This window comes from Prinia subflava, chromosome 4 (assembly GCF_021018805.1).
Source record: "Prinia subflava isolate CZ2003 ecotype Zambia chromosome 4, Cam_Psub_1.2, whole genome shotgun sequence".
NCBI classification, from domain to species: domain Eukaryota; kingdom Metazoa; phylum Chordata; class Aves; order Passeriformes; family Cisticolidae; genus Prinia; species Prinia subflava.
This window is the reverse complement of record NC_086250.1, coordinates 2,855,587-2,999,765: the sequence shown is the minus strand read 5'-3', so window position 1 is coordinate 2,999,765 and position 144,179 is coordinate 2,855,587. Positions and strand designations below refer to the sequence as shown.

Below are 144,179 nucleotides of genomic sequence, written 5' to 3'. Positions count from 1 at the left end.
GCAAGGTGATGTCACTAAGTATCTGAAAAAAAAAACCCAAAACCAACAAAATCTTTATTTTTAGGAAGTTGGGGCACTTTTTAAAGACAAAAATGTGTCACTCTTTAAAAGTCTCATATGAATTCAGTAGGGTCCTTTTCCTATTGGTACAAAGAAAAATCTTCCCTAAAAGGTTTTCCACACTAGAAGGTCTACGTTGGTTTATGGTGATTTAAGTGTGACCAGTTGATGCTTGACTGTAGCACAGCTATTTAATTTTAAAAAATAATTGAAATAACCCCTCAGTTTTCTGGGCTGGAAATCAAATTTTGGCTAGCTGTTGTATTTTGCAGGATCTGGTCTTCATAAATGGCATTTCAGTGCATATTTCATTATTGATTTCTGCCTTTTTTGACTCTTAAGGTCTGAATATTAAAATATCACAAAGTAATTTTTAGAGATATTGAGGACGGTTTCTAAAAAGAAACATTTTGAGGATGATGTAGGATTTTTTTTAAACAAATAACAACACATCTTTTCAGTGCTGCTTCTGCTTTGTGAGCATCGATTTCCTGGTTGGATTTGTTGATTGGATTGGTGTTTTTAACTAGGTATTTTTTAATGCAATTTTTTTAAATACCACTGATTTTCATCGCTGTTATTGTAAGATTATTACAGAGGCATTTAGAAACCATTTCTAAGAAAACTTTTAATTTCCTCATCTCTCACATGTAAACTGCAGTGATGAAAGCAAATGTTGCTATTGAATTTCATGTTCTTTCACCCAGAAGAAGAGAAAAAAATTGAAAACTTTACTGGGAGAAAGTTTTAAGGGGTTTTGTTGGACATTTTTTTTTTGGAAGAGGGAAGCTGTCACAAGAAAGAAGAAAATAGATGGACATTTCAGGGTCTGTGTTTGTCTAAATTCCTCTAAAAATTAATTCTGCAACTAAAGTACTTTAGGAATCTTATAATCTAGGGAAATCAGACTGGTATCCAACACACTCTTAGTGGATGCTGCCTTCTTCCAGTGGTAGCTGCTGTGTGTGCTTGTAGCTGTCAGGAGATCTTGTGGATGCATTGTCTGATAATAGCTGTATTTTTTACTTACCTGTCACATTTGAAAGGCTGAATTGATGTTGAGCGTGGTTTAAACAGGATGGATGTGGATGTGTGCAGCCTGTCTGTCAAGGAAAGCTGGAAATGTATGAGTTAATTGTATATTGTTTTGTAGTAGGGTAAATTTTTAATCACATTGCATGTACACTTTTTTTTGGTGAAGGAAGTAATTGATATTTGGGACACAGAGGGACATAAATATTTTATTCAGCCTCCTAAAAATAAAAGGACTCATATGGGTTTCTTTCATGAACTTATATGTTTATAAGGTTTAAGATGAAGGAATTTATTCATGAATGTTGAGAAGCAAAAATACCATCAGCAACAACAGCTGCCTAAATCAGTTGAGACAGTGGTGACTTACATAGTTTTGCTTTATATCTGCTTTTACTTTTGAGGGCAGGGAGCTTGTAAACACACCTCTGAAAAGAAGTAAAAAATCTCTGTAGGTAGTGACACACCTCCTTTCCCTCCATTTACTAAATCCCATCCCCATTTCCTGCATTCCCACCCCTCTTTGGCACTGATGATGCGGTACAGAGTTACTGATATGAGCTGCAAGAAAATCCTGGGGTTTTTTTGGAAGGAACTTATTTTCTGAGGCACTAATTGGTCCTTTCTTGACAGAGCAGAAGTGGCTCAAACCAACAGCATCGTACATGGTGTTCTTTTCTCTAAACCTACATCCACTGGGGCTTTTCTGAGGCTGGGAAACCTTGTTATGCTGAAATCATGGGCTTCAGGACACTGATGTGATCAGGGCATTATGTATTAGTGTGGCTGTAGGTTGTTCTTTAAGATTTTCTGTTCAGGTATTCAAAAACACGAAGCATCAAAGTGGCAGTGCTTTATTTGGACACAGAGATGAGAGAGATGTTCCAGGTTGGATGCAAGGGGTGACCACTGCTGGACAGGGAGCTTTGTACCCACCACCAGCTCTGGTCAGGAAAAATGTGATTAAAGCAAGAAGTGTAGCAAAAAACTTGGCTGTTTTTCTCTTTTTATTAAAAAATTAGTTATAAATAATCCCCATAATAATTTCTGCATGTGCAAATGCAGTGACACAAGGCCCAGTATGAGCTGAGGAGGAAAGGTGGGATGAGTGCAGGGGTATATAACTTTGATCATCCTATAATTGGTCCCTCATGAAAATATTAGGCTTGAAATCTGTGTTTTAGCATCAGGAGTTTGGTATTGTGGTCGTTTGGTGTTTTTTCCCCTCTCTCTTTGCTGCTTGCTGCCATTTGAGCGCAGCACCTTGTTTGCCTGTGGAAATACAGATGGGGTGATCTGTCTCTTTTAGACCATTCAGTGATGAAATTTCTACTGTACCACTTTATTGTGACATTACCTGACTAGATAAAGCCATTTTCTGTCTGAGGAGAGAAAGGAGCTGGCAGTGTCTACATAAATTGTGTTACTCATTTCATGCTGAGACAGGGGTTCCCGAAGGGAGATCCTCTGGGACACGTCCCTCCTCAGCAGAAAAACAAACAGAGGCACAGCCTGCTGCTGAAAGTGGAGCTGATCAGTTTTATAATGTTGCTGTTATTACAACAAACAGCTATTGCAGTTTAGTTTAACAGGTATCCCAACAGCTATTAAAAAGAAAAGCACACGTGAAAGAAATACAGCCTCCTCCTGCCCCCTCCTTTCCCCAGAGCACTTGGCATCACCCTCGGACTCCAATTGCAGGGGAATGGCTGCATATCTTAAAATAATGTAATGTGGGTTTGCTCATGCCAAAATTGCTGCTTTGTCTGGCCCCTTTGAATACCATTGTCCAATCTTAGAGTGAGGCAGCTCTCAGACCCGTTTGTGAAAGCACCAGCTTTTAACAGCTCTTTATTCTGTGAGCTGCTCGCCCCTAGATCCTGACGTGCTTCACAAAAATAAGGTAAAAATTCTTATCCTTGTTTTGCAGATGGAGGACTGTGGTCTTTAGAGATAGATAACTGAATAGGGGAGCTGGACGGGGTTTCTGGCAGAAGCTATTTTTTGTCAGGAAACATTGATTCATTAAAGCTCTTTTGCAGAAGCATATGCTTTGATGAAACTCCTGGCACCAAGTTTTGCTGGAGCGTGGGACAGAATCTAAAGGCAGATTTTCTGTGCTGGCAGAAAAGTGAACAGGGACTTTCCTTTGTGGCTGTGAGGGCACTGGGGTCACTCAGCTGGGCTGTTCAGCCCCTGCCAGGGCAGCAGTGTCCCCCACAGCAGTGTGGGGGTATCCAGGGATGCCTCCTGCTATCCAGGGATGCTTAACAGCCCTGGGTCACCCAGCTGGGCTGTTTAGCCCCTGCCAGGGCACCAATGTCCCCACAGCAGTGTGGGGGTACCCATGGGTATCTCCTCTCCAGGCGCTGAGTCCTCCCAGGGTGGTGGGGAATGCAGAAAAAGCTGATTTTACAGAGCCTGCTTTGAAAGACCTGTGCTCCATCCCTTCCCTGCGGGCCTGGCTTTGTGCTGTGGCTAAGCAAACCTGGAATATCTCTGGGGTCAAATGCAAAGCAGTACAAAACAGTGTAAAGCTGTATGGAATGAGAAGTTGGAACTCTCAGGAATTTTTTGTTGTTGTTTGTTTTTGTGGGGTTTTTTTTGTTGTTTTTTTTTTTTTTTTGTGTTTTTTTGTTTTTGTTTTTTGTTGGGGTTTTTTTGTTTATTTGTTTGTTTGGTTTTTTGGGGTTTTTTTGTTTTGTTTTGTTTTGTTGTTTTGTTTTGTTTTTTTGGTGTTTTTTTGGTTTTTTTTTCTTTTGCTTGGCAGAGAAAATTGTTTGCTTTCTCCTGTCCTGCAGGTAGTTACTGGGAAGAAACTCTGACAGCAGCCTAGAAATATCAGCTCCTGGTGTTTCTGGTGAGGCTGTGGCCAGCCTTTCTGCTGCTCTGAGCCTCTGGAAGGAGGCTGCCACTGTTCTGGTGGAGCCCTTGATCTGCCATGAGCAGCCACAACTCTGATAATAACATTTCTGCTACTCAAGCCCAAATTCCCTTCCAGAGCCTGCACGGAACAACCAGGAGAGCCTGAGCAGTGGGTAGGAGAGTCGGTGTTTTTGCAGCTGGGGGAACTGGAGATCTGACAGACTCTGTGATCACTCGGCAGGGAGGGAGGGAGGGTGGGAGGGCTGCTGTGCACCGGGGACAGCAGAGAACAGAGGTGTCAGCTCCTGCAGAGCTCACCTGTGCTCAGCGCTGCCCTCCCCATGCTCCCTGCCCTGCCCACACTCCCACATCCCCACCTGGAGGCTCAGTCCTCCAGGAAGAAATTAAAATATGAAAAAAAAAAATATATATATATATATAGTTACCTCCTCTGTCATAGCTGATCTGGAGTTCTTTTTTAAACACAGCCCTTTCATATGTTTTTCTTTTCCTTGTTTTCTGTGTGTGTGTGCCCACTTTGTTTTCCAGCTCTATCCAAAATACCCAGGACTGTGTAGCTGGCTGATTGGTGTCTTCTGGGGTCTTTTCTGCTTTGATAAAATGCTGCTGGCTGTTCTGTACCTGCTACTTTATATCCTTCTCCCTCTCATATATAGCTACCTATATCATATGGAAAGGATCAAACAGTTTTGATTTTTCCCAATGATACCGAGAAATGCAATATTTATCACAGGTTACTTGCAGAGAAGAAGAAAGGAGAATCTAAGAGTGTTCCCTTCAGCTGTTTTTCTGTCAAGGCACGGTGTATGTCCCAGTCCACTTGTTTTGCTCAGTGTGTTAGTTCTGCTCACCACCAGTTGTAATGCAGCAAGACTGATAAAGTTGGTTGCCTATTGGCCATGTGAAGGAGAAAAAAGCCACCAAAGCTGGTTGTTAGTTATCCCCACTAAAGTGCTAAACAAATCTCCCAGCAGCTAAACTCCCTTCCCTTTTTATTACTTACTGTACCTTGTAAATCAAATATTTATTAACTGAAAACAGCTTTGCTTGCTGAGTGATCTTGCAAACATGGGACAAATCCACCATGGCTGGCTGGTGGCCAATTGCTCACCCAGGCTGCTGAAGGAAATCGGCCTGGTGGAAAGACAAACCGTGGGATGATTTTCCTTCTGCACATCCCAGGAACAAACTCACACCACTACTTTGTCTGCCATATTTACCTTCCATGAAAAATGAACGTGCCTGAAGGAGGCCATGCCACCCTTTTGGAGGGGGTTTTATTTTTGTTGTGCCTGTATGGAAAACAAAGCTCTGGTGGTGTGAAACATCAGGAGCAGGCGTTGCTGCCATGAGCACACCGGGTCTGTCACCCTGAGGAATGAAAGGCTCCTTGCAGCTTCTTCTGCTGCTGTCTGACCATCTCCCACTGCCTCCTGCCTTCGTGTTCATCTGTGGGGTCCCCAACATCCCACTGCAGCAAGCCTGAGGCCCCTGGATGTCAGGGAATGACAGGAGGTGAAGAACAAAACCGAATTTGCGCTCGCTTTCCCCTCCCCTGGAAGTGCTGCGGGTAAACTTGAGAGATCTCAGCAGCATTCGAGGCTTTGCCTTTGGTTGCTGTAATGAAAGTGATTTGCTGTCCGTTGTCTAATAAATATCCCCTGGAATGACAGCACGGTTGTGCTCCTTCCCTGAAAGGGGAGGCAGAGAACAAGCAGGGATTGCGGGCATTTCGGACAGGCTCTCCAAGGAGCTGCTCAGGGACAGTTTTCCCTCCCTGCCAAGGCCAGAGTCACCTGCTGCAAGCACATGCCCTGCAGTAAATGCACACAGCAGGCTGGGCATCAGCACTAAATCCATTTTCAGTGACTCACTTGGGGCCTCAGGATCCACACGTTGTGCCCTGAAGTTTTGCTCAGCAGTTCCACGCTGATGTTCATCACTGCAGTTGCACTGATTTCACCTGTTATTGCCAAAAAGACTTCAAACGTTATTAATGCTTTGTGTAATTATCTTTGTTCTCTCTCTCCTGGACTAATTTGAGGGATTATGCAGCAATTCTCTCCTCCCAGCAGCACTTTCACCCCAGGCTGCTCCTGGGTGTGTGTTCTGTTCCCCCTGGCACTCAGGGCTGCTCTCCTCCATCAGTGGCTTGGCAGGTCCTGCAGCAATTATAAACATTTTCCAGCAGGAATCATCAGTACCTCTGCACCACTGTCCTGGGGTGGCTTTATGATGCTGAATTGCATCCCCCCAGTTCATCTGTTCAGCCTAGAAATAAGTTTTTCACCTTTAAAACTAGATCTGAGAGCGAAGGGGGGAGAAGTGGTGGAATGTCTGAGGCAGCTGTATTCAAAAAAAAAAATAAAGAGCTTTCAGCTTTCTCTCTCACAGGCTGTGTTGTCTGCAGCATGGGCAGCTGGAGAGAGCCCTCCTTTGCTTTTAGGTAGTTTTTAGCTAGCTGAGGCAGAGAAGCTCCCCAGACAGTGGCTTTTCTTCTTCTTCTTGGAACTGATCAGCCCTGCTCTAGACTGAAAACCCAGAAAAACACCAGGAGCTCACACCCATGGCCCACCAGGACACGGCATTTTCCAGTGCTGGAAGGACTGATGAGAGACTGAGGGAGCTGAGCTGCACCCCACAAAAAGGATTCCTGAATTTGCCATCTCTTCAGAACAGTGAGAGCTCTTATTGTTTCATTTTATTCACCTTTTTATGCTTGTGAATACTTTGCCTGTTAAATAAACAGTTTTTTCCCACTTTTCTCCAAGGAAATCTTTTCCCAAACCACTTGTGGGGAGGGGCCACTTGAATCTGGTTTCTAGGGGAACTCCTTTGGAAGTCTCTTCCCAAATTTGCCCTAAGCCAGGACAAGAACTTTGGGAAGCCCTTGGAACCTGTGTGACTGTGCAGCAATGGTGGCCTCAGGAGCATGGCTTAGCTGGACCACAGCTAAGTGCTTTAAGTGATGCTTTAAGTTTTAACTTTCATATTTTCAGACTCTGTGCTGCCCAGGGGTGCAGCTCTGAGCTCACAGTCAGGGTCACTCAGCTCTGCACACAGCAGGGACACAAAACAAATCCTTCTCCTGCTGCACACCAAGGACAACTTTCAGCCCAAAAGCACAAACAAGGGTGGCTGAAGGGAGGAACAGGAAGGATGGGACCTCACAGCCTGGAGCTGGAATTGGACAATTAAACCCCAATATGCAAATGAAAACTTATCACAGTGTGAGACCTGGTGACCATTTTGGGTCCATTTTGTGACCATTTTGGGTCCATTTTGTGACCATTTTGGGTCCACCTTGGGTGTAGCCCTGGTCAGGCCCTGTCCTGCCCAAGGTGTATCCTTAAAGGCTTTTTAATAAATTTCTGCTTTATTCTCTGGCTCTGCCCAGTCTCTGTTCCAGCTCAGCCTTCCCAAAGCATCAGGTGGGACAGGGAAGGGGCAGCTGCTCCATGGGTCGTGTCCACCTCATGAGGGCACTGTCAGAAGAGGACAGGGTCCTCCTGCATGTTCCTGAAGCCACAGGTGACCAGTGCTTTTCAGTCTAGACCCTTTTTATTGTCCCCCAAAGGCTAAAAACCATGATGGTATCTGAGTCTTCTGATCCATCCCCTTGTGAATTATTGTTAATATTCTCCCTTTTTCATTTTTATACCTTTGGATAGTTGAAGATGGATATACTCTGTCTTTAATCACTTTGCCAAGCTGGAAATATTTATATATTTTTTAAAAAAGAAAAAAATCTACATTTTATATTTGTGACAAGATGCATGAGCATTGCTGAGCAAGAAGCGACTGCCAGAACCCACAAATCTCTGTGTTAATTTTACATCCACCAAGCAGGGGTGATATATTTTATAAGTGTGCATGAACAAGATGGTCATCAGGGACTGCTTATTTGGATAATAAAATAGCCACAGAGTGACTGTTGCTTTTTTTATTTTTTTAATTCACTTTTAATGTGTGAAAACTCTTGTCTTGAAAGATCCCTGAATACAGAGCAAGAGTGGAGTAGGGAAAGGGAAAAAATGCAGAGAAAGCTGCTCACAGAGCTGTTGTAAATACTCACCCTGCACTCAGTTACTGGTTAACTGGGACAGGATGGACTCAGCCTGATCCCAGAATTTTCCCTATCTGCTGAAGGATGTTTGTCTTGCCACAGGTCCCTGATGGATGAGGATGGGATGGGGGTCATGCTGTACAAAACACCACACCAAAAGGTCAAACTGCTAAATTTATTGTTTGTCTTTCCTGGGGGACAGAACTATCCTGCAATTCTGAGGTTTCAGGTCTTTCCACTCTGCCCCAAGACATCTATAGGCTGCTCAGAAAATGTTCAGAGGAAAATCTTGGACTCAAATTGTGTGCAGAACAATCTCATGTTTACAACCCTCGTACCCTTACCTAGAAATGGGCTTTCAGATCTTTGCTTGCTTGCTCCAGACTAGATATTTCATTCCAGATAAATATAGAAATGGGAGCATTCTCACCCAAACCTTTTTGGTTGCCATGAAGTGGAGCTTTGTCATTTAAAAAAAAGGAAAAAAAAAAAAAAAAGGAAGGAAAAAAACAACAGCTCCTTGCTTTGTGTATCACACATTGTAATGCATTTCCTGTTAATGGGAAAAGGCCTTGTGCTGGTACCTTAAGCCAGGTATCAGCTCTGGGTTTGCTGCACTTCTCAAGAGAGTGTTTATTTGCTGAGTGCTGTTAGTTATTCTGAAATTGCATTTTATTCTTTATTCTTTGCTTTTTTGATGCTGTTTTGTGGGGTTTTTTTAAATTTGCATTAAACTGGTCCTGATTTTCCAAACAGACTGTCTGACAATAGAAGTCACCAAAGTCAGGGGGCCATTTACTTTTGTAATGTTTTGCGTAAAAGGATTTAGGCTGAAACAGAGACAACCTAATTATTGTAGTTTGGAAGTAACTTTAAACATGAAAAACAATTTAGTCCTTGAATTTTATCAGTCAATCCATTAAGATTCCATGATTTATTCTTTCAAACTCTTCTTTATCTCTGTCTATATTTATTATACAGCCAAGCCATGTCCAGTTTTCACCTGACTGACACCAGGGAATTAATCTAATTTGCTGTCTGTAAATAAGGGGGTGAAGTTTGCCTGGAGGCTGGGGGAGAGGGGTGAGCAGACGTGTGGTGAGGTCTGTCACCCATGTAAAGTGAGGAGAAACACCTCAGTTGGGTGTCAAAACCACATCAGGGGGAGCAAGCCTTCCCCACTAATTGTTTTCTCAGTGTTATTTATTCCTCTTGTCACCAGATTCACTCCCACCTCTGGGAGCACAGCACTCCCCAGTATGACTTGGTGGTGTTCATGGTCTGTGGGGTGTGGCAGCTGCTCTGCAGCACCAAACCCTCTCAGGGTGGTGCAGGAGGGTGTGTGCCCTGTCTTTGAGGGAACTGGGGCTCCCAGGGCACTGGGGAGCTTTGGGGCACTGAGCCTTGCCCTGGGGGCTGCTCAGGAGAGAGGGGAGCAGGGCTGAGTGCTGCCAGCTCCAGCAAACAGATCCCTGGGAATGTTCAAGGGCAGCTCTGGCTCTGAGCAACCTGAAGTGGTTGAAGATGTGGCAGCCCGTGGCAGGTTTAGGTTGGACTCCTAAGGATCCCCTCCTGCCCAAACTATTCTGTGATTCTGTGGTTTCTGGTGATGCCTTGGGAAGGCTGAGCTGGAACAGACACTGGACAGAGCCAGAGAATAAAGCAGAAATTTATTAAAAGGCCTTTAGGATACACCTTGGGCAGGACAAGAGCCTGGCCAGGGCTACACCCAAGGTGGACCCCAAATGGTCACAAAATGAACCCAAAATGGTCACGAGGTCTCACACTGTGATCAGTTTTGGTCCATTTGCACATTGGGGTTTAATTGTCCAATTGCAGCTCCAGGTTGTGAGGTTCCATCCTTCTTGTTCCTCCCTCCAGCCACCCTTGTTTGTGCTTTGGGGCTGAAAGTTGTCCTTGGTGTGCAGCAGGAGAAGGATTTGTTTTGTGTCCCTGCTGTGTGCAGAGCTGAGTGACCCTGAGTGTGAGCTCAGAGCTGCACCCTGGGCAGCACAGAGTCTGAAATACAGGGAAGATAAAACTGAAGGCATCACTGGTGCCTTTATTACCAGGAGAGATTGCCAAGGTGGCCTTGGCTGCACGTTCCTGGCCAGCTGCAGTGAGCAGGGCTCACCCTGTGCTGGATTGGGTGGGGGGCACAGCCCCAGTGAAAAAAGAAACAACTCTGGGTGGGACTTGGTGAAAAAATTGCTGGTTTGAAAGCAGATCAGCTCCCAGACACTTCCAGCTGCACAGCCACCCAAAAGGGGATGGGATGAGCCACGATTTGAGGAGTGACCACCCGGTAACCCCGCTCACTTGCCTCCCTCCCAGCTGAGCATCAGGGCTAGCCCAGGAAAACTCCTTGAGCCTCTTTCTCTCTCCATTCCAGGGGCAGCCGGGCTGTTTTCCTCCCGTGAGGAGATGGGAGAAGGAGGGGAAGGATGCTGTTCTGAAAGGAGCCCTGTGCTCTGACAGCTTGCAGATGCACAGGAAACAGGCTTGGCAAAAGGCAGCATTAGGTGTTCCTGCTGCCAGCTAATGGTGTCCAGTCAGGTGGGTGAGCCTGACAGGCAGAGAGTAATGGATTAGCTGTACCAGAGCAAATGCTTTATTGGCAAGGAACCATTTGCAACCTACTGTGCTCTTCCACCCAGAATTTTCCTACTTAATTTCCTGACAAGCCACTGTCCTAGCACCACCTAGTGTCCAGCCTGGAATTCAGAGCTCATCAACGCGGGAATCCCAGGCGTTTGTGGCCTACAGAGGAAAATTCAGAGGGATTGTCTTGGGTTTTTTAAGCTGACATAGACTCCTACAACACCTTCAGAAAAGTCCACAGTTGTACCATCTGAAATAATGCTTTTATTTCCAAATCCTGCCATCACTTAGCATGACTCTCTAGAATGTGTGAAATCTCTCTGCATAGAAAAGGGCAGCAATCAAGAACTTTTACTAATAGGGGGGTTAAAATTTTCCCTTTCAGAAGGGGTATCTTGGCTGAACAAATGAGGAACACAAAGGTATTAAGAAGAGACTTCATGAAAGATGCAGGTTCTTCAATGTGAGTGGCAAGGCAAGACAGTGGTTAAAATTTTGCTGCTTAAAAGCCCTGGATTATTTCCAAGAGGATGGAGAAATGGAGAGCAGAGTGTGCAGCAAAGAGCAGCAAAACGAGACCGTGGTGCGCCTGGCAATGCGAGCTGGCATGCAAAGAAACTGAAATTACTGCAAAGTGTCCCATTTCTCATGAAGTCTGAAGCACAGCAGGAATGTTGGCACTCCCAATTCCAGCCTCCAAGCAGCAGGTATCATTACAACTTATTGCCAAACTCTTGGTTTATTAGCACTGCAGAGCCAGGAGCGTGCGTGTGTGTCCCTTCTGTCACATTGCATCCACGGGGTTGAGTCTCACAGTTTGCAGAGTGGAGCAGACTAATTATCATCCCTAAGAAATGACTAAAATCTGACAGTCACATGTCTCCTGGGAGGGACAGCCCTGGAGGTGTCAGCGAGGGGGGAAAACAAAATCACTTTGGGGAAAACTCTCCCAAGTTCTCAGCAGTGCTGATGGTGTGCTTTCCCCCAGAGGCTCACAGAGATCCCAGGCAGCAAAACAAGTTTGATGGATGTGTCTCAAGGACCAGTGTGCGTGTGTGGCTGTCACCACCAACACTGTGTGGCTGTCACCACCTCTGCGTGAGTGTCACCACCACTGTGTGAGTGTCACCACCAACACTGTGTGGCTGTCACCACCATCACTGTGTAGCTGTCACCTCCACTGTGTGTGTGCCACCACCACTGTGTGGCTATCACCACCACTGGATGTGGGTCACCAACACTGTGTGGCTGTCACCACCTCTGTGTGAGTGTCACCACCACGGTGTGAGTATCACCAACATTGTGTGGCTGTCACCACCACTGTATGTGTGCCACCACCACTGTGTGAGTGTCACTACCACTGGATGTGGGTCACCAGCACTGTGTGAGTGTCACCACCAACACTGTGGAAGTGTCACCACCACAGTATGTGTGTCACCACCATTGTGTGACTGTCACCACCACCGTGTGGTTGTCACCACCACTGTGGGAGTGTCACCACCACTGTGGGAGTGTCATCACCACTCAGTGTGTGTGTGGCTGTCACCACCACTGTGTGGCTGTCACCACCAGCATGGGAGTGTCACCACCACTGTGGGAGTGTCACCACCACTGTTTGTGTGTCACCACCACCAGCATGGGAGTGTCACCACCACACTGTGTGTGAGTGTCACCACCACTGTATGTGTGTCACCACTATTGTGTGTGTCACTACCATCTCTAGTGAGTGTCACCACCACTCTGTGTGTGTGGCTGTCACCACCTCTGTGTGGCTGTCACCACCACCCCTGTGTGTGTCACCCACCACTGTGTGAGTGTCATCACCACCTCTATGTGGCTGTCACCACCTCTGGTGAGTGTCACCCCCACTGTGTGTGTGGCTGCCTGCTGGCCCTCCCTGCAGCAGGACAGCCCCAGCTGCTCACACCAAGGGCCAGCACAGCCACTGCTGCCACAGCCACTGCTCTGAGCCCTGCCTCATCTTCCCCAGGGGGCTCCTCTCAACACCCACCTTCCTTCCCCCCTCCAGCTGTGGGGACAGGACACACCAGTTCCACAGTGTGCCCAAAGCTCAGGGGCTGTGCTTCACATGAGAGCTGCTTTTGAAACGGATCAGCAGAATAAATTATTAGAAGAAGCAGAATTAACTTCTGAAAGGGCCCTTTTTTTTCTTCTTTTTTTTTTTTTTATGATAACAATAGACTTTGGAGAGGAAGAGCAAGGGTCACATGAATAACATGTGTGCCCCTGAGAAAGGAGGAGCTTTCTGACAGGGGTTACCTGAGCCCCCAGCAGCTGCTGAACACCCTCGTGCTTGCTGATGTGAAGACACTCCACCTGAAGATTGTCACTTCACTAATGACATGATTGATAAGATTTGGGGTGGGGATTTGTCCTAACAGATGTTTTTCTTCACTTACTTTTTTTTTTCTTTAATTATTCCTGATGCTTTTACCTATCAAATTGCAGACTTCTTCAAAGGAAAAGGAATAAGCAGTTGTCATAACAACAAAGCTCTTCATTACCACAGGAACCTTTGACAGCTTTATTTAAAACATTAAAAAAAAATTAAAAGAAAAATCCAACCAATTATTTTTATCAGTCTGATTCATGTTCTTCTTAAACAGATTACAGTGTGTTCTCTAGCAGTTACACTGTGAAGGGAGTATGGCATGAATATTTATGATAATGTAAACTTTGGGAAAAAAAAATTAAAAGTGAGTTTGTTGTCTTTATGAGCTTCCTGTGGCAATAGCTCACCTTGCCTTTTAATTAGAGGATATGAAGTAAAATTTAAAGGTGGAATTTTTCTTTTTTTCTCACATATGTAAAGCAAAATGATCATAGCATGAAATAAAATACCGAGTTAGTCATCCATGTGTTCTAGAAAATTATGCCTTCCATTTTTCAAACAAAAAAAAAAGGATACTAGCATCCTGAAAGTAGAGTAGGAGTGATTTGTTTAAGAGGTGGAGGCCCTTTGCAAAGTTTAGAACTGACTTCTGGTTTTAATTCTCAATTCCCTGAAGCTGAAAGAGAAGAGAATGGAAGATCAGCTATTATCTTAGAGAAGAGGAAGGTGCAGGGAGGTGTTGTCCATATCCCTGACTCCCAAGAAATATCCTGTTTAATGGGCAGTGTGCCTTGCTGGGGCAGGAGAAGCAGCAGCCTGATCTGGGGACAGAGCCTGGCCACAGGAGACAGGAGCCCAAGGGTTTCTGTATTTTGTCACACAAAAGAGGTAAATGGCTCCAACTCCTTCCTGTTTAACTTGCACACTCAAATTTGAAAGACGCTTTTCTGGATTTCACATTCTAATTCTTAGTCTGAAATAAAGGCTAAATGCCTTTCATCTGTTCAAGTCATTTATAGTATCCGTAGCAAAAGGAATTTTTTTTTTACAGCAAAGTGAAGGATAATAGTGGAATTGTTAAACTCGTACCCTTAAAATAAGTCACATTTATCCTCAGTTTGAACAGTGATGTTTCTTGCTGGGCGTAATCAACAACTTAATTCTCTCCCTAAGCCAAGGGAAGAATGAATATCTGCAGAGACCTATCATTCTGTCTTCCATCCATAAAGGAGTATAACAAGCAGCTGTTGCATTTATCTTAAGAAGAGATAACTGTAAATTGCCTCGTCTCACAGGCACTTCTCCTGCAGATGTCCACAGTTCCTCCATCAAGGGGATGACCATGAAAAGCAGGGAAAATCCCAAATACATAAGGTCACACTCCTCTCCCACAATAGATTACTTAACCTCAGATGTGTTGGGACCCTATTTTCTGCCACTTTGGGGGCAGAGAGGTTTTTATTTACCTTTAAAAACAGGCTGGCCACATGCAGCAGAGCTGGTTTCCTCCCTGAGCAGAGGGGATGGGGTGCTGTGGGTTTTATTTCCTTATTTCCTTCCTCCTCCATCCACCCACGGGCTGGGTTTGATGCCTCCCCTCCGAGGGGAAATACGGCCCAGGCTCTCCCGTTACACGAGCTGGTGTTGGGAGTTATTATTTAATTATGACAACCACACACATGCAAGGCACTGCATTAGGAAACACACACACACCATCTGCTAGAGCCCAGGATTGAGCTGTGGGCGTAGCAGAGAGGAGCCTGGTGAGCTTTAACTTCATTCCAGGAGAACATAAATGCAGGTCTCCCTGCACAGCACTGCCGGGGGAAGAGCGTTCCTCCACGACACAGCCATTACTGCTTCAGCAAGATGTTAATTTTTACAATAAATAAGCTTAATCTTTTTTTATGCAGATCGTTTTAGAAAATAAACAGGCCGTTTTTATGAGCTGCTTGGAAGCGGGGCTGGGATGGGATTTGTGGTAAGGTCCTGCACACACTACAAATTGTGAGCAATTTTGAGTTCCTGGGGAAATGCTGCAGTCCATTATTTCCTGTGGGTTTTTAAATAACTTATAAATGCAACGTTTTTGCATGTTTCAGAGCATTTAGAAAGCACAATCCTTGCCTGGTGGAAGTCAATTCCTGATTGCTAAAGACTGCAATCCATGGGCTGAGCTTGCACTTTTACCAGAGCACCTTTCTCTGGTTGCTTCTGGAGAATTGTGTGGAAAACAGGGAGTGTGGGAGCTGCTGTGGGAGAAACCATGAAATCCCTTGGGCTTCAGTGTGGTCTCCTCTGCTGGCCATGTTTGTAGCTTCAGCAGAGGTCAGCTAACAGCAGGAAACTCAGCTCAGGTATCTTTAACCACAGAGCTCACTTTCAGAAAGAAAGTAATAACGCAGTTTTGGACCCCCTGAGGATATCACTATCCTGCCTGACGTGGGCTGTGAATAGTAATGTACAATAGATGTGTGGTTCTGATGTGAATTGTTGATTAATGTTTGCTGAAGGAATAATGCAGCTGTTGTCTTGAGGATAACAGAGATGCAGCCTTTTTCATGAAATATTAGAGAAAGAAATGATATCACTAGCCAGAGTAAGGCGTTTAATATCTTACAAGACTAAATCTCAAGAGGAGACTGATTTTGCCTTCTGGCCAGCCCTGAGATGAATTCATTTGTCTGACAGCCTGTTTTGACACTAGATATGATATCATGTCCTGGCCAGAAGGTTTCACAGATTTGGTGACATCTTGTGAAGGAGATGGATCATTCCAGCCCAAATCTAGCCTGACTTTCAGAAGACAAAAGTGGCCTCAGGTTCAGCTGCTCCTGTTGACCCTGTGGGACGTGGGCTCAGTTCACTGACCACAGAATCACAGAATGGTTTGGGAGGGACCTTGAAATTTATCCAGGTTCACCCCCTCTGCCATGGGCATGGACACTTTTCAATGGATCAGGTTCCTCAGATCCCCATCCAGCCTGGCCTGGAACCCTTCCAGGGATGGGACATCCACAGATTCTCTGGGCAGCCTGTGCCAGGGACTCCCCACCCTCACAGCAAACCTGCCCTGTGTCTGCCTGGGAGCCTGCATGAGGCTGTGCAGCCTGAGCCTTCATCCCTGCCTTGTAAACAAGCTGATTTCATATTGTTAGGAAATCTCATTTTCTCTTTATCTGTGGAAATGATGCTCAGGCACTGTGGAAAAGGGGATCACGTAACCAGGTTAGTTTTGGCTGCATGCGGGCACACGTTGTGTCACTCCATCACAGAAGCATCATCATTTCAACAGCTACAAGTTTATGGAAAACACTTCCATTCCCCGTGGCAGGAAAGTTTATTAGCACTGAACTCCTCCTCTTGCTGTCCTCTGAGCCAAGGGCTGTGTCTCACAATGACAATGAATGATAACTCTTTGCCCATCTTGATGCTTAAGCCTGATCAAGATCTCCAAACAATACATTTACTTATCCTAGAAGAATCCAAAAATTTTAGGAATGCTGACCAAAGAAGAAGGAAAGAAAAACAGAATATCTAGGCTGGCTTTCCTAGTGCAGCCTACAGGAACTGCTGTGGCTTTTGCCCCCCACCTCCCACATCCTCTGCAGGACACAGGATCCCACTGAGATCAGGTTTGCCTGTCCAGCTCTGGATACAACACCAAGACAAAAACAATCCAAGCCATGTTAACAATCCATGCCATGAACACTGGGCTGGGATAAACCAGCAGCAAACTGGAGCTCACCCTAGGGACACACCTGGGACATGCTGAATGGACAATGGACAATGAACAACTCCCTCCACACCCTTGGGCAGAATCAACATGGGGTCTTTAAACTCTGCAACTGTCAAAGAAACCACTTATTTTAAAATGTTGGCTTTAAATCAAATTCTAGGCAAAATATCAAGCACAGGAACACATCAGTAGTTTCATTTGGTAAGGTAGGTAGAGGTGTTTGTGTGTGTGTGTTTTTTTAAAAACATGTTTTATAATGTAAATACAACCTGGATGAGAAAGAGAAAAATTGTTTTCATCATGAAAGCAACTGTAATTCTCAATTAAACAACTCCTAATAAATGTTGGTATTGTTCAGTCTCAGTGGAGGCCACTACTAACATCACACAGTGTGTAGGCCCCCAAAGCTCTTGTTTGTTTCCAAAGCGATCAGGTCACACCACTCAGTTCCCCCCAATTTATTTAAATCTGTTACTTTATTTCAAGTGCTAATTATCTCTCACAACAAACAGAGCCTTGTCAGCTGCAATTACTGGCATTACAATAGATTATCAACAGAAAAGTGTGTCTTGAAGCAAGAAGTGTTGCCTTGGTTACCAACCCAAAACGCTCCTGGATTGCATCTGTAACCACAATTTCCTGATTGTACCTGAAATATTTCATGAGCGAGGCCCCCTTTTTTCCTCCTAAATTAGCACAGGGCACCACGGGCCAAATTTTACCCTACAGAACCGTGATTTAAATCACAACAGAGCAAGCCTTTAGGCATAGGTTGGACTTAGGCATAGGTTGGACTTGATGATCTTAGAGGTCTCTTCCAACCTCATTATTCTGTGATTCTGTGATTCTGTCTGGAGCCAACAGCAGCATATCCTAAAGGCAGAAGGAAGGGGCTACATTTTGCACGTAGAGCAGAGGGGGATGCATTTTGCCCTCGTGGTTAGGGCTAGAATAATCCCTGTGCCTTCCCAAGCTCCTTGAACGAGAGCGGAATGGCAGAGGGAAGCAGGTGTGCTCCACAAGGCCCTTCTCCTCCCTCCCCAACACCCTGACACGTGTGAAGAGCTGGCACGGGCTGGGAGCCTTGGGCTGGGTGTAAGTGCAGCTTTCAGGATGGCTGTGAGAGAGAGAGGGGGGATTGATTTGACTTGGCAGAAGGAGAAATGTCAGCCGCGAAGGAGGCGCGGGTTGGGGCGACAAGTTAGGAGGTTGGGTACGCCTCTCGCCCCGTGGCACACAGCCAAGAGTGAAATGTGAGTGAAAGAGTGAGATGTGTGTCTTTCTTCCATGCCTGTGTGTCGTGTGCTTGTCTTTCACTCCACATAGGGTCCCCCCAGAGCGTGGGTGGGGCGCTGGAGCTCTGTGACACCCCACAGCTGAGCAGGGCCACCCAGCGAGGCGTGTCAGCCTCCAAAGGGGAAGGCAGGAATGGACCTGGGGTGCCTGAGCCTTATTTCCATTGAATGGCAAGGTATCCTAAGCTGCAGGCCTGCTGAGCACTATTATTTGCACCCCGAATTTTGTGGGCAGCTTTTGCCCCCCACCTCCCACATCCTCTGCAGAACACAGGATCCCATCGACATCAGGTTTGCCTGTCCAGCTCTGGATACAACACCAAGACAAAAACAATCCAAGCCATGTTAACAACGTTTTATTTCCATTGAACCTCAAGGTATCCTAAGCTGCAGGCGTGCTGAGCTCCATTATTTGCACCCCTAGCTTTTCATTCTTCATCTTTTGTGGGCAGCTTTCCCCATCTGTGCTTCCCCCAAAAAAATCCATGATCGATTTTAATGCACAGAGATCAGCTTCTGAGTCTTGAAAAGACTTTGACTTTTCAGCTCCTTGACTATCTTTACACCTGATCAAGATCTCCAAACAATACATTTGCTTACCCTAGAGGGATCTAAAAAATTTGGGAATGCTGACCAATATGGGTAAAATATGGTGGAAGTCTTTGCTTTCCTTTAAGTTCTTTTATAAACAGGAATTCTGTTCCTGTGAATGGTATGGTGTTAGGACATTTGGCCAGAGAGGAGGAGCCCTGGACCTGTTTCCTCCCCTCTGCTCTCAAGGTGTGGGTCTGAGCTGCCAGGACAGGGCTGCAATTCCAAGCTCCCTTTGGGGAGCTGTACCATGGCACAGGAGAGATTTGGTGAGCAGGAGGGAGGGAGAGCACAGCCAGTTGTGTGCTTGTGGCATTTTACTTAAAAGATGCTGAGTTCCAGTGCCAGCTCTTTCTGTATTTTATCAGTGTGAAACCCAATGTAAAAAAGATCATTCCCAAGGAGCGTGCACTGGGATCAAACACTCTTTCATGGATTATGTGTTTCTTGCTTTTGCACCCTCTTTCTCCTCTCTTCTCACCTCAGTTCACATAGAGGAGCTCCCCCCTTCCCTCCCAGCTGTTGTGGCACACAGGAGAGCTCTCCCTCACCCCCTGGGCTGTGCCTTGGTGCTGAGGGGAGGACAGGCACACCTGAGTCCCCTTACAGTGAAAAAAGCCATGTGTGGATGTGCTGAGTCTCTTCGAGTGCTGAAACACTGCAAAACCCCGTGGGCTGTGGTGGCAAGTGAGGGTGAGCCCAATTTTCCTCCCTGAGTTTCTCTCAAGGGCTGGATCAGTGGGACTGCTGAGAAAAATAAATCACTGCTGATGGAAATGTCACCTTTGAACCAATCGAAATCCACTCTGAGGAATATGTTTTTATTTCAGCTTTGGAATCACTGCCTAGGAATAAATAAGAGGGTTTGGGGGCATTCTGCAGATCATTGGGGAGCATACTGCAGAGTCTCATCTTCACTCACGTTTTTCATCCCCTCAATTTGCACAGCAGGAGCACTGATTTGTACTCACAGCAGAATTGGTTTCTGTTTATCCAAACCCAAATATAAATATTTCCATAAAGATAAAATTTTAATGCGGGGCTTTATGACAAAGGCTGTTATTTGCAGGGTGCCATGCTGCTGTGGTTTAAATGGAAAAATTTAGAGCTGATTATAAAATGTTGTAGTCAGGTGCAGCTATGAAGATGTGAGAATACCTGAGCTGGAGACAGAAGGTCCTGTTGGGGATAAAAAAGCAGAGTGAAGGACTGAAGCCAAGCCTAAAAGTGCACATCCAGTGTCTAGCACGGCAGCACCATCAGAAGAGCATTTTGAGTTTCATGAGTAAGGTTCTCCCCCAGAACAGATTTCCATGAGTTAGCCCAGGGAGAGAATGGGAATCAACACAGCTCCTCCACAGATCCACTTTGGCTGCTTCAAAAAGTAACTCATTAATTCTAAATAAACAGAAGTTCAAACAAAAGTAGGCTGCTTTAAGAGAAAGTAACCAGAGCAGAGGGAAATGGTAAAGCAGCACAGAGAAAAGTCCCCCAGGGAGGGACAGGTTTGTCCAATATGCTCCTACTAAAATGAGACTCTTGCCATTTTGCCCTAACTTTGGCATATGCATTATTTTTGATAAAAACCTCTTTGATATCCTAAACACATCCTGAGGATGTAATACAGGTGGATTGCAGGCAGGCCTTGGTGTTTGCTGAGCCTGGCGGAGGAGGAGGAGGAGGAGGAGAAGGAGGAGGAGGAGGAGGAGGAGGAGGAGGAGGAGAAGGAGAAGGAGAAGGAGAAGGAGAAGGAGAAGGAGAAGGAGAAGGAGAAGGAGAAGGAGAAGGAGAAGGAGAAGGAGAAGGAGAAGGAGAAGGAGAAGGAGAAGGAGAAGGAGAAGGAGAAGGAGAAGGAGAAGGAGAAGGAGAAGGAGAAGGAGAAGGAGAAGGAGAAGGAGAAGGAGAAGGAGAAGGAGAAGGAGAAGGAGAAGGAGGACGAGGACGAGGAGAAGGACGAGGAGGACGAGGAGGACGAGGAGGACGAGGAGGAGGAGGACGAGGAGGAGGACGAGGAGGAGGACGAGGACGAGGACGAGGAGAGCTGACCACGTGTGGCACACAGGGCTGCTGGGGTGGCGTGGGCACGAGCAGGTTCCTGTGACTCTGCAGATGTGGCACCTGAGTGGCCTTTAATGCGTTTTGCCTGCGTGAAGCCAGCCCTGGAACGTGTCTAAAAGGCTCCCCTGCCAGAGTGCAACAGGTTTTGACAACCACCAGTGCTCAGAGGAGGAGCAAATGTGTGATTCAGACCATTGTTGGGACTTTCTCCCTGCAAAGAGAGTTGTCACATTGCAAAATTGTAAAGCTGCACACAATGGGATGCTGACTGCAGAATGTGTTACAGCCGTGCTCTCCTGTTATTTAACAATTGGTTATTTACCAATCTTAGATTGCCAAACCACAGAGGAGCAAAACGACATGGAAAACTTAGCAAAAAATTCATTCTATCTCAGGCTGTGTTATTATATTTTAAAATTTTATTAAGAAATACATTTATTGAGCATTGTTTGCCTTAGAGGTGAGTGGTTGTGAAACTCTATTTCTTGTTTCCACGTAACCACGCTTCAGTAAATGTTGAAGTTTTAACAAGAGTTTGGGGTCAGTTTCCTTAGGCAAGCTGAAGAAATTATTTCTGATGATTTAGTTAGTGGTGGTGCTGTGGTCTTCTGTAATCACACACCAGGCAGCTGGAATGAGGTGGGGAAATTAATCTCTGGTGCACCTTTAGAGTAGATGGATAAATAAATCCAGAGGAACCTAAAAGAAAAACATAGCTTTAGACTGATTCTAGAACTACTTTTGTTTTCTGCATACAGTGGAAGTTTACATTAAGAAGATTAAGAGGCACCAGAAAAGTTAAAATAACCCAATTCCAATGGATAGTTTTCCTGTCACAATCTAAAATTAACAACATGGCACTGTGCAATCACAGAACAGAGGGAGCTACTTTATCCCATAGCCTTTGCAGTGAGAAAAAAAAAATAGGCAATTTTAAAATGCAGCCTTTGATTCTCTTATTTCTCTGGATGTCCCCTATTTGTGATGCTTGCTTCTGCCTTTCTGACAACCCCAAATTCCTCAGCTCCGGGAGCTGCGGGCAATGGGAGCTGGCAGATCAGGCCTTGGCTTTCCTTCCTTGAAACATGCTCCCTCCTCAGATGGGGTGCTGCTCCAGAATAGAAACAACTAATGACACTGTGACTGCTTGAAAGCCACATGGAGGGAGGGAGGAAAGAGATGCTATTCACTTCAGCAGTGAAAATAAAGCCAGAGCTTTTCTTTCCACAGGCGTGTGTGGGAAGGGCATCAACAGAGCAATTACATGGTGGGTGGGAAAGGGGATTTTGTCACTTTGGCAGTGCTGGCAGACAGAAATAAACTGCTTCCAGGGGAATAGCAGGGTAAGAACTTGCACATCAAGAGCATAAGCAGAATTAAAATGGGCCCTTAAGGGGATTTATTGAGGGTTGTTTTTTTGGGGTTTTTTTTAAAGTGCCCAAGGCCCCTCCTATTTCACTGTGAGCAAGCCAAGAATTAAAAGCAGGGTGAAAAAGTGAGCAAGTAGCATCAAAACTAGTAAGAAACTGCTCTGACTGCAAGAATTGGATTGCAACCCTTATGCAGCTGTTACAGATGTGGCAGAATGGCACATTCAGCATGCAGGGCTGGTGAGAGGAGCAGTGGTCAAGAAAGCAGCGTGTAAGAAACCCTCTTTCTTTTGAAACCAAAATTGGAGTCCATTTCCTCTTTTTGAATGGAATAGGAATAGGAATAGGAATAGGAATAGGAATAGGAATAGGAATAGGAATAGGAATAGGAATAGGAATAGGAATAGGAATAGGAATAGGAATAGGAATAGGAATAGGAATAGGAATAGGAATAGGAATAGGAATAGGAATAGGAATAGGAATAGGAATAGGAATAGGATGTGCTGAGTTGGAAGGGACCCATCAGATCTTCAAGTCCAACTCCTGGCCCTGCACAGGACACCCCAAGCACTTCACTGTGTGCTGGAGCTGCCTGTGGTTTTTCCTGGTTTCCCTGGAATTCCATATTACTCACATGAACACTCAAGGCAAAGCCTGCTCCAGTTTTACTGGAAGAGGGAAAGGAAGCATTGCTGCTCTGCAGCCACAGCTGCAAGGTGCTGCTGGCCCTCTCTGGGAAATAAATAAAAAAATTCTGACATGGTTTACAATGACAGTGGACCATTGATAACACATTCAGGTGATGGAGGTGGTTTTGCTTCTCTCATATTTTTTCCTGCTAAAAGAAAACCAGTGGTGATGTCCACCAGTGGAGATGAACACAGACAGCTGTAACGTGATAGTGGTGGACTGGAAATTGCAGATTGCTGCAAAAGGAAGATAAGGAAGATAAGAAACAGAGAGGGGTCCCTTCAGATGCAAAACTCACACTGCTATTCCATGGGCCACAGATGCCAGCAGCCAAATGTGAGTCACTGAAACTCGTCACGCTCCCCTGGTGCAACCCTGCTGCCAACAGCAGGCTGGGCTGCCATGCAGAGCACTGCAGCTGAGACACAGCAAACCTGCCTTCAGCTAGACAGCCTGCAGAGGTTTGAGATGGCAGGTGATTGGTGATGTCACCTAAAATTGACAGCTCTTCAGACAAAAGGAAGGAGCTCGACTTAATGAGTGCTATGGGTGGGTGTATAAGCAAAGGCTTTTCTAAGAATTATCATTACCTAGGAAAGGCAATTTTCAGCTGAATTGACATTGCAGTAATTAAGGGCCAACGTAGAGAATTTTGGTCATTATAACTATTTAAATTTCCAAATTGCTTAGTTTAGAATTGCTTATGCTTGAACTGCTACTGACAGCCCCATCACTTTCTATTCTCAGCCAGCTTGATTGGCAAATGGATGAGGTCTGTACCTCACAGCCACAGCTCCACCTTGGTGCCAAAAGCCACTACCTGGAGCAGAGCAGCAAGCAGCAACCTCGGTCAGATCAAACCAGAGTGAAAAATCCAAGCTGTAAGTTCCCTCCTTGATGGTGGAAATGCACATTAAAGGGGTCACTGGGTGGCAGATTCTTCAAAACCATGGGGAAGGATGTCTTCATGTTTCAGTTATTTAAATTTACCCTACTGTGAGTTATCAGCCTAGTTGGAATCCACACTGCTGGGCTAGTACAGAACCTATTTTTTTTTTTCTGATTTTTTATTTCCTCTGTGTTGCCAGCCTCGGATGGACAATGCTTCTCAAATGGCAAATGCTGCTCTGTGGTCGTAGGAACTTTTTTCAGAGGTGGATAAAAGAAACATCTGGACCATGTGAGGGGATTGCTTCATGTCTTGCAGCAACTCTCCTAATTCTAAAAGTGAATCATTACAGGTTGAACCTGCCAGTTGCTTTAATTCTCTTGTCATAGCAAAGTCAGAGACACTGGGAGACACAAACCATATTTTTATTTTAACAATTTAGAAGACTTTGTGCATTATTCTGCAGGAATGGAGGCACTGGTCTCCTTTAGCTTTGGCATGTTGGCCTCCTTTTATTCCCCTGTAAAATGTATTATTGTGTACTTTGCTCTACCAACTCAGAGAGAGATTTTTTCTTTTTTTTAGCCCCTCTTCCTCTGTACTGTCACTTTTGATTCACAGTTGCTAAGCGTTGCAAAAGCTCACCAGAGGGACACTCTCATGGTGTGATTTGCAAACTTTGAAATAACACCCACCAGCAGAAGCACCATATGCTACAAAGTTGCACAGTAAACTGACAGCAGTATTTCATTTATAATTTGAATTTCCAAAAATGTCAGCATTTTTCACATCAACAAATGCCTCTCAGCTTGCAGTGCATGACTCCTCTGAGTGGACATTAAATTGTGCTAATTCTGCTTGAATTTCTACAAGCTCTATTAATGACAGACACATTAAAATCAATTCGTTTTTATTATGGTAACTTGTGGTGTTGAGACAAAATAAATCTGTGAATTTTCTGAATGTGCAGATAAGTCACTGGGTTTAAATGCTACCCAAAATGTGTGTGCAGTTTGTGGCATGTGGACTTTGTGTCTCTTTGTAACACTGATAATCCAGTGCACCCTCTTTGATAATGGAATAAAGTACTAAGGAAGAGTTTTTTAATCAATCAAAGGCAAACTTCACATAAAACACAAGCTGTTCCCTTTGTGGTTAATTTTCATCCAGCTGCACTTAAGTACAACAGAGCCAGCAGAGAAAACTACTTGGCAACACTTCCTAATTAGGGGACGTTAATTACAGCTAAATACTATACAATTTCTATGTTATAAGAGTTCATCTAAATCAATGTTATTACGGCACTAAAGGAATTAATAATGATTTCATACGTGGAGCCTGTTGCCAAACTACCCATTAGTTCAGAGTTTAAGAGGACTTTAGGACGAAACCTCTAAATCTGCGTCGCGCTGGCAGACACTCACACATGGCACTGGCATTGTCACCAAAGTGTGACAATGGCATCCCCTGCTCCTGCTGGGTGCTGAGGGGCTGGGGAGGGAGGCACGGAGGGAAGGGCCCTGCAGGATGAGGCACAGGTCCCACAGAGCTCTCAGGGAGTGGAGGTCTGTCCGTCCCTCCCTCTCAGGGAGTGGAGGTCTGTCCGTCCCTCCACGCGCAGGTTTGGTGCAGATCTCACGGGGCAGAGCCTTTGGCAAGCCCACAGACACTTCCCAGGTCAGGCCCCAGTGCTGAAATACAAACTGGGGTGTGCAGGGTGGGGTCACAGCCCCTCTGGCTCCCAGACATGCTCTGTCACCTAGGATGGAGAACCTCTCGTGGAGCTGATCTGTGCTAGAGTGTCCTTCCCTGCATCTACCCATATTGTTGCTTTAAATGCAACACGAGGATTAAAACAGTTCTTCTTGCACCTTTCTGCCTTTCTGGCAGCACCTGCCTTGTTAAAATCATGGCTTAGCATTTCTAAATCAAATCCAAATTACCAAAAAAGGGAGGAACTTTAACCCACAATGCAGACAGAGAATTTCTCCAGGGTTATTTACCCTTGAATAGGGATCTGTTCGTGTCATAGCAGCCACTGCTCAGCAGCCTTGTCAAGGCTGGCCTGGATGCACAGAGCACAGCCCTGGTCTGCACAGAGCCAGGGAAGCCAGGAGGGTGCAGAGCCTCAGCTCAGGCTGTGCACAGAGCAGTCCTGAATGGATTTAAGCTCCCTGTAGCTTTAAAGCTCACTGGAATTGAAGCCCCTGCACCCCCTCCAGTGTCCCTTGGCACTCTTTGAGCAGCTCATGGGACTGTCCCTGTGTTCCAGGAACTTTCTGGTCTTTTCCCCCACACGAGTTATTGCTGCCCTGGGAAACACCCAGCTGTACCTTTCATTTCTTCTCCCTTAGTGTCCAGCTCCTCTTTTTTCCCACTCTGCCCCTTTTGTTCACCATGGTGGGTGCAAAGAGGTACCTGAATTTGGTGGATGGCAGAGAGGAGCTGCTTTACAACTTCATTGGCTTATTTCCCAGAAATGGACAGAGAGAGATTTGTGTTGTTGCAGGGAAAAGCTGCTCAATTCATGTGTTTTACAACAAACCAGGATCAAAGCAAGTTACTGATGTGTTAACGGCATGTAATTAACTGGCAATCAGTGAACTATAAATCCAGGGTCAACACTGGCACCACAGCAGATAAACCACGACACAAGATGCTTTCAAAATGTGAAAAAATGCTGGTAAATTCAAAAAGAGCCTTCCACACATGATTCCCAAAATGCTCCCACCATATTCGCCCTACATGAGGATGAAGAGGGAGCCCTCAGCAGCTCTCAGCCCACTCAGGGTGTGTCCACAGGCCTCTCCTTGCCTCTCTGGGCTGGGGATGTCAGGGGTGTCCCAGAGGGCTGAGAGGACCTTGCAGGTCCTGGACACCCAGCACAGGAAAAGTCACGTTCAGCAAACACACGCAGAGTTTTGTAAGGCAGCTCCTGAGCTGCTGGGCTTTGAAGAGCAGACCTCCAACCAAGCTATAAAAGTTGTTTTGCTGCAGTGCCCCAGGATGGGAACATCAAAAAGATCAGGAGGTAGATGCAAAATTAACCCTTTCTAAGGAGTCAAGTGTAAGGACGTGTGAGGAAATGTTTGTAGATCGATACAGGCACCCACAATCACTGAAGAAGGCACACTGGGAGGTGTGCAAGCCTTTACCTGAAACATCACCCACACTGACTCCTTTTAAAGTTTTGATTTAAAGTTTTGATCCATCTGGGGACAGTAATGACCACATTGGGTTGCTAATCCAGTATATTCCAACACTGGGTGCCTGCTGGGACACCCCAGTGCCACCCCAGAAGAACAGGAGGCACGAGGCCAAGCAGGGAAGCCCAGAGCAGCAGCCAGGAAAGCTGCAGGGAGGTTTGTGTCCATGGCCCAGGGTATGCCTGGCCTGGGGCAGGGTTACCTGACAGGCCCAAATTTGGATTTCCCAGCCATCCCAGCTTTCACTCCCATTGCCACTGCTCCTTGCAAAAGCAGGAGAGCACTCTGCCTGCAAACCAGAGTGTTTCGCCTTTCACTTGGTAGTGAGAGCACTTTTTGTTTAAGAAAACATATCCATATCAGCACTAGAATTGTATTTTAGTGAAACATTCAGCAATATTTACACCAGCAGAACACTAACAGATAGTGCTGCATCTTTTACGTATGGAGCAAAGGGCTGACTCGCAACAGACTGCTATTTTGATAAGAATACCTTCTGCTTAGGAACTATTCTTAAGTTTATTTTTCAAGTGTTATTCCAAATCCATGTTATAAAATGTTTATATGTGCACTTAGGAACACGGTTATGGTATAGATGTAAAAGGGAAAAAAAAAAAAAAACCAACACCCCACAACTGGTGTCTTTTCTCATACTTAAAATGTCAGAATGGATTTGCAGCTCTCTCACCCTCGGGCTGTGCAAAGCCAACCCTCACAGCCCAGGGGATGCTGCTAAAGTGCCCATTTGCCCCCCAGCCCCTGGCACTGCTCCTGGTGCTCACATCCACAGGGCAGCCCCAGAAATCCAGGGGGAAGCAGGGCAGGCCTGTCACCTTAAGGATGTGAAGGGAGATGTTCCCGTGACAATAAAGTGTTCCTAAGTGCACCTCCAATCATAAATCACTTTCAAAATTGCTCCTGGCTTTTTAATTTCTCTCATTTGGAGGATTTATGTGCCAGAATGTTTATTCCATGGGCTGCCCGTCACGTGGCTCCCCACTGGCACAGCACCAGGCTCCAGCCCGTGTTAATCTAAACCTCTGCAGTGATCATCTGCAGCTCCTAATAAATGACTGAGAACTCTGGGTGGAACTCTTGCAGTGATTAAAGTTAACACCAGCACAGTGTTTCAGCCTCTTCTTGACGGCTATTTGCCATTCTCCCTTTTTAGTATTGCCATCACTGAAACAAAAAGCTTCTTGTTTGAAAATTATTTATGGAGTGTTGCAGTGCTTTATAAGATTTTCATACACCACTCTGTGAGCTGGGATCCTTTTGGATTAGAGCGTACTCTCAATTTCAGTCCACGGATGAGAAGGACTTGATTTCTTTTCATAGTTTGCAGCTCCAGAAATGGCCATGAATATGTATTCTGTCTTTTGACACTCCTTTGTGCCGGCTTTTGGGGAAGGCTGTGCAGGATCTGAGAAGTTAAAGATGGGGTGGACTCACAAGATCTGTTTCCCTGGGCAGGTTTGTGCTTTCTGAACGTGGCCCTCTTGCACTGGGTTGAGGCTGAGGGGCTCCTGCTGCCTCCCCTGTGAGCTGCCAAACAATCTTAGGTAATGACTTACAGAAAAACTTGTTGGCACTCATCCTGAACTCCCCCTTTGTTATTTTTGCCTGGTGCCCCTGATATAAACCCATCAAACCATTCTCCTCCATTGCTGGAATTCACCTTTACCTCCATGGACCTTCTGCTTCCATGACGTGCAAAGGCAGCAGCCAAGAGCCACAACACATCCCAGCAAGGGCTGTGTGAAAACAGGACCAAAGAACCAATCCCTGCCTCGATGAGTTAACTGCTCAGATGAATTAAATTTACAACACATGACAGGAAACAAGGAACAAACTCTGAGGTCTGGAGGACATTTCAAAGTTAAAATAGACTAAGTGGCCCGTGCAATCATCTCTCAACCTTTGTAACTCCCAGTGACAATGTTGTTTCCTGGTCCATCTGTCTCCCAGCCATTCCCAAAACTGAACTGGCTTGTGAACCATTTTGTTTTGGTGCTAGTACTCCTCCTCTCGTGTTTCTGGCAGGTTCACTTCCACTCCTCTTGGATCACCTCCCTCTCGCTCTGCATCTAGGGCTCCTGAGTCATTTCCTCCCCCATGCCTTCCCCTCCCCTGTACCTGCTCCCTCTGGCACTCCCTGTTTCCTTTATTCCTCTGACCTGTGCCAGTGCCTTCCTCCCCTTCCAGTGCAGCTCTTGCCTGCTGATGGAATTCCACTCTGCCACACTGACACCACAAAGGCAGGCTGAAAACTCCCAGCCCACTCTTTATTTTTATGCAGCTTTAACTTCTGACACTCCTTCTGTGAGGAAGTTCAGCCAAGGAAGACACCTACCTGGAAAATTTCAGTCCAACAATTCACTCTCCAGTGCCACAACTGGAGCATAATGGAGAATAAAACGTTCATGGCTCTTATAAGTGTTTGAGACTCCAACTTCTGCCCGGAACAAGTGTAATTTCTGAGGAAGGATTTAAAGCTCTATTTGTGCTTTGCTCATGCACTTCACTCCTGCTCTCTGGAAACAGACCCTATTGACCAATTACTCTGTGTTCAAACACACCAGCAGCAATTAACTTGCTCATCTGCCTCACCTGTCACACGTGCATTTAAAATTCTCTCTTAGCTCCTCAGCATTTCCCAGTCTCGTCAGCAAAACCCAAAGCACTGATGTATTCTTAGGCACAGCACTTTTTTTTCTGCTCTCTCCGAGTGTTGCACCAGTTTTACACCCCATTGAGTTCAGGAGAGCTGTACAGCAGGAAATTGGGCCCAAAGTACATATAGAGGTTTAAATCCAGTCCTAAAACACTGTAACACACTGCTCTGAGGCCCTCTAATGGAGACAATGGCAGCCACCATCAGCAAAATGAAATGGAATTAACTCTAAACAAAGGGATTTCCACTGGAGGAGGCAGCTCAGGGAACACACACTCAGCGAGCAGTGGATAGATACTCCCCTGCAGTTGAAGTGACTTTTATTTATGTATTTACTTGCTTATTCAGAGCAGGAGGCCAAGAGGATTTTTTTTAAGAGAAGCAGGGGTGGGAAGTGAATGAAATTAAATCAGAGGGGAGAGTACAGGTGAGACCTCCTGAAAACCTCTGCCTGCACAGCTTTGATGGGGAGGTCACTGCTACTGGGGACGTCCCCGCTGTGTCCCCAAGGACAGTCTGTCCATCCTCTCTGAGAATGCCATGTCTGATTTGTCTGCAGTCTCACACAACACATTTAAGCAGCTCTGCACCCTCCCTTGGTGCTAACTCACCCCTTTCACCCTGCCTGGCTCTGTGGAGTGGCTTTGGGCCACATCTGCTCCTTCCTCTCTGGCAAAGCCTAAACCAGCACAATGCCAAGATCCTGCTGCTCATCAGCAGCTCTTCTTAGGGATCTTGAATTGGGATCATTGTCAGGGCAAGCTTAAGAAAAGTTTCAGAAATTATGAAACAGCTTTGCCCTCAGTCTGCTGGGGATACCTTTTTCTTGTGTCTCAGCTGCCTCCTCCTCACCTCCTCCTCTTGTCTCAAAGAAATAGGAGTTGTGGGAATTTGCTCAGGGTAATGGCAGAGAAAAGTACAGATATTTTTCTCAGTCACTGTAGGAATATACTCGCACTGGATCCCATCAGGCTGTTTGAACATGTTGGACGTCCACACCACAACAGCAGCCAAAGACATCTGTCATTTCTGACTCTTCCTGTAAGCTGAGGCATTAGTCACAGAGCTGCGCCTTTTTCATCTAAACCTGCATTCCACACGCAGAAATAAAGAGGGAAACCATGTAAAGATTATTCCCATTTCATTAGCTGACCTGAAGAAGCCAAGCAACCCGGTGCCAGCTCTCCAAGAAATGCCTTCCTGCTCAGCCTCAGTACAACTCCAGGTGTTTATTTAAAGCTCCTTGAGCTTTAAGCAGGTGCAGGGCAGGTCACTTCTCAGATCATGAGTTTTTAGGGGCCATTCTGGAGCACATTTAGCAGAGGAGACCCAGGGTGACACTGATTTACAGGCATTCATTTTGTGAGCATTTCCTATCCCTGAGGATGGGTGAGGTCTGGGCTGCCATGTGGGGAAAAATGTGTGTGTGTGTGTGTGGATGTTCCCCACTCTGCTGCCATCAAACGCTGAAATAACCCATTTAAAAGTGCTGAAGAAACCAGAACTCAGTCCCTGGTGCCCGGATCTGTAGTTAGAGGGGCATTAGTGGATGATGTGATCCTAGCAGAATGCAGGGTTTATTTCTTTACAACATTAGAGGACTCGTCAGCCCTGGAGGGACTCAGGGAGGGAGGATGGAGAGGATGAAACCACCTGGATGTGCAGCACTGCAGGTTTAAAGCTCCAAGTCCCAGAGCTAGGCACACACAGCATCTATTTAACATCCTTGCAGCTTCTGGGCTTCAGCCTGAGAATTGCTCCAGCACCACGAACCACAGAGCCTCCCCTCTGTGCCTGCATTAGGCTTTTCTTAACATTCAGAGGGAAACAACAAAAGTTCCCCTTTTCCTTTTGCAGCTCTTTCCCTTTTCGCCTAATGAAGGTGGAATATAAAATGTTGAAGGAAAAAGCAGCTTTTCCCCCTACAGTAGAATTTCTTTTTCAGTTATTTTTAATCTGACATCTGTTTTAACATGCATTCGCACGCTGCATTTATTTTCATTTTTTTATTCCCTCCCTTGTGTTTCATTATTTACCTCCCGTTCCAAAGAGATCACAAAAAGATTACACTTCAGTGGAGCAATAACAGCGGTGGCAATGATCTCCCTCACTTCTCACAAGTTTTCTTTGCACCCCTCTGCTTTCCCTTTATCTGCCTCTCCCCATCCTGGCCGTCCCAGAGGCCTCGTTACAGCAGCTATCACACGGGGTGGAGGCATTCATGGGGTGGTGTTTTTGGGATTGGACAGCTATGTGCTAACTAGAACACAAAGCCCTTCTTGTTCAGAGCCCTGATGGTCTTCCTTTGCTCCTCGTGTTTCAATCCATGCCTTTAAAGAAGTTCCACCAAGAAATCGTGCTCAGGGTCGGCTGTGGTGCTCTGAAGAAAGCCCCAGACCCTGCAGAAGGCAGCAGGAAGCAGCCAGCACTGAGCTGTGCCTGTCTTCAGCCCAGCCTTCTGACACGATGCTGGCTGAACGTTTCATTTCCCCTGGAAATGAAGATAACATCCTTAATCATCTTAGGTGTAATTAAATTAAATCGCGGAGCATTACGCATCCCTTGCCCTCTCCGAAGGAGCTGGTTGCTCAGGTCTGAGCTTTGGGATGGAAATAAAGAGGAGTTGGAGCAGGAATGGAGCAGGAATCACTGCAGAGGGTTTCAGCACTTTCCAGCCCCAGGGCTGCCTGCAGGCTCACAGGTGGAGCTCACCCAGCTCCTCCACCAGCCCACTTGCTCTCCAGGCTGTGACAGTGACAGGGACCCCTAAATCCAACATTTCCTCACCTAACATTTCATTAGCTGACCTGAAGAAGCCAAGAAACCCAGTGCCAGCTCTCCAAGAAATGCCTTCCTGCTCAGCCTCAGTACGACTTCAGGTATTTAATTAAAGCTCCTTGAGCTTTAAACAGGTCACTTCTCAGATCATGAGTTTTTAGGGGCCATCCTGGAGCACATTTAGCAGAAGATACCCAGAATGACACTGATTTACAGACTGGCACAGGCAGTGTCAAACAGCCTTGTGCCAGACACAGGGAGGGAAGTGGTTGCTTGTCTTGTCAACCAGTGAAGAGCTGAGAACTCCTTTAAGGCTTTGAATAAAAGCAGGGCTCGTGCTATTACTGGAACGGAAAAATCAGGTTATGAAGCTTTCCCTCATCCTTCTGGGCAAAGCATCATCCATCTTAGGGTTTGGTTAGTGTGGTGTGGAGAGAGGATTCTCACCTCCACCAGCTGAGCCTGCAAAGTTCAGCCTCAGGAAGAGGGGACTGAGAGGAGACCTCATCAGTGTCCACTAAAATCTGAAGGGAGAGGGCCAGAGGATGGGCCAGGCTCTGCTTGGCAGTGCCCAGGAAGAGAACAAGAGGCAGAAAGTGATGCTCTGGAAATTCTACATGAACATGAGGAAGAATTCTCCTGGGCAGTGACTGAGCACTGCACACATTGCCCAGAGAAGCTGTGGAGTCTCCCTCTCTGGGGGTATTCCAGAACCTTCTGGACACAATCCTGTGCTGTGTGCTCTGGGATGGCCCTGCTGGAACAGGGAGCTGGTCCCTTCCAACCTGACCCATCCTGTGATTCTGTGACTCCTCTACTCCTTCCATACAGAATGCAAGACTTGAAGAAACAAGTGTATTCATTTTCCAGCATGGCTTCCTCAGTTTGTTAACATTGCTTAAAAAGCCCTTTGTTTTCATCTCAGCTAAAGAAGCAATTTTAAATTCATGCTTCCTCAATTCAGTGTTTTCAAGCACTCCCTGTGATCTCAGAGATCTGAAACTTTTATGCCTCAAGAAAGCTTTGCTGTATTTTTCTGCAGCCATCACCCGCTTACTCCCGCTTTTAGGAAGTGCAAGGGCTGCAAACACTCTTGGTGCTTCTTTCTAAGCCTTATCACCTCTTAATTTAGCATTGTTCTAACTCTCTGGACTTTATTAATAACAGGCAATCAGTAATTTTACCAGTGGTGTCTTTACATAATAAGGATCCTCTTCTCTCTGGTTGCCCTGTTACATAGGGATTGACCAGAAGGACAAATTTCTTTCTCTCCTGGGCAGGTTGCACCTAAATAAAAGCAGTTCCCTCCTTTTACTGCTACCCCACACAATCCATATCCAGCTGTGATTTCAGCAAAAGCTCACCAAGATTTGGATAAAACTTGCTGTTGTTTTTTTTTTTTTGTGGTTTTTTTTCTCCCCAGGAGAGGCAAGGAGCCAAAGTTCCAGTTGAGCAAAATAAAATTAAAAGTAGATCAGTTCTTTCTGTCTCAGTGGCATGTGCTATGGTATATAATGTATGTTCCCTGCTTCACAAAGGAAATGAAAGAATGAACTTATATGACTGATGAAATAAAGATATCAAAGTATTACTTGCCCCAGCTGATATGTGCACTTCACATATAATTACTATTTAATATCTTTGTTTCCTACAAACCAGGAAAAAAGCTTACCCTCTCTCCCAATTCCCTCTTCTAGTAAATAAGCTGATGCAGAATATTCTAGATTTGCAGCTCCTACTTTACTTTCTTCTTGAATTTATTCTCTTCTTTGCAAAGTAATGTGGCCTACAAAATGAAGCTATTTAAAATCCTAAATGAATAAGTGTTATAAAAATAATAAATTAGTATACAAGCCTGACTTGCACAAAACATATGCTACACTCTGAAATATATTTAGACACGAGTGCATAATTGCCTGTTCCTTTCCTAATGGCCTGAAGCACAGAACTAAATCTGAACTTTTCCCAGAGTCTGTGCAGCGCCACCCCCTCCACACTCCCCAGGAGTTCGGGGGCTCACGAGCTGCTGCAGCCCCACAAACCTCAGCTGACCAGGCTGAAGGGCAGCAAGTGGCGAGCAGCAAAAAGCTGGGAAAGGTGAGAAAAAGGGCAGGGAAAGGTTAGGGTGAAGGGCAGCAAGCCTGGGAGCCCACACTGCGAGCTCCTGGTGGATGGGAATGAAGATCCAACCTCAGCTCAGAACCTATGGTAGTCCCAGGATTTGGCTCTCCCACAGGCTCAGTGCTGGCACAAGCCCAGGAATGCTCCTGGCTCTGCCCAGCAGCCCCATCATATACATCATATTTTGTATGATGGCCATTCAGCTGCCCTGCAGCCCTGCCTCACCCCAGGATGGATCCCAGGATCCCATCCCTGCCCCAGCCCAGGATGGATCCCATCCCTGCCCCAGCCCAGGATGGATCCCAGTCCTGCCTCAGCCCAGGATGGATCCCAGTCCTGCCTCACCCCAGGATGGATCCCAGTCCTGCCTCATCCCAGGATGGATCCCAGGATCCCATCCCTGCTCAGCTGGCCCCCAGCCCTGCCCCATCCCAGGATGGATCCCAGTCCTGCCTCACCCCAGGATGGATCCCAAGATCCCATCTGTTGGGAAGGATGAAGTAGAAAGGCCTTGTAAATATGATAGTTTAGATTCTGGGAGTCTGAGTTCAACAAGCGAGATAGAAATGAAAGCAAGCTTTGAGATTTAGGGTGTGGGGTACAGGGCTTGTGAATAATGATGTGCCAAGCTGAGGGCCAGCCCCCTTGCTTAAACAATTAAACCCTTCTGCTTGCCTTAGGTAATGGGACATTTCTATTGGCTGTATGTAAATGTTATCTTGTATTAGATTGGTTGGTCCAACTCATACTATTCAACTTGGAAAGATATTTATTGTACAGTATTCAGAACCTCCTTCTCTTATCCCCTCTTCCCTTTTCCCTGTTCTTATCCTGTCCTCTCTTTTGCCCTCCTCTCTTTTTCCCCTCTCTTTTCCCTCTCCTCTCTTTTTCTCTTGTTCTCCTTTCCCTCTTTGTTCCTGCTCTCCTGACCTGCTTTAGCTGTGCCCAGCAGCTACAAGCAAGGCCCTCACAATAAACCACGTGCTACCCCTGCTACTTTGCTTATAGAGATACTTTGTCACCGGATCTACTGTCACAGAGATACTCCTTCACCCATCCCTGTTCAGCTGGCCTCCAGTACTGTCCCATCCCAGGATGGATCCCAGGATCCCATCCCTGCTCAGCTGGCCCCCAGCCCTGCCTCATCCCAGGATGGATCCCAGGACCCCATCCCTGCCCCACCCCAGGATGGATCCCAGGATCCCATCCCTGCCCCATCCCAGGATGGATCCCAGGATCCCATCCCTGCCCCACCCCAGGATGGATCCCAGGATCCCATCCCTGCCCCATCCCAGGATGGATCCCAGGATCCCATCCCTGCCCCATCCCAGGATGGATCCCAGGATCCCATCCCTGCCCCATCCCAGGATGGATCCCAGGATCCCATCCCTGCCCCATCCCAGGATGGATCCCAGGATCCCATCCCTGCCCCATCCCAGGATGGATCCCAGGATCCCATCCCTGCCCCATCCCAGGATGGATCCCATCCCTGCTCAGCTGGCCTCCAGCCCTGCCTCACCCCAGGATGGATCCCAGGATCCCAGCCCTGCCTCACCCCAGGATGGATCCCAGGATCCCATCCCTGCCCCATCCCAGGATGGATCCCAGGATCCCATCCCTGCTCAGCTGCCCTCCATCCCTGCCTCACCTCAGGATGGATCCCGGGATCCCAACCCTGCCTCACCCCAGGATGGATCCCAGGATCCCATCCCTGCTCAGCTGGCCCCCAGCCCTGCCCCATCCCAGGATGGATCCCAGGATCCCATCCCTGCCTCATCCCAGGACAGATCCCAGGATCCCATCCCTGCTCAGCTGCCCTCCAGCCCTGCCCCATCCCAGGATGGATGCCAGGATCCCATCCCTGCCTCACCCCAGGATGGATCCCAGGATCCCATCCCTGCCTCACCCCAGGATGGATCCCAGGATCCCATCCCTGCCTCACCCCAGGATGGATCCCAGGATCCCATCCCTGCTCAGCTGGCAGCAGCCTCCTTGGATAAGCCTCGTTCCCTGTCCCCAGCCCGGTCCCTTGCTGCTCCTGAGGGCATCCCTGGCCCAGGTTCAGCCCCTCACATCACCCAGGGCTGTTCACAGAGGAAATTTTGGCTGGTACCAGCAGTTTCTGCAGGAAGGGTGAGAGACAAGGCGCTGGGTCGTGCCCACAGACACAATGTGAATATAACTTCAATCACCATGGAGTTAAACAAAGACAGTCAGTAGCTCTGAAACCCTGAGCCTTCTGCTCATTCCTGGAAAAAGAACAGCCCCCAAACCAGAATCATCTTTATTTGGATGTGTTTACAGACTCTGTTACTTTTTTTTTTTCTTTTTTGACAAAAGGTTCCAGCAGAAAAAAAAATGAATAAACTACATTCCAATCCAGCTTCTCTGAAAACAGTGGTTGGCTTGGAGTTGCACAGCATTTCACACAGGTGTGTTTTTGACATTTATGGAGAAGGAAAATGGCCATCCTCAACTCTTCAGGGGCCTCTCCCTCTGCAAACAGAGCTTTCACCCCCAAAGTCACCACCAGCAGCCCACGTGCACATCAAAACCAATGACAGAATTCCTCCTGGCAACTTCTTTCACCAACACAGGAGACAGTGAGGTTGTTCTCAGAGACTCACCTTATGGAAAAGTTGGGCTTCCATTAATTTTAAGGAATTACACAGAGCCCTCCACCTAGAAACTAAAGCATCTCCAAAAAAACAGCTTCTATCTTCACCCTAATTGTCTGAAACCACAAAATATTGTGGTTTGCAAGTGGCATTTTACTTCGTGCTATGAAAGCATGGACATTCATAACATTTAATAACATTTACAGAGCTTGAGCAGCAAAATCCAGAGTGTGGTGGCTGGGAGGGCACGGCAGAGGGTCAGACTGGCAAAAACCTGGTGGGAGCTGACTTCTGGTAAGAGGCTCTGCATTTCTGGAAGCTCAGCAGCAGAATTTTCCCCTCCGTATGCAGACAGGCACTTGGATTTTTCCTTGAAGACATTGGCAGTGAAACCAGAAAGAAACTCATGGTAAAAATGGGATATTTTCAGGAAAACAAATGTGAAAACAGTCACAGCTCAGCCCCACCTCCTGTGTTGAGACCTAAAGCAGAAAAAGACTGAAAGCCTTGGATGAACTATTTCCTGAGAAATTAAGGCCCATTTTTAATCCTGAGCACTTCATATAGGGTTTTTCTTTCTGTATATGTTTTTTTTCTTGATTTTTTTCCCCCTAATCAGCTTTCCTATCTGTCCAAGGCGTTTTGTAGCACTCTAGTGATTCAGGTGGTACAGCCAGATAAATAACGGAGTTATTATCTTTACAATAAATCTCTTTGTAATAAATGCACCTTGTAGCTTGATTTACAGCAAAATCCTCCTCCTCCTCCTCTTACTTCCATGATGAGACCTACTTAAGTCAGTGAGACTAGTCATGATGATAAGATAATTAAGTTTTTAGTACAACTCTGGTTAGTGAGCAGAATGCAGTTCTGATATAATGAATCTACTAGCTCCAGTCTGATATCCAAAAGGTGTTGGTGATTTGGGTATTGTTCTTAAGGTGCTCTGAAAAAAGCACATTTTTTTTTACATTAAAGCATTAAACCCCCTACAGGACACAATTTTTTAAATTAAAGTATTTCTTTTGGAATGGCAAAGTTGAAGTTCAGCCAGCCTAGCAGTGACACCTGCAAACTGACAGTCAAACCCCCCCTACATTAAAATGGAAAGATTTGCATGAATGTGTTTTAAAATGACAGGAGACAGGAATTGGAGCTTCTAAGCAAGTTAGACTAAAAATTTAAGAGTGAAATGCCTAAAAATAGGCCCCTGAATGCATAGTTAGGCACCTATATAGAGACTGCTTGATTTTCAGTTGTTCTGATCACCCAGAGCTCCCATTAACTTCAGGAGCAACTGTGGATACTCAGCTGTTCTAGAAATCAAGCCACTTTTATTCAAGGGCCTAAATATGGATGTCTGTGCCCAAGTTTGGGGGAGAAAATACAAAAAAATAAAAAAGAGGTCTGGTTGCCTTTTTTTTTTTTTTTTTTTTGCTACAGAAGCCATTTCATAAAAGAGAAGTAATAGCCAAGTTTCATTCTTCTTTCCTGTTACAATGGTTGAGACTGAATCAACAGAACAATTAATAGGGCAACACATCTGTGCCAGAAGATTTTGTCTGAGGTCGATGGAAATCTATTCCAGGATCGGTAGCTCTTAATTAGCAATCTGAAACATTCCACAGATATTTCATATTCTGTGACTGCAAAGTCTTACCAGGCCACCTAAATCTTTTCCACAGCATTTCAGTGTTGCCATTAATGAGCTTTTCAGGCTGGTCTGAGGAACTTTGCAAGATTAACTTTGCAAATCTCTATGTATTAACTATTTAACTATTTCAGAAATGCCAATTTTTTCTGCCTTTGGATCAAGTACAACCAGCAGACCTGAGCATATTTTTAAATACCATAAACTATGAAGGAGGGAGAATTAGGCCTTTAATTCTCTCATGTGCACTTGGTTGTCAGAAGCCTTCTGAATGCTGTTTGCTTAAAGACCTCTTTTGTAAAAGTAATCCTGAGTTGGTTTTGTGTCTAAGCCATTGCCAGTTCATGCTGAAGTGCATAAGAGCCAGTCACATGATAGAAAATCTGCAAGAAAAAAAAAAAAAGAAAATTTATGATGGAATTATATATGACTATAAAGCTGCAAGTGTCAAGGAAGTAACAAATTAAAGGCATGCCAGATGAGGATGATAGATATTTGTTTGTGTGTGTATAAAATATGATGTAATATCCCTTAATATATTTGTTTGTAAGTTACGAACTAAGGGCTCTTGCTGGAAAGACAAAGTAAAAAGCAAAGACTCTTGCTGCTCTTAACTAAGATTTTAAAAAGAGCCAGGTAGAATCCAGTGGTTTCCTCTTTCATGTGGCTTTGACTGTTTCAGTATGTTTGTTTTATTGAGTATAATGACTGGGACATTTTACCTTCCATGTTTTTAGACAGCATAGAACAGCAGAGCTTTGGTCATGGCTAGGAAATTTGTGCAATCCCTGGCAGATAAAAGACAGAACCCTTAAGAAATCAGAACAAGTGGTGCAACACAATCACTGGCTGTGTTCTAACACCCAGCAGTGAGGGCAGTGGCAAAGGGAAAGCTCATGCTGCTCTGTCATAACCAGGGACATAATTTTAGGTCAAGAGTGAGGCAGAGGGAGCAAGCCAATATTATTGTCATTGCAGGAGTGAGGCAGGGGTTTTCAGCAGTCATGAATATTAACCTGACACCTCTCAGCTGTTCTTAAAACATTTCTTAAAGCATGTCAGGTTTCAATTGCTGGGAAAGGTGAGGAAAGGGAAAAGAGTGGTGCTTTTGTCCTCCCCCAGATCCCCTATACCTCATGTTTTCCCAGCAGCACAAACAGGACAACGACTGCCGGATATTTTTCTTGGTTAAAGGTAATAACACCTCCTCTCCTGGGCTTAATGAACATGGGAGTCAAGAGCAGAAGCCCTCATGTTTTGGTGGTTCCTATGACACTTCACTGTTCCCAATTACACTGAATCCTTCAGGGTTGACACCCTGTGCCACTGGTGTAGATCATGGGTGGATAGGTCAGAATCCTTCTTCCCACTGGGAACTTCTTCCCCAGAAAACAACCAACATGTAAAAAATGCTCTACCAGCAGCACCCATCTGTGGGATGAGATGTGACTTTCTCCATGGGATGGAAACACACCCTGAGGAGTTGTGGCACAGGGACACGAGGGGTCTGCCAGGCTCAGTCGCAGCTGAGATTGAAGGGGAGAGCACTGCCATGCATTTGAAAAGACTCTGTGCGTGCACAAACTGAGCCCTTTCTGCCCAAATTTTGTAAAATTTTATACAGCAAACATGGCCTAGACCATGGTCAGCTGCCCCAGCATCAGAGCCCCGGATGTGTGTAAGGAATACTCAAAGAAATACTGAGCTGGAAGTGAACCTGTCACTAACAATGAACTAGATGGATGCTCCATTTCTGCAGAAGCAGTGAGCCAGCACATTTAGAAAGAAGATTTTTATTCTGTATGAGTTGTAAGCTGCCAAAAACCAACCTGTTGCTCAATGTCTCCCAGTAAACTACTGGCGCCCAGGCGGAAGAGCTCTGGTGTCATCCACTCCACCCCCAGCTCCTCCTTCACCAGCATCAGCCAAGTTATAGCTTCCTTGGCAGTCCTAATGCCCCCTGCAGGTTTAAATCCAACCTTTAAAGAGAGAGAAAAAACAAATAAACAAACAAAAAGAAATACAATACAGGTTTTCATCCGTCACAGCCCTAGAAGAGCAATCAATGTTTGTACAGCTGCAGTGTCCAGGTGCCTGTGAGGTAACAGCTCTACCTGGTAAGGACCTGGCTGCAGACAGGACAAGGTCTGGACTAGCATTGAGATTTATCAAGCCTCAGCCATTAGCCAAAGAGAACATTTTCATCCTGAGGGAGCAAAGCTTTTGACCCCTGTGCACTTTCTCAGGAGCTGGGCTCGAGGTCTAATGGGAATATTTTGCCTCTAGTACAGGGATTGAGGCAGGGCTGGGATACCTGCACATCCCAGTCATATCTGTATATAATCACATAGTGCAGATATCCCAGATATCTGCATATAATCACAAAGTGCAGATATCCCAGATATCTGCATATAATCACAGAGTGCTCATGTCATCCTCACCTACTGCCAATCTAATTCCAAATACACAACAATTGCATAACACTAAAGATGCAGCATGTGAGGTGGCTGACCTGTGGACAGCAGTGAGAACTGGATGTATTTTATAAAAAGCCTGTGCAGCACAGTTACACATGATTTGGCTGTGCATTCAAACCTATCAGAGGCTTAATTTTCACTAAAATTTGCCAAATGGGAATTAAAATATGTCTGTCTTCATCAAAAAATGGGAAGGTCTCTGCTTCACAGGAACTGCAAAACTTCTGTCCCCCACCACAGGCTGGATGTGCTGGTGTGAGATGTGTGTCATATCTGAACTGCCACGTCTGCAAAGGCACAAACACCAAATAAAACTGATCTTTGAGGTAAAGCATGTCGTGAATGCCATGATGGACCTGCTGTGCACTTGGCACACACCCCTAGTGCCAGTCCTTTGGTTGTGTGACATTTAAACACATCTCATCCTGAGACAGAGCTGGTGACACTCAGCTACCAAACCCCTCATCAAAAATGCCAAAATGTTGGCCTGTAGCAGCTACCTAAACTCTTGGGAAGCAAGGAGAACCAGGAAAAATTCTTCCTGCATACGAAAAAGTAAATCTGAACACGGTGATTCTTCCTGTGCTTCCTTCTGCCATCAGCCTTTACATTCTGCAAGAATTATCATTTTCTTTCTGTGTGTAAGCTCCCTAAACCTCAATGCACTGAGGATTTCTTTGTGCCTTATGGATGTAGCAGTGGAATCAGGAAGTATCTGTTTTTAAATGTGTTTGGTAATCTTTTTTATACAGTGATTTCAGGACCAACAAACACAGAATAAATCCCTCTCTCGTGCTGGAGCATTGTGATAATGGCATATTTCCAATAAGATTAAAAGGAACTAAAGCAGGAAAAGCTTGATAAATCCAAACCACAAAGACTGTGGTTTTGTGGATGGACAAATGGATGTGTGAGTGTATGCATACATCTGTTAACTTTAGATTTTCAAAAAGAATTTAAAGCCCAGCAACTGGAAAAGCATCTTCTAGATAATAAACAAAAACAGTTGGAATGTGTTTTCCCTCAGGAAGAGAAATTCTAACGAAATTTGAATTTAGATCTCTTCTTAGAAATACCACATCTCTTTGAGATAATCTGTGGCAAAAACAAGTGAAACAGAGTTAATAAGAGAATTAAAACTATCATTCAAAATTCCTTCCCCTTTTAACAGATTGTGAAAGCTCTTTTATTTGCAAAAAAAAAGCTGACAAAGACAAGCCTGTCCCCTCCTCCATTTACCAGCTTTCCAAACAGCACATCTGACTGCCACAAAAAGGTAAAAAGGAAGGGGGGTTGGAATTTAATTCAAGAGCAGTACAAAGTCCAGCTACCACTTTCCTGCTGTTTCACAGCATTTCATTATTTTGCTTAATAAGTTCATCTCCTCAAGAATTTTCTCTTCACCTTACATTATTAAAAGTAATAAGTTTTTCTGGATTGGGGGTTTTCCCAACAGAAAAACCAATTTATGTATGTCCTTCAATAATGACAGGAAAAGATTATTTCCCATTATATTGCACACTTTTCATATCACCACCACAGCTTATCAGTCAATAAATGTTACTCTGCAACTTGTTCCTTTCCTTGAAGAAGTTTAATTTCTGTATTAACCTGTTTTTCCCAGGCAACGCCTTGCTAGAAAGCATCGCTACAGCAGCAAAATTAGTTTGTTAAAGAAACCATTTGGAAATTTCTTGTCACTGATAATATTGTCTTCAGTTAATAAAAGTACAGAAAGTCAGTTTACATCTAATTCACTGACACACACATGCACACGGACACAGGCACTTACTCTTAACAACACATCTCACACCGTGAATGCCTCCCTTGAAAGCAAAAGGTGAATTCAACATTTATATCCAATTATGGGGACAAAAGCTGTGCTAATGCAGCAGGGGCCAACTTGTGGCACTCAGCACTGGAGCCCAGGGGAGCTGCTGGCCCCAGGGCTCTGCCTCACGCTGGGGTGCTGATGGTGCTCCCACAGAAACGAGAGTATTGGAGCTGCTCAGATTGTTGTGTGGCAAAGAGAGAGGCAGGAGGGGAAAAGAGGAGTGGGGACAGCCCAGGGATCCATGCTGGCCTCATCTTGATGGCTCCAGGGGGTGGATGGACACACCTCTGACCTGGTGTCACACGTTCCTCAAGCTCCCACAGCTCCTGAAGCCATCTCAGCCCCCACCCCACTGCTCATCCCATGTCCTGGCACTGGACCTTGCAAGGCCACCTGCAGGAGGGACAGAAGGAGAAGCTGGAGAGGAGGGAAGGGCAGCCAGAAATGGGGAGAGGCTCTCAGCTAGAGCTGTGGCTTCCTGCCCTGGCGCTGAAGGTGAGGACAAAGCTGAACAGCAGCCCCAGATCCAGCTGGCAGCCCCACCTGCCCATGGAAAAAGAAGTGAGAGGTGGCTTAAGCCCTCCTGGGAATCTCCTCCTTTCTCAATGTTTCAGCAAAAGGATGAAAGCACAGACAGCTCCTCACTGGCTTTGCTGTACATTCCCCTTTTCTCCACTGACCTCACCAGACAGCCACCTGACTGCTAAACATCAACTACCAGGACACAATATTCTCCCAACCCCTGTCCCCTCTCTCCTTCCTTCCATCCCAGGCAATGGGATACAGCTGGATCTGCCTCCCTGTCCCCTTGGAAAGCTTCTCTGGCAAGGAAGGACAGAGGAAAATGCATCCCTTGGGTTGCCAGGACAGAGTCAGAGAACACAGCTCTGTGCACTGGACACACTCGGGGGCTCTACATTTGTACAGCTCTGCTGAGGTTTATGGGAGCCCTGTCACTGGTGGACAGGGCCACTAAAATGGTGAAACAAAATTCAAATCCAGAAATTCAAAATTCAAGTCACGACTCAGCAGGGAACGCTTTGATGGCATGAGCTTTTACGGAGTGAAGTAACGTCTTCAAGGGAGAAAAGACAAAATTAAAATTTAAAAAAAATAATAATAATAACAAATCAGTCCCATTACATTCCTATTTCTTTCTAAATGAGCCTGTTTGGGTAATCTTTACAAAGGGAATGAGAACTACCTTGTAGCCAGTTTGCCAGTAGTACTCCTTGATGGCTCGCATCATGACTATGCCGACGGGAAAGGTCGCATTTTCCACCTCCTTTCCTGTAGATGTCTTTATAAAATCAGAACCTGAAAGGAGGCAAAATGTTTTACAGCAATTTTAGAACAAGAGTCCCTCTGCACATACAGGTTCACAGCCTCAAAGGTGCCCCCCTGCTTCACATCAGTTCTGAAGCATTCCTTTGCATGGATGTTCCTGTGGGGTACATAAATCAACATTTTAGTATTTCCACAAGGATCTTCGAGAATAGAAACAATTTTCATCAGGTTTTTTAAATTTAATTTCGTATCTACTTGGTGTCATGGTCTGCATTGTATCTCCTGCAGCTGTTTTTAGGAGAAGGGAATCTCATATGTGTTTACTAAACCAGCTGTGTAATACTGTAAACCAAGGGAAAACTCCCCTTTTATGCATTTTGCAATTGTAACATTGCAAGTTACTATACTTGAATCCACAGTCTGATTTAATGCAGTAACAAGGTCAAAACATCTGGGTTCTTTAAAGAACAAGAGTTAGCCTTGGGGTTTTTTTTCCCCTGTTTTCTCACTAGTGAATAACATTCTCCACAGCCTGTCTTAATACTTGTGTAACATTCCTGTGTATTCTTGCTGTTCTGCCTTGGCTTGAAAGAAATCCTGAAGCACAGTGTAACAAAAAGCTAAGAAATTAACAACAAAAAAAACTCCAATGTGCCTTGCAGTGCATGATCCAGCACTGACAGAACACAATGACAAAACTTCTTTAATTTCATTAGGACGCACTTCACCCCTAGGAACCTACTTCTTAGAAAAGGTGTACTGTGGGATCATTAATTATCAAAAGTAATTGGGAGAAGAAGAGGGATAATTCAACCATCATGCAGTAGTGCATCATCCACTTAAGTCAATTGGAACTGCATCTGCTTCCACTTCAAATTTGGCTTGGGGTCCGTTTTGTCTCTTATGTGAATGATGATGCCTCTACAACATCCCCTGGGGTAGGGAAGGGAAGTTTCAGCTCTGGCTGCGAGTGAGGAGCTGCCCTGCCTGTGAGCAGTCACTCTGTGAGCTGCAGCACCTCCAGAGAGGGGCACACAGCTGGGTGTCAGCCTGGTGGCAGGGCAGCACCAAGCCAGGCATGTTCCTCTGGCTTTTAAACCCCAACTCTGGGGTTTCTGAGAGCACAGGTTTCTCTGTGGGCTGCCTCACTGGGCACCACGTCAGCCCAGTGGTGATCCAGCTGCACCCTCCTGTGACAGCTTCCATCGTGGAGAGAAAAAGCTATTTGCAAAAAAAAATTCTAACTCCACAGAAAGTGCCACGTCCAAAAGAGGCAATTAATAGTTGAGAGAGCTTTGCAAAGAACAGAGCACACAGGAGAGGCAATTGAGTTGCACATTTCAGAGCTGCTCCCTTCCAGAGAGACACTACGGACATCTGATAGTCACATTAAAACAGTGAAACTTCAGCTTCAACATCACCAAATTATATTTTTTAATTTCCCTTTCGAAATGTAGCACTTAAAGTCCTTCAGTGCAATACTTCTCATTTTTTCTACTATAAGGTAAGTCAAAGCTTTTATAAGTCTTATAATTACAAGTCTCTGTGGTACAGTTTCATTAAAAACTTTCATTAAACAACAGCTGCCCTTGTATATGGTCTTCTAATCAATTTGGTCAAACAGAATGACTTCTAATCAGCTGTTGATAAAAATAGAAGATGAAATTTTAATTCTAATAGATTAACCACAAACTCAAGATAGTCTTCAAAATCCATCTAGTTCTATTCTCCAGTGGATTTAACGACTATTCAGCAACTCATTACTAAATAGAACAAGATGAACATTTTCCAGTTCATTAAAGAAATGTACTATGTATTTTTGCATTGTCCTCATGATTCGTTACAGGGAGTCTTAATTACAAGATAATGGATAATGGTTATTAAATGCAGACTCCAGTAATGAAGCTCTATTCATTTGTGAGCCTCAGAGACTGCAAAGAGGGGAAAATAAAATTACTAGCTTCAAAAGATTAACGGATCAAATTATTATTCAATTTTGAAAATCTCATTCAGACTTCATAGAAACAAGAAGAGATTAAAAACTAGTATTAGCACAAAAGTTGTGCATTTATATATTTATTTTTAAATAATATCTTAAGGCTATTACGAGAATAATCAGCTTTAGATGTGATTATTAGACAAACATACAGCCAATTTAGTAGCATCCTCTAACAATGAAAACAATACATTTTTATTTCCCGAACAAATTATTTTTATGACACGAGAGCTTGCTAGCAGGACTGCAGGCAGCCTCTTGCAGGAGACAGAGGATCCTCACTGGCACAGAGAGCCACAGTGGAAGGTGCTATTAATGTTTGAATTTCAGCAAAGAAAAAAGGGATTTAAAAATCAAGAGCTGCCATAAAAGGCACCTCATTGAGCAAACTTTATGCCAACCTTGTGGTAATAAGGAAGTTTCACCCAGTCTATTTCTTATTCTTATTAACTTGTTTCCAAAAACAAGTTGAAGGAATTAAGTTTGGAAGGAGTTTCACCTGGAAATTTAGGTGATGATTTAGAAACCTGAGTTTTATTACCCATCTTCTCATCTTCCTGTGAATGAATACACTCAAAAAATCAAGGCTAAGGCTAAAATACACACTGAATGGCTTTCCACTTCCTTAGAGTACATTACACGTTTCAATGAAGCATTAAATCCAAGATTCTACAAAAATCAGTCATCCAGGGTAGATTTCTAGGCCTGCTGAGCCTGGAAAAGATCACACTTTCCACTTTTGTTTTCCAGCATGACGCCACAACAGCACATTTCCTTTCAAGGTGCCAAGTCATGTGGGACTGAACCAGGGAGATGGGATGAGCTCAGCTGGTTAGAACAATAACAACAGGGTTGTGGGCTCAACACAAACAGGCCACTTACTTCAGAGGAAATCAATGATATTTTTTCTCTTCTAGATCCACAGCCTCGCTTATGAATGCTCTGGTCTCCCAAAAGGTGAGAAGAGCTTCCAGAACTGGCCTGCCCTGTGGTTATCCTGTACATCTACAGAGATTTCCAGTCCACGGAACATTGAAGCAGAGATGAGAAGTGGAGAATCTTATTCAGATGACAGCATCCAGGAAACACACTCTGATCCCATAATTAAGCAATAAGGAATAATAATGTGGAGCAATCACGACCTTTTGGTTGTGAAGTGTTTCAGATGCCCTTGGGGAATGATTACGTCCTGATACCTACAGACTCTGTGTTGCTGCCTTAGTCTTTATAAAGAACAAAGATGTGGCTGGCAGCTTTAAACAGTAGTTTAGAGAGAGGAGCTTGCAGAGGGACAATTACACAGTGCTACCTTGTAAGCACTTTCAATGAGCACAAATACATCTTCATTGCTGCAACCGAGAGATAACAGCATGCAGGGACACAGGGACAACACTTATCCTTCCAAGACTTCCAGGACTTTTTGGCAAAAGTGGCATTCTGCTCAGAGGACCTGCAAGCCCACCTGCTGTTTCTGCTGACAAGGCAGCCAATGACAAAACAAAACCGTATTAAATCCCATTAGCAAGTCATCCTTCTATTTTATGAGCACCCAAACTAAGGGGCTGGAGAGTCACACACAATTAGCCTTACCAGGGGTGGCCAGGTTAACAACCCTCTGAAAATAAGAGGCAGGGCAAGATATAAAAGGCTAATGTAGCAGCTAATTCTTGGCAGTGGAGTCATCCTTAATTGTCCCACTTACACTCCTCATCCTTAACTGTCCCACTTAGACGTCCTTATCCTGCTCCAGCAGCAAGATGAAATACACTCCCCGTTAGCTTGACTTTGCCATCCAGGAGCAGACAAGCTGTGACAACTCACTTTTGGTGGCTCACCAGGTATTTTTGGCCCCATGGCATGAGGCTGCACTGCCAGACCTCTTGGTGAGGTGCCTGTGAGTGTTTTCACATTTCTGTGTCTCAGCTGCCACTGAAAAATGCTGGTTTGTTACTTGGTCTGTTGAGAACCGCCTGTTTTTTGCTTACCCACTAGCAATGCTGATTTCCTCTAGAAGCCATTCTGTGGGATATCTCGTGCCATGCTCCTGATTTTGGGCAAGATTCAAAATACAAGAGGCATTAGTAGAAACCTCCTGTCCAGCACAGCTTGAGAGTGCAGCACAGTGCACTCACCCAGGGCAGGATGCAGTGCTGGTGGCCACATTCCCAAATCCATGGCCTCCTCCAGCAATTACTGAGGCAGAAACATAAAGCTTGGCCTCTCCTTTCAGACTGATTCTCAGCACTGAGCCACGAGCTCTGGCTAGGTTGGGTGAAAAACCAAAATGCAGTGGGATAAACTGGATTTGATTTGAAAATCTCCCCCTTTACAAACACTGAAATGCATCGCGTCACTTCCTTGTTCACACTTCAATTAAGCTAAACAATGATAAACTAGCTTAAACCGTGATATAATTAAAACAGCACTGGTCTAGGTCAGGCTTTTTCCCTCTTGGCATTCTTGGTTTTGGATCAATACATCTCAAAATGTTGTGCTGGACATGACATATTACAGGCTGAGGCTAAAACCCTGATATATCTACCAGCAATAGCAATTGCAATTGGAAGAAAACAATAAATATGCATGATGGCTCAGAACCACAGCAATGGCATATTGCATTCCATGTTTTAGCAACTACATTTAGCTTTGTGCTTTTTAATGTTGATAACTTTGAAACAAATATGTTAACATTAAAGCTCAGGTACACTTAGGTATTGTCTATTAGCTTGTAACAAAATTACTCAAATTGAAGAAATAGCTGTTTAAAAACAAATTGGAAATACTCTACACTGAATAAAGCAAGCAGAAAATCAGTCTACTTTATCAAGAAGGTGCTATGAATTTTAAAGATTTTAAAAAATCCACCATCCATAATGCAGCCAAAATCATGACACTTCAATGTCATTTTGCGTGGTTTTTTCAACGCTTGATGTTAAAAGCAGTTTAAGATTCTGTTCCTACGCTAACCCAGAGAAAGGCAGGATTAAATTTTGAGATTTACAAGTCCATGTCTTAATGCCACAGTTAGAATCCATGCAGCCTCTTTGGCATGCAGAGGACAAACAGCAGCATCAGCCCCTCTTCCACACTGTCCCCTACAATCAAAGGCAGCTGCCACAGCTGAAGGCTTCAGGGGGATTTCCAGCATCAAAGGTATTTTCCTTGAGCAATTGGAAGGGTCAATGTTTTGGCTTCTGGCTTTGCCTGAAAACCAAAAAATACAAGGTGCCAGATGTCACCAGACTCATCTGGGATCTGTTTGTTTCCACCTGGCTTGTACAAATCAGGGAGGGCAGATTTCTTCAGGGCTTGCATAGATGAATATTCCACTTCGGTGACCACATGATTACCAGGAAAATGTGAGGCATTTCAGCTTATTTTTTAGGACACTCGAACATCTTCAACACCAACAAGTTGCAAACACACAGATTTTATCATGGACTTCCTGGATTCTCCTGATGCAACAAATATCCAAAGGGTAACACCCTGGGATGGCCTTGCCCATACATATAAGGCATCACAAAGCTTGTTTGTAAAGGCATCAGTCTTAAAGCTCCTACTTTTCAGGAAATTTTGGCCCTCAGTGTTTCTTTTTCTTTCTCCACCATGATAATTCGGCACTCAGAAAACTGCAGAAGCCCACATGTGCAGGCTGCAGTGTAGGTGAGAACTTCCAGCCACAGACAGATGTTTTCACTACTGTCAGTAGGGTTGTTTTGCAATGTTTCCAACTCTTCAGGCAGCCTGAATACCAAAAAGCCTGCCAGCTCCCTTCAATGAAAAAAACAACCAAAACCCCTGACTGTGCAGCCACACTCCAAGCAGGAGGCACCTCTCTGCTGGTGGTCAGGGAAAGACACGTCTGGTTTTTCAAGAAACCCTTTTTTCCTCCCATTGCATTATTAACAATGCTCACATGGCAAAACTAACAATTTTATTTCAAAGGGATGCTTTATGAAGGTGTGTTGCTGATAAATTCAGTCAGACTTTTCTGGCATAACATCTACTGAGCACTGCTTGAATGAAGGAAATAAAAAAGAACAGAGAGCACCATCACAAAGAGGGAGCAGCTCATAAAAAGGTATTTAATATGCCAGGGGATTGTTTCTCCACCTCCTTTTGTCAACAGCCTGTGTGCTGGTCTTACCACAGTCTGCAATTATGGTGAGCATCTCAAACCAAAAGCACCAACAATCTGATTAAACAACTGCATGGGTTTTGGTTAAAAAAATATGGAAATCCATAGAGAAATGCCAATTTCACCAGTCAGAGATGACATCCCAGTCTTCAAATCTACGTTTGACAGATAGGCTTTACATTTTAAAAAACTTACAGTAAATATATATATTATCATTTTGAACTTTGGCGTTCCACTCTTTTTACTGAAACACTGTGAATCAAAGAAATGGCATGTGAAACTCTCTTTGTGATTGATAAATAGATAGATAGATAGAGAGATAAATAGAGAGATAAATAGAGAGATAAATAGATATAGATATATAGATGATATAGATATATAGATTAGATATAGATATAGATATAGATATAGATATAGATATAGATATAGATATAGATATAGATATAGATGATATAGATGATATAGATATAGATATAGATATAGATATAGATATAGATATAGATATAGATATAGATATAGATATAGATATAGATATAGATATAGATATAGATATAGATATAGATATAGATATAGATATAGATGTAGATATAGATATAGATATAGATAGATATAGATACCCTCACAGGTATTTAGTGGCAAGTTATTAAATGTCGCTATTCATTGAGACACCACATTTTATATCTTTCTTACAGGAAAAAAAAAACAACAAACCCAGCAAAACCCATCTGTGTAAAATATTTCAGAGCCTCACCCTGGTATCAATGACTTCCCCACTCAGATGTGCAGGAGCAGAGGTGGCCAAGCAGAACATCCCCTGAGCTTTGCTGAGCTGTCAGGTGCCAGCCTGAGGAGGGCACGACCGCCCCGCCTGCACCTTTCCCTCTGGCACAAACAGCAAAAAAAGCCAGGAGGAATCCCGTGTTCAGCCTTTCCCAACATCAAATCACACACAAAGGTGTCTGATAAGCATTTACATTGGAAGATGCTGTTCTGGGGTGAAGTACAGCAGTGTTACATATCCTTATCTATGAACTAAGCACTGTATTCACTTCCGTGGAGGGCTTGAAGGCCCCCAGACATTTGCCCAAAGCAAAACCACATTGTCTCCATTTAATTACCTCTCTTTTCATCCTTGCTGTGATCCAAATGGCTGAGTTAAACAAAATGGTTACTGGTAACAGGAGACCATTGATAACCAGCAAGCTGAGGTGAGTGTACGTGCACAGAGTTCAAAAGGAAATGATGCTGCTGCATGCTGTTTACAACTCCAGCATGAATTTATAAAGTGAATTAGCAAGAATTAAAAGGATTAAAGTCCCAGGAACCGATGAAGTCAAAGAGAAATAGAAAATGGATTCACTCCTAAAAAGATAAAATTATTTAACAACTTATTAAAACAGTTCATCACTGTAATTAAAATCCAAGTGCCTGGAAAAAAGTGCCACAAGAAAGGTAATTATTTATGAGGAGACTTTAAAAAGCCATTCACAGTGAATTTGGGAGAGAATCAGCCTGAAAGAGTTGGTAGTAAAAAGAAATTGTTTGTTTATTCATAAAACTTATTTTAGTCTAGCCTACCACTAAGAATCCCTAACATCTGCTCAATGGCAGCTGTAAGTAACATTAGGAACACTCAGCCAATTTATATCTTTCCTTTTTATTAAAAAGTAAACAGGTCTTTTTAAAATATTCACTAGTAAATTAACATAAAAATCAGTGCTGTAGCTAACCACATTTTGTGGAAAGGCAACTGCAAGCTTTGCATGGTGATGATCTCAATCTTTCTACATTTCACTGACTACTTTACTCTTATGTGATGTCCCACCTAATTTAGCAAATGAAAACGTAGAAAACTTACAAGCCATACAGGAGTCACTGCCATGAATAATACAAAATGCATCACTGATACCTCAAAAGCCATATTAGTTGCCTGCTGACTTTAACTTATTCTATTCTTATCTTTCCTTTGCCTTCCACTGTATAAAAAGTCCCCTCAAATAATCTCAGATCTCTCCTGCTTCACGAACAAGACATTCATTAGACAGGAAGGAGCAACAAAATACAGTGGTGTTACTAATTAATAATTATTTGTTCTCATCTGCAGCACTCAGATGACAAAGTGCTCTGCTTGTTCCCATGTTTCACTGCAAAACTGTGTTCTTAAGACAATAAAAAAGGCACAGGAACACTTCAAACCTAAAAGCTTCTCTTTACTGCTCACCAATTTTTTTTTTACTCAAGCTCTTCAACATATTAGAAGGAAAATATATTACTTTCTTCTTGAGTTTCTCTCCCAGCTTCAGTTCTTACTTCGTAATACCAGCAAGTGCCTGCAAATGAACTCACCAAGAAGCAGTTCAAGGCGATTGAATAGACCTTTTTATTTTACTAGGATATTTTTGTTTTACTTCTAGGGAAAAAAACCCAAGCATTTCCACTTTAGTTTAAAGCTGAGCTGTAATTGTAACCCAGGCATGGTTACAACAGCACAGGGTCCACCCAGCTGAAGCTCCTGCAGGATTCTGCCTTGAAGCTGCAAGCAGAGACCAAGCAAGCTGCTGAGAACTGGATTTGCTGAGATCCAGAGCAGCTGCAAACACAGGGCCTGCTTACAACATAAACCTAACTAGTCAGCTATCAACAGCATGTTAATGGAGTCAGGGTGGCAGAGAACCAGCTGAAAAATGCCATCCCTCCTCCTCATCCCTGTCCATCACACCCCACCAAGCTGCTTCCACATCCTGGGGTCAGCTCAGTTCCAAAGCTCCATTTATGAGTTGGGCTTTGTGATTCCTTTTTGTTCTCCACAGGTTCCTCCCAGGGCTAGTGGGAAGGAGGCTTTTGAAGATACACGCCTCACAATCTTGTATTCCATAATTTAAGTTCAGTGTGATGCATGGAATATGGAACATCATCCCTTGCTTCCTGTTTGGTCCATTAGAGACAAACTGACAGATCTGTGTGACAAACTACAAGATTTCACTCCTTCACTCCTGTGAAATTGGACACTGGACTGGCAACATGACTGCAAAGGTGATGGAAAGAAGATGTTACACTCAAGGAGAGCTCCTGGTATCACCAAGGAGGAATCTCTCCTACACCTTAGGTTTAGGGAGAACTCAACTTTAGAAATCAGCTGCAATTTTACACTCCAGGGAAATCACTTTATAGCCCAAATGCTAGCAGGGAAGAAACACCAAAGGTACAAAAGAAAATCAGATGTCAGGTCCCTGTTGACTTGCCATGAAGTCTATGGCCTTGGCTGTCAATTTAGTCTTTAAAAAATTCCCTCAAAAGGAGTAATAACCCTATAAAGCACAGGCAGAAATCTTAAATTGTCTTATCTGAGAGATGCTGAATCTTAAAATTTCTGATCAAGAATTAAAAAAAAAAAAACCACCACCACCAAATCAGGAACATTTCCCAGGGGAAGAAATTCCAAAGTATAGTGCCAAAGAAGGGAATATTTTCCATTCTTTCCAAGATCTCCCCAACACAATCTGAGCTGTAACAACAAGAACCAGAGGAACACAGAAAGGTTGGGATACAGACTCCAGGTATCTGCCAAGGAAATTCAACTTCCTTGTGTAACTCATCAAAAACACTGCAAGCAACCAGAGAGACAAGCTGGAAGAGTCTCTTTCCAAACACCACTGAAATGAGGATATTCTGTGACAAATGCATTTGCATTTGAGCAGTCCTGTGCAGCTCAGTGAGGAATGTGTTCATGCCACCCAGCAGTCAGCATTTCTCTGCACTTCATGATGCAGCTCTTCAAAATGCACCATTAGGACATGATCTGATAAAGGCTCCTGGGTGTCTTTATATTGATATCAGTGTGTTCCAACATTCAGCTTTAACATTCAGGTAAGGAAAAGAATCCATGCCCTCCTTATGGGAAATTCCTTGGTTTGTCCCATTTTCATGGTTCAGCTGGTATTTCACTTATGTTTGTGCTCATCTCTTGCTATGCCTCTTTGTCTTTCCCTGTGTCCTTATGAAGAAAAGGTATATTCAAGTGAGTATCCATAGTTTTTTTGAAGTAGCCTAATGATGTTAAAGATCACACATTCCTGATGCATTTTTCCACTCAACACATTTCTTTTCAAAAAAGTCTAAATCCACATTGCTTCTGCCATGAGCACATCTTCAAATCAGACAGGCACAATCACTAGGCCTTGATACCTTAAAAAGCAACAACAAAAAAATCCAGGACCTGCAACCCTAAAATCATGCTTAGTTTATTTCCACATCTATATTAAGTTTCTGTTAGGGAACTGGATTTTCTAACCAATGTTCCTACTTGCAATCGCTTAAAAGAGACTTTAATATTTCATAAGCCAATTTTATATAATTGATAGGTTCAGTAAATTAAATATTTATTTATATTTTTCACTGGTTTAGTAGAATTTAACACCTGCTGCTGACAGAATAAAAAAAAAAACCAACCTGAAATATCAGGGAAATAAATAGTACCCAGTACATCTATTGATTTTACATAATATTTCCATGTTTTAAAATTGCATTCTCTCAAACCATTACCTTCAATACCAGAGCTTCACAGATGCAAGGTTTTTTGCCAGGAACCCCTGTTATTTTGCTGGCATGTTTAACTGGAACTATTCACTGTGCAACAATTTCCGAGTCTGAGGTGATATGAAACTTCAGAAGTTTTAATTCAAATTCTAACAAGTTATTTAACATAGAGACAAGGTTTCATTCATGGAGAAAATTAACCCAACAGGGGTGCTTTCTCACCTCTCTGCATCAGTTGTTATAAATTGAAAGTATACCGTTTAGATATTCCTTAATTAACATGTTTTGGAAAGATCTTGAATATCAGCAAAGGCAAAGTGCTATTCAGGCACTGAGGATAATTTGCTAATAGAAGGTTGACCCCTCTCAACAGTGTTCTACCCTGTCAGAACCTGCCCACTCACTGCAACCTGCTATTTCACAACCAGCTCCAAAGCACAAAGAATATAATAAAGGATATAACGAAGGCTAGACCCTTTCTTAAAGGTCAAGAAGCAGAAATCAGCATCCAAACCCTTCTCCTCGGAGAGAAGGACAAGCCTGGGATTTCTAAGGAGCTGTCACACTCCTGCCCCTCTGCAATCCCACTCTGCTCAGGGCAGGGAGGGCACCAAAGCACGGCAGAACAGGCAGAGCTCTCCCATTTGGAAGCACATTTTGGGCAGAGGGCTGTGAGAATACTGCAGGAGGAGCCCTCCCTGCTGCTCCTGCCTGCTGCAGGGCACAAAGCATCACCTTGGAGCTCTGCTGGCACTCCCAGGGCTGGTTCTACCAGGAAATCACAGCCAGAACCTCCCTCCCACCAGAAAATGTCCAGACCTTCTCTTGCTCCATTTCCCAACTCGAATCCTGACCAAGAGCATTCCATCTTCATGCACAGGCTCAAAATTTTCTACCTTCTAATGAGAGGAGCACATTCCTGTTTATATCTTAATTTACTAAGCCTCACAGAGGTTCTATAAAACGTGCAAATGTTAATTTTACACACAGAAAACCAGAGAGGAAAGAAGAGTTGCCAAAAGTGGTGATATGCTGGAAGCCATTCTGCAACCTCAAACCCATCTTCTGGCTTCCTGACTTGGTGTTCTTCTGGTGGGCACTGCTTCTATTTGTAAGTGGAGATGGTGGAGGGAGAAAGTCAAGGTGGTGTGGGTAACACAAAATCAAACAAACAGGTACAGAGCTGACAGGTTTTACATTGTTTTACACTGGTATTTCTTCTTTGACTTCATTGGAGGGTATATATTCTTATTTTCTGATTACAGGAGAAGGCCATTAATAGAACAGACCTTGTATAAAATTAGCAGGGTTGCCAGGCATCCTGCTCTGACAAATATGAATGGCCCCAAATAAAGATCTCCCCTCAGATATGGCTGTGTAGGCAGGCACACAGTTCAGTAAGCACATAAATAAATGCATAACAAAATGTGCCATTGCATGCACGTCTGGGTTTTTAACAAACTGCAAACAAATGAGGCTTCACTGTATGCCCTCTAACTCTGTTCTCACTTCACAGACTCTTTGTGTCTTTATTTTTTCCCCCTAACATCTTTGTTTCTCTTAAGTGTTACTTCTGTCCTCTACCTGCCCATGCAGGGTTCTGTTGACTCAACTGGAAAGACTTTTCATGAGAGCCTGTCTCAACCACTTTCCATCCCTTCACTTCTGATTCCCTACACACATATTACTGAGCTCCAGACAGATTTTTAAGTCTCATTTCACATTCCTTCAAGGTCTGCTTTACTCAAGCTCCACTTTTTTTCTTTTTTTTTTCTCCTAGTCTTTGTATGGCCTCTCATCAGCAATTCAGACCTGAGGATATTGTGATTGCATTGTTGGAACTTTCCAACTCCAAGCTTATCTATCACGCCTACATTATTTCTAGTGATTAGCTGCAGTATCACTGTTAAGCTTGTAGGCAATTACCTCATTTAAGGGAGCATCCTTGTAGTGCCTCACTGAACATGCTGTTATCTGCATTTTCATACTGCTGCCCTTTTTATTTCTCCCCATTCTGTACCAGAACAAATGAAGTCACTTGTTTCTGTTCCAAACTCTTTTGGGCTGACTGTATTTAAAGATACTCCATCTTTTGATCTTGCTCCTAATTCAGTAACTTTGTTAGTCTGTGATATTGTTCAAAACTTTGGGACAGACTGTCACACTGCTTCTTGGTTTTCCACAGTGTGTTTTGAGCTTGTTCTTTGCACTAAACTTTCAGTGATGTTAACTAAAGCCCTGAAGATGCAGAACAACCACAGACCATGCAGAATGCAGGACATCACTCTTTCCTGTTCTTTACACAGGTACTTGTTTAGATATATATAAAGAAAACAAGCATCTTTCAAATGTCACTGCTGTGCTCCCTCAGCTTCCCAAAGTGTGGTGTAAAAGCAGTTCTGACAGTCAATTTTTTGTCATTTTGTCTTGAAAAGATAAAATTTTCGCTTTCAAAGTACCTTTACTTAATCACTTCCTGCACCTCTTTCCTGGTCTGTGTATCTCAACAATTATGAATTGTTACACAGTACAATAAAGACCTGTAATTATGTAACATGGTCTTCCAGAATAAAAATCTTATAAATGAGTGAAATATACAATTAATCATCAACAGCTTTACTGAAGTATTTCTTTCCCACTGCAAGTTCATCTTTCCCTTCCTTGTCTGCCTTCCTTGGCTGTTTCTGATGTTTGTGCCAAGAAACAGAAGATTAAAAATGGCCCACCTCTCATACTATGTACAAGAACACCTTCTTGAGTGTTCTCAAAAAGAAATTGAGAAAGTTCTTCTTGAAAATTCTCAGTGAAGAAATATATAATAGTTACAATTAGCATGGGGTAGTCAGGCACCCATCTGTGCTCCTTAGGACTGTTTATTCCAAGAGATTACTTAGGCACAGCCTTGAGTGTCTCCTGTAGAAATGACGTGATTTACACGAGGATGCACCAGACACTGAACTCCACTAATTCCTTTATTGTCTGTCCCCAAAGCAGGGTCAAAACTGCAGTCAGTTTTCTTGGGAAGCTCACGCACTCAAACCACCACCAGGACTTGAAGAAGCACAAGAAATGGCAGAGGATGCTCTAAACCACAAATTCCCTGATTCAGTGCTAGGCATTTGTCTCAGTCAGCTCTCCAAAATCCACAGTGCATCCTGGCAGTGGGACAGAGGCACAGCTCCCTGCCAGCCTGTCCTCCTCCTCCTATTCTTGCCAGGTGAGTCACTGCCCTCAGAGGGATGTCAGCCCCTTTCACTCAGAAATAGCTTCCTAAATATTCCAGAGGAATTTATGGCGTGTCAGTCAAGTTGGTAAAGATATGGCTAAAAGAATTTAAGATAATTGTGTGTGTGCCTCCTCCCATTCTGATGTCCTTCCCCTTATGGACTATACTGGAGAAGGAATAAAAAGAAGCCATGGAGAATTATTTCAGAGAGAACAGGAGTCAAGAGCCATCAGTTCACATAGAGGAAAATGATATATAATATTCTAGTTTATATTTTATATAACTAAATATATCTAATATATATCTCATGTATGACGTGACATGACGTGACAGAATAGAATAGGATAGGATAGGATAGAATTTATATTAATGTTGTATATCTCATATATTTAAATTATATATATTATACCTCTGGTGGCTTTGTGCCTCAGGATTTTTGGTGAATGTGTGCATGCTCAGCAAGGCACTGCAAACTCTGTAACCCCAGGATTTTGTGCTCCCCACGTGGCATCACAGACAGTGAAGTGAGAACACTTTAAGGACTGCACTGATACAACTGCATGCAAAGCAAGGCTGTGAACCAGATTACTGAGGCTGTGACCATTTAAAAAAACCTTAAAACACTGCCAACCAATCAAAAACCCCACAGCAAACTAGTTAACCCTTTTCTGGAATAATTTTCAACTGTAATTCTTTGCAAACTCAGCTTACAATGACACATGGGAAGCACTTCTAACAGCACAGCTGAAGGAATTGTATTTTGCTGTAAAGGACACGAGGAACTGGCCAGAGGCAGCAAAAACTTCTACAGCCAGTTTTCCAGTTGAATCCACAATGCTATGGATTCATTTTCTCCCCAAAATGATACAAATATACAAGTAAAACAAAATTCAACTGGAATTTGAGGCTCTCAGCAGTTCTGACAAGTTGGAATCTGAAATCCTGGCCTTCAATGCATGTATATAGAGCACAAATAAATTCTTATTTTTACGCCAACCCACAAAGAAAAAGCAAAAGATTGAAATAAGGAAATTACTGGATATATTCAGATGGATAAGTATCTCGTAAAGTGAATAACTAGGCAAGGAAAATCATTAACAATAGAGCCATCTGCTGTATTTCAAAAAAACTACACCAGCAAAATTCTGAAAACGGTGAAACGCTTTATAAGCTGAATTCTTCACTACTCAGTGGTACAAAAAGTGATCATAATGATTAATGCATCAGTTTAAATAAGAGGAAATGTGTGTTTCTTACACCTCTTCTAATTAAAAGCAATGTTTAGTGGCATAATACTGATCCTCTGTGTCTAATGATACTAATTGACACTGTAGCTGGGCTTGTTAGGAGCCTGAAATGCTCTCCATTCCACTTGAATCAGAGAACTGTGTATGGTAACAGTGAGGTCAGCAGCAAGCTGAATATTTATTGAAATGCTGACAAGACACTTAATTGTGTTTCTTCTTGCTTTAAAGTAAGAATTTCAAGTCTGAAGAAAAAAAAAAAAAAAGAGGAGGAAAAAAAATCAACACAAAAAATGAGGGGAAGTTTACAAGACAGACTAACCCAAGTGGTTCTTAGCATGTCTTTACACTTCTAAAATAAACTTGAGGAGCCCTGTGGGAAAAGCAATGCCTGGAAGCCAATTCCCAATTTTGCATCTCCAACATAAACTTGGAACTCCAACTAAATTGGAACTCCAGTCTCCAACTAAAACATGGAACTGTAATCCTGGTTCAGCTAGGAAAAGTTGTACCAGCACAGACCCAAAGCTGCAGAGGGAGAAAATACTGCTGGAAATCTGGGATCAAATGGGTGCTAAAATGTAACACCCACAGAGTATGCACAGCCCCTGGAAACACTGTCCTGTCCACTGGAAGGTTTGTGTCCTGAGCTGCCCTCAGAGAGGGGGTCAGAAGTGATCACAAACAAAAACTGAGAGCTTTTTAAACATGAATCCTCACAGGAAAACATTTAAAAGCATTTAAAACAAGGTTGTGAGTCACCTACCTACATCCTACCTGTAGGCCAGCACAACTCTCTCCAGAAGCGTGTCTGCCCCAAATGCAGACATTAAATATTAAATATTCAGGTGGCTGACAACAACTTTTACTTGTTCCTACAACCCTTGCCATCCAGCAGTTTCTCACTTACCATTTCATGCAGGTTTTTTTGTAGGTTACACAAAACAAGTGACACTTCATTACTCCACCTGCAGCTTCAGTAATTGCTACACAGGCTTCCTCTACGATCGACAAAACCAAACGTCCACGAGTGGAACTTTCTGAGCCTCGTAAATAATTCAGCAGAGACATTCTTGGCTTAAAAGGAGGACCAGGTGCATTTACCTGCCATCATGGCTATCATACTGGCCTTGTAGACATTGGCAAGGGAGCCCAGTTCACCTGTAGCCAGGATGGTTTTCATGTGAGCATCTCCGCAGGCGGCGCGGCACTGACGGATCTCCTCGTACAGACCTGGGGACAAAGGGATCACACCAAATGGTCAAAGTTGCCTCAGAGATATTTGCAAGTATGGCAGTCATTTCCAGCTCTGGATTAATTTCCAATCTTGTAATTTGTCGTAGCACTGAGGAACTGAAGTTTGGTAAGTTCAATAAATTACATGGCTGGAGGTAATTAACAAGGCTGTGCGGTTTCAGGCTTTACACAAAAGCTATTAATGTCTGTTCTCTCAAAACTACAAATGTACAAAATGCCCATGAATACATCAGGAGCAAAAAATGCTATGATAGCAAAGAGTGATCTTTTCCAGCTGGTTTATATGGTAGCACATTGAATCAGGACTCAGAGATAAGTTTGTTTTCCTCTGCACCTGGCCAGTGAAACCCTCCCACCTTTCCTGGTAAAATTCAGCAGTGCTGCCACAAAAGTTTGCACATAGGGAGACTAAAAGAGCTAGAAATGAATGAAGCATTACTTTCAGAATTTGGCTGCTTGGGGATGTTTAAGATTGCTCCAGTGTGGGGAGAAAATCAGCTCTTACAGTGCACAGTCACCGTTTCTGGATTTTGAATTTAAAAAAAACTAAGATGCAAAATAAACAAACAGGATGCTTTGCAAGAGGGTCCTTTTGACAAAGTGTACTCAACCTTCAAACACATAATCAAAAAGTTCTTTGACACAAGGCTAAAACACATCTTTAAACAGGTCTTGCTAAAACAATCCAGGTTATGGAGTTGTTTTTTTTTTTTCAGCAATACTGGATTCTTTTCCCCTCAGCCCTTAAGTGAGACCTGGAAGCAAAGAGCAGGGTTTGCCAGCTGTGGCAGGGCCCTCGTGTGACTGATGCCATGGGCACACCAGGGTGTCCAGGGCTGGAACTGCTGGGCTGGCCTTCTGAGACACCCTGCACACATTAGCAGACAACTGGCTGATGCACTTAGCAAGTCCCTTTATAGACACCAGGCTTCACCTTGTTTCTTGCTGTGTACCAAAGGTGTGAATTAATCAGTACTAGCATGCAGTCTAACATGTTTTATTGATCAATTGGTGATGCTCCAGAAACCTACATCAAATCGAGGCTCAAAAAGGAAACACAAAGGACCTGTGCTATTTTTTTTTTTTTTGTGCATTTAATAACCCTTCTCATCTTAGATCCAAACAAAATCTCTTTTAGTGGGGCGAATCCTTCCTGAAGCTTTTGAAAACCCTGAGAAAGCAGCTTTCTTCTTCTGCTAGTTTCGGTAAGAAGAGGAAAAAGTTTCCCCTACCTTTGAGATGCGCCACCAAAAAAAGTCAAAATAAAATCAACAAAATCTCCGTTTAGGTTGGATTCCATGAAAAGAACTCCCATCCTCACAGTGGCTCCCTGGCAGGGCAGCTCCAGCACCCTCCCTCATGTTGGAAGAAGTGGGCACACTTTAATGGGGTGGGTGTGTGGGTAGGGAAGGATGTTCTTTATTCAGACAGCAATTATTGCCGACAATAGCTGATATTCACAGGGAGTTCTCAACCCCAGCTACATTTGGGACCAATTTAACCAGAGCATCCCAGTCCCAGTGCAAGCTGGAAGTTCTGCTTTGATACAGCACAAGTGTAAAAACTCCTACTCCTTCCAGAAATAAAAGGAGACGTTTCAGTGCTCAGTCAGATTTAAATCAAGGCACAAATGACGGGATTATCCTGAAAACATTTACCCAGGTAAATGTCCTAAGTACGGGTGGAGTTAGTCACTCTCAGAACGTACTCAGTGTTTCAGGGAGTGCTGGACTTCCTCTGGGACAGTCTGTGCTGCCAAAAAGAAAACCCAAACCAATAAACCCACAAAAAAAAAACCCCAAAGCAAGCCAACATCTATAGAATACACCCAGAGCCAGCTGCTCACTAATACAGTCTGCAGCAGCTCTTCTGACCCAGCTGTTAAAATGGATGTGGCATAAGGACCCTTCTACTTTGCACCACTTGAGATATCTGACAGCTTTCATGAACTTTAAGATGCACTGAGTGAAGTCAGCAAAATTCAGATTTTGTAGGGGACAAAAAAAATGCTTTCGTAGCTGTGGTTTTAATTTCACTGTTATAAAACACAAGAGTTGTAAGCTTTCTTGTAATTTTCCTAATACTGCAAATATTCAGTACATTATATTGAATTTTAGCAGCTATTAAATGCAGCAAAGAAAATGTTCCTTCCCCCACAGATTTCCCAAGCAAACATCCCTGAAAATTTCTGCTGGCTGTAATGTGCAGTAGATTATTTAGATGGTCTGTTACTTTGGTGTGATACATTAGTCCTAAAAATCACAAAAGAAAGAGGATAATCCAGATCTCCTACAAAGGAAATGAAAATATTACATGAGGGGAAAAAACACACACCACTTATTTTTTTATGGAATAGCTCTTCTTCAAAAAATATGGTGATAAAATCACTTTTTTTAAAAAACAATTCAATTTATTTGGTGTTTTTATCTAGTCAGTCACAATGACTGATGTTAGTCCCTTTTCTTACAGGAAAATTCAACTGCCACAGAGCAATTGATGGATTAAAAATTCTCCTGGATGGATTAACAATGGTACAATCCTGATGGATTAGCAATGCTACACTGAGAGTTGCTGCCAGCTGTGGAATTTGCACTAACATAACTGCACCCCACACAACCTCAGGAGGTACAGCAAATATTGATAATGGGGGAAAAAAGAATAATAAATAAATCCAGTCTGTTTCAACAAGTTGTTGGTCAATTTGGTCACTCCTTCCAGAAAGACTCCACATCCTGTGTCTAAAGGAAGTATCCAAATTGATCATTTATGTTTAATCCATACTTTCTCACGTAATACAAGACAATAGCTGAGTAAACTACTTTAAAGTAGTATTGTTTTAAAAGGTTATAAAAGGTATGTAAATTCATAAATGTGTATCTCATTTAATCTTATTTTCTGATGTAATTTCGCTGTCCAATAAAGCTGCTTTCATATTCAGCATTATTTAAAAGATCTTAACAACTACTTCACAAAGATCTGGAAAATACATTCTGAGCGTCATAAAGAGCTCCAGTAACGTTCAAGAACTGCTTTAAAATAACTTGACATAATTGGACACGCATTAAAATATTTAATAACCAAACAAGCCTTTGAAGCAAATCACAAAGCAACACTATTCTATTGTGGTGACCCCAATTATTGCACAGGCTAGAAGAAAAGCTAAAAATGCACAGGGAGATAAAGCACTCTACCACACAGATTTTTTTTTTTTCAATAACTTCTGAAATTGTGAAGTCTATCAGCATAGGAAAATATCCATAGAAGTTTATTATTATTATTAATAATATTGTTATTATTACTATTAGCATAAGTTATAATAGAACTGCAAGGCAGCTTATTTGATGAAGCACCTTAAACACAGGCACAGGTACTGCTCTACTTAATTTTATATAATATAAATTAATTAGATTTAGCCTAAAAAATCCTTCTCTATCCCTTCTTCTAGATTCCTTAGAAGTATTTTATAGATTATTCTGTATTATCCCATAGATAACATATTTATTGAAAGCTAAACAAGAAGATAGAACACTAGATTGTCACCAAAATATCCAGATCACCTAATGAAATAGGGGTTTTTTTGTGGGTGGTTTTTTTGCTTTTTGGTGTTTGTGGGGGTTTTTTTTGTTTTGGTTTGGGGTTTTTTTGGTGGGGTTTTTTTTTGTTGTTGTTGTTTTGTTTTGGTTTTGGTTTTTTTGGGGTTTTTTTGTTTGGTTTGGTTTGGGTTTTTTTTTTTGTTTGTTTTTTGGTTTTTTGTTGTTGTTGTTGTTTTGTTTCTGGTTTTTTTGAGGTTTTTGGTTTGGTTTGGTTTGGTTTTTGGTTTTTTGTTTGTTTTTTTTTTAATAGGAAAGTTCAGTATTGTAATTTTTCACTCTGTGGCAAGCAAATTCTGTTCCTGAAGTAGCTTTTCTTCAAGATCATGTAAACACGTGTCACAGACAGATCCAGATTCATGAATAAGCTTAGGAAATTGTTTGGAAATAATTTGAATTATGCCACAGGAGAAAGAAAAATAGGGATGGCTTTCAACCTTGTCATGACTTCAGCTCTGGCTAAAAGAATATGCATACCAAATTAAAAGCCATCCCTAATTTACTTATTTAGTAAACTGACAGCTTCATCTCACATCCATCACCGCTGTGCCTGTGCACTCCTCCCTTGTGATTTGTGCCACAAGGAGTAATTCATCTCCCATCAGAGGAAGCTCACAAAGTGTGTCCAGCTCCTTTCAGCCAGCATCCAAACTCTCTCTGCCTTCTCCTTCACATAACCCTTAAATAACTCAGACCAAAAGTATGGAGATTGCAAATACCACAAAATATTCCAGCAAGGAAACCAGTCCTGACGACACAGATGTAAAAACATGTGGGGGGTTTGGTTCAATCCTAACTGTTAATTGAAAGAAGAGCAGAAAACATGATCTATTACCATGATTTCTGTTATTTCCTTAAATAAAGTCAGGTACCAGGGGCCCATTATAAAGTCCTCCAGACAAATAGGATGTTATGGCACTGCATTATACAGCTAAATGGAAAATTCACTCCAAGACAATGATGTGTCTACCTTCACATGGAGATTAGTCATAGGAGCACTGTCAGCACTTAAGGCAAGCCATTCACAGTACATTAAGGATGCAATTAGAGCAAAAACCATCTTCAGCATTATTGTTCTTACTAATTAGTGGTAGTCTACAGACGCCAGAACATCAATAATAATAGGAACAGTCAATTTGTACCCTCAACTTTCAGGAAAAAGAAAACAACTCAAATACGTGTTTTCGTCAAGAATTGAAACATGTATATTTAAAAAGGTATCATCTACATTAGCAGCCCCTTGGGCTTTCTAACAAAACTCTTCAAATAATTAGGCTTTTACTTGCTATTCTTTTTTAATGCTGTACACAAAATCCTCTAAAGGCGTGGAGGGAATAGACCTGAATTTTCAAACCACAGAGCCACTCTGCCTGCCCAGCCTGACACAACTTCCAACAGCATTCCTCTCAAAAAAACGCAACCCTTTGCCACAAACTGATTAAATAGCTTTTATTTAGCTCAGAGCCCCAGATTATCACTCACTCTGAGGTGAGAGACCAAATTCTCCAAGGATTGATGGAGAGACTGGGGGAAGAGACAGAGACAGACCCTGCATGTTCATGTAGAAATCTCTCCTTACCTTCCCACTGGCCAGTGAGCACCAGGCTCCTGCTGATGACAATGTCGATCTCTCGGGCACCATACTCCACTGCCAGCCTGATTTCAGTCAGCTTGGTCTCCAGAGGAGTTTGTCCAGATGGAAACCCAGCAGCCACTAGCATGAAAGGAGTGCAGGCAGAAGGACAAAATGTTTTATGAATGTGCTAAAGTTTTATAAATTGACCATAAAATTGAAAATACCAGCGATGCAGCAAAAAGTTTAAACGTTCTTCTTTTTCTTAAAGCTTGCCATGATTCAAAAAATCTAAAGGCACCTTATCCCACCCTCTCTTCATCCACAAGAAGCATTAGCTCTACCCTCAAAAATCAATGTCCACAAGGTAAATGCATCTTGTGAAAACATCTTTCACGTGCCTTGATGTTTTCCAGACCAGCCTAAAGCCCAGTCTCTATTGCTTCCAGCAGAATTGAGCAAACCAGGAGTGAGCCCAGATATGAAGCAATACAAACAATTTAATATTCTCCAATTATTTTAAGTAGTTATTCGAGTTAAATCATAGTAATATTGTTTAACGGTTAAATCACAATATAGCAAAAATTGCTTTCAGTGAGTTCTATTTAAGATTATGTTTATGATGTTTAAGTACAAAACCCAAAGGTAACTTTGGAAATGGAAAAAATAATGGCTTTGCCAGAGACTGTCACTCTCTCTGGCATATAAATGCATTTAGTATGTATTTTTCCCCTACACAACAATTAAACAAGAACAGAACACTCACATGTACCTTAGCATTAAACACCTGATCTAACTGCAAAGTTTGCCCCTGCCTTGAGCAGGGGGTTGGACCAGATCACATCCAGAGTTTACTTCCAACCTGAGTAATTCTGATTCTACTTCTTGCTTCCTGCACATTCAGGACTCATCTCCTGTGTGTGGTGACTGGAGAGGAGCTGACCCTGGAAGATTTTGGGGGTGAAAGTCCTGAACCTGTGGCTGCTCAGCAGGCAACAAGCCTGGCTCTGCACACAGCTTCCCTGAGCCTGCAGGATGTGCTGGTTTGGGCTGGGATAGTTATCCCCATTGTGGCTGGGGTGTTCTGGATTTGTGCAGGAAGCAGCGTGGGTTCCACAGGGATGTTTTGGTAACTCTTGGCGAGTGGGCTGGGAGTGCACAAAAAAGCAGCTCTTATCTGAAACCACAAATTTCCTCATTTTTACACTTCCAATTCTCTTTTCCCCTCCATCCTGGAAGTGGGTGAGCCAGCAGTTGTGTGGCACACAGTTTGGTTTGGGCTAAACCTTGACACAGGATTACTTCAAAGCCAAAAATGATAGGGAAAATAAACCTTTATTAGAACTCCCATCATCGTCATCTACTTAGTGAATAGTGATACTTCTCCAGCACTCTATCTCAATTTCTTCTGTCCTGGTGAGAAAAACACTGCTATATTTTAAAGACCTCTGAAGAGTTTCCAGCAGAAGGACTTGGCATTCCTGATAAGCTTGAAGTTGAAAGATAACAAAAGACTATACCAGAAGAAAATCCACCTTCCTTCCACCTGTTACCTTTTCACCTTACTCCCTGACACAAAAGCAAGTCCAAACTTCTGGATTTTTCCTATGTATTTGATAACACCAAATGATTTAAGCTTACCTGAAGCCACAGGTATGTTACAGCCAGCAGCCTTGAGGGTGTTCACAGCATCAGAGACTCTTGCAGGATACACACAAACTGCTCCAACAGTGATACCTGCAAAAGCCACAGTTCCCTTTTCCATACAGAGAATTCCACCTTCCCCATGAGCTCCTGTGCCTTGTCCTCACCTCCCACTCCTGTGTTCTCACAAGGATGTTGAGCACTACACCAGGGGTGTTTGTGATGCTGCTCAAACAGTTCAGGTAATTCTCGTGCTGATTCCTCCCTCCCGTTCCTTCACCTGACCCTGGGAGCAAGTCTGCATCAGCAGGAGTTAAAACCCAAAGGATTTTATCCACACACTCACAGTTTAAGGCCAGCACACACAGTTAGGATGTGCTTGATCAGGGAATTGCTGCAAGAAAAGCTGCACTGCCAGGCTCTGTTCTTACTTGTGGAGCCAGGCTGAGCCCAGAGCAACTGGGCTGTCTTTATAGTGATGCAGCCCTCCTGCATTCCAAGCTAAAATACTCCTCTCTCAAACTCTCAGATAATTGACCTCATATTTTATACTTCAGCTGTCTGAAGAGTCCATAAATCCAAGTTTTAAAGAAAGACTTGGATATTTTATGTGAGTGGCTTCAATCAGAGGCCTGACTCCCCTTTAGTCCAGGCGATTTCCATCGATGGACCAACATCCTTTCCAAGAATAAAACAATGAGAAACAAATAAAATAAAATAATGAGAAAATAGTGAGGAAAAGCAGACATTTCCTCTGCAAAATACACACACCAGTAGCTGCCATACCTTTATCATGCATGTCCAAGGCTTTGAGCAGATCCTCCCTGACAGGGTGCTTTGCTTTAAAGCACAGCCTCTGAACATTTGAAGGAGTGTCATCGCCTGAGAGGGTGGTGAGGTCTATGCAGGTGACAGCTTTCAGCAGCCAGGCTGCCTGCAAAAGCAACAAAACAAGGAATGGAACATTTCTGTTCACACTCCCAAAGCCAAACTGCCTCAGAAGATGCAGGAATCAGAAGCCTGGCCCTCACTCTGGCAATGGGGAAATGTATAGGATGTAATCTGGAGGATAAGTAAATTATGGCTTAGCACAGACATGGCTGGCAGATATTTATTTGTTCATCTCTTCAGCAGTGTCTAATGACACAGAAAGGATCCACTTCCTTTTGTGTGAATCAGGAATAACAAACATCTCTAATTTTGGTGCAAAAAAAAGCCCCAAAAGCAAGAGGTAAGTGGCAAGGTTAAAGCACTCTTTAGATGGAAATGATTCAGAATTTTAAAGGACTTTAATAAGTCAAAGAATGGAACAGAAGCATAGCTAAAAATTTTATGAGCTTTTTTTGCTGAACGAAAATTGAGCTTGGGACATTATTTTGAAGTATTTGTTGAAGGTCTTCCAGAAAATGCTCATTTACAGTGATGGCTTCACTCAAAGCTGACTTCTCTTGAAGGGCACTTGTACAGGGGGAAAGTTTGCAATGGCAATGGGGTAATGAACCATCACTGGTTAGTCTAAGCCTGACTGATTGTTTCTGGTTTCTCCTTTTATCCTATAATTCTTTAAAAGAGATTTTCTCGTGAAATAGTTTTATGTTACTTTTACTTGGACTTTTTAACCTCTGTTTGAGGGAATTCTTGTCTCCTCTCACATGACATGAATCACAGTCTTCAAGACAGATGTAGTCAGGGGGTTTCAAGAACTGGTATAAACTTCAGGGTTTTTAAAAGGGTTTTTCAATTGGGTATTTTGGGAAACAGGCTCCAGAATTTGAATCTGTGGTGCTGCTTACATTCAAACACGTGCAGGTTCAAAATCATCTCTGCTGAGAAAACAGCCCTGCAGTGACAATGTTCAAACAGAGAGATGCTTCTGACACCCTTCCAAGTAAAACCTTGCTCGAGTGCTGGTGTTTCTCCACAGGAGAGGGGAGAAGTGTCAGGAATAAACATCTGTCCTCCAGCTGTGTTGTGACACTAAATCCCCTTCTCCCCAGTGAGTCTCTGTAATCAAAGCCTGTGGCTTTCTCTTTGTTATTTACGTGGTAGCCTCAGACAAAAGAAATTTTTAGATTTCTGCACCTGCAGTATCTGAGGACAGCCAGGGTTATGGAATATCATCTGCACCTTCTCACTGATGCTATTTCCCAACTTAGAACCACTGGACTGATAAACCTGGTATCAAGGAACGTTTTATGCATAAGAAACACTAAAGAAATGCTGAGCTGGTGTCTAAATCTCCTCCATTTATCTCAATTTTTAAAATTTAATCTTTCAGGAAGGAAAAAGAGGCAGGAAACCTTTTTCTATCACCTTCATACACCTACATCAAATTATCCCCAAACTGCAATCCCAAAATCTGTGCTCCTTGTGAACACAGCTTCAGCCACTCCAGAATGGTTGCACGATGTCGACTATTCTGAACAACTTTTTAAATATTAAGTATAATTAAATGATTCTTGCTTTGTTCTGTTACTTTCCACTCTCAAGATTGATCCTGCATCATCTCCTTCCCTCCTGCCTCCAGGTTTTCAGCTACTGCTGCATTGTTTGCAGAACAGCTGCTTGGTGAATGGAGAAAGTTTGTCTTTTTATACTAAGATGGACAATAACCAACAATTTACCTTATCTCAGCACCTGAAAAACCAGTTTTCCTAACATGAGTGGGCTCCTTCCCCCCACCAAGTGCCACAGGCAGTCAGGACTTTTGAATTTTAGCTAAGAAACTAGTTAAGCAATGAAATCACACACATTGAGAATGTTTAAGCAAAGAAAAATCATCCAGGTAGGTCAAACTTGACAGGGACCATGATCATATCTTACAGCTTTAAAATTAAAAAATAAGAAGGCAGCATGCAGAGAAGTCTGTCTGGGAAACAGAATAAATGTGGAGGGATAGTAATATACAATTTAATCCACTCATGAATAAAGATGACTTAAATCCATTTGCGGTTTTGCCAGTCATGAGTTATAAGGTTTTTAACTTGTTTGGATAAATGCTTCACCTTATTCCATCCCATCATCATCAAATACAAATTACTAAAATAAGACGTGGACAAGCACATCTTTTAAGTTTACATGTATCTTGAAAAAAATTCAATATTACAGCCTGGAGAGGGAGAGTGACTGCTTTAAAAATACAGGAACAGAATGCATAAGAGGAGCACTTACTTGCCAATTACCTTTCACAGTTTTCCATTTTTTAATTTGTTCTGCATGCCTCACCACTGCAGGTCGATTCACATACACTTTGGAGATCCAGCCAAGTTCTGGGGGGAGAAAGGAAAAAAAACACCTCATCTATTTCAGTGTTCTTTTAATATATGGTGTTGTACTTCAGAAGAAAGTTGTAGAAAGTTTGGAACCTCTGAAGAGTATGCTGTGATTTCATCTCCTTCTAAAGTCTTGTGTACTTACCAACAGTCCAAAATAAGCTCAGCTTCTGTTAGGGGATGATCTGTGAAGTGGGTATTTCACACAGCATGTTCTGTGTGCCACTACGAGTGAATTAACTGAGTGCTGATGAGACAGAGACACTGCGCTGCCAGCCCTGGACTGAGAAGTTTATTATACATGTAGCATGAAAAAAAAACCCCAAAAACAATCCACAAAACAGCCTTCTGCCATTGCTTGATGACTTATTTCTAGATTTCAGAATTCCCAAAGAGCAGCAGATGCTCAACATGTACTAAAATGATGGAACTGTCTAGAGCCAGAAGAATCAAATATTGGCTTAACACTGCTTAACAAAGGGGATCTGACTGATAAAGGAGAATTGAGGGCTCAGGCTCTTGAATCTTTAAATTTCTGCTTATATGGTAAAGCCAGAGGGTAATTTTTAATATTAACAAACACAGACTGCTCAGGAAAGTACACAGGAAAAAAGAAACTGGAATATCTTTAAAATCTTTCACATCCCAAAACCATAAAAAACTCTTCTGAATACCTATCCCATAAGCATTCCATGAAAACACTCTGAAAATAACATCAACAGTCATTAACCACCAATCATCAGCAAATCACCACCATCAGTCATCAAATATCACCACCAGTTAAGGTTAGAATATGGACATGGGCATAGTCAGATACTAGGAGATAATAATTCTGGGTGACTGAATTTATTAAGAGCATGTCACTCTATGAATCTTCTTTACTACGGTGTTAAATTGCATTTCCCTTGAGCATATTGATTAAAAAAAAAAGTTTAAAACTTAAAAAAAAAAAAAAAAAAAGCTGGTAGACAAAATCACTAATTTTGTACAGAAATCTTATAATTTTTTTCTTCCTACTGAACAGTTTTAATAGACTAAAAAAAATTTTAAAAAATAAAAAAATATAAAAAGCAGAAAACTAATATACTAGCCAAAATATGTAAATAAAAGCTTGTTTTCCTACATTTACAAAAACCAATTCAGGGTAAAGATGACTCAGTGGAAATGCAGGACAACATGGAACAGCTGAACAAAATCTTGTTCTGAGCATAAGTAACCTACTGTGCCACCACTGTCCTATTGCCACATACAAGCTATTAGTGAGTGGTACCCACAAAGGGTTAGCTAAAAGCAGAAAAAATAAATCAGAGGAGGAATTTCAAAGGGATCCTAAGGAATTCATGGATTTTTTCTTTAAGAGTTCAGCATCAAGCTCACTGCATGGCAAAAAGGAAAAGGGGGAGCTTGGAAAAGTTGCAAGTGATTCAAAAACAAACTCTTGCTACTTCTTTTCCAATTTCGAAGCCTCAGGTTTATCCACCCTGCCCCCAAGGCGAGGAGCTCAGCTCAGCTGACTTGTGGAAAGCAGGTGGGAAAAGCTATTGCTACAAAAACTATGGCTACAGCTTTCCTCCTTTTTGGCACACAGGATATTTTTGACAAAGTCCACGGGGGAGATAAACACACACAAATAAATAAACAGAGGAGGGACACACAAACTCCATGTTGTGATTCTTCTGCTACGTGCCAAGTGCTGAGGTAGCATCATTTAATCATAATCTCATTTATTATAACGACTTTTGAACCCTCCTGGGTGCATAGTGACCTTTCAGCCCCTTTGGAAATGTGATAAAACCAAAGAGGTTTAGATGAGGAACTCAGCTTCTCCCTCTCTAACAAGGATCCTTTCAGCTGGGCTGCTCTAACCTACTCTTTCTACATCTTTGAAGACAACCAAGAGAACCAACTAGTAAACGATTTATAAAAACAATTCTTTGGGAGAATATCAAGCCAGTGTCCAGCCTGTTAGGGAAAATTCAAGTTTGAGATTAATATTTAGATGAAAGGACACAAGTTTTGCCCACGAGTAGGTTAATTCTTCATTACTCACTGTTTGTAGAGGAATTCAGTTGTATCTACCCCACCTGACTCTTGAGCATCCTGACCCAGGTCTAAGCAATCTTTTTAGGATGTAGAGTCCTGCACAGTAGATATGCTTAAAGGAAATAATTTACTATAAAGCCATTTGGAGAAAGGAAAGAAAAAGAGAAAGAAGACAATTCCTAATGGGAGAAAAGGTGTGGAAGGAGAGTGGAAGTGGAAAGTGTCCAAAGTCACCTGTGAAAGTCACCAAATATCTGATCAGCAATAGCTGACTGCATGCTCTGTGCAAATATGACAAAATCCATTGGTTTAAGCCCTTTCCACAGTCTGACACCTCTCACCCTCTGTTTTCAGTGACTCAAGGCTGGTCACAAAGGTAGCTGACACATGGCAAATCAGTAATGTCTAACACCTCATTTTTGGGCATGAAAGACCACAGAATGTGGATCTCCAAGTATTTTTTGAGTGTGGGAACTCAAACCACAATGCACAGCACAGGCAGAGAATTAAAAAAAAGAAAAAAAAAAAAAGGAATGATTAAAAAAAATCCGAACTCCATCCTTTCTGTACAACTTAATGTGAGACATCATGCAGCTTACTAGAGGAAATAAAATGGTGCAATAAAAATGGCACAGCAAGGAAGGACAAAGGTTCTGGTAATATGCAGCAGCAGATGGAGACTTCCATATAACACAGACCTTTTATTCAAGCCCATTCCTACATTAATTAAAGCAATGGGTAAGTGAAAACAAATATGTCTCAGCATAATTGTCTCTAAATAGACTTTCAAAGTTTGCCATGTGAGGTCTCATCAACTCTTTAGATCTAAGTGCCTTTATTCAGAAAAATCACTCACAATTCCAGCTTTTCTCTCTTTTTTCATTAAATATCAGAATAAAAGCATTTTTTGAAATAGAACTGACTGCCTTTGGATTCTCCCCCTCCCTCATTCCCCCAAGCTTTATGATTTAGTATCTGGCTAAGGAAAACTATATTTAATTAGGCTCATTAACCTTGCAGTGTGAACACGTCTTTTTTTTTTTTTTTTAAATAAGTCATCTGCTAGTCATCTGCACAGTCATGTGGCTTCAGGGATAAAAGTAATTAAAGCAGTTACACTACAGCTAATTAGCCAATATTCTGTAATCACTCTTCTAGTTTACTTTTTCCTCTGAAGACATTTGAAAAAATCATATCCAATTCCTTAACAGGAAATTCACCTCCTCTCTTTGAAGAACGCGAATCCAAAAATACCAAGCATTTCCTCAGAAAACAATAAATAAAACCACTTCATTAGGATAATTACATAAATATCCAAGCTTCCTAACACATTCCTCATAAAGCAGACTAAGCTTTACTGAAGCTTTTTTAAAAAAACGTGTTGATGGCATCCCTTCAGATGGCTGAAACAGAAAGCTCATGAATGCCTGAGGCGGTGGTTTCACAGGGATTTTAAGGCAGCACTGTTCCCAAAAGGAGCTGCCCCCCTCAAGTGGTTCTTTCATTCTGTGTGCCAGAGACACCATGTGTGCTCCTGCTCTTCCCATGAGCACGATGAAACGGGGAAGAGAAGTGATGAAAGCTGTTATTTTGGGAGAGGAGACTGAAACTGCATCCTGAACCTTCCGTGGGGAAATGAGGAGTTCAGCCGGACACAGGCTGACCCCAGCTGGCCACACAGAGCTGAGCAGAGCTACTGGAGGCAGAGGAAAAGCTTTGGGCTCGGCTCTTGTTACTGGTGTCTCACCATGGACACCTTGGGGGTTATCAGCTTTGTCAAGACAGAAGCCATGGGTATTTTTCCACTTGATATGGATCAACAGATCCTTAATTTCACATGGCTCTTCCTTTATACGACAGAAGTTCAGTCCCCAAGTTATCAGCATCCAGATACTCAAAGCAGGACACCAAAGCATGAGCCCTGAAGTAGAAATCAGCTCTGCTGCCTTGTGCCATCAGTGAGATCACGGTGCTGTCCATGGATCATACAAGATGGATCATGGTATCCTCCTCCAAAGCACTCTGGAAACCACTGCAAGCCTTTCCCCAGGAAGAGATGCAGAACATCAGAACCTGGTTTCCTGCAGCTCCAAGTCCCCTGTTGTTCCCTCTCTTCTTCCCTGGCTTCAGACACCTCCTCACCCCAAAACCCCAGCTGTCCTCATCACAACCATGAGTAAACCAGGACCCTGTCACTTGGATAAAGGCCAAAATAAAAGTTGCAATGAAAATTCATATAATTGCTGATCTGTATCTGCCTGTCCCTCAACAAAAGAACTGATTTGGTCACTCCACCCAGTGCCTTACTTATTTCCAAGACATCTACTTGTCCTTCAAATTTGATTAAAATTACCCAGCAGATTCAAAAGGAGTTAGAACAGTGAAGAATCAGAGCCACAGTACAGGCTAAAAACAACTATTAATATATTAGAACAGAATTATGCTGTCTTGAAAAGGGATGTAACACTTCATTATCTAAATGCCACTTACCAACAGGCTAGCTCTCACATGTAGATGGCTCAGAAATACCAACTATAATTAAAAATATCAATTGAAACATAATTAATGTATTTTTGGCCCTTCAGCTAGAGGGTCTGAGCCACGCAGATAGATAATGGGGTTCTTTTGGAATCCAAGAACATTGCAAAACAACTGCAATTAATTACTCATTACTCAGGATACATACATATATGTGTGCATATACATATATTCAGACATATATAGACACACAGAGGTAATAAAACATATCATCATAGAATAATTTGGGTTGGAAAACCTTTGAAGATCATTTGTGCAATGCAGTATCAGCTCTGAGGTCAGAGCAGGCTGCTGAGAGCTTTTTTCAGGTGGGTTTTGAGAGTCCCCAAGGATGAAGATTGCACAGCCTCTCTGAGCCCATCACCTGACTCTTCTGCCCCAAGTTTTTCCTTATATCCACTATGAACTTCTCTGCTTCAGGACCCCTAAAGCCCATTTCCCTGGGCTAAACCAGCCCAACTCTTTAGCCTTTCCTCACAGGGCAAGTGCTCCAGCCCCAGCCCCACTGTGCTGTCCCTCTGCTGAAGCTGTGATGGTTTTATAAATCTCTCTTTCATCCTGGAAAGAGAAACTGGACCCAATCTTCAGGACAGAGGGGATGGTCCCTGTGTCTGCATCCCCACAGTTAAACCAAAGCAGCTACCAGCTTGCACTCCCACAGCAGATACTCACTGATATGTTCCAATATTTCATTGTGAAGTGACATTAAAAGTTGCATCTGATACTTTCCTGAAGCGTGACAGAACATGAAACATCTGGGCTGTTATAACCCAGTGGCCTGGAGAGCAGAGCAGGAGGGGCAGGCTCGTTTCCCTCCCTGCAGGCATCGTGGTGAACCCGAGCACACAAGCTCTGCAAACAGTCCTTGTGGAATGAAAAACTTGTAAAACTCTTTGTCCAGCTGATTTACATCACTCTCAGGTGGCAAATGTATCAGAGTATGGCTGCTGAGCCTCTGCCTGTGCACATCAGGGTCCTTCCATCTGTGGAACATGCACCTGCTCTTTATTCCAAGGAAACACCTTCTTCTACTGAGGTGCAGTGATGGGTACAAGGCAAGGAGGTAAGGAGGGAGGAATCAAGGAATTTTACAAAAAAAGTATTTATTTTTTTACAAAAATCACACAGGAAAGCACTACATGCCGTGATTTGTGAAGAGTTTGGCTTGTCAGTGATAAAACAAACAGCAACATGGCAACATCAGAGACCTACTGCTTCAATAATGACATCATGTAGCAAGCACAGAAACACAGAAAAGGACACAAAAAAATATATTTTTAAGTAAAATATATTTTACCACTAGATGTCCCTGTTAGAAAACTATAATTCTTCACAAAGCTTTGTGGGAAACAGGGCAAATCACCTGAATTAGTGTTAAAGCTGCTGGCACAGGCTTGTAAAACCTTCAAAAGCTGAAGTGCCAAAGTCACAGAAGCAGTGAGTATTGTTAGCAACCACCAAAGATGAAGGTAAGAGTTTACCCTGTTCTTTCTGAGCACTGCTACCAGCTAAGGTACAGCACTAAGATACGTTAAGTGCTGTATTAAGTATGCTGCTGTATTTCAGATATTTATTCAGGGGCAGAGCAAATAGCAGGGAGGTGCAGTTCTCTCTTTAAAGCAGCCAGCATAAGGCAGATGCCAGAAGCTGCCACTTAAACATGGTCACAGCCACACCATTCCCTGTCCTGCTGAAAAGGAAGGAACATCTGTCCTGTCCTGAACATCTAACCCAGCTCATTTCGACCACAACTGGTTTAATCAAAGATCACTGGGAAGGGATGGCAACAAGGATCAGAACTGAGCCGACTTCACTTTCATGTTTCTGGATTCCCCACACATCAACTAATTTTAAGCTTGAATTTACTCAGAAAAAGCATGACACACCCCTAATTTAAAGTAACTGGAGTGCACTTGCAGACTTGTGTGCTAGCTGTTTTTCCTAACAGATAGCGATGCTTTGTCAGGACATTATTAATGGTTTATTTCAGCTCTCCCGATGGCTGCAGTTGAAATTCACCTGTCCCTACAAGCAGCCCATGAACAAGGACATCAGAGAGCAATCAGACAGCTCTCTTTTGAAGGCTGCAACATTTGCACGGTTTCAGAGAATGGAAGCACAGCTCTCACAGGCTGATCATTCAGACTGTGTGCTGGCTCTGTACAAAGTGCCTGTGCTGGTTCTCATGACAGGCACGTGGTGCCACAGCCTCCTGAACTCTGTTCGTGCCAGCTTCGGGACCCACCTGTGCCACACCAGCGGCCTTTGCTCCCCTCTCCCTGAGGCCAGCCCTGTCTCCTCCACTTCTCTGTCCACCTGCTCTCGGTGACCAAATCAGCACCCCTTAGAGGCAGCCTGTAAAAATCCCATCGCTTTAACTCATCCCACCGCCCAGCTGGGTTTGGCCGAGGGGGCTGCAGCACTTTCCCCTTACCCAGCAATGAGGAGACAGAGAGCTCCAGGAAAAGGCAGAGAAAGCCGTCCTTGGCTGCTCTCTGCCTTACCCGAGGCACGGCCACCTTTCGGGCCAGGAAAACCCCTACCGCTCCTCCGAGGGCAAGCAACAAGAACGAGCAGAAGAGGTGGAGTCTGGAGTTTGCAAATCAGAGCGCAAATTGAGTGTTTTTAATCTCTCAGTGAGGAAGAGGGGAGGAAGGATCACCCCGTGAGAATGAGAGCTCAAATGGAGTGTTTTTAATCTCTTAGTGAGGAAGAGGGGAGGAAGGATCACCCCGTGAGGAGCAGAGCGGCGTGCAAGAGAGAGCCCTGTCCGGCTCGGTGACGGGACCGCGGCCGCGGGGCTGCCCCACAGCCCCGGACCCGCCGGGAGCCCCTCACGCCAAAGCCATGTGCGACACGGAAACTCGTGTTCAACCCAAATCCTCCTCCCGGGGTGTGTCAGAACACCCGGGCTGTCCCTGTTTCGGCTTTTCGCAGGCACACGGTTCCGCAGCCGCCGGGAGGAGGCTCGGCCGGGCGCGGGGGGCCGGGGCCGGCACCGCCCCGCTCCGCCCCGCGGGCCCGCCCCGCCCGCCCCGGCACCCGCAGCGCCCACCGGGGACACCCGGCCGGGCCCCGGGCCCGCCGGCCGCCGCTTACCCAGCTCGGTGCCCGGGTTCCGCCCCGCCATGGCCCGCGATCTCCGGGACTTGGGCCCCGCCCCGCACGGGCAGGAAGCGGCGGGGCCGCCCCGGGCGCGGAGCTCCGCCACACGTGGGGACCGGCCGGGCAAGGCGCGCACGGCCCTGCTGCGGCCGAGCTGCGGGGTGATCCTTTCCTCTGGAGGAACACGGATGTTCCTTTCCTCTAGAGGCATACGGATGTCCCGTTCCTCTGGAGGTACATGGATATCCCGTTCCTCTAGAGCTGCATGGATGTTCCTTTCCTCTGGAGGTACACGGATGGTCCGTTCCTTTGGAGGTACATGGATATCCCGTTCCTCTAGAGCTGCATGGATGTTCCTTTCCTCTGGAGGTACACGGATGGTCCGTTCCTCTGGAGGTACACGGATGGTCCGTTCCTTTGGAGGTACATGGATATCCCGTTCCCCTGCAGGTACATGGATATCCCGTTCCTCTGGAGGTACATGGATTCTGTTCCTCTGGAGGTACATGGATATCCCGTTCCTCTAGAGGCACATGGATATTCCATTCCTTTGAAGGTAACACGGATATTCCATTCCTTTGAAGGTAACACGGATAGTCCATTAGTTTGGATGTACATGGATATTCCATTCCTCTGGAGGTACATGGATATTCTGTTCATGGGTATCCCGTTCCTCTGGAGGTACATGGATATTCCATTCACAGATATTCCCTTCCTCTGGAGGTCCATGGATATTCCGTTCAGATATTCCCTTCCTTTGGAGGTACATGGATATTCCATTCATGGATATCCCGTTCATGGATATCCCATTCATGGATATCCCGTTCCTCTGGAGGTACGTGGATATTCTGTACATGGATATTCCCTTCCTCTGGCGATGCATTAGCACTGAACCTGCCATGGTGATTGAATCAAGGCACTGCAGGGTCTTTGTGTTGATTCCTCAAGGAGGAACTAGTGCCACACGAACACACGGGGTCAATAAAGCTACCAGCCTGCAAAGCTTCTAGTGGTACCTGCAGAATGAAATGCTGGTAACTGAGCCACTGAAACCTTCATGGCCTTTTTTCCAGATCTGGAATAATGCTGCAAAGTCTCATGAAATGTATGTTGCAGATTGTTAATATTGACGTTTAGATGAAACAGTTTCCAACTTAAAGAGAGCTCAAACTCACAAGGCCATCAGGTAAAGCAGGAAAGGGCCATAGCTCTGAAACCCGAGGACACTTTTCTCTTTTACTTTTCCCATACCAAAACTGCATGTGTGCTTTGAGAAGCGATGGTTTGAAAGACAGCAGTCACTCTAGGAGTATATATATATATATATATATATATATACCATTTGCATTGTGTACTTTAGGACACGTCAAAGCAGGCCAAAAATTACAAGCTTTCAAGTACTTGTGGTGGTGCATCTTCCTCCTCCTCCCCCTTTTCCAGGCCACACTGTCATCAAAGAAATGCTTGTGATGTCTTGGCCTTGACAAACAGCACTGGGCTCAGCTCCTCCGGAGCTCATCAGAACTCAGCACTTCTTCCAGGAACTGCTGCTGTCTTGTTTTCTTTATGAACAGCCTTGAAAATTATTCTTCTTGCCCGAATGGCATAACATCCCTGTTATCACACTTTCAAACAAAGTGCCAACCCTAACTGTGTCTGGGGTGAAACACTGTTACCCTAGATGTCTAAGTAACTTAGGCTTTTAAGTGGGGTAAAATCCTCAGTTAGGTTAAATGCTGTTAAGTGTTATTCCTCTTTAAATTATGGTAAAGTTCTAAGTTAGATGTAAACTAAGTGTCATTCCTCTGTAAAATTGTTAGGTTTAAGGTAGAAGTTAACATTACTGTTGAGGTTGAGTGCTGTTAAGCTTTTAGCCCTATTCCTTTTTATCCTTGCCCTCACTATACACACATATCACTCTAGCCAGTTCTCAGTTCATTTCTGTTTTGATTGCCTGGATTTTGTTCAGTTTTGTAGTTTATTTTTCCTTGGGGAGCCTTAACTGTCCTGTAAGTAGCAGAGTGAATCTTGCCAATGAACTTTTGTTGTCCTGTCGCTTAATATTAAATCTGGGGATTGCTGATACCCTTACTGGTGATTTTTCAAACACTTGTTCGTAACAGTACTTTAGTTTTGTTGTGGTTTTTTTTTTCATTTCCTCCAGTATTTTAGTAGCCATTACTAAGTATCAGGTTGTTGTAACTATTAACTGTTTCATTTTGATGCACCCCAGAGCAAGCTGTAAATGCGGAAGGAGGGACATGGTTTTCTGGGGAACTTGGAAACAACTAGGTTAACAGTTGGACTTGATGGTAAAGGTTTTTTCCCCCAGCTAAATGTTTCTGATATTCTATCCCAGACCTCTCTATGAAATGCTATAGTGCCTGCAAACATGGAATAAAACCCACAGCACACAGTAAGTTTCACCATGTGGCAAGGTGTTCCAAGTTCCTCATTCCAACACCTCCACTTTGTAAAATAAATTTTTTTATGCTCAAGTACTAGACATGAAGTCCTCACAAGCCTTAGTGGAATTAGCCAGACTGAACCATTTAGCTGTAAATCAGTTCCTTGTTTTTAGAATAAAATTCAAACAAGTAACTGCAAATAGTCTGCAAAAACAGGACAGTAAGGAAAACTATGAATATGAAAAAATAAAAAGGTGTATGACTAAATATACCTCTAACTTTCTTCTTACCACACGGAATGCATTATGTAAAGCTTTCAGCATAACATTAAAGGAAATGACAAGTGGAAGAATGGCAATTATTTTCTTTAATGAAGAAAATATGATTTGTAACCTTGAAAGAGTAAGTTTTTTATCCAGTCTGGAGGACTAAACCCAAGCTTTACACAGATTTGCAGCCAGCCTCTGATATTTTCATGTACAACCAAATACTTCAGGCAGCACGTTTAATTTAGGAATTCTCAGTTTTTCTTTTTAGAGACTCATGTTTACATTCAAACTTGAAAGAATAAAAAAGATACAAAGCTTACAGATCAAAGAACTTGCCACCCTCTGTACCAATACTAAAGCATTCTTTTTCTTTCTCTCTGTGCAGTACAAACCCAAGATGCCAAGGATTACGTGATTAATGTGGTTGGCTTTTCCATTTCATGAACCCAACGCTCAAAAGTAACGTACGAGTTTGGAGAGGCATTTTATTTAGACAACTGAAAACAGTTAAACATTCAGAAGCAGCATACAATGAAACAAAACCCGAACCAAATACTTCTAAGTACATAATCCCTTCGTTTCAACTAGAGCCAATTTTTCCAACTTTCAAGAAAAAAAAAAACAAAAAGGTAAAAGCCATTGTATCTCTTCTTCGTAATAATGAAAACACACTACAATGAGTCTAATTGAGGTTGGAGAGACTGGACCTTGGCTTGCACACTTCTTTGAAAAGACAGTAGGCAGTTATGCCAAAAAGCCAGCAGAACTCTACTACTTGTCTTTTGGGTTTTTATTTGGATGCTGAGTTCTCTTACAGACAACACCTAGCCAGTTCCACCGCATTCCCATCAATTACTGCCCATCTTTGCCCCGGCAGGGAGCGCACTCTGCAAGGCTGCTGTCTGTCACTGCTCACTTGATTTAGTCTCGCATGTCCATGTGCCACATAACAGCTGCAGGGATCAGGCTTTCACTTCAGGAGTTGAGCTGTACACTGTATCTGAGTTTTCAGAGGCAATCTCTTCTGCAACTGAATAAAAAGGGGGTTATTTAATTTCGCTTTAGATATATAAACCAAAGAAATGGTTAAAGAGTCTCTCTTAAAGAGACCAGTTCAGTTTGTTTTCCCATTCAGCCTGATCCAGCTGTTGTACCCCATCTGTTCTGCCTGCACAGCTGCAGTCACCAGTCTGACACCACATAATGAATGTCAGGCAAACACATTCAAAGATCTTTTGAAAAGAGTGAAAAGTACCAGAAAGCACTTGAGGGAAAGCACTTCTTCCATAACTAAGGAATGCTATCATCTTGACTATCTATTAACACTGAGGCAGTTGAAGCTGACAGCTCAGTTCATTACCTATTTCCTCCTCTGCAGTTCCTGGAAGGGTAGTCCTTGCTTTTGCTGCTTCTGCATTCTCCTCTTCTGTAGAGAAAGAGTAGAAAAACAAACAGTCAATACCTTGAGTTCCACCCACCCACCTTAATTTTAAAGAAAAACAACAAAAGTGACTTCCATGTAATTCAGTGTTGAGGAGAAAGCAATTCTATTAATGAATATCCATGTGTAGTTAATGCTTCCCTCTCCCCAAGCTGAAAGAACCAGAGTACAATATAAAATAAAACTACCATCCACACTTCTTTCTAGAGAGTCTCCCTTTCAGAATTATAAAAGTGGTATCACATATTTCTCACCCTTTAATATAAAAATACATCAGGCTCTTGGCTTGAACATCCACAAAGTGTCTATATTCAAAAAGCATCACGGGTGTGATGTTAATTGCTTATGTGACAGCTACAGAAGTACATCCTTCAATCTAACAGATTTGAGTAGATCAGAAACCCTCAGAAGACAGGAATGAAGCTCACTGCTTACCACTAATGATAGATATGACTTCTAAAGTACACACAGAGTTATCAAATTTAAGCAGGACCAAGCACACACTTACCAGGAACTACACACTTCCAAAGGCCATAGGTTTTCCCTACTGTTGTCTGCCACAGCCTTAGTGTTCCGTCCTCAGAGCCACTGGCATATAACTCTCCATCGGGGCTAAATCTCACGCAGTGAATGGGACCAAAGTGCCCTTTGTAAGATTCTGAAGGGAATATCAAGACCATCAATTCCAAATTTCAGCCAACAATTGAAATTTAAATACAAACCAATCAATTTCTGATTAAAAAAACAGAGTTTCCATGAGTGGCTGTGTCAGCAATGGCTACTTTAGGGAGGATATTAATGTTTCATTACTGCAAGGAAAAAGGTGTTTAATTATTCTAGACAAAACTGCAAAGCAAGCCAGCAGCATGGAGTACACATGCTCTGTTCCTTCAACCACTCCTTCCACAAACAATTTTAAATGAGGGCTGCATCAGTGAGAAAATATGCTTTTTTTAAAACAAATCTGGCTGACACAGCATATTTTTCATAAAATCTTATAACTGACATATCTAATGAACAGTATGACAATTTAACATACAGCTATTATGAAAAAAAGAGAATTTTTATGAAAATTTTTATTATGAAAAAAGAGAATTTTTCTTAATCAGGTGCAGAATTGTTGAATGGATGTTTTAATTAGTTCTAGAATAGTATTAGGTATGCTGAGACAGCAAAAAATGTTTAACTGATTATACACCTTTTCATCATCCTCTTGCACAGCATACAATGCCAAAACCTCATCTGAGTCCCACAATTTAATTTACCGGTCATTATTTTATTAATACCTATTTCAGAACTCCTTTATGATTATAGGAGACAAACATACCTAATTCTTCTCCTGTATTATAGTCATATTTATAGAGTTTAAAATCTTCACCACCTGCAACCAAACACTCTTTCGCAGGGTGAAGTGATGCAGAATTGATTGTAGCAGGTGCTTCAAATGATTTAATCTGCTCTAGACTGAGGGAGAAAAGTTTGTTAACAAAGGTCATATTAAAAAAAAAATCATGAGAGCAAAGAAACTGTGATTCTACTAATCTCAGCTGCTTTTACCAGAAATAGAATACAATCCCACAGTTTCTGAAACAAGTTTGGATACTTGCAAATCACGCTGGTCAAGTTAGAAATTAGTTTAGAATAAGCAAAATAAAAGCTGATGCATACAGAACCACTTTGTATGTTTAAGCATGTAACTTCCTTTCTTGAAACATCCTGGAGATGCCAGACTTGACATCTTGGTGATTCTGGCCTTGTACAGGCAGTTTTTAGCCACAAGAAGCCCCTCCTGTTGGGGCTGGGGTTGTGCACTCACGTTTCTGCACTGTGGAAAGCAATGGTCTTCCCATAGGTGATCACCAGGATCTGTCCTTCTGGAACGTACTCCATGCTGCTCACTGACATGGCCACGTTTAGTGACTTCACCTCGGTCATGGTACTCCGGTCCCACAGGCTTCAAAGGAAACAAAAAGGGGAAAAAAGACTCTCAGACTTCTGCAAATCAAACAGTTTCCACCTCACATCCATGGCAAGACCTGGATCACAAAAGGCACCCATCAAGGAACGTGGTTTGAGTCCATGGGTACCCCAGATCTTCAGTGGCTTCATCTCAATTCTCACATAGGCCAAGCTTAAGAAAAATTTCCTTTTTTAAAAACACTTCTACCTCTGCAGCTCAATGCCACAGCATTAAATGGTACATACACACCATTTAATTTCTCAGTGTTTCTCTTGGAGATTAAAAACTCTTGGTTTAAGCAACAGATCTTGAAGCAAAGTTTGAAGATTCTATTCTGTCTTCTTACTTCTGAAGACAAGGAGGTACTAATCCAAATTTACAGAGGTTCACTAAACATAATGTAGTTTTCTATCCAGCAGTGCAAGAAGTATCCTAACAGAAATTAAATTGTGCTGCTGTGACAAATAAAAATCTTTATTCACTAGCTGAGTGCTGCATTTCTATTCCTGCATTTTGGAGAAAAACAAACAGAACCAGGCCCATAACTCAAAAAAAAAACCCTATCTTGAACACTAGGAAACTGAAGAACACAAAGCAGTGTGTATGCAAGAGACCTCATCTATAAATTCATCTTCTTTAGGATTACAAAAGGCATAAATCATTCTGTGCAGTTCTCAAAGACCAGCTCTTATCAGGGAGAACACATCTGTGAGGAGCACACATTTATGGGGTAAATTTGAACTATTAGCAAAATGATCTCTGACAGCTGAACAGAGCTGTACCAGGCATGCAAATACAACAATCTAGGCTCAGGTAACTTGTGTTATTCATCACCTTTACCAAAATAACATAACTGTATCCTCACACAGAGCAGGACAATAAAGAAAACTGAAAGTTTCTCCTTCTTACCGGACAGTTTTGTCATCAGCTGAAAGGATCTGTTTGTCATCACTGCTCCACAAGGCTTTTTTAATGCCAGAAGTGTGGCCACTGACAACGTCCGGTTCTTAAAAGAAAGCCAAATACTTTAATACAAGTAATAAAATGAAACAATGGAATGCAGCAGTTTGAGAGCTTCCTTAAGCTTCACAGATTTCCATCTATTAGAGATTGTATAATTACTTCAAGCACTTAGGACTTTATTTGTAGATCTTATTCCAGGAACAGGATAAATGCAACTGGGTATCTGATTGCCTAGCTTTCAAAAACTTCACCAGGTGAACATCAGGGTTCTCTGGCTTCCTACCAACCATCAATAATTCAATATCATCATGAATTTAAACATGCTTACATATGTGGAGTCTTTTTTTTCTTTCAGATGACTAGATTTTAATGAATTAGACCAATTTCTGAACTGGAACATGCTCTGCTTGATATCTCACTCCTGGAAGTGTTCAAGACCAGGCTGGATGGGGCTTTAATCAACCTTGTCCAGCAGTCCATAGAAGAGGGTTTATCTTTAAGGGCTTCTCCAACCCAAGCAGTTCTGGGACCCTTATATACCAAAAGGTTATAAACATCACATTTGTAAAACAATCCTCAACATTGCTGTCTGTGATTCGTAACAGAAAGCAGCCCCTTAATTTCAGGACTTTTATTTAACTCAAAAAAAGCCCCCAAGCATCAGTTTTAAAGCAGACTCACCTGCTTCTGGCTTGCTCAAGTCATAGATACGCAAGAGCTTATCCTGTCCACCTGTTAACAGATAATTGCTATCCTGAAACAGAAGTTACAGAGAGTCAACTCTACTTTGAACCAAAATACAGCCTTTGTCTGTGAGTTAAAATCACAGCTTCTTCTCTCACACAGCCTCTAACACACTTGTTACATTTACCCTACAATCTTAAAAATGAGCAGCAGTATTTTAGATTATTTATCTGTTAGGATCTACAATAGAAAAGCAAAAAAGTAACTAATAGCAAAACATACTCAAGAGCTTATTTCCCTGGTGAATAAGGTATAAAGGTTTCTCATACCTGTGTGAAATCCACACTTTTGACAATGTGTTTGTGAGCCAGTGTGATTAGTTCATCGCCTGACACAGCATCCCACACTTTGCTAAACAGCAAGAGGAAATACGAATATTTTAGAAGCACCAAGACAAATCAACCTGGACAGTCAGATGAATTTGTAAGCAATCTTTCCTGATGCCCTCACAACACTTTATCCTAAGTGCTACATTCTTATAAGTTGCAACCCAGTTAGTCAATATTTTGTATATTTTTACTTGAGCTTTTTCTGGACTGTCCCACCACTTTCCTTTATGCTCTTCTTCAAGACTATGCAAACTGCTTAACATTTTAGTTTGAAGGCAAAGGTGGCTCTCCTGTGCAACTTCATTAATAGAATTTGCCCTCTACTAACAAGATTTAACTTGCAAAATATTCATTAATACTGTAAACAGCACAAACAAAAAACATCGAAGAAGTAATTCACTAGGGGTTTCTTGTAATAAAAAGAGGCTAACTGTTAGATGAAAAATAAAAATTCCCCTCTCAGTTCTGCTGTAACTGCAGTGCCAGAGATCAGAGCTGACAGCAAAGTTAAGTAAACCAGTATGATAATTAAGCACATCAAGAAGCAATCATAGCTGTTCATCAGACAGAACTGTAGCTGCTTTCAAGAAGGTAAAAGCCTAGGTTTTAATTTGGCCAGCCAAAAATAAGCTAAGAAAGAGATAATAAGAGAAAACTAACGAATCAGTAATTTAGTACAGCTGTGTTGTCACCAAAGAGCTACAGAATAAAATCAAGATACAGACCACGAAGACAGTTTGTCACTTACGCAGTAAAGTCTGCTGCTGCTGTAGCTGCTTTGGTGGCATCCGTGTTGAGGGTGGCCCCCCAAACAGCCCCTTTGTGACCCAGAAATGTGCCAATCCAGTCTCCCGTGTCTCCCTGGCGCAGCATGGGCTTGCCATCTTCAAACAAAACCAACACTCAGCTAACATGGCAAAAGGAGGAAGCAGCTTTTTAAAAGAAAAATATTCCCTTGCACCAGCATGTGGGAATACCCCATTCTTTACAAAGCTACTCCTTGCAGAGGGGTTTAGCTGTAGAGTTTAGATGTGCACCTGTACTTGCATGCATCTAAACTCTACTGATGAGATAAAAGGCTCCTGGTAAAAGTCTGTAACTTTGTTTTAAGATAGAAGAAAGGGAGAAAGGAACATTTCACTTAGGTTTTATTTTTACTGAAGTTTTCTTCAGGCAAGACAGATTTGGTTTGCCTTTTTTTTTACCTTGGAACACTATTATGAGGTCATCAGTACGTAGAAACAAGTCTCGTGGTTGTAGTAAGATGTGATTAAAACATACAGCGACACAAAAATGAAGTAGGAATAGAAAGCCTTTCCTATCATCAGTTTTTTCTGGAGAGCTATCATGGAGTTGCTCACACAAGATGTGGAGCTGAACTGGAAACACTTCAAGGCAGAAAGGAATGCCCTTTAAAACTTATGCATGCAAAAGATTAAAGCACACATGTACGAAGATAAAATGCTATTCCCACGGTGAGCAAGGAGTCCTCATCATGCCGTGTGCAGCAAGGCAAGGCAGCTGCCCTGGTCAAACCGGAGCTCGCTTTAAATCCACAGCCCATGTGCACAGGCACTGGAAAGGGGAAGTTTTACAAACAAACCCTTCTGGAGCCCTCCACCCCCCAACATTCGGGATCCCAGCGGGCGCATGCGGGCTCCGACAGCCCCCGGCAAGGAAGCACCGACAGAAATGCGGCTGTCCGCTCCCTTCGCCATTCCACAGCACCCTGAGGCGGTGTCACCACCCCGAGAACCGGGACACCCCGAGACCCCTCCTGCCCCCGGCACCGCTCGGGCCGGCGATGCGCGGCCTATGAGCGGCGGGGCTGCCGCACGCCCACCCCGGGGCGGGGGATCCCGAACAAAGCGGCCCGTCCCGCTCACCCTTGCAGGCGCTGATGAGGAAATATCCGTAGGGGGTGACGCCGCTGAAGGCCAGGTCCACCACGGGCCGCGTGTGTCCGGAGCAGGTGAGCGGGGTCTGCCTCATGGCCATGGCGGCGGCGGCAGGGGCCTGGGCAGGGGCACGAGTGCGGCGGCCCGGCGGGAGCGGCGGCGGCGGCGGCGGGGGAAGTGACGGGCAGGAAGCGCTGCCCGGCGGACGCGCGTCACGGGCGGGGCGCGGCCACCGCGGCACCGCCCCGCGGGGGAGGGCCCGGCTGCCCCGCGCCGTGAGGGAACGGCGGGGATTGGTGTAGTGTTAATGCCCTCGTCCGCTCCGTGAGGGAACAGAGACATCCCCATCCCGTTCATCCCGCTCCGTGTGGGAACGGCGGGGGCTTGGTGTAGTGTTAACGCCCTCGTCCGCTCCCTGAGGGAACAGCGACATCCCCGTCCCGTTCATCCCGCTCCGTGTGGGAACGGCGGGGCTTGGTGTAGTGTTAATGCCCTCGTCCGCTCCCTGAGGGAACAGCGGGGGCTTGGTGTGCTGTGCATGCCCTCGTCCGCTCCCCGAGGGAACGGCGGGGGCTTGGTGTGCTGTTAATGCCCTCCTTCGCTCCTTGAGGGAACAGCGACATCCCCGTCCCGTTCATCCCTCATCCCGCTCCCTGAGGGAACAGCGGGCTCCTCGGTGTCCTGTTCATTCCCCCATCCCGCTCCCTGAGGGAACGGCGAGGGCTTGGTGTGCTGTTCATTCCCTCGTCCGCTCCCTGAGGGAACAGCGGGCTCCTCGCTGTACTGTTAATGCCCTCGTCCGCTCCCTGAGGGAGCAGCGACATCCCCATCCCGTTCATCCCTCATCCCCCTCCCTGAGGGAACAGCGGGCTCCTCGGTGTCCTGTTCGTTCCCCCATCCCGCTCCGTGAGGGAACAGATGGCTCCTTGCTGTCCTCTTCATCCTTCATCCTGCTCCATGAGGGAATAGCGAGCTCCTCGCCGTCCCGTTCATCCTCTCATCCGCTCTCTGAGGGAACAGCGGCGACATTCCCGGCCCTTCATTCCCTCATCCCGCTTCCCGAGGGAATAGCGACCTGATCGCCTGCCATTCATCCTCTCACTCCGCTCCCTGAGGAAACAGCGACCACGTCTCCGTCCCGTTCATCCACCATCCTGTTTCCCGAGGGAATAGCAACCTCGCCTTTCCATCCATCCATCCATCCGTCCATCCATCCATCCACCCATCCATCCATCCACCCATCCCTCCATCCATCCATCCATCCATCCATCCCTCCATCCATCCATCCATCCATCCATCCATCCATCCATCCATCCATCCATCCCTCCATCCATCCATCCATCCATCATCCATCCACCCATCCATCCATCCACCCATCCATCCATCCATCCATCCACCCATCCACCCATCCATCCACCCACCCATCCATCCACCATCCATCCATCCATCCACCCACCCATCCATCCACCATCCATCCATCCATCCATCCATCCATCCATCCATCCATCCCTCCATCCATCCATCCATCCATCATCCATCCACCCATCCATCCATCCACCCATCCATCCATCCATCCATCCACCCATCCACCCATCCATCCACCCACCCATCCATCCACCATCCATCCATCCATCCACCCACCCATCCATCCACCATCCATCCATCCATCCATCCATCCATCCATCCATCCATCCATCCATCGCCAGGAAGGCGATGGCAAAGCCCTGGAGGATGTGTGGATTTCAGGGATACACAGCAGCACCCGCCTGTTTGGGCGTGTTTATGCCAAAGATGAGCTGATGGTGGTGTCTGGACTTGCCCTCAGAAGCGTCTAAGGATGGCACTTGAAAATGTCACCACCCTACTCAAAGATGAGGAGTGGTGTTTCTCTTAACCAAGAATCAGAATGATCAACAATCATCTTTTTCTCTTAAGCCTTACAACTAGGAAAAGTATTTAAATCATCAACCGAAAATTGAAGTTGAAGCTAACTGCAGACATCCACAGCTTTTTTATTTAAAAGATATGCTCCGTATTTTCATGTTCTTCTGGTGTTTTATTTCTCACCCCAGGGTTCTCAGAAGTGACTCCTAAAGATTTTGTAACTTCCTGACTCATTTTCAGGCATACTGACACTGTATCGTAGATCAACAGTTTTTCCACTCGGAGCCTCGGGTTGCCACTTGGACCTTTCCAGTGTCTTTAAGATTTTCTGGATTTTTTTCAAACAAAAATTATTACTTCTACATTTACATTTTTCAAAGTCTTATCTAATCATAGGACTATGTCTCCTTCCTAGAAATGCTGTTTGGGTTTACACTTTAAAAAACTCTTCTGGTAACTGATATCAACTTTTTCAATGGGAAAAAATGATCCTAAGTGTCAATACAAAGAAAAACTTAGTATTAAGTTTAAATTACCTGCTTAGAATTCAAGGCTGAGAAACAGAAATAATGGAAAGATTGTGTTAGGGGAAGTTTACTTTTAATGATTTCATAGCTTTGATTGATTTTGTCTTCTGTTAAATGGAGCATGATTTTCCACCTGCACAAAGCTTATGACATCCACTTAGGAAGACACAAAATCCGTAACAGGCAAAGAAAGGCAAAAATATTTCAAATTTGCCAGTAAGTAGCTGAAAGTCAGAAGAGGAGAAAAATGATGGAGGTGTGAAACCTATAAAATGTAGACATCCTACTAGGCCAAGCAGAATGACAGGGTATTGGAAAATATGACTAAGGACATATGGAATTAATTCTGAAAATAAACCTGTCTACATTTTTTCTTGAAGTCTCCAGAGATGGTGCTAGGATGCTCAGGATTCTGTTTCTTTAGCAGTGGTCTGAGACCTTCTCCCTTTGTCGACATAGTTTATTCCCTACTGTCTGAAAATGTTTACTTTAAAAATACACTAATTCTGTGCCCCCTGTAGCTGCTTTGCTTAATGCAAAATTTTTAAAGGAGGTAGGAACTGTGAAATAGGCTTCGGCTTTTCAAGCAAAGCTAGACATGGTACAAGACAAAGAAGGAAAGATGAGAAAAGTTATTACTTACAAATGGAAGTTTAGCAAGCTTAAAATTAAAAAAAAAAAAAGTAATACTGAGTTTTATTGTTTTTAACAGGGGGCTGTATAACATGTTCTAGTGATTGAAGTCTCTCAGAAATGCTGCTGACAATAAATAAAGCTATCCTAGTGAAACGTTATGATTCCAGTTCTATGATTACAATGAATAATGCAGAGAGTCAATTAAGTAGATGTGTTAATTATACATATTTCCATTTCCAAAGACTCCTGTCTTCTCTTGAAGGTATCACAGTTGGAAATACATGGTCTTGCCGCTGAGTGGAGCTCCTTACATATTTATCAGTACAGTAAGGCTCTAACAGAGGTGATTTAAAGATGGTTATTTCAGCTTGTGCCTGGCAGCTGTGTGGACACAGCACTCAAGAAGTTACCAAATGCTTAATTCTCTAAAATTAATTAGCTAAATCGGTAAATGGAAATCTCCAAGACTCAGCAGCAGGGCAGACCGTTAGTAGACCTCAAATATGAGTTCTTTTAATGAATGGCAAAACATTCAGTGTAGTCTGTGGGCACGCTGACGTTCTCTACCTCTGTTCTTTTTTTTATTATTATTTTTTTCTGTTGAGAAATGCCCTGCACTAATCTGTACAGCTAATTTAGGGCGGGAAAAGGAAAGCAAGAAAAAGAAGAGGACTTGCTGTTTGCTGAAGGGTGATGTGTTACAGATGCTGCATGCAGATACGTGAGAGCGTGCTGCTGGGTTTCCACCGGGGGGATAATTAAAAATGAGTGCCAGCCTTGAGCAGTCAATTATCACTGAGTAACAAGATGAAAGAGAAAAGGCAGATGTAATCATATTTCACAAATAATACAGCAGCGTGCCTATAGTCAGGGAGTCCTTTCTACACCAGCTTTTCACAGCTAATGACCACATTTTTTCTAGTTTTCCTTCTTGTCACATTCATCTAGGGACTGTGAGTGCTGGAGCACAGGCACTCTTCTGGGGATGTGGACACTGCTACAGTGTATCCTGAGAACATTCGGGTAAAAACTGGGGATCTGTTTCCTTTTCTTGGGTCGTGCAAATTTGCTAGTACAGTTTATGTGTGTGATAGAGGGGATTAGACAGGGAAATGGGATGTAGAGGAATAGGGAAGGGTGTGAAGAGGAGATTGAGGCAGCAGCAAAGAGAAGTGGTTCAGCAGGAGAAATGGAAGCTGGATAGGATGGGAAATGGGAGATTTATCATTTGTGTACCTCACAGTTGCATGTGTACCTTTTTTCCTGTCTCTTCTGGTGAGGTCACATACAAGATCACTTCTTTAACCACCACGGTAGTGCCAGATCTCAAAACAATTTGCTCTTATGAGAAGAACATTGTTCCTAACGGTGTCAGGAGCCTTTCCATCTGTCTGGAGGGCAGGGATCCAGCACATTCAGAGCATGCACCAACCACAGAATGATAAAACCAATAAGGGATATTTAAAATTGTTTTATCTCTGCCATAATAGCTTCTCTGTTCCTCAGTCTTCAGGTCCCTTTCTGCCTTTTGAGAGGTAACAGTTGGTAGTTTTGGCCAGATAGAGAGGAGAGATGAAAAGGAAATTATTTCCCAGTTTCTATCCAAATATCTTCAGAACATAGTGTTGATAGAGGTAACCCTCAAGAAATAAAGGATATAAAGTAAAAATACACATAATATTATTTTGCTGCTTCTTTTCAAGCCTTGTATTGGACCCACTTGATATCTCAGGCTAGCTAAACATTTACCTCTGCAAAAAGAATTTCAATTCATAATAAAACCAAATCCAGTTGTAAAGCTCTGCTAAAGGAGAATTAAAATTGTCTGTCAGCTTACTTGCTTTCCAGGAAACAGCTTAGCAAAATTCTTATTCTCTAAGGATCATCACAACTGTAATACCTCTCTGTGAGCTTACTGTACTGTAGGGAACAGCAAGACAAATTTCCAGGTTTATCTGAGCTGGTTCGTAATTGTAGGCGGCTTTGATGTTTGCACTTGGAAGATGTTTTTCACAATGCAAGGTGTTTATACTCACTGTTCTAAAAGACAAATTCAAACATCAGCCTGTGAAAATCAGCCATAGCAGAGAGTTCTATTAGCCTAGGAAAACTTGAACTGATCTGACATAGAGAGGAGATTGGGATTTTTCCTTGTTTTCAGGGGTAAAAGCTTTGCTGAAAAGACAGAAGCTAACCCAGGTAACATCAATCAGGCTTGTTGATAAGCCTTTTCTAAGCATTTTTTGAACAATCCTGCAGGTTTTCTTCAAATTCTGGTTTTTAGCAGTCACTTGCATGTGCAGTTTTTGTATCAATAATATAAGTAGTGTAAAATACTCTAATTTCTAGTAAATAAGATTTAATTTGTAACCTGACTGTGAGCCTCTCTTCACTGGGCAACGTGATATTTGCTGGTTTATTAGAGCAAGTCTGGCACTGCAGAGAACAGGAACATGATAATGTTGTTCTGCTACTACTTGCACAATAATTTAGTTTTGAAAAAATAGGAGATTTCTTTTCATGATGGAAATTACTATGTACTAGACTGTGTGTCCCTTTTAGGGCACACACAAAAAAATAGGTGAGCTTGAAAATAGAGGATAGCAAGAAAAAGATAAGAATTACATATGTGACATATTTTTGTTTTCTTTAGAAAAAAATACTAGATTTTAGAAAATTTCTTTGCATAAACAGTAATTCATACTTTTCTCTCCATCCTCTGGCCATAAAAATCTCAACTTTTAAAGAAATATTGTTGCTCTTCTGAGATTTGAGAATATGTTCCATTTCAAAACAACTTTAAGCTACATTTGTCTCTGGACTGAATCCACCAATGTCATCACTATTAGATCATGGATTAATTTGGCTCATGGTATTTTACTTGGAGTAGCTACAGTTGTGGGGCTTGGTCTTTTGCCATGATCAAACTTTGAAAGAAATTAATAGCACTGGTGGTAGAAGATGATGGCCATGTTTTTACACGTAGGAGACAGAAGAGAAAGATTTGCAAAGGGGTTTTTATTATTATTATTATTATTATTACTGAGATTTTGGGGAACAAAGATTATTGTCCCAAGATGCATAACAATTATACAACCACAAGGAACTGAAAATATTTAATGGTGGAGTGAGTCAAAAAGATAGGAAGTACCCTCATTACTTTTGAATAGAACTTTACTCACGATGCTTGTACAAATCTTTGGAAAATTCATTAGTGCAATGAAATTATTTGCCAGTTGGGTTTCTGTGAAACTTTCCCATTTGGTGCTGCACATCCATATCGCTGTGATATGTCAAATACAGGCTAGGATTCCCAAAAGTGCATTTCGTGTTTCTTTCCTTTTGTTTCTTGATGATGACACAGGAACAGCTTGACAAGGTGGAAGGAGGCTTTAGTTCATCTCACAGCCATGTCCAATCCAGTGTGTACTAGTAACGAGTCACTTTCAGATGCTAAAAACAAGAATCTTATTTCCATGTGAATGTCAGTGTGATGCGGGTTTTATAAATTATTTAATATAAATATATAAATAGCTTCATATGACAGAGCAGTTTAAGTCTGGGCTAGAAGTGTCTGGCTCTCAGACCGGGTAACAATGGAAGAAGTAATTTGTGGACACTCCTACTGCTTGATTCCGGGTGAAAATTCCATTTTTGCTTGTATTTAGAGGTTCATCAGCTGGCTGAGCATGAAGCAAGAAAAAACCAACAAGTTCCGGAGACAGCTTCACACCCATCAAGAGCCTTTGAAGTTTAACAACAGCCTGACTCTAAGGGCATAAGTACTGGGTCACGTAAGGAAAAGTCATTAAGCAGTTAATCTTGGGCCTTATCTCAAAGCACTCCATTTCTATGGAAACGGAGTACTTGGCTCTGAACACCGGAGCATATCCTAGGAATTCACTGTAAGAGTACTGGAGCAGAGATATCCAGTTCTGTGTCAGCCGCGATAACATTCTCTAGTTCTGCTCGTCATCTTGTCATCCCTCTGCCCCCATCTCCCCCACCCCGGTTTTAGAACTAATCCTTTACCTCGATTTTTGTCCTCGTGATTTGCATCTTTGTGGGGACAGTAAATCCAAAGGAAGCAGTGTACTCCGGCATCTCATCCCTGAGATAGCTGGGGCACTCCTGATTTACCAAAGAGGACCTGTGTGGGAATTTTATCAAGCGCAGGCTTTTGGGAAGGAATTTTTCTGGCAAAGAGAAGAAAAAAAAAAGTCATTTTATGGAGCCAGTAATACTTTACAGGTCCTGCAAATCCTTTGAACATTTTGACCATTTAAGAGTTGAGAGCTGCAAACAGGTTATAGGTAAAGATCTCTATCACAGTGGCATATCTGGGATTTTCAGCTGGCGTTTTTATATAAATAATATGCCTAAAAACAATTAATGTGAATAAAGCACTATAATCAAAAATATGCTTCTAGTATCTCACTTATTCAAGGCACTGAACAAACAATCACATGTGAAGTGGGAAATGGGAGCAGAGTTTGGAAAGTAATGGCTGGTAACCTACCGAAACGATGTGAGTAATTTACTGCAGGTTACAGTAAAAAAAGAAAGTATCCATTAACAATCTGCCCAGCACCTGGGAATGCGCTATTATTACAGCTGGCAAGAGCTGCAGGGATTTCCCTCTGCAGATCATTGGTCAAATATGTGCCAGCTCGAAAGACAAAACCTGCTATCAGTTATTTTGTCAAAGCCCTCCTACTGACAGCATCGCAGGAGAGGCCAAACGCGGCTGAATCCATCCTCTGAACAGCCTTCCTTCTTCTTGTGAGGGTTAAAATACACTGGCACAAAGTTTTGAAGTTAGGTATTAGTACATTCATTTCATTCTACTTAAAAAAAAAGAGATTTGTTCTGCGTGTTCCGTTAAACAGCATCTTATATGTGGGATCACCAGCACTGGCAGCACTGCTGGCTGCAGCTGAGTGCGAGTGCACTGCTGGAAGTGAAATATTTTGGTCACTGTAGTAACTGCACTAACCCAACCTTCCAGAAGGACCTCGGGCTTCTGCCCTGGGGCTCCTAACCAGGCTTTGATATTTCTCTCGGCTTTTTCTGTTACCTGTCTTGCCCGCCTTTATCAGCTCCTCAGTGACAGCCCCAGCCGGTTTGCTGGACATTATCCTTATTGCTTTGCAAATGCTTTGCTAACTAAATTCATGTGTTCCCTCCTCTTTCTCCCCCACCGCTGAAGTTGATGACAATGCAGAAGAGTCAGATGAAAGCTGTGTTTTGGCTTTCTGTGCAAGATTTCAGTTCGCTGCCTACGAGTCTCTCGGTCTCAGGAGCGGCAGCTGCTGGTTTGATTCCATTTGTGAGACGCGGGGTACTCAAAGGGAAGCGAATCTGAAGCGAAACGCAGTTACTGGATGTTTGTTCAGAGCTGTGATGAGATTGAGTAGATAAAAACAAACATAATGCTTTCAATAGGCTCTTGATCTGGCTGCAAGTACCGCGGAGAACAGCGTTAGGAAGAACAAAGGTTTCAAGATGAAACCTCTATTAATTCCTCTGCTGAGAATCCTCATACTTCTACCAAAGGAAACCCCAGCGCTGTGCTTTTATCTTGACGGATGTTACTGAAAGCAGCTCAGATTCCACATCCAGATACCACATGATTGGCATTAAGCTTGTAGTTGCAAAATGTTTTACAAGTCGGTCCCTACTTGTATCATGCATTAAACCAAAAGCCAGACTTCCAACTCTTCAAGTCTATATTTGGATTGTTTTCACAAAACCAGTTAAATGAGTCTAAGATTACTTCTAAAATGTTTTCCAGAATCTAAAGTTAGCTTTTCAACCCCATTTCCACTAGAAAATGAAGGTTAAATATTTTTGCTTTGAGATCTGGGTTCACTGAACTCTCCCAAGTCCTAACACAGGCACAAGCCAAAAGACCCATGAACCAACAGTTCATACAAACTCCTGAGAGCCAAATCAGCTGACCCTGGCAGAGCACAAATGTTTTTAAACTCATTTCAGCTTCTTTTATGAAGATAATCCAAGCAGTACCAACTTGCTTTTTCCACCAGCATCTTCTTTGCTTCTCCCGGGACAAAATGATAACACTGGAGTCAAAGACTTGCAGTGTCAGAGTCACGGCCTAGATTTTTTGTACTGAAGCAGCAGATCTGCAAGAGAGCAGATACTTGTTTTATAATATAGAAAACAATGTTGGAAAATAACAGAAACCATCATCTTTTTTTTTTTAACTAGCCACAGTATTTTAGAGAAGGCTGGAATGCTCTGTCTCTCATGTAAATGTACAGTACTCTATTTAACATACTTCTTTTATTTATTCTGTCTTGGTAATCAACTGCTGCCTTTGAGAGGATGGTAAAATTAGTTTTTATTCCCACGCACAAACACACACACACAATGTAATGTATCATGACCAATTTACTCTTTCTAGAGAAGCTCAGAGAGGAGAAATGCACAAGAGCACCCTTGTTTGAATAAATACTGGGCTGTCTGTATGGAATAACAATTATATGCTGAAGCTAGAGCAGATGTATGGGTGTGAATCACATAAGGGTAGGTTGGGGAATTATAATCAGCTAAACAGACCTAGGAATCAATCAGCAGTGGAAATTTTTCTCTGGTTAAACAGCAGATTTTTCTAACTATTATGGGGTAGGATGGGGAAAGTGATTTTTTCAGCCCATGTTTTGCAAGTGTAGTGTGAAAGTTCCCACAGTGTAGGACATACATTTGTGGCACAGAAGTGTAAAATGAAATGAGATTGGCAGCCACTGTTACGGCTGATGAAGAGAAGTTTGTGGATCTCTTTTTTAGTTCTCTGCAAGAAGAACAGCTCTGGAGTAAGGACGAGATATGAATTCTGTTTTTTCCTGGGTTTTGCCATAACGTCTGACCAAGGTCAGATTTGGACTGATTTGTATCACCACCAGGAATCCAAGTGTGAGTACAGTCAGTAGAAGGAGGCAATAAAAGTCACTTTCTTTAAAATATGAGGTCAGCATCTATGTCACAAATGATGCAATATAGTGGTGTGTCTTCATGGGCATTTCTGATTTTCCTTTGATATTTTCATGCAGAGGGTCATCTCGAATGTCCTTTGCCTATTTTTCTTCATCATTTCTGCATTATCATACCAAAAAAAAAAATCATTCCAGTCATTCAGTGGCTTTCCCAGCACTGTGTTTGTGACCTGCTTACCCTCTTAATTATTAAAGAGCTTTACCTGAACCACCATCACAGACACACTCCCAAAGCAGAGACCTGAAAAGTCAGGATGCAAATTTTGTCTTCGATCAGGTCCTTTCTTTTCTAGTTGGTTTTGCATTTTATGGATGCTGTGTTATCTCGCATTAGACCCTCAGAAATGACCGAAGGCCTCTGGAAGCTCAGGGTTCTGAAGCAAAACAACCTGGCAGAGGCAACTTCCATCAGCTTCAAGTAGGAAGCAAATGGCCTGAGAAGAAGGGACAATTAACAGTGATTACACAACCTGACCTCTTTAACTGGACATTTATTCAGCCAGCGAGCCTTTGTTCTTGTTGTTCACCTCCCTAAGTTGTCTGCTGAAAAAAATGGAATTTTATCTGGGTGTTTTGTGGGCAATCTCAGCTGAGAGTTAGAAGGCAAAGAAACAGAACCAAAGTTATTGCTGGGGCACTGCGGGGAAATGTGGGGTCTTGCAGTGCTGCTCTCATACCTCCTCTGAGTGGAGACTTGACAGTAATGTTTGTAATTTCATCACAAATGTATTACTCTCCCAAAAGATTTTATTGTTTTATAGTCCGCCCAGGCCTGAAGAAAGTTTCTATGCTATTATCCCTTCTACAGAAATTCCACCTGCATTAGCTGCTTCCCAAAAGACATGTAGCTGCTCCTGGCAGTTAAATGATTTCTAGCCCTTGAATTGAAATTATTCCAAATAATTTGGAAAATGTATGGCATTCCAGATTTTTTAACAACTTATAAAAGAAATAAGAATCCCAATAAGCTTGGATATGATTATTGAGCAGTGACTAAAAATATCAAGCCTATTTCTAGTGGTAACTGAAATTACCACTTGTTTCCAGTTAATCCGATGGGCATTTGTAAAGTGATATCTTAGTGATAATAGATTATTTCTAGTTCCACAATCTTTATTAGGTAGATTTTAACTCTGTAAAACTCAGTTAATTGAAGAAAAGATGGTGCAAAAAAAGCAGAAACCAAACCTACTGCAATGCAGTGCAGTCACATGTGGGTTGACTGTTGTATCCTGTTTTACAGACAATATTGCCACTCCCAGGACAGGGGATTCCCACCTCTCTGAATTACTCTTACACAGACAAACCTGTCAAATTTTGGCCCCAGAACACGACAATCTGCAAAACTAGCCTGAAATTGCTCTGACTGCCAAAGAAACATATTTATTAATGGAAATCACAAGCTTCCTTCAGAGAAATAAGTCCACCATGAATTTCATGGAAGCAAGAGGAGCCTAAAGATAACAGTGTGTACTGGAAGTCTGCCCATTTATCACACAATTTCATCCTCCTGTTTTTAGACAAAAATCATTCTCAGGAAACAGCAAAGCTTGGAAATATTTCTGCTGCTGGGTTAACTGGACATTAGCAAGATACAGAGAGCAAAGATGCAAAGAAAGGGCAAGGCTTTCCTGTGGCACAGGACGCAAACTGTGTGTGAATATTCAAACTTTGGATGGCATTTTGATGGAATTTCTCACCATCGATGCAGAAAACCTGTTTATAGCACAAAGTGGAGCAGGCTAATGAACACTTTGGCCACTCAGTGCCACATGGGAGTCAATCATTGCCTCTGTCATGTTTGGAAGCCAGGCAGGCACCAAGCACCACGCAGCCGCTCGCTCGTCCTTGGCTCTGTGCTCAGCAAGAAAAAAAACATTTCTACATTATCAACACTGTTTCCAGCACAAATCCAAAACACAGCCCCATACCAGCTACTGGGAAGAAAATTAACTCTACCCCAGCCAAAACCAGCATGTGCTATCTGAAGCATTGTGAGCTCAGTAAGGAGAGAGAATTCCTTTTCTGCCAAGCTGCCCTGGACAGAAATCCTGCTTCACTAGTTACATGATACCACTTGGGGAAAATGGAGTGATACCAACTATACATCAAGTATAATTGTTTGGATATGTCATTTTCCACAGAAGGATTCAGCATCAAAAATTCCGCAGTATTTAATGGTTGAATGAAGAACCAGTTATTCAGATTAATGGTGTGCCGTGCCAAAATAACACTAGCTGCCTCCCAGAGCTCTCTGTGCAGTTAGAATATATTTTCTTCCTTCCATCCAGATGTTGATGTGATCAGAAATATCAGCCAATTTGTTAAATTCAGAAGCAGCACGGCCAAAGCTCATCCTTAATCTCGATCCCATTTCCCGGTATCCTGCCAGAAGAGATCCTGCCTACAGCAGCCCATCAGTTACCACGGTTGTCCAAAGGTAAAGACAGCACCAGGGCTTACTGCTGGAAAATGCTGTGTCTTATTTTCAGGGGGATTAAGAGCTGCAGATATTTTGTGTCTGATCTTTTTAGCTCCAGGTCTACCCTGTCTGCCAGTTCAAGGGTCAGATCCTAATCTTCAAAGCCATCAGCAAGTTTTAATCTCTTTAATATTGGCACAGCATCGCTATCTGCACTATAAGAGCTGCATCCTCTCAGAAAAGCAGCTCAGAGTGTTCAGCGTACAGGAAGGCTGAAGACAGATGGTTTTGGCAGGAGGGCTTCACTACTGGGTAATCTCCTCAAGGAGGTCACACACTCAGCAGTCCTGAACCATAAAACCTTGTCTCCTTTCCAAAGTTACCTGTTTTCCCTGTGGAATGTTCCACTCATCTTTCTGCTACAATTTTTTTTTTTTTTTATTTAATATCAGAAACTTAGAACTGTGAGCTAGGATTACTCAGATTTATTTACAATCTAGAATGAGCAAACCTGCTGTCATTAAAAAGTACTTGCACAATAATTTCAAAAAATTATGTTGCTTATTTTGAGATACTTTTAACTGACATGATGGAAATAAATGCAGTTAGTTCCCAGATTTAAGTGATTTTTGATACACCTGCAGACCTTTCTTGTGAAAAGCTTCTTTTCCAGTAGAACTGCGTTGATTTGAATTATAAAGTAAATCTTTCATTACAAAGATTTATGTTACATATTCAGCTCCCCTAAGAAATGGCCTCTTCTTCCTTTGCACATATTCTGATGGAGATAATCCCCTGCAGCTGGTGATTCATGCTGAGATTGCTCAAGCAAGGGTTTGATGCAAGATTTACATTTGCAGTAGAGTGCCTACATTGTGTGAAGGGACTCTTGCAGAAAAATAGATTTATTTTTCCTTTATAAGCAACCAGCAGTGTTCCAAGTGGTGAGGCAATGCTGGGAGTCAGGTACCAGCTTGAAGATCACCTGATCCATACAGCAGCCTCCAGTTTGCCCCATTTTTTTAATGGGGAGGAGGAAATAAAGGGGAAATTTTATGCAAAAACAACCAAATACTGACCCCACAACTATTGTTGCATTTATTTTGCAGTTATTTTTCTGCCTTGGAGTAGGCCAACAGGAGGATTTTGTTGACATTTCTATGATCAGGAGAGAAAGCAAAGACTGTCTTTGCCCCAGTGGTGCTTGCTTTCACAGCCACCCTCCTCTTTGGCCAGAAACCTTGAAATAATGAAATCTGAAGATTCATTTTCACACTTTCAACATTTCATGGGTTTATTTGATACTTCACACCCTGAAGAATCTCAATCTTCACTTTCATAGAGTTATTAGATCTCACAGAGAAAAAAAAGATGAATCCAAGTGCACCTTAAGGGCTCAGACTTACAGCAAAATTAAAAATGTCTTCATTTATTATTTCCCAGCTAGATTACATATTTTGTGATATTTACAACTAACAATTTTACCAAAGATTCTGTTCTAGATATAATTTTTTTCTGAGAGAACATTTTTATAATTTAAACATGAAATGGTCTCTCCTCAAAGACGTTTTGTAGATTCCAGTTTTGTGATTCACTTGTGAAGGGAGTTATTTTCAATCTTTCCCATGATCTCAGTGTCATGGGATTTTTGTTCTCTGGGAGCCATGATGACACAAATAACATGAACAATAACAAATGATTTATCCATATTGAATTTGTGATAAGAAATCCACTCATGACTCCTGATAATTTCTTAGTGGGCCGGAGGTTTTGTTTCCAGCCACCAGTACAAATCTGTCTGTTATCAGCTTGGGAAGGCTGCACAGACTCACACAGAATTCAGCAGAACTGCCATTTATTTTCACCTTTTTCTTATGCTTTCTGTGTAATTAGTCAAGTGACATACTCTCTCTGCTTCAGATAATGTCTGTAAAATGGGATCCTTTCAATTTCCTTCTATTTGACTATAAACAGGTTGTTACAGTGAGACAGATTCTATCATCCCTGCCCTTGTAGCTGAGCACTTCACAAAGGCAAATAATAGGAGTGAGAATGAATATTGAGTGTTTATCACAAGGGGAGCCTGTAAATGTATTCATTTATCTGCATATAATGAATAAAGTTATTAATAAAGTGATAAAACTTTCAAATGATGTGGAGGCTTATCCAGTGTGCAAATTCCTGATGCAGCAGAATGGTTTGATTACCACACTAGCTGGTGATTTCTCAACTACTCAATGCACACAGAAAGAGAAATTCTACCCCTCCAACACATTTCCCTCACTTCAGGCAGACTCTGTGTCACGTCTGTTTCTGTTTTGTGGTTAAATTAAGGACATCAATTTCTTGGAACGTCTCATACTACACTGATATAAAAATAAATAACATTTCAAAAGAACAGCAGAGGCAGTTCCAACGTGCCTGAGCACTGGGTGATGGTCTGTGCTCCTGGGCTCAGTGTCCTTGCTCCAGCTGCTGGAAGGAGATGTTCTGGTGAAGCTGCTGCCTGTGCCACGGCATCTCAGAGAGCTGCAAGGTCACTCTGAGCCTCCAGCTCCTTGCTCAGCAGCTGAAAACACCACTCCTGTGTTCAGGCTTGTGGGCCAGTGTTATCTCCCTGGAATTCGGGATCAAATGGCCCTGCCTGTTCCAGCTGGGTCACACGCTGTGCTGGGGAGCTCCCATCAGGTTTTCTCACTGTGTCTCATCAATGGCTTGCTTGTGTTGAAAGATTAATGAGGAAAACGTGGCAATATACATTGATATTTGTGCTGTGTTTTGGCAAGGGAGGTTATAAAATTAATAGAGGAATTTCACCCCAAAATCCGTCATAGTAAGTACCTGAAATACAGACACCAGACCAGACAGGAATTTTGCATATGGTCTTTTCATTTCTTTTTACAGCAGGAATAAGTACCTTAGGGAAGTGTGTTATATCTCTATTTCCTTCAATGAATATAGTTTTGAATATAATCAAATTATATTTTTAAGACACTGCAAGGTATATTGTATGAGAACAACATAGAATTGTTTTATTTTTTAAGTCTACATTTATTGCAAATAACTTGATTTTTGTCTAGTCAAGAACAGAGCCATACCTTACCTATCTACACTATTTTGTTGTTTCAAAACATTTATTTATTGTTTCAATATGTGGCCACATGAAGTTTAATATTCTTTATTAAATCCTTACTTTCCCAGGAAATTTTTAGACTGAACAATTTAAATAATATGGTCTAAAGCATCTCTAGATTGAATTTGTAATTTTATTTTGGAGACTTCTGGTTCACACTCAGCACGGTCCAAGCTGATAAATCCTGTTGCAAAAATGTGTGATGTTTCTAGTGTGGATAAGAATATATGTTTGCAGATTGATTTTGAAGGAGGGCTGTTTCAAATCCTTGCCAACGAGGAGAAAGAGGACAGCTTCCTTGTAACATTGTTTTGCTTTTTGTTTTCATTCTCACAACAGTTAGATGCAGAATTGGTATCATCTCTCAGGCGTCTGCTGCTTTGCTGCCAAGGTCAGCTCTGCAAGCAAACTCCACATTTTACACGTGGCTGTTCCATGCTTCAGCTATTTCTCTGGTGTATTAAAAACAAATAGCTCCTCTCCAGCGTCAAACGTTCGTGCCTTTGGTTTATTTCTCTGTCTCCTTTTTAACCCTCACATCTGTCTCAGCCCTGGAGGATGAGAAGGAGGAACCCCTACAGACGCCAAAGTGGCCCTGAGTGAGGTCAGGGATGCAGGAGGATTTGTTCCTCTGAGCAGCTGGGGCTCCAGAACTGCACAGAAAATGGTGATAACAGTTGTAGGAGAGTGGTAGAACTTCAAGTGGCTTGTCTTACAGCATCCTTCTGTAGCTACAGTAGTTTGTTTTTTCCCCTGTTTCAGGTGTAGGATCCAAATATTAAATATTTGTGTGTGTTCAAAATTACCTCGAAATTGCATTGTACCATTCAATTACAAACCACAAATGTTCTAAACTCACTAGTTAAGCTTTTCATGTTTTGGCTATCGCACCCTGAGTGCTGTGGGAGTTCAAGTTTGGGTTTTGGTCTTGAGTGAGCTTAGGTTTGAATGTTCACAGCTTTGAGAGACTGATCTAGTGAGCAGTATCTGTATATTTACACTCACTGATAGCTAATACACGTGTCCCTCTTATGCTCATAAAATTCCATTGAGGAACCAACTGGAAAAAGCACTTTGGGTAAAATTTGCCATCATTTTTAAAATGAAAGAATAAATCTCGACTTGTGAGTGCCTGTGTTTCTTGCTTCTGCATGGTGTTTTCAGGACTCCCTGCTGCACAGGGAAGTTTGTAAGCAGTCAGGAAAACTTTCTGACACTGACAGGACGAAGGAGGTGCTGCTCTCCTTCTAAGCTCCCTGTTGAAAGATGCCCAAAAAGCACTTGAAGAGGTTGGAAAAGGAATCCCCTGTCCAGGAGCTGTAATGCTGATGTAGATGGATATGACAGGCAGCCTCAGAAGCCTCACCACAGTGGCCATAAAAGCAGCTATACATTATCTATATAGTATTGGAAGTGATGAGGGTAGCTTTGAAAAATACAAAGCAGCTGTGTTCCTGTGAGAGCATCCTCTGGACTGCTCAGTGTCCAAATTCCTCAGCTTCACTGCTCTGTGCTTATGGTACCCTAAAAGTACAGATATTTCCATTTAGAAGCCTGATAGTTTCCGGCTTTATAACTCTGTAAGCTAAATAAATCCTTTTCTGCTTTCTGTCTCTAAATTAATGACAAACTTCCTTTTGTAATAAAGGAGCTGTGACAACACAGGCCTAGAATCCACAGAATGCAAGAGCAACCCTTGAGCTAATGAGGTGTTGAATATTGGTTAAAAAAATGTATCTGCAGGTCTTTATATGAGCCCGAAAGTTCTGCTATTGGTAAAAAAGATAATTCTAAATTACCTCCTGATGTGACCTATAGAAATATATCTGACAGCCAACTTTTTCTATTCCCAAATATCATTATAGAGATACATGTAAAACAAACCAAAACCAAACCTGAGAATTAGTCCCAACAACGTGAAATAAAGCATACTGAAATGTATAGAACTTAATGAGAAATCAAATGTGATTTCTTTGGCATATTCCCACAGTTGAAGTTAATGCCAGCAGTAATGCCAGAAGAAATCAGGTGTTACTGCTTTCCTCGTGGGACCCAGGAGGAGACCTGTACTTCATTTTTATTCCTATGTGGTCAAAACTGCCTATAAGTGAGAAATAATTTAAAATGTGGGTCATTAAAAATCTCATTCCCCTAGCAGAAAATAATAAATCCTCTGAGGAGAAAGGTCTACTGCAATAGCTTTAAAGATTTACTATCCTTAAATATCCTAAAGATAGAAATTGATGACTAGAACTAGGATAAGGTCAATATAACATTGTAAACTCAATGAAATACATCAATAAGGATGAAAAATATAAGAAATCACTTGCTGACAAATGATGATAGGGGACTGTGAGCTTTTTATTTCCAATGTATTGTGAAATCCACATCTAAAACTTCAATCCTGCCATCAGTTAATCAAGTTCTGTCTTATTTTACTCTCACCCTTAGCCCATAAACCCTTGTTTAATAGCAGCAATGACACCTTCCTAATATGAAAATAAAACTTTACAAAAAGATGTCGATAAGAGGAAAGCCTTCCTATGGAAGAACAGGTCTCCTGCTAAAGGAAAGTATCATTCTATTGTAGCTGTTATTCAGAAATATGGATTTTTTTTTTTTTTCACTAGAATAAACACATTCTTCTTGCAGTTTTTCAGGGCTTTCAAATATATGACCACTCTCTTGGTCAGTACCTCCTTGGGGGAGCTACACACGGAACTGAAATGAAAATTTTTGAAACGAAAATTCTCGTGCCCCTGTTAGGACAACCTGATCTATTGTGTGTGTTCAATTGAGAGTAAATGGAGGGTGCTGGCAACACTGAGGAGCAGAATGCGTCTGTCTGTCTGTCCCCTAAAGAAATAAGCTCTCAAACTCTGCCTCTGCTTCCTGGGAGAAGCACATTCAGTGAAGCACACCAGAGAATTTTTCATTTACCACCAAGCCTTTGCACTCCTTCACAACTGCTCTAGCATCTACCTCGTAAATGAGGAAAATTAATTGAGAATTGCTGTCAGCACGGAGAGCCCAGCACTGGGGGAGCATTGTCTCTGTGCTGCAGTGATTTGAGTGGGGCTGCTGTCACATGTTATATATGTTATGTTCAAGTCAGCACTGAAAAACAGCCTTTGCCATTTGCCCTGTTCTCACAGACAGGGAAGCCCAAACCATTGTTCTTGGTTTGTTTTCAGTTGTTGCAGTCTTTGTGCTGATAATTTAACAGCCTATAACTTAGATGGGGATAGCAAGAATATATCTTTGAAATAATACAATGCAAAGGCACATGAAAGGATAATTAATTCTGGTTTCATAGTGTACCCTGACTTATCCTTTGGCACAGCCATTTACTCTGTAAAGTTCAGTAGTAATTTTGCAGTGTATATGGGCTTGCTCCATTGTCCCATAAATTATGGATATCTTTTTGGGCTTCAGAGGACTTTGGATTCTGTTTTAGCACACTTCTCACCTCGGGATCTCAGAATGTTTTGTAATTATATCTAAATAAATCTTCACCGTGTCTCACTCCCCTGTAAGTAACGACTCACTTCTCCAGAAAGAAGGACAGAATTTGGAGGTAGAGAGTAAGAGAGGAATGCAAAGCTGGCTCTGGTCCTCTCTGGTGGGTCCATGTGCTAAATCTCATTTGTGTTTGCTTTGCTTTTGTTCTCAGACTGAGGAGGAGGACGGATGTTCCAGACAGCTGAAGTTCACTTTTCTCACCTCCATCAAAACAATAGAAACACACCCCCCAGGTTTTAAGTGCAAGGAAAAATCAATCAAAACATTTCCTTCAGATCCCAAAAATCTACAAATCCTGTGAATTTACAAATCTTTGAAATGAGCTCCTGTTAAGTCAGGTAGGCTGTCAATGCCTGCTGTGTACATTCCTGGCATGTGTCGCTGTCTTACAGTTGGGAATCTGAAAGCTCTTCAGTCCTCCCAGGGAATTTTCCAGATTATCTATTCTGTTATTTCCAGCCACTGTTCGTTTGTTTATTTTACTTGGGGATTAACTCCATTCCTTCTCTTCCTAGTTTATTACAGTCCAGAAATATCTGCCTCACGAGTGTGTCCGCAGTCCTTAGCTTGCTCATTCTAGGGGTTAAATCACCCGTGTCATTCTATCAGGGTTTCAGTCCTCCTCAGCTTTTCCTTTTGTCTCCATACAGCTGCACCAGCCACAAGCATCGCCTGATCGAGACCATTCAAGCCCCCTTTTTTAAATTCAACAGCAGTCCGGGTGCTCTTTGGAGTGGTGAATTCTGCTGGCTGACACCACTCCAAAGGAAGAAGAAATTCTCTTGGCCAAGTACTTGCTTATTCTTTTAACATCGCTCGTGGAAAGAGGAAGGGCTGACATTATTTTTGTCACAGTTTCGCCTGATTTGGTAGGATACAGAGACTTTTCTCAGCACAGAGCCCTGGCTGTGCTAGGCACTGGATACCTATAGAGGCCTGAGGACAAGAACCAGCCTTGAAAATCTCACCCTTATTAAAAGTGAATCCACAGAAGATGTGGGAAAATGTTTGTGTGAACAAACAGGGTGGCTATCGTTGTGTGCAAGCTCAATTTCTTCCTTCAGCTCATTGAAAAGCAGCCTGGCAGGGGTCAGGAGGGGAGGGCAGCTCAGGTTTCTCCAGTTTTCCGTGGTGCAGAGGCGGTGATGGAGCAGGAGATGCTTCGTGGGACCCTTTCTGCCACTGTGCCTGTCACCTGCAATGTGGCATGGTGGCTTTTCCCCACCCTGTACCCCTTCCCCTCATCACCCCCTTGTGTGTAGGGTTGTGGAGGGAAGGAGAGGTGCTGCTCCCTGGATTCATGGGGGAATGGAGGGGAGGGGAGCTCTGCAAGTCCCACATGCACAGTGTGCCTGTGATATCCAGGGCAGGGGCTGTCTGTCCTGAAGGACACACATCTGATTTTTGGGGGGCAAATGGCTGCCTCTTACTGCCTCCAGGGAGCACAGAAATTATTTAGGCCCATCACTGTGTCAGTGAGTGCACTTATTCACAAAGGAGTAGGAAAAGTTTTGTGGCATCACCATATAAAGGAAAGGAAGAATATGAAGGACTGATGGAGAGAGTTTTACGTGCAAAATCTTGTTATTGGTGAAGGAGGAACATACAAGCCAAGGATTTTTTTAGTTTAATTAAAATCTTAACATGCTAAGTAATACACAACACAGTTAATTAGTTGTAGTACAGTGACAATACACAAATATTCACCCTCCAAATTATCTAATTAATATGAAATAAGCTCTGCCTGGCTCATTCTCTGGGGTGAATGGTTTATCACCCTGAAATCTTTGGTGTCATTCTGTGCCTGTATTTCACTGGACTGCATCTCATGTCCCCACTCTGCTGTCCTCCTGCATCATTATACCAGGGCTATAACTATGTCAGAATCCACAGACTATTAGCTTGTTGCTGCTATCTGTATAGAAATTGCTATGCCATATGGCTGTAACACATGATTCTGCCCTGTGATTTTGCTCAGCTCTAAAACGAAGGGAAAATTAGGTTCAGCTACAGGAGCTGATGGTAGGAGAGCCCTTAAAGCATAGTGCTCTCAAAGACCTCTCCTTCCAGCTCTGGTAAAAGGCAGGGACCTCCAAAAAGGAGTTTTCCCAAGTACTATTTCCATGCCCCAGCCATTTCTGTTCAAGAAAGCAGAAGGTGTGCTGTGGTGGGGAACTTCTTGCCTCAGAATATCTGAGCAAATAGTTGTGACCACCTCAGTAGGAAATCCATCACTGGCCGACTAATGATGATAACAGCCATGGAGTTTAATCTCCCTTTTAATTATTTTTAGCTGTTTCTTACGTGTGACAAGCTCAGGGAAGGGCTTCCTTGATTTGGTACTATGTGTATTTCAAATATTGATATTACCACAGGGACTGGGGTGCTTTAAGGCAAAATCAAGTAATACAGCTGTAGACCTGCCACATCTGTCATGGACTGAAGCAATTATGAACTTGGGCATTACATATTTTTTTCTGAAAACTGGATTGAAATGAGTCTATCTTGTGGGCACCTTCTGCAGGAAAGAAAAAACTTGTTGAGTCTGGTTGAGTTTGTGAGGCAATTCTGAGGTTTGTGGCAAGACCTATGTGACCAAGAAATTGATATCAGCATTATTCATTAGCTCCCTCAGTTAATGAAATAATTATTTAATCAGAACTAAGCAAGCATATGCAAATCCAGAATTTCAGGTGACCAGCATGTTCTCTAATTAGTTTGGACAGTTGAACAAGGCCCTTCTGTCTTTAAAAACAGGAACCAGGATGGCTATTTTCAAAATAAAAGTTCAGCACAATTAACAATTAAAAAAACCCCCAAAAAACAGTTTACAAAGTAGTTCTGTTCAATCTAATGATTTTATTATTGTGGTAATAATATTTGATATGTTTCTCAGAAGCTTAACTTCATCTTGTGAAAGCCTCAAATCTTTGTGATTTGTTACAAGAAGAAAGCCTCTCCCTCTGACATTTCTGATAAGAAACATGAAATCTACAAACCTTAAATCCAAATAAAAATGTCAGCATCTTTTTTATCAACACCTTGTGATTATTAAAGAAATGTATTGATCTCAAATGCTCCACTCAAGAATGCTGAAGACTTTGGGATGAGCCACATGGTTAAGAGTGACCCCCTCCAACACAGAAGTAGAGCTCAAAACCCTAGAAGAGAAACAAAAAAACAGAAACTTCTATAAATCCTGGCAAAACAAATGATTTGGTTTCTAGTAGTTATATATATATTTTTGTACCCGCCCTCTTTCCTTTCTTATGGTAATGATACAAGGGAAAAGAAATATCTGAGGTTTAATGCTCTATCTCTCTATCAATAAACATCCATTTGTAATAAAACACACCTGTCAGGCTTCCCTATAAAAAGCAGAGTGTAGATATAAAATAACTGATTGTTTATGTCTTGTTTCTTTTTTGTCTCTGTAAGATAGGAACGTGGAAGCATCAAAACAGAACATTTCAGTTTGCTTTGTAACCTGCAATTTATTTGCTTGAATTCAACTAGAGTCTCATTCATCAAACACAGTGTGGCTCTTGAAAGGTGACAGATCAAAATCTAGCAATCACAAACCTGCTGAGTTTTGTCCAAATTATGGCAAAGATAATAATTTCAGGTTTCTTTCAGGAGAGAGTCTTTGACTTCCAAATCGAAGTGTCAGGCAACCAGCTCTCAGTACAGAGATTAAGTAATGTGCAAATTAAGGGTTTGGGGCTGATTCTATTCCTTCTGAAATAAATGGCAGCACTCCCCATGGCTCCAGAGGGAGGAAGGTCCTCTGCATTGCTCCACTGGCTGATTGCAATCCAGGCAGGATGGTGCAGGGAGAACAGCCAGATAATTCATAACCTCACGGAGCCCTTGTCTTACTGCAAGGCCTTTTATCATCACACATTCAGCTTCAGCCCTAGCCACAAATTACACGGTTTGTAATTGATGCATCAGTAGTCAGAACAGCTGGATGGCAAGTTTTGAACTCATCAGTTGGGGCAGCTTCAGGCTGGAGAGTTTTGTGCTCAGGATGAAGAGTTGGTTCATTTATCTCAGTCAGCTCCGTCAAATAATCTCCCTCACGGCTGTAACAATAATGAGGAACATGGAATAAAAATCTGTAAACCCCTAGACTAGGGCACAGACATGGAAGGTGTACATTTACTGATGCAAACTCCTTATAACAGAGGCCAGAACACCCAGGAGATGTAACTCCAAGCTCCCTGACTTGGGAATGCAGGCACCATAAGGACCATGAGCAAACCCTTGAGTGTTTTATTTCTGTAACAACACCAAACTTTCCTGCTGTACAGAGCGGTCCCTCATTATCACTCGGGCACAGTGACTCACGACAGCTCTTTGAGGCAGTTTTATCTGTCACAGCCACTGGGAGCCTCCGTGGAGTTCCATTCCATGAGGCACTCTGAGAGACACCTCACTCTCACCTGACACATCCCCTGCCATATCCCCGAGCTCTTCTGAAGACTCATTCCTTGTGTGGAAATGAGATTCTGGGAATTCTTTGTGCAGCTTTGGCTCTGTCCCTGGGACAGAGTGTGCGAGTCAGCCAGGAGCACTCCAGACATTTTCCCTCTGGTTCAGAACTGAGCCTGGAGTTCAGTTTTTGTGAGGATTTCAGATACACTGAGCTCCTCCTTCTTTTTCACATTTGGATTGTTGGTAGCTCTCTGGCCTGCTTTATTTCATTTGCCTGAACCAACCTTCCTTAGAAAGGTGATTCAAGAAACTGCAAGTAGTAGTTTCTGTAATATCATATTAATCAACTAATTGCAAGCTTTTCAATAAAGGAATCAGCTAATGAGGAGAGGTCTTTTAATAACCTTTTTATATTCCTTTTTTTTTTACTTCTGGGCAGGGGAATCAAACCCAAACACATTAGAAGGTTTGTACAAAGGTATTTTTTTGGGTAGTAGACCCCAGCTTCTTAATTAATGTAGAAGTGTATAGAATGTCCTGAACATGTTTAGACCTCACCAATTTTGAGGTCATTGTGTTATTCATAGATTTGCTACTCAAATAGTAAATCTGAATTTAGAACTATTAACCACATTCACTCAGTGTCTTCTAAAAATGGTCTTAATATACATACACATATATTTTTGACACAAAGGATGACATATTTAAGCAGAATACTTTAAAACCAGACCCACCCAAAAGAAACTCCCAATCAAACTACAAATTGCTTTGGGACTAGAAAAACCTCTATGGTTGTTCTTCAGATCCTCTTGCCTGCAGAGTTTTATAGACAGTACCACGTTTAGCCGTGATTCAAAATATATTCTATAATTTCACTTCAGCAGCAAATAAATATTTTGTCTTTGTTTTTCATAGCATAAAGCATGGAGCAAAAGCCAGTCTCTTGTTTCTCTCATTTGCTGTGGATTCCTCTGGGTTTATCTTGCATTTTTATGACCTAAATCAGGAACAATCCTGCTGTTTCTCACTGAGCTGCACGTGCCTGAAAATCAATGGAAGACCCAGGCTCGCTTTGTGTATTTTTCTTCTGAGAGCTCTATGGATACAGTGGTGTCCGCTTTCAACGAGAGTGGAAATTCCAGTGTCAGCAGCTTGCCTGAAATCTCTGGGCTTGCTAATGCTGCACGAACTGAGCCCTTCTGTGTTTCCATACCTACTGTACACATCTCAAAGAAAAGTCATAGAGAACAGAAATGGAATTTATTCTTCCCCAAATCTTTCTCCCATTTATCGTTCTGGTTTCCCTTCTCTCATTCTCACATCCCACTTTCTTTCCTCTTTATTGTTCCTGTTCCTTTAAAATGTTTTCTTTCCAAGTGAAACCAAACAAAAATTACCAGCCCACAGTGGTCTTCTGCATTTGTGTTCTGTCCTTTGTCAAGGGGAATTGGAGCAGGGGGTGGGCTTGGGCTTCTGTCCAGGAAAAAGGGGGAAGAGAGGCACTGTTTGCTTCTGCCAAGGACTGAAGCCGTCCCCAGTCTTCTCTTTAAGAGAATCTCTCGTATTTCTTTCTACCTCTCATGGGGTAAGCACTTTTAAGTATCAATTACTGTTATTATTTACCTAGGGAGTGTGAGTAAGGCATCTGGCACAGTTTGGAAATGTCGGTGTTCCTGTAAGTTTCATTCACAGCAATTACCCAGGTAGCCTCTCCATTATCAGATGCTTTAAAGACTTGAAGGTTTGTTGGAAACAAGCTAGGAAAGTGTATGATATCTGTACATTTCAATGCTTGTTTGGGTACGTAGAAGTGGATTTGTTTCAGGGTTTTTTTGGTGGGTTTTTTTGATTTTTTTTTTTTTTTTTTTTTTTTTTTTTTTGGTTGTTGTCGGTTTTGGTTTTTTTGTGGGTTTTTTTTTTTGGTTGTTGTCGTTTTGGGTTTTTTTTGTTTGTGGGTTTTTATCGTGGTGGTTTTTTTATTGTTGTTGGTTTTTTGTGGATTTTGTGGTTTTTCTTTTTTGGTGGTTTGGTGGGGTGTTGTGGTGGTTTTTTTGGGGGTTTTTTTGTTTGTTTTTTTGTTTTTTTTGTTTTTTTTTTGTTTTGTTTTGGTTTTTTTTTTTTTGGTTGGTTGGTTGGTTGGATGGTTGGGGGTTTTTTTGGTGCTTTCCTGTTTTGTAGAGGACTTTCTAGACCAGGAAAATAGCAAAGACAGGACTGGTAGAAGATGTAGCACAAGGGGCTCTGCCAGCTCAGAGCCAGGAAGGGGAACTTGGCAGAACTGCTTTTCTCTCTCTCTCTTTTGTTTCCTCTAAGCAGGGTTAAGGTGAACTCCTAAGCAATTGCGGAGTGAGGCCCCACCTCTCCCAGGCTGGTGAGCAGGCTCAGGTTACTCTGTGCTGCTGCTGCTTCTCAGGAGCCCACGGTGAACTTCACTGCTGCCCTCAGCCCCAGCCTGCCAGAGCCTGGCTAAACAACCCCCTGGGCAGAGCTCACACCTGATTGCAGCGAGGTTTGCCGGCAAACACCGCGTCCAGGATGGACTAGCACCGCTCGAGAAGAGATTCTGCAGCCAAATTAATGCAAACAGCAGCTGAGCAGCGCTATGGTCCTGTCCTTTTTATCAAAGCCGGGGAAATCCGTGTCCTCCCTGGAGGAGCCGTCAGGGGCAGGGCTCTGGCAGCGATGGCTCTGACCTCACCTGCTTCTGCAAATGAGTCACGGAGCGCTATAAAAAGCACGGACCTGCCGAGTCTGGGTTCTTGGAACTGAGTGGCAATTTCAGCAGGCAGCTGCTCTTTCGTGAGTTTGTGATTTTCCTCTGCAGGTTTTTGGAGAGGGCCTGGAATCACAGGAACTTTGCAGCATCAAGGACCTGTTGCTCCCTTTGGATAACCTCAGTGGAAATTGCTGTTTGGTCCAGATGTGATTCTGATCTTCCATGGGGATCTTGGTGAAGCCTGGAGGGAGCCTCGGGAACGTAACTGAGCAGGTGTGTAAATCTTTCTGGATCGGCGATTGAATCCTATCAAAAATCAGGAGCAGAACCTCAAAAATCAGATTAGCTCTCCTGTGCACCACCTGAACAGAGATTCTTTTCTATGTCTGATGCTGTTAAAAGATTTATGCTTTCTAGCTTTTCTCTGGAGTCACATAAGGCAAAAACTTATTTGAAAGAGCAATCAGTGAAAGCAGATTCTCGTGGAACAGCCCGGTTTTAGGAGGGGAAGTAGCTCATTACAGCAATCCCGACTGTGCTAGCAGAGTGGCGTGAGGACTTTGCCTACCTGCAAGCCTTGCCCATAGGGACCGTCCCCTGCGCTGAGCGACAGCCACGTGTAAATTGTCAGAGTGGGGAGGAATGCGGTGCCAGATGGAAACAACATAAACAGCTGGCAGATTTCATCCGGGATTTCAAGCGAAGACGGGGGACTTTTGTTCTCGTAGACCAGTCGTTCCAAAGGTGCTTTAGCTACATCTACTTCTTCGGAGAAGGATGTTGCTTTGGAGTCGTGGTAGGTTTGGCGTGTGACCTCGTGTTGAATTTTTTTTTATTTTATTTTTTTTTAAATTTTATTTTTTGGTAAATGCTTACGATCATTTCAAACTCCCACCTTTCAGCCCAGCTCCGGGGCGCTGCTCTCAGCACCTCTGCCTGCCGTGAGCCGGGAGATGAGGGGGATGGAGGGGATGGAGGCGGCCCCGCAGCGCGCAGAGCCCGCAGCGGCCGCTCCGCCGGCGCGGGAGCTCCGCGCTGCCCTCGGCGGGCCCGCCCCGGCCGGGGCTGGGGCCGGGACCGGGACCGGGGCCGGGGCCGGGGCGGGGCGGGTGCCCGGCAGAGGGAGCTCGGCTCCTCTCGGCTCCGCTCCGCTCGCCGCGGCTGCTCCGCCGCCCGCCCCGCTCCCGCACTTCGTTGGCGGCGCGGAGCGGAGCGGAGCCCCCGCGCCCTGCCCGGAGCCCACCGGGCCGGGAGGAGGACTCGGGGCAAGGTAAGGGTAAGGGGGCTGGCGGGGCGGGATGGGCTTTCCCCCCGGTGTCGAGCCCCCGCGTTGTTCCCAAAAGCCGCCCGGGCGGCCGCCGCAGGGCGGATTGCGGGCACTCCCCGGCCCCGCTGCCCCGGGCGCTGCCGCCGCCCTGAGCCCGGACAGGGCGCTGAGGAGTCCCTGCCGGCCCTTGGGGACAGTGGTCACTGCTGCGGCTTTTCCCCCGCCTGGCTGCACAACCACGAAGCCCTCGGTGTGTGTAGGTGTGTGTAGGTGTGTGTAGGTTTGTGTGTAGGTGTGTGTGTGCCCGGGTGTGCTCTCCCGGAGCTGCTGTACCGCCGCACCTGCTCGCACCTTGCCCGCCGGGCTGGCACCGGGGCTGGGCATCCCCGCCGGAGCCCGCAGAGGGCACCATGCGTGCCGCTGCCCTCCTCCTCCTCCCGCCTCACCTTCCACCAGGTGACTCGTCTTTCAGTCCTTACCGGCGTATTTTTTTCCCCCGGTGGTTCTCTGCCGCTGGTAGCGGGCAAAGAGCAGCTTTGGGGTGGGATAATCCTGTTGAATGCCCGCGTTTGTTTGGTGCTCTCCCCTGCTGTGTTTCATCTCCCCCGCCGCTCAGCCCTTTCATTCTCTCCGGTAACTTTCCCTTGGCTCCTTCTGCCCCTCTCATCGCCGTGACACGCACCGCCAGTGTGCCACTGACCCGGGCACACCTTGCACAGGTTCGTGACATTTTGAGGGATAATTTAAGGTTCCTGTCCCCCACCCCCCCTGTGATCTCGGTAGGGTTTGCGTCGTATCCACGAAAAGCGAGATGTTGCAGCTTCCACTAAAGCACACTTTCGAGCCAGTAGCAGGCAATAGGAGAAAGGGTGGAACAGGTTTTTCTTAAGGATGTTGTTTGAGAACCAATCCTCCCACTCAGAAATCGTGCTTTGCCTTGGCTCGCGAGTCCTGTACCCTCCAGTGGTGTGACCTTTGGTGGAGTCTGCTTTGTTTACTTGAGGTGAGGTACTGAAGGTAGAAGTGTTGCTCCTCTGCATTGTGCCTGCTAAAATATTAACCAAATGATGGATCTCTCATGCCTTTGCAGCACAGATCATATTTTAACTACTCCTCTCCTTCATCATCAAAAATGTGGTCCTCCTCCCTTCCTATTGCCTGTCCTTCTTCTCCTTTGTGATTGTGCAATGTCTATATGTCAGCTACAAAAGTTGCTTACAGGGGAGAACATAAAAATGCCCATTTTTGTTGTTAGCAACTGGAAACACTTAATCAGCACCGTGTGGCCGGTCTCCTTTCCCTGGAATACCCCTGGAAACGCTGCCCTGTGAGGAGAAGAAACCTCTCCTGGGCTTGCAGGGAGTTGATTTCCTCTCAGCAAGTGGGGACAGCAAAGAGCTCACGGAGTTTCCAAGGCGTAAGGAGACGCCTGTGATTCACAGTTCAGGGGAGTGTGGCATTGTTAGCACCCACGTAAGGAGATCCTGTGCTCAGGGCTCCTCGGGAGCAGCCTGGGGCTGTGCTGGCCTTTACTGTGCAAGTGGAAGAGGCTTTGGGCTCAGGCTGTGCAGCTGGCTTGTGCTGTCACACACTCGTGGAGGCTGGCGTGGTGAGTTATGATGAGTTATGCCTTCTCATGGCTCCGAGTGCATGTTTCTGAGTGATTCTGTGACTCCCAAAGCAGACAAAGCAGCCCATTAGATTTATTTGGAGGGAGGTGACGCCCCACGAGCAGCAACACCCAGTAATGATTAGGTGCTACTTATATACAGCAGTAATGGAGAGGGCAAGATTCATCTGAAGTTACTTACTCCTGCTGTGAAATGCACAGATGGAAAAAAGTACTGAAGTTTTCCACTTGGTGACAACTAAATTCTTGAAATATGGTTGGGTTTTTTTCTGTCCACAGTCCAGCTGTAAATGGTGAAGCAGTCACATTAACTACTGCATTTTTTCCCCTGTGGGTGACAGCTTATTAAAATCTAACATCTGAAGTCACATAATTGAAGCCCCAAGGGTCAAAATAGATTAAATATATAAGAATTCTTCAGTTACTGTGGGGAGATAAGAGAAGACTTGAAGTCCACACAACAAGGATTGCACTAATAAAGTGCTGGCTAACTTTGGTTTCAGTGTCTACCACTTGTTGCTCTTCTATTCGTGGTTACAATTCCTGCATCTCTTCTCCTACAGTGAATGACTGATCAATGCACAAGAGTTTTTCAAAGACAGTTTTGAAGCCCTTTGGTCTGTGAGCCCTCCAGACTCCTCTCTCTGCTGTGGGGCTGGTGGCCAGAAAAAAAAGACCTTTAACACCTTGAAGCTGCATTGCTTACAGTGCAGCATGTGTGGCCTGATCCTTGTATCTCCATTCAAAGTATATTTTTCAGTGTGAAAATTCGATATCTAAGAGGTCCATTTCTTGTTTTCAGTGCTAGTTCTCCAGCTTTTCCATTATTCAAACCAGAAGCAACTAGAATTCCTGCTTTTGGGGAGGGGCTGTAACTGGTGCCATTTTATCTTAACTCCAGAGTTGGACTTTGATTCATCCACTAATTTATTCATCCAAAACAATGACATTCAGTTTTTCACAGCTTTTTATTTAACTCTGATACCCAGGAATTTCAGTTTTCCACCCTGAATTCCAAATTAGATGGTGGCTATCATCTGCACTTTGTTTTGCCAGGAGCTTCAGCTGTTAGTGCAGCCCCGAGCCACCACGGCGTTTCTCCTCATAGAGGAATTTAGGTATAAAGTCATTCAAGGTTTCACCTAAGCCAGTGACACTGTTTGGGGTGTGTGTAGAAAACATTTGCACAACTGTTTATAAAACAATGCTCTGCAGTCACTGTGCTGGAGGGTAAAGGTGTCTCTTACAGTCACAGCCTTCTTGGAAACACCATGATGATGTGGGAAGAAGCAGCCTCCACATCTTTCTTTTTCTCCTTCCTGATTTTGTGTCATTGACTCTGGGGGATAAAAAAAATGAATCACAAATGGAAATGTTGTTAGCATTAGCTTTTTGAGGCCTGTTTCATTTCGAGCTGTGGCCATGAGCCTGCAATCACTAACACATGCCTCTGATTGTAACTGAGTTTTAGTAACATTTTTAAATATTAGTCAACTCAGGGCCTTGAATTGCTACTAGCTGAACGCTTCCAGTCCTTTCTTCCCTCCCCTCTCCATGCCACTGTCTCGGTAATTAAAGTTAGGCATGCTGTGAATCTCCACAGGGTTAAGATCTGACATGGAAATAGCAAATTACAAATTACTTTCTTTGCATTTATTACCATTGTCTTTGGATGAATAGGCTTCAGCGACCTTGTGCATCCTGAATAGACCAAGTTAGCAGATGTCTCTAGCCTCAAAGGTGCAGAGTTAGTATTTTCCATGAAGTTATCCATTTCTGTGGGATTTTTTTTTGTTCTGTAGTTTTCTGATGCATGACAGGCGTCTTCATTACTGTGGTGTGCTGACAGGGGATTCCACTTGCCTTTGTTCTCAAAGCCTCACTCAAGTTGTCACTTTACCAACCATGGAAATTGTTAGGTTCTCTGTAAAGCTACAGAGGAAAAAAGAATAGCAAAAAACACATAGAAACACAAAAATGATTAAACCATTCTCCTGGAATACTGTGAAAACTTTGAGTATTTCAATAGAATAATTAATAAATTTAGCAATTTTAAGAATGGTATTTGTTGAGTGAAGGGAGGTGTTATGAATGTCCAGTAACTTCAAAAAGGTTTCATACAGATAACGTGGTTGTTTGGGGTTTTTGGTCTTTTCATTGTTTAATTTCATTATTGATTTTATTTTGTTTGGAGTTTTTGTTTATTTTCTTTTTCTTTTCAATAATGCATTGGTTTTACATTAGAGGATTTGTCTTTTTATAATCCAAAATGTTACAGTTCATGGATTTTATAGATTACCCCTGCAGGTAAGGGAACACCTGATTCCTTTCAAGCTTTCCATGAGTGCAGGGGAACTGCATTCAGCTGAATTAATTGTGAACCTGCCAGAGCTGGTTCTTGGGGCTGGACTTTGCTTCAGATAAACGCACTACAAGAGTTTCTCTTATTTTCTGTAGCTCAGGAATGTTTGTAACTGGAAAATAAAGAAGCGGCTCCTGGTGGATTTGTATTTATCACTTTGATTCCTGCATGTAAACGCACTTTTAAAGATTTGACCGAGTAGAAAATCAACACTAGGATTGCTGCTTCCCCCTTCTCCTCCCCTCACCCTCCAGAAGTTGTCTCAGGTGCAAAGAGGAGCTGCAAGTGAGGTTTTAGCAGCACTTGTTGTCCATTAGATAAACCCAATTGAAAATGGTTTTTAACGCCCCTCCCCAGAGCAGCTGCACCAAACTTGTTGGAATAAACACGAGAAACACATGAGCTCACAGAAGTTCATCTCCTCCTCGATTCTTGCAGATACCTGGTGAGATTATCCCAGTTTTGTGGATGTTTTGACTTTATGTTGTTGACTTTTGACTTTGGTGTTGCTGTGCTTTGTTCTGTTAAAGGTCCTAGTGAATTGTCCTTCACCTGAAATGTGGACTTTGGTTAATGTGCACGTTCTTTCCTTCTGGGGTGGTTGAGAGGGCTCAATTCATCCCTCTGAATGCTCCTTTCATGAAAACTGAGGACTTTGCTCTTCCTTCTAATGTACTCTTCCTTCTTTCGAGGCCACTGATCTTTTTGTTTGTTTCCACAGTGTGTCTGAGGTGTAGTCTTCTCTGTTTCCTGAGACAAAGATCTCTTTGTTTCCAATGTAAAATATAATTTGAAGTAATTAGCCTGAAGAAAGCTTTATTTTTTTTCCTACTCCATAAGGGATTAGAAAGACACTTGGTGTTTCTGGGTGTTAGTATCTGGTTAATGCAGGGATTTGCTTCAAGAGTTCAGTGCCTGTGAGAATCCCAGTGTACATCATAAAAATATTTTTGAATGAGCTGTTCTATTACTCAGAGCATGTGAATGTGAGACCTTTGTACAGGGAGTGAGACGTTTGTCTTGTACATTGTCTTATGCACTCAGATACATGGAGAACTCAATGATCTGGCAAGGATAATGCAAGGAAAATCCAAGGAAATTAAATTACATCATGTGATATCGTGTGGCAATAAAATTTAGCTTGATGATCTTCTGTGTCATTTAAAAAATGGCACAACCATTTCTAGTTGTGCCTCCAGAGTAATTTTCAGCTTTGCAAAACATGTCTTGAGAAGGCTGTGAGTGCATTGTTCTGCCTTCAGCTGGAGATAAAAATATACATCTGGGTTTCACATTCACAACTGGGTGGCAGGCTGAGTATTAAATACATGTGTTTTCTCCTTTCCCTTCAATCTCATCTCAGAGTGGCTTTTCCCAAAGTGGAATTATTTATTCTCTGCTCCACTTCCAGCATTATTTATTGCATTGCAATTCTTCCTGTGCTCTCGCAGCCCTTGGTGTAATGTTTCATCTTTCTGTTTCCTTCCCTTCCTGTGTTCAGGGGTAGAGCCTGGTCCAGGGCAGAGGGCTGGGAGGAAGAGGATGGAATCTGTTTCTGTTCTAGCAGCAAACTTCATTAAGGCTAATAAACCTGGGCCAACTGTTAATTAGCCTCTTGGTGCTGTCTCACATGGAGAGGGCAGGAGAGCGTGAGGAATCTGGACTTTGTGCCTTGGTGTGTCTTAGGTTAAGTCACCCCTGGGTGGGAAATGCCTGTGCCAAGGAACAGCCACAGCTTCTCCCCTGCAGCCACAGGGTCCCTCCTCAGCCTGGCCCCTGGCTGAACTCTTCAGGTTTCCCTTTTCCACTTGCCTCAGCCACGTTTCTCCACCATCTTCCATATTCTGGTCCATCCTGCTGTTGAGTCTTGATATAACTTTAGTCTCCTGCTTTTTATTTTTATTTTTTCTCTTCTGTTTCTTTATTTAACCCCTATTTTCCTCACCCTTTTGTTTTACATCACTCTTTAATTGCACATATTGCTCCATGTTCAGCTTCATAGCACCTCTTGCAGTAAACCTTTTGCATAGTCCAACCACAATTCTTTTTTTCTCCTTTTGTGTCCTTTATTCCAATGTCTTCTCTGGAGCATTTCAGGTCCACTGTTCTCAGTGGGAAATGCTGCATGTGGAATTACATGGATAGTCAAGTCTGTGTGAGTTAAGTCATGCCTTCCCTGTAATGCTGTGTTCTTTGTCAAGGCAATAATTTTAAGCTCTCATCGTGCAGTTCTGGAGCTGGAGACCTTCCTGGGAGGTGTTAGAGTGTGTGTAGGCATTTGTTTTCCCTGTGTGAGAGAGGTGTCTAACACACATCAGAAAAGTCTCTTCAATAAATAGTCTTACTGAATATGAATGGAAGGTATTCTCAGGAGTGCCTTCCATGGTGGAACGAGCTCTTTTCTACTTAGAATTTACAGTTTTTCTCACTTTTTATATACAACTGAATGTTGACATGCAAGTGGCTTAGGGCAGCAGGGAGCTGTGTCTTCCCAGGGACAGCACTGATATTTTTTTTTTGGAGGAGGTGGATGCTTAGAGCATGAGAGTTTATGTCCCACTGGGTTCTTTGAGTATTTTAAGCTGTCCTTTTATAACTCTGAAAGTTATTGTCCAGACATCCCCAGTCACTTTTTTAAAAATAATCTAAAAATCTCGATTTTGGAAACAGCTGTTTTGTCTCTGTCTCAGTTTTCCTATTTATAAACACAAAAGTATCTGACTCTCAGGAGTTTTGTGAGGCTTAATTAACAAATATTTATACAGGCGTTTGAAGCTATAAAGCAGCATATAAATGCTAAGTAGTGTTATTATTACCAGCAGCTGCTTTGTTGTAATTGAAGTAATAAAAGTTTCAGTGCCAGTGGTTGTATTGCCATTGCCTAAATAGAGTTTTTGTGAATTCAGGAGACATTGAGGAAGGTGGAAAAATGATGGTGTAGACCATACTGAAATGCAGTGGGTGGGACAGCTGTGAAATCTTTGTGAAGGACTTAAAGAAATAAATTAAAAACTTTGTTTTTATATATAATTATAAGATAATTATAATAAAAAAATAAAAGTCCATAACTGGAGAAGAATAACCCCTCTCCTGCAGTCTGCAGTGTTTAGAGGTCCCAGGACTAACTGGGGCTTGTCTGTGCTGTGCAGTCTCCCTGATTGGGAATGAGCTGGCAGCATTTCCATTTATGACTCTGGCATATAAAAGAAGGGATCTTTTAGAGATGATTGATAATTGGTAGTATAGGAAAAGTAACATGGTATAAATCACAATTAGCCTTTACAATTTATTTTCTTTTTCCTAAGGTCTACTTTTGCAAAACGTTCATGACTTAAAGCTGAGCTATTTTTATTAATGTTCTTGTGCTTATCTCACATAACCAGCTTGTTAAAAGCGGATATGAACACTTTTTAAGCCTCTGGCTTATAAATTGTGAGAAAGAGAAAAGAAGATTGATTCCAACAGGCTTGAAGGTAGATTCATTTCTCTTCCAGTTAGCAAAATGAGAGAAGAGGAAGAATTAAACTGTAGACTCAGTGAGCCAATCAGTTTCAGCCAGGTTGAAAATCATTAGATTTAGCTCTAATGTACAATTTAATTGTAAAACTCTAACTTAAAAGAAAATGAATTCTGTTTTGGTAAATTTGTGATAATATCTCTAAGTTATTTCTGCCTGAAGTAACAAGAGTATGGAAAAAATAAAGCAATAACAAAGGAGCAGTGAGGGGGAACAATTATTTTGCAAACATCTCCTGGGGTTCAGAGGGGGTTACTTGGTGGCATTAAAAGGAGAATATTGTGCTGCTTTGAATGCTGGAGAGGATTGATAAAAACTGTGAAGAAAACATCTCTGTTCTTTTTACTGTAAACATTTGAGATAAGATGGAAAAGTTTGGAGGAATGCAACATCTGCAAGTTCTTTCAGCATTCTTAATTGTTATGAGACCTTGGTTTGAACACTGGCAGATATTTCTGGTTTTAGGGGGTTCTAATTTTTTAAGTTGGGCTGTCAAACAACCTACAGCAAGTAATCTGTCTCTAATCATATTTTAGCATTTAGTAAAATGCTGGTTTCAGTGGTAAGAGATGTTCCTAACAGCTTCTGGATCAGTTCTTCTCATGAAGCCCTGAGTTAGTTAAGGCATTGGAGAGCTCACACAAATCTGGATCACGGGTGCCATGATTTCATAGTGCCTGTACTGCAAGGACTCTGCAAACAGAGAGGATGCAAAGCAGGGAACTTACTCAGTCCTTTATGATTATAGGTAAGCAAATTTTCAGACAGCTTTGAACATTATTAAACATCAAGAAAGAAAGTCCCCAGCCCTTTTTTTTTTTTCAGTTTTATGCCAATCTTACTTTAAAAACTGCCATAAAATGTACAACCACAAAGTTCTGCATAGAAATAGAAGCACTTTAAACACACAGAAGCAGGCAATATAGCCCTGAGGCACATATGGAGACAACCCAAATGCTGAATGGTAGGTTCAGAAAAGGTTACTGCTCAAAATATTTTCAGTAGCCAAGTGGGAGACAATTCATAGCATTGTATTAGAGCTGTTCTCTTTGTGTGAGACTGGTGACACCTCAAAGCCAATAAAAGTCTGGGTGTTTTTGACAGCTGTGGGAAACAGCAACTATTTAATGCTCCCTGTGTACAGTGGTAGAACAATTAGACAGGAATTTATTTTTCTCTTATTCCAGACTGTAACATGGAGTAGTGTGATAACTATCTTTTGAAGTACAAAAAAATCTGCCTCGGGGCTATCATTTTAAGGCATCATATGAAATGCTGATTTAATAAGGTCTGCTCCTTGCACATTTTCAGTGCAAGGAAATGTGTGTGTGTTGAGACCTTGCTAATCCTCCTTTTGCACAAAGTCTTTGGCTTGTTCCCTAACTGTCAAAGAATTAATGGTGTGCTTCAACAAGATCCTGCATCACTGTGATTATTTTCATAAGGGATTCTGCACTGCTTTTGGTGGTGCTTTATGAATTATCTTCGTAAATAGAATGAAATTGCTGTTGTCAAAGCACATGAGCAAAATAATCTGATTCCCATTGTCCCTGTGCTCAGTGGCTCGTGGAATTGAGGGATGGCCAGTGGACTCCCAGGCAGCTCCTGCAAGTTGGTGAGGTTTGCTGAGCTGGGTTGTTGTGCTTGTGGTGAGTTAAACCAAAGTTTAACCTGCTCACTACACTAAGTTTGGGTGTAGTGAGCAGGAGCAATCCCACTGAGCAGAACCAGGCTCCAGCTGTAAGGTGGATTTTGTCCCTCTTGGCTGAGGATGGAGCTCCTTGCTGCTGTGGGGATGTTCTGGGAGTGTTCTGCCCTGCAGACACATCCTGAAAAAAGCACCTAACTACAGTAGGCTGTACAGAAGATAACATATATCACTTGCTTTTCAGCTGGAGAGAGTCAGTAGCATTCCATTTTGGATTTTCCCTTTGGTTTATTACAATCTTTGTGTGGTCGTGGTCCCTCCAGATCTTAGCCAGTGACTGGAGGCTCGTTGTACCAGGCACTCGATTTCAGGAGAATGTTATTATTTAAACATTGTGTCTATTTTTAAGTCAGATAATCTATAAAACCTGTTTAAAACCACAGGAGATCATTACATCATCTAGTTTGACCTCCAGAGCGTGCTAAGGAGGAGAGTTTCTGCCCTTCTCTTTCTGGTGGAAAAATATTAATCAAGTTTCCTTGGCTTTCCTCTCAGAGTAAGATAGACACAGTAATTTGAACTACCTGCCCCTGGCAAACACTGGCATTTTTCACTGAGTGCATTAGTGAATTTTTAGTGGTTCTTGGTGTGTAAATCATGGGAATGCCAGAACGTGGTGCAACCCCCTGGATGCTGTTTTTTGTGTGTATATATATAAAATTTATATATATATATATATATACTTGGGCACAAAGCAGATGCAATCCAGGTTTCTTCCTCTAGATACACACCTTTTCCCCAAAAGCTTCATAGGCTAAAAGCAGCTAATCCTGGAGTCTCCACTTCTATCCTTCATGCTTCACTGGATAAATTGTGTAAACTCACATCACTCTCTGAACCTCTCTGTACTTGTCTGTGTAATCTTTTTTTTTTTTTTTTTGCTCATGTGGCAGACTGAGGCACTTGTTTGCACGGCAGTTTTTAAGTTTTTAAGAGTTAAAGATCATGTTACCCTGTGTGGGGAATCCATGGGAGTGCTGGAGTCTTGTATAGGTTCACTTTGATTTTTCCTCAAAAGTCCTCAAAAAAGAGGATTTTTTTTTTTTTTTTTTTTTTTTTTTTTTTTTTTTTTTTTGATTTGTGGCCCTTGTAGAGCATGGATCTGGTTGTACAGACTGGGCTGTCCAGATGCATGCTGTGCTGGTATTTCCAATAATGCCAGCAGTAGCTTTTTTTTTTCAATATTGTCACATCTTCCTCGTGGTTCTATCAAACAAGATTTAAAGATGTCACTACAGGGAATTTAGTAAATTGAGCCCCAAAACTGGGTTTCTGTGGGGATGTGTCACAAGCAGTGTAGTTCCTCCTGGGTTTTCAAACCTGCAGAGCTTTAGTGCTTCTTTAGGATGTAAAGAAAAACGTGTGGTAATTTCACAGCTGACCTTGCTCTTTATGCTCTCCCTGCACGGGACTCTTGTTTCCAGTAAGGAGGAAATGTTCTGAGGCAGAGTTCTTGTCCCCATGACGTAAAATAACAGAGACTTCCAGTTATTCCCCTGATTTTGCCCTGTAATAGATGTGTGCCTTCAGGGACCAGCTGACCTTAAACATGAGGCATATCTGGAGCTTGGGGTCATGTCTGTTGTACAGAATTTATTTTAGTTAGTTATTTATTTTTATTTTTTTTTAATAGGCATTGGGATGGTGATACTGCACTCACTGATCAGAAACCACATGTGATTAATATTTTTGATCCAAGTGTGGACTCTACTCTGGACACACATCCCCCTAAAATTCACTCAGTTGTTGCTCTGTCGGAAAGAAAAAAGCAGGAAAACTAACCAGCATTTACCTAAAGTTCACCTTTATGAGTTGGAAGGCAGTTTTCAGCCCAGGGATAAAGATTGGTAGTGATATTGATGAACTGTTCAGCTGTGGGTGAGAGGGTTTCTGCAGCATCAGAACCTTCATCTCTGAGTAGTTTGTTCCACTGATATTAATAGAACAAATTGTCTGTCTGCTTGTTTAATGATTTTGAGATTGAGGCTCAAAAATGTCGAATTAAAAAAACAAGAACCCAAGACAAAAAAAACCAAAGCAAACCCCAAGATAATTTGTGTGCTTGTTTTGTTAAAGGAAATATAGATCATTTGGGAACAATTTAAAAGAATTTGTCACCATTCTTGTTATTTTTTTTCTGTCCTCATCTTACTGTGAGACACATCTTTTATTTGAAGTATGTACTATTTTAAACAGGCATTATGTTTTCATGAAAACTCTGCTGGGCAATGCCTAACTCCAGACATAAAAGCAAATAAACTAAGAAAAATTCTCTGTTTATCTGAGATGAGAGGACTTTTTTAAGAAAAGGAGAGAGAGAGAGGATCTAAACCAACTTAATGGTGTCTTTTGTCTCTCTTTATGTTCCTTAATGTTCTTCTGCAGTCCTCAGGAGTTACATTATCTCATGGTATGTCACTGGGGTAGTGCTACAAAGCAATCTCAAAATGCTTCTCTCTCCAGCCTGTACAGTGAAGAAATTGCTGCAATACCCTGTTTGATCTAGGCTGGTGCTGGTTTTACCCTGTGTGCAGGTTTCAGACAGAGGGGGAAACTCAGAATTGATGTGGGTGTTGAATGATGGATAAAATCTTTTGGATGCTTCCTGCACCTCAGTGAAGTGAACCTGAGGATTTACATCTTCCATTTGGGGCTGTTAATTTTACATACAGCTGAGATCCCTTGTGTGCAAGGTTGGATGTTTGGTGTTTCTAAATAATTAAATCTGACAGCTCATCCTCACTTTTACTACTTGGTAATGCCTCAAACAAAGCTAAGCAAGCTTACTGTAAACTGGCCCGAGCTCTTCCCTGTTGAATTCTGTCCCAGTTTCCTGTCCTTGCCAGGCTGCTGAAGGGGCTGTCACCCACTGGATCCTGCAGTTGTAGAGGTGGGGTAAGGGGGGTGTCCCAGCAGTGCTGAGCCAAGTGGAGGTGAAGAAATGGGGGCTGCTGACTGGGAAATGAGCAGGGGGGAGTCGAGGAGGGCTCCCTTCATCTCCACCAAAATCTTCAGGATCTGCCTGTTGAGAGGCATCCCAGGGTTCCTGGCCGTGAGGCTCTTGGGTTTGTTTTCACTCAGTTCTTCAGCTGGACTTACCCCTGTGAAGGCCAACAGCTAAATGGGAAATGAAATTACCATCTCCAATTTCCTTCCTTGTGACCCCTGTGTTTTTCATGGCATCCGCTGTATGGATGGAGGGCTTGTTTCCATGTATTTTTTTACACTCTCCAGATCTGTTGTGCTGACTGCAGACCTCATTGCCAGGTACTAGACAGTGAAAGCCAGAACTGCTACCTCAAAAACTCCTGATAATTCAATCCCCAGGGATGATACCTGCTGAGCCTGTGGCAGTGGTACCAAACAGGCCTGGAGTGGGGAATATCATCAGTTCTGCCACTCAGGAAATCAGAGCTTGTGGCTTTCTTTTGCAAAGCCCTGGGATTCTTCTTTTATCTTAGTTCAGTCTGCTAAGTCTTGTGAAAACAATAAACTGGCTCACCTCCAGCACTGTGATTTTTATCTTGAATTAATAACAAGTTGTATTTTCTCTCAAAGATGAGTACTTTTCTTTGAAACAAAAATGGCTTCATTTTCTTGAGGATTCCACCATGTTAGCTAACATATTAAATATGGTTTTTGGTTGGGGTTTTTTTTCCCCCTAATAATCCTTGTGCTATCAGGACTGTTGATTTGCCCTGGATTTTGGTGAGTCATTTAAAAGCAGAGGTCTGTTTTGGCAATTTGACTGTGATACTCCCTCTCCAAAATCAGTTACCATTTTGAGAGTGACATCTGAGTCTGCCTGTGTTTCTGCATGGCTGGAAGCTGTCACTACTCATTGAAAGTTATTAGTGCTGGAAATGGATACGCTGGCTCATCTGCCAGGGATGAAACACGAGGCACCAGCAGTGGGACTTAAATGTTGCCATGAGGAGAGGAAGAGGTGATGTAGTGAGGAGAGTCTGGACTGTGAGGGGTGAGGCTCTGGGAGCTTTGCTGGAAGGAGATTGTGGCATTTTTTGATGATTCAAGAAAATGCTGTGCTTTGAGATCAACGTTTAATGGGGGATACGGTGCTTTAGCTGAAGATTATACTGAGGAAGACACCAAATTTTTCTTGGAGAGGAACCTAAGTTGGGAGTCCTGCTTTTGGGGAGGGGGAATGAGCACTTGAGAAATTAGACTTTTAGGAGGGGAGGTGCAAAGTTTGACTGAAAGCCAAGGTTCTGTAAGAGCTCCTGAGAGTCCCCATGCACACCGAAGGGATGCAAAACAATTCCTAAAAGTACAGACCAGGGCAGTGAAGGCCATGACCCTCCACATATCTTTAGAGGACCTGAAGCCTCCAGGACACACAGTGAGCACTGCTGACACATTGTCCCTTTTCTCATCTGAAAGGGCTGGGAGCCAAAGGAGCACAAAGACAAAAGGAGTCCCTGAGCTGTAACTGGCCCTCAACTCATCACTGATGCTGCTTGTTTTACAAAGCTCTACTGGGTGACCCTGTATATTGTAATTTCTTCATTGCTTTTGCTCACTTCATTATATCTAAGTGTATTCCCAGTGCAGAGATTTTCTCCTGCCTCTCTTCCCCCTCTCATAGGAGTCCTTGATTGACAGTGCCCTCACCATTTGAGACTGGTGGTGTGCTAAAATGTACAACTGGCATTTCAGAAACTGTAAAACTGACCTGACAAAGTGTGATTTTCTTTTTTTTTTCTTTTTTTTTTTTTTTCAACTCTTCCCTTCTCTCAGCAAATTGTAGATGTGTCTTGATTCTGAGCTGTCACATTGTACTGTCACTGGTTAACATTTCTGCAACCTGCAGAACACTGGAATTGATACACTCTGAAATTCATACACAGAATTGAAACAGCTTAGTTATAAATTAATCTGGATTAAGCTTTTTTCTTAAATGGAGTTCAGCTTGCAGCAGAAATTCAGCAGTCTGCAGCTGACAGAGAGTGCAAAGGTGACTTTCAAGGTGATGGGAATGGTTGGGACAGACCAGATTTTAGTAATGGATTTGTGACTTCCACACTGCCTCTGAATAACCCATTTATTTCTCTGAAACGAATTAAGAGTTGTTGCCCTTTGCCAAAGACCAGCATTTTTAAAGCAAGCTCACAGTTCTCTCCCATGCAACAGCTTGGAGGCTTTTCCTTGACTAATTATAATATTGTGAGGAAAAGGAAGTTGTGCAACCTTAAACTTCCTGAAGAAAAAAGTGCTGCTAAGTTCCCTTGAAAAAAAAAAAATTAAAAGCACAACAAAATATCCAATGAGTCATAATTTACAGTAACATCAGTTTTCTTTGATGGTAACAAGATATGATTTTTTTCCATTTATCCCAAAGCAAGGCAAACTTTGCCAGCTTTTTTTGCTGTGTTACACTTCAGTATTGCAGTCATACTTAAAGGAATGGTATCCAATTTCATCTGTCAGTAAAATGAGGATGCTTCTGAATTATTAATAGAAACTCCTCACATCAGGTTTGAACGTTGAATAAAAAGGAAATGAGGAATCAGTGTAATAAAATAATGAAAAATTTCCAAAAAGACATGGCATAAATAATGAAGCTGGACATTTGCAGAAATGCTAATTAAGAAAAGCCATGGCCATTTTAACAATCAGTCTGCAGCTTAGTGTTTGTGCAAGAGAATGCTGCCTCAATTAACAGAACTGATTTCTATAGCACTGTGCTGAGACCAAAACTGCAATGTTCTCTTACTAAAGTACTGATGCTAATTAGTGAATGAAAGATCTCTTCCAAGAGAAGTCACGTTTCCTGTATGGACTAATGACCCAATTGTAAAGAAGGCTCTTACCTGATCAGCCTCTGAGGTATTGCAGAGGCATTGCACTTTTACAACTCTTATGCTAAATAACATTTCTGCAGGATGTGCTTCCATACAATGAGGGTGTGCTGAGTGTCTGGTTTTAAGCTCATGGGGACGACTTCTCCTTGATGACTTTTTTTACCTTCACATCTCCTTGTGTTCTTGCTTCTGAATGTCTGCTGTGCACAAGGCTTTCTCTTGACCTCCTAGAGAAAAACATTTGGGTTTATGATCCTAAGTGAACTATTTTACTTGCTTTTTGGGGTTTTTTTCAGGTATTAAAAGAGCAATGTATCAACAGTGGTCTTTGTCCCTGTTGTCCCCAGAGCTGCAGTAGTGTGGAGCATCAGCAATCTGGTTTGTCCTGGACCTTGAAAGTTGCTGTGGTTAACATCCCAATGGGGACCTGAGTTAGGTGTGCACACTTCCAGCACTTAAAATTTAACTTTCCAGCATTCTCTGCAAATGTGTTGGGTCTGTGAACTCCATTCAAACATCATCTCTGGTGTGCTGAGGACAAGGAACCCCTCCCTCTGTGTCTGCCTCCCTCTGCTGCAGCCTGTCTGTGATTTTCTCCCCACTCTGTGTTGAGTGAGGAGCTGAAGATGCTCACCTGGAGCCTCCCATGCTGGTGGGCACTGATGGAGGACCAAGCTCTTGGTCCCCATCAGTGCCTGGCTGTGGGAAAGGGATCTTCAGGAGCTGAGCATGACACGAGGACACCCAGCTGGGGCTCCTGGAAGTCACTTTTTCTTACCCAAAAAGCAGCTGGCATCCTGTGCCCTGCCTGGGCATTGTTTCCTTCTGGTTAGGGCTGACCTGCAGAGTCAGTGCCCCGGGGGGGTGAACCCTGTCCAGGGCAGTTCAAACACCTTTTCATCACCCCCTTCCTAAGAGTATAGCAGGAGCTGCATGTGGACTTAAAGGAAAGAAGGAAATCTTCATGCGGATGAAATGTAAGGAACCAGTGTAAAAATATTCTTTTTTTACATTATGTTGTGAGAATTATACACTCCTCGTTGATTTTTATGCCTTTTTTTATTATTTTTTTGCCAAACTCTTATCCAAAGAGCTATTTTAGGAAGCCAGCATCTCCCATACACAAGAATGCTCCTCTCTTTCTCCTTCTGTGTAAGATATTTTCACAGAATCACAGAATAATGAGGTTGGAAGAGACCTCTAAGATCATCAAGTCCAACCTATGCCTTAACACCTCAACTAGACTATAGCACTAAGTGCCATGTCCAGTCTTTTTTTAAACACATCCAGAGATCGTGACTCCACCACCTCCCTGGGAAGACAAGTCCAGTGCTTTATTATTCTTTCAGTGAAATTTTTTTTTCCTAATATCTAACCTGTACCTTCCCTTTTCTCTTATTTTGGGTGATGTTTTACCACTCATTCTGTGGCAGGACAGTGAGCCAGCCCTGCTGGTGCCCCCCGCGCTCTCAGTGGAGCAGAGCACAGGCTCAGTGCCTCCCCGAGCCTGCAGCTGGGCTGAATTATGTTTGGGTTCCTTTTCAGTCTGCCTGAAGGGTTTAGCACCATCTGAGAGCTGTTTGTAGGCAGCAGCATCTCTGCTGTTCTGGAGCTCATTTGGGGGAGAGAGCAGAGGGGCTGGGAGGGGTGGCACCCCTGGGTTTGGTGTATTTTGTGTGGTTGAGGTGTGCCTGGACTGGCTACCAAAACATCTTCAAACTTCATCTTCAAAAAACTTCGAATCTTCATCTTTCTCACCGTGGTTGAACCCTGCTAGATTGCTACATTCAACTTTTGTAGGCTTTTTGGTACTTTTGGTACCTTTTTTTTTTTTGCTACTTACTCAGTTCCAGCCATTGGCTTCCTGTTGCCTGCTTCTCATCACCAGTTGGTTTGTGGCATGGAGTGATGGCTCTAGAGCCTTTGGGGTGAAAAATAAAGACCAGATGGATCTTTCTTTGGGCTCTGCATTATCCTTTCCTTGACTTTTTGATAAGTACAACTCCATTTTCCTGGTTCATGAGGTAGAAACCTCCATATCTTCCATTTCTCAGGATAATGTGAGGTGGGAATCCTTCCTCCCTCCCCAAGCAGCACAGGAGAGAATCCAGTTCTCAACTAACCCTGCCAATCCTTCTTTGCCCTTGGACAATATTCCTCTATAGATTTTGTGTGTTATTTTTGGTTTGTTTTGATGTGGGTTTGGTGGGGATTTTTTGAGCCAGCTTTGGTAAACAAGTTGAATTTGCCCAAGGCTAGAGATACAAAGAAATTTAGGGTGGTGACCTGAACCTTTATGCTGAGACATTTTTGCAGAGCAGCTCTGTTACCAGCTTGCAAGCCCTAGGTAATTTGTTTCCTCTGGAAATCTCCCTGAAGAGGAGGCAAGTGTAAAATATTTAAAAAGACAAAGCTTGTAGTCAACCTTCTGCCTTTCCTGGAGGTGAAGGAGAGAGCTGTTATGCATGACCACAGATATTTTTTTCTTCTTTTTCGTGATGTTTGATACTTGGGAGTGGGGTGATATTTTACATAGTTATAATTAGAAATCTGTTGTTGATGCTTTGCATCTCAGTCCTGACTGGAATGCAAATAACCATCCAGGTAGGTAGCACAGGTATATTTTATACCCCCAGGACACCGACTGAGGATAACTGTGCAAGGCCACAGATATTTGCATATTCAGTGGGGAAGCATTTGCCCAAACTCTTTCCTTGTCCTGCTGTTCTGCTTAAGTTGGAACACAATGCAGTGAAATGGGTGGAAAAATAAGTACAGGCACTTTGATATCAATCTTTTCCTTCTTGTTGGGCACAAGCTAACCAGAGAGCTCCTGCATTGCTGCTGTGTCCCAGGGCTTGCCCTGGGAAGTGCTGAGCTGGGGCAGAAAGTTCCTCCTCTGGGTTGTGACAGAGAAATGTCATTTTCAGCACTGGTTTGGCTGGGAAATTCACTGTGAAAATAGCTCTGGCAGCTGTCAAATCACAAAGGATTTCCAGATTTCTGAAAAAAAAACCAACAAACCAATATGCCAAGCTGAAGTTAGGGTTTTAGGAATTGTCTAAGCATTGATGTATGGAGAAATAATTATTTTCTTGCCTGGCTAGAGGAGTGCCAGCTTTCATACTGTCAAGAAGAATGCACGTGTAACCTGAATAACACATAACCATGTCTCACTGGAGCTTTAAGATATGATTTACAGGACTGACAGGCTCTTTGTTGGATCAGCACTGAGTGGTTGCAGCGCAAAGAAAAATGCACTCCAAGTACCTAGAAAAGAACTAGGCTGAAAAATGTCATGTTTTTAATTCTGTGGATTGTTATGTCTCCGAGTAAGCCTTGTACACAGAACATTTTTACTTCTCTCAGGAACCTTAAAGATAATATTCTCATTTTCCTGTTACTGCAGCATTTTTGCAGTTTGGTGATAGGTATTTCTTTTCCTGATCCATCTCTGCCCACTGTGCTTGGGTTTGCCCATTGCATGCAGCATTTCTGGCAGTCTCATGGAAACCTGTAGCATTCTGGGGACAAAGCTTTGCCATGGTATTGCAACTCACAGCAATAACAGGAGGAGGTATTTAAACAACAACATTTAAATATTATTAAAATATTTAAATAACACACAGGAGGAGGTATTGAAATTCCCAGTGTCTTCTGGGCAGCACTGTAGTGACAATTTTCTTTCTTGGTCCCTTCTGCAGCCATCCCATGACTGCCAGTATCAGGGTAAATAATGAGTGGCTAAAAAAAAAGGAACCAAGTGAGTTTAACTCCCCTTTCTATAAATACAGCATCTTCCTGCCTGATTCTCCCAAGGGAATTTGTTCCAGTGTTGTTTGTTCTTACAGACTGGGGACTGTGTTAACCTCCCTGCTTTCACAAGGGTCTGTCAGGGGGATCTTGTGAAGTCACAGCATCACTACTGAGCAAATATTTACTGAGTTAATTTCTGGATGCTATGGATGATAAAACTTGGAGCTACTGCAGACAAGTTTTTTGCGTTGTAAGTGGGATTTTTCCTCTCTCAGGGAAGGGCTCCCTCAGTCTGGAGCAGAAGGTGGCGGGCACAAACTGAATTTTTTACCTTTGTTCTGCAGCTGTACTCGAAGTCATCCAGCATACACATGAATTTCCTACAAGGAGAGACTTAAAACGTTGAGATCCTGGCCTGAGTGTCCTTCTGAAGGAATTTAATCAGCTGGCACAGAGCCTTGCCCTGTCATGGTTCGCTGGGGTCCTGAGGCAATATTTAGTGTAACAGAATAAGCAGTGCTCCAGTTAACACAGCCATCTCTTATGCAGGGAGATGCATTTATGCCTTTCAAGACAAAGGAGCTTTTCACTATATGTCCAGCTATTCTCTGTTAGTTCTTTGTGGGGAATTACCACAGCTTTGTTTTCCTTTGGGCAGGGAAAGGGTTTTGCATGTTCTCACTGAAAAACCCAGTGTTTGGAGACACGACACTTACACGAGGATTAACTTTTTAAAGGACTTGAGGGTCCCTGTGGAGTTGCCTGAGCCCATTAATAAAAGTTTGAATTTGCAGCCTAATGTATTAATTATGTTTGTCCAATTCCTAGAGGACCGGTAGATCAAATTAATCTTAATTAAATTTAAGCCTGTGATAGGAGGGGAAAAAAATAGGTAACATTGTAGAGTTTAAAGCTTGAAAGAGCCATTAGACAAGCAGACTGTTACTTTTTCTGGTTAAAATGTAAATCCATTTTAAATTTAGAGTCCTGTAAATAGGTTTTAACTTACTCATTTTTGGATTGGAGTTAGACCTGCAGTAACATGGTGACTGCTGTGCTTTTGTCTCCGTGGGAAGGTTGTTTTTCAGACCAACAGGTTCAAAGCTCCTTTGACAAAGCCCATCTTGTCATGCTCAGCCTGTAACTTATTTTTGATGAAATTTGCAACTCTAACAGTAATATTATTTCTAGAAATAACATTTCTATGGTGGATGTTTCCATGTACTCAAAAGAGAAAAAGCTGAAGGTGATAAAGATGGAAGCCACTTAGATTTGTCTTCTCAAGTTGACTTAAATCTTCCATTCAAATCCTGCTCTAGGAATCCTTGGACGTGTGAGACCATGCAGAATTACTTAATCTCCCTAAGATGTTTGCATTTTAATAAAACAGATGTCAGTTTTGCATCTTGAGGTCTATTCCTTGTTTCTGAGGAAAATTTTTCTTTTCATTTAAATCCAACAGAAAGGGTTTTTTAAAATACCTGTCTTTATCAGGCTAATATTGTAAAGCAACAGAACATCTGTCCATTTCTTATTGTGAAGAGGGTTTTTAGTGCTCTTTCTTATCTCTTCTTGTCTCATAACAAAATTTGTGTACAAATAGGCATCACCAGGATGTTTTTTTTCCCATTATATTAATTTTCAGTGTTTTAGGGCTGTGAAAGACAGTATTAGCTTTGGTCTTCTAGAAACATTCTTGTTAAGACCTGTCATTTACTGCTTCATTTGGCCTGATTTTTCATCCACCTCGTTTTAAAACAATTCCTAGAAGCCTGCAGGAAGTTTAGCAGAGGATGTTCTTGGTGTAATCTACTGACAGAATTGATATATTTTATACACTTATGCCCTAGGTTGGCAACATGAATCATCTGATTTATGTTTGGGGGTGTTTTTGGCATGGCAAGACACTGTCAGCAGTGTTTGGGGCCTCCTGGGAAGTGAAAATATTTCCTGTGGGGTGTGATTTTGATACATCCAAAGTTTTCTCTCCTTCCTTTACTTTAGCAGTCTCTATTTCACCCCAGCAAACAGAGGGGAAGCTGTGGATTCATTATTAAGCTCCAATAAGGGTGCACAAATTGTTTTGAAGTTCAGGACAAATGACACTGCTTGGGCAGTGTAAATAATGCAGTAAATAATGCAGTGGGGTTACCTGGCAGACTGGAGGCTCTTCTAGAGTTTCTCACCTCCTCACACCTCCTGCAAGCAGCTGGAAAATGTCAGCTTCCACTCAGGCTGGGAACTGGGAACTTAAAAAGATTGTCCCCAGTTTCTTATGCTTCTTTCTCTATTTTTTTTTCATAATACACATAAGATGTATTTTGCTTTTCCATTATAACCTCATATCTTAAGTTTTGTGATTTGGCCCCAAGTTGATGCCTCCATGCAAAGATGTGGAATAGCCTCTTTCAGCCCACGAGGAACAGCATTTTATTCACATTTTTCCTGAATTTGTGTACCAATTTGAGGCTTTTATCTTTTCATTCATCACCATGAATTGATATTTTATGGCCAGAATTGCAAGTCTGAAAGTAGCTTTGAATGCATAAAATAACAACACACTGAATGTTGTTTAAAATGGTCAGAGCAGATTTCTGATTTTATTTATTTTCCCCAGAAAAATTCTGGTGGTGTGATTAAAATGATGAAACACTGGATTACGAATTGTTTGTTCAGAGAGATTTTATGTTTGAGTGTCTTCAGCATTAGTAATGACTTTATGCAGTGAACAAAACCAAACACAATTGAAATACTTTGTTGATAGCAGCAAGACACAATTGTAGGCATTCTTGGGAAACTTAAAGGCTTTTACTATTTTTTTTTTTTCCCTTCTGGATGGGATGCACAAAAGTCTCCTTTGGTCATGAAGATTTTTTATGTGCTCACTTTGTTGTCTAGCAATGTTGATTTAGAGTTATTCTGCTTTGATCATAATTACCAGGCAAAACTCGTGTGGAAATATGAGTTATTAAAAGTGGTAAATACAGAACTAAGCAAAAGTATCTGTGTAAGCATGGTGGGGATTTTTTGGTTTCTTTCCAGTTTGCAGGGAGATTGAGCATTTTGTGTTTGTTTTTCTGTATGATCAGAAAAGCTCAGGATTAGGCTCTTTTGTTTGGGGTGTAAATCCTGTTCTTGGCCTACAGTGAATATTAATTAACTTCTGTACTTACATGTGCTGTGTTGCAGAATCAGCTCCTTATTAGTATAAAGGCAAATAAAAGCATAAATGAGAGGATACAAGGAAGTCAAAGAAATCTGGGATCAGATCAAGGGCAAGCACCCTTGTTCCAAAATTACAAAACAGAGAGGAGAGATAATTAAAAAAGTAGGAAGGTATTTAAGCATGAGGATTTCCTTTTTATGCACCTTTAACTTTTAGAAGGGCATTACTGCGAGGCATTATTGAAAGCATTACTTTTTAATAGACTTCAATAAAAGAAACATTAGCAACAAGACCTTTATAGAGGTGAGTGGTGCTTTTAGTCATTCTTCTGGGTTTTTTTAGGAAGTGGAACCTTTAGAAAGCCGATTCCTAGCTCAGAGTTGATTAAAGGAAGATTATTTTGTAGCTGGCCTTTGCAGGGCTCCTGATGAGCACTTGGCCACCTTTCATCACCTGAAGGAAACTGAGGGAGGGATTTATACCAGCAGCAAAGGAGCTGTCCTGTTTGTTAATTCATGTAGGATCTGAGGAGAATTTCCAGGCCAAGCTCTCCAGAAATCCTGGCCTTTCTGCCTGTCCTGAGCTCTGCCAGAGTCCTGCTCCAGACTGGATTGTCCATTTTTCAAAACCCAACCAAAAGAAAAAAAAAAACAAAATCAAAAAACCCCAACCCTCCCCCCCCCAAACCCCCCCATTGAAGCAACAAGCCACACTTTTATAGTTCTCATCTATACCACTTTACTACCATTTTAATATGATTTATTCCCATTGCAACAGGAATTAAAGTTATGCTCTGTTGGGAGCATTGCAGGTTCTTTAGAAGGAGCAGAGCAGCTCTAAGAAAACTGCCACCTTGTCCTTGTTGAGGACTATTATTAAGTTCTTGATTCTTCTTTTCAAAATAACACATCACTTTTTTTGTTAGACCTGATAGCTGGCCTGAAAACAAGTTTGCTCTCCTTTTCTTGTCTCCATTTTTTTCCCCACATGCATTACTGGACTAATAAATGCTATTATAAACCTTGCTTTTCATAGCTGCATTGATTTATTTTTTTTTAGGTAAATTTAACTTGGCATGTGATTTAATGTGCCTGATTGCTTTGTAATAAACCATTAATTCATGAAGTGGAGGTCAATAATGAGGCTGTGGTCAGCAGCAATGATGGAGTAGAAGAAAAAGGGTCCAAGCTGCTGAGTTGTGTAACAGGTTGGTTTCAAAATGAAAATGCTGGCATCCAGATGTCTCGATTCTGTGACTCTTGTGATTCCCAGGTAAAGGATAGCATGAGCTGCTGAAGACATTCTGGTTTTGTAATTGTTTATAAACAATGATTTGATGTGTGTGAGTACAGGTAAAAAAATGAAGAGGTTAGTAGAAGTTTTAGGTGTTCCAGAGGTCGTGTCCATGGTTTGCTCTGTCTTCTCATGGGATAAAAATTTAATGAATCTAAGTTTTTATGTATCTTCAAAGTAACTTCTGATTACATCATGATGGGGAAATTCCCCCTCCTCCTCAGCTACAAAGAGAAAATTATTGGCACTAAAACTGATTTATTACTACAGACCACGCTTAAAATAACTTTTATGACCAGGGTGGCTGTAATGTGGTGGATGTCTGGAGGTGTATTGATGTGAAAACCCCTCTGCTTTCCTTTGAGGAAGTGATTTCAAAGAGCTGCCTGAATTTGTGCTTTCCTTAACAGAGAGAAAAGACTCAGGATCTTCCTGATGATACAGTTCTCCTGTGCTGGGAAGGGCCAGGTTCCTAATTTGTGCACTAATGTTGCACAGTGTTAAATTTATATTTAATAAATATAAAGCCTGAACCAAATGTTCTGTCATTCACCTTTCAGCCCTGAGTTTTCTTAATTATGAAGTTTCTGACTCTTCCCCCCATCCTTCCTTTAAAGACATTCCTGATTTCTGGCTTCCCTCTTCCACATCTTGACAAGTCTCACACAACAAATGAGCTTTAATAAATTCACACAAGGCAAGGTTAGCATGTTTTTTAAACAAGCTTCATTGTTAAATTTTCCCAAGAATACTGGGCATTTTTGTGGTGTGCTTTGCCCTTCTGAAAAAGCAGGAGAGCCTGACTTTTCAGCAGGACAGTTGCCTGGATTGTTTCAGCTCTCATTTTACAAGAGGGCCAGCAGGGGAAGGAGTTGATAGCAGGCAGCTGGGAAATTAAGTTATTTTGCTACTGAGTGGACACTTTGGTATCTCTAGGGCTGAGATATGCCAAGGATGGATGTGGTTTTACACCAGTCTGTCCCTGCTCTCTGTTTCTCTGGTTTTTATGCAATGTCACATGTTTTTTTGGGTTTTTTCCCCTCCCAAAAAAAAAAAATAAAATTGGGGATTGAATTCCTTTTCCAGGAAAAGAAAACTAAAAAGGTCAGCTAGAAGAGCTGGCACAGTTACTTTTCACAGCCTGGTTCCTGCTGCTCTGAGCACCTGTGGCAAACAACCTCCCCTTCTAAGCCAGTGGTAGGGTGAAAAAAAACCTGAAATAAAGGCAGAGCCTTTGGGTGGAGCAGAGGGAATGCAAAGGGTGAACAGGGATGTGATGGGTGTTTTTGCCACAAGGCAATATCTGGAAATTGGTATTTAGAGTGTTCCCCAAGTCCCAGCAAAGCTGCTGAGCCTGAGGATCAAGGGCTGAGCATTTCTGCTCACATTTCAGAGGGACTAGCAAGAAACCAACCCCTTCCTGCACTCTGCTGCTCCTTTCCAAAACCCAAATTATTTTTCTTACCGCTTTTTCTGAAACCCCATGTGATGCTGCCCACACATCTCTTAAGCTCCATCAGTCCTTGTCAAAGGTCTGGAATTGATGCAGTTTTTAAGAGCATTCCCAATCTTGTGGTGTCCCTTTGTGGGAGTGGATTTAATCACACCAGTAACACCCTGTGTGTGTTTCCCTCTGTGCTCATCCTTCCATCTCCAGTGGTATTTGAAGACAATAATGTAATTTTCCTGAATAATGTCCTGCTCTCAGTTTTGTTTACTTACCCCATATCTAAGAGGTTTGATTGTCTTTTGTAGTGCCATTAAGAAATCCCAGGTCTGTTGAAATGTAAGGCCAACTGTGTATTGACTTGAGGAAAGCAGAAACTTACCCTCTGGAGGGGTTTTTTATTATTAATAATCTCTCTTTTCTTCAGCTGAAAAAATAATAATTGTAGGGTTTCTACCAAGATGTTTGCATATGAATATATTTGACAGTGTAATTTTAATGCAGTGAGGTTCAGAAGTGGATCCAAGCTGAATATATGAAAAGAAGTTTTATAATACCTGAGACTAATATATTTGTCTCCTATTTCAAAATAAAAACAGTACCGATTGATTTTCAATTTATTAAACCTGATCCTTGCAGAGTTTGAAAAGCAAACATTGTGGCAGGAGGAATCTAAAACAGGTTTCATTGTCTGTCCTGTAAGAAGCTGAAGCTGAAACAAATGCAGAAGTAAACAAGGAAACAGCTTGTGACAACAGCCACTGAAATCTAATATGTGGCTGTGAATAAACCGAGTCTGACACTGATGCACAAAACCAAGGAAAATATAAACACTCAAAAGGTGGCAATGATAATAATAATAATAAATATCTATATTGATTTTGAACTCCTATAGCAATGAAGATGGACAATTTATAGACATCAAACTGGATTTACAAAGCTTTGCATCAGTATAAGTAACATGAAATACATTTTGCAGTTTATTGCCTTCCCCTCAGATTTCTGTCCCTCTTTATATCCATCCCACTCTTGGGTGGTGTTTTATTCATCTCTTTAGGATAACTATTCTGCAGTGGAATTATAGTGCAGCACTTTGAAATGATATTGTTGAATATAACCTTTCAATTGTCTGACTTGTACATGGGTGGTGTGGAGGTTTCCTTTTCTTTTGGCATTCTGACAAAGTGATGCAGCATTTAGCCCATCAGAGAGGAGAGATGGGCATTTGTGTGGCAAATGAAAAACTGGGAAAAACTGTACTTTTAGAGATGCTGGAAGTGTTCCTGCACTGTGTATCTGACAAAATGAGCATTTTTGTTAGTCAAGAAGCTTTCTCAAATGTGCATTTAGGCAGACCTGCTGCAGAGTTAGACATTGATGAGTTTCTTGGGGGTCTCAATGTCTCCCCGTGGGGTGGAGGGGGTGTATTATGCCTTTTAATTCTAAATCCATTAGTGCTTCTACAACAGGGATTACAAATGCACCACACTAAAGGATAGGTTGTCTCTTTTGACCTTACCAGTAATGCTTTTATCTTTGCCTTGCAAAGAGGCTTTTCCCTGTGCACTTACCCATCAGCTCCTGAAAGGCCAAAGGAGGTGAAAGCTGAACTTGGAGGAGGTTTTTTTTGTTGGTTTTGGATTTTTTTAGTTTTGGTTTGTTGGATTTTTTTGGGTGTTTTTTGTTGTTGTTTTTTGTTTGGTGGTTTTTTGTTTTTTGGGGTTTTTTTTGTTTGTTTGTTTTGTTTTGGGTTTTTTTGGTGGGGTTTTTTGTTGTTGTTGTTGTCCTGGTGGTGGGTTTTTTTGTGGGTTTTTTTTTTTCCCTAGTTACATAAATGACTGAGTGAGGAGCAAAATATTATGTTAAATAAACTGCTGTGTGATGCTTTCAAGTTCTTTTTCCTGCGTGCTGCATTACCATCTCAACACACTGCCTCTCTCTTTTCCACATCCTCAAACCCTGCTGGTGTGCATTAAAAACAGAGGGGGGGGGAAAAAAAAAAAAAGAAGAGAGTTAATTACAACTGCTTATAATGCTGAGGAAGAAATGTTTTAAAAAATACAAAAATCTCCTTCCCTACTATTATTACTAATTTCAGACAGCAGCAGTGCCTCTGGATCTGTTCAGGTGACCACTTGCACTCACTTTGAAGCACGATTGTACTTTTTCAAGGCAAGCTTATACCAAACTAATTGATTCTTTTTCTCTTCCCCCCACCCCCCCCCCCGCTTCTTATTAAATAAGTTTGGCTGGGCCACATTTGCTTGGATTAAATACAAGCAAAAAGAAAACTCACACTGGTTCAGGAAGTTTGTTTTGTGGTTCTTTGGAAAAGAACATTCTGTCCACTCTGTGCAAAACCAACACAAACAGTCTCTTGGCACAGACACTATTCTTTGTAGATACCTTACACTTCAAATTATCTCTCTGTTATTTTGCAAGATTAGGTATCACAGTCCATATTTCCTGGATGAATCCTGCCTTGTGTAATTGTGCTTTTGCAGTGGTCGTTGGTAGTTTAACACGATTTAATCCTCTAAACACTACTTGAGATCTGCTGATAAAACATACTGAATAATGGAAACTGTGATTATAGATTTTAGGAGAGTAAATGTGGTTTATGTACCAGCACTTATTTAGAAGTGGTTATGTTTCATTGGAGAAATGATCATGTAAATATGGTGTGAAGGAAAGAGCTGCAGAGGCACGGAGTAATAAAACTGCAAGAGGTTTTTATTTATTTTGCAATTGAGGGATTGTGTGTGAGTTCTGTGGAGAAATGTCCTTTTCCCTTTTAACTTTTTAAAGGGTGTCATTAAGCTCCTCTGTGCTACTCAAGGAGTGCTGGGATGATGCATTTTGTGTGCTTGCAGCAGGCACTGCTCACATGTGAGAATCTGGCAGGAGCTGCCGGAATTGGGAATAGCAGCAGAGAAGGAAATGTGCTCTGTGTGACCCTGAACAAACAGGGAGCAATCTCTGGTGCCCTCTTTTGATAAGATATTTGGTGGAACCAGTTAGGGGAGGATCTTAGGTGATGTTAATAAGTTATTGGACTGATTCTTCAAGTGTCTGTAACTTCTGCTGGCTTGGGCTCTTACTGGAAGGGAAAACAAAGATATCTTGTACCTTGTAGGAGGCAGTCCTACATGTAGTAAATGATATTCCCAGAGGGTGATAAAAGCAAATCAAATCTGTCCTGTAATAGCTTTGAATTGAGCTGAAGTTTTACACACACATCTGGATGTAAGTTTTGAGAGCTACGTTTTTAATGTAAAAGGAAAACACAATGGAGAACCCCAACCCTTTGGACTTTCTATTTCCATACATTTAAATCCAAAGACTAGAGTAATTTCAATGTCATGTCTGTCTTATCTTTCCAGCAAAGCCTTTTCCTATAATTAAAAGGACATCAATTTTTCTAATTGTTGCCAAATCCAATCCAAGCCTCCCACACAATCATTTGAC

General features: G+C 42.7%; 3 protein-coding genes across 15 annotated transcripts in view; 1 reads left to right on the top strand and 2 right to left on the bottom strand.

Moving 5' to 3' along the window:
- Nucleotides 1–36,679: 36,679 nt before the first annotated feature.
- DERA (deoxyribose-phosphate aldolase) lies at nucleotides 36,680–78,561 on the bottom strand. The gene is made up of 9 exons (XM_063395177.1): nucleotides 78,433–78,561; nucleotides 70,652–70,749; nucleotides 68,267–68,414; nucleotides 67,478–67,573; nucleotides 65,843–65,977; nucleotides 60,521–60,649; nucleotides 44,194–44,306; nucleotides 40,508–40,657; nucleotides 36,680–39,061 (listed from the first exon to the last, which is right to left on the bottom strand). The coding sequence occupies exons 1-9, from the start codon at nucleotides 78,461–78,463 to the stop codon at nucleotides 39,005–39,007; spliced, it is 957 nt and encodes a 318-aa protein (XP_063251247.1). The 5' UTR covers nucleotides 78,464–78,561; the 3' UTR covers nucleotides 36,680–39,004.
- Nucleotides 78,562–81,575: 3,014 nt separating this feature from the next.
- STRAP (serine/threonine kinase receptor associated protein) lies at nucleotides 81,576–88,650 on the bottom strand. Its single transcript, XM_063395176.1, has 10 exons — nucleotides 88,439–88,650; nucleotides 87,301–87,436; nucleotides 86,493–86,574; nucleotides 86,161–86,233; nucleotides 85,426–85,522; nucleotides 84,373–84,510; nucleotides 83,884–84,020; nucleotides 83,065–83,214; nucleotides 82,476–82,541; nucleotides 81,576–82,145 (listed from the first exon to the last, which is right to left on the bottom strand). The coding sequence occupies exons 1-10, from the start codon at nucleotides 88,548–88,550 to the stop codon at nucleotides 82,078–82,080; spliced, it is 1,059 nt and encodes a 352-aa protein (XP_063251246.1). The 5' UTR covers nucleotides 88,551–88,650; the 3' UTR covers nucleotides 81,576–82,077.
- Nucleotides 88,651–114,312: 25,662 nt separating this feature from the next.
- Nucleotides 114,313–144,179, top strand: part of EPS8 (EGFR pathway substrate 8, signaling adaptor) — a 127,793-nt gene continuing 97,926 nt past the window's right edge. For 5 of the 13 annotated variants that reach the window (XM_063395167.1, XM_063395166.1, XM_063395157.1 and 2 more), the window contains exon 1: nucleotides 114,313–115,539. The gene's annotated coding sequence lies outside the window, so the exon portion shown is untranslated. Of the gene's footprint in view, nucleotides 115,540–115,892; nucleotides 116,014–117,265; nucleotides 117,484–139,030; nucleotides 139,179–144,179 lie in introns of those variants that run through there. The other 8 variants (XM_063395168.1, XM_063395162.1, XM_063395169.1 and 5 more) reach the window with 6 other exon arrangements.

Bases quoted from the DNA above. Each gene is read 5' to 3' on its own strand.
- DERA (XM_063395177.1), bottom strand. From the start codon at position 78,463: ATGGCGGGGCGGAACCCGGGCACCGAGCTGG. The intron at 68,415-70,651 runs GTAAGTGCTCCT...TTGCTTTTGCAG, and splicing joins CTGTGAAAGGTAATTGGCAA to GCAGCCTGGCTGCTGAAAGC. The intron at 39,062-40,507 runs GTTGGTTTTTGG...TTTTTCTTGCAG, and splicing joins TGGGAGACATTGAGCAACAG to ATTTTCTATCATGTGACTGG.
- STRAP (XM_063395176.1), bottom strand. From the start codon at position 88,550: ATGGCCATGAGGCAGACCCCGCTCACCTGCTCCGGACACACGCGGCCC. The intron at 84,021-84,372 runs GTGAGTGCACAA...TTTCTCCCTCAG, and splicing joins GCTTTCCACAGTGCAGAAAC to TCTAGAGCAGATTAAATCAT. The intron at 82,146-82,475 runs GTAATGAACTGA...CTTTTTATTCAG, and splicing joins AACTGCAGAGGAGGAAATAG to TTGCAGAAGAGATTGCCTCT.